A 120,000-nucleotide genomic window follows, 5' to 3' on the forward strand; every position below is an offset into this window, starting at 1 on the left:
AGGGGCTTCACAAAGAGCTCGAGAGACACGGGGATGGGAAAAGAAAGGAAGAGAAAATGTCTCCAAGTGAATAAACAGGCTAACTCCTATTTGAGCATGGAGAAAATCAGGAGTCATGATGAATTGACATGAATTGACACTGCAAATGTGTGTGTGTGTGTGTCTCTTCCCTCTCTTAGACAGGTTGTTCTATATCTACACCTCAGGTACGACTGGCCTACCCAAACCAGCCATTGTGGTTCACAGCAGGTTAGTTCTGGCAGACATTTTGGCTCTTTTACAGCTCACTTTCCTGATAGAAACTTTCCTGCCAGTTACCTCAGCTGTATGTCAGATTAGTACCTGATGACTGGGAAGTTGCTCAGGACGTAAACTGGCACTTAACCTTAAACCTTAAACGTAAACTTAAGATTTGTGTGTGTGTCTGCATATGTTCAGGTTCTATCGTATCGCTGCATTTGGATACTACTCCTACAGACTACATTCTGATGACATCATTTATACCTGCCTACCTCTGTACCATTCTGCAGGTGTGTGTGTTTGTTTGTTTGTTTGCTGATTGCTCAGGCTATGTTCACTGCAGTGAACATATTTAATGGTGGCAGTGGAGATTTGATGTAATAGCACAATTCAGGATTCGTTTTCATTAATTATGGGATTATAGTCACATGGATCAAAATGGCAAGTGCACCCTATCCAGGGACTTAAAGTTCCAAATCAAGATAACTCCATCCGGTACAGTGTGAATGAAGGAGCTAAGTCAGGAACTAAGCGGATTACTAAAAAATCTTGAATTGTAATACTTCAGGGACTATTCCTGGCTACATGAAATAGACCAGTTTCTACCAAATATACACTTCAAAAAGTGCTTTAGTTCTCCTGAGTGGTGTTGGGTTTGTCCCAACATCAGGAGATCAGGAGTTAAATCTCTAATGATGTGTGAGAGCATATTGACCATCCGTCTATGGAGGAAGGGGTTGCATTCTTGATCTCCCCTGTAAATCGAGAGTGGCCAGTCACAGGTATCTGTGAGTTCATGTATCAGAAAGGGGTGGATAGTGTTGTCTGCATTTGCCATGGAGGAAGCATGTGACAGCCCTCACTTTCTCTGATTGGCAGCTGATATAGGAGAGTCACCTGACGGGTGGGAACCGGATATGACTAAAATGGCGAGAAAAGTCGGAAAAATTCAAACCCAGAATATCACCTAAAATCCTCTTAGCTTATATTAGGAATCTTCATATTATTTATTTTATGTAAACTTCGGATTGCTATACGTTGCTATTAGTATATGTAGTAATGTGTAGAAATATTGATAGTCAGTGACCATTGAATGATAGTCATGACTGTTGAATTAAACTTAATTTCAGAAGGTATTTTTAAAGTGACTCTGACAAATCATACAAGCATTTGTGTTAATGAGGGATGACATTTCGATATAAAACCTGTATAATGTATTGAGGAACAAAAGGGATCTCTATAATCTGTTGATCTACAGAAGGGATCTGTTGGTCTTCTGTCCATACAGCATTTCCCGCAGATCCAGTGTCCAGCCTATCACTTCTCTCTCTGTACTGGTCTCCTAGGAAACATTATGGGGGTGGGGCAGTGTCTGATCCACGGTCTGACGGTGGTGATTCGAAGGAAGTTCTCTGCCAGTCGATTCTGGGATGACTGCGTGCGATACAAGTGCACGGTAAGGGGCAGGACAAAGCATGAACGTTGCATGATTGGGCCGCAATGTCCAGTAGAGTAGTGCTTTACTAGTGTATGACTGTCTTATAAAGTTAGCGTGTCCTACATCATTCGCCCATATTTCTTAATTCACCCATCGTTACACTACATGGCCAAGAATGTGTGGACATCTGACCATACACTTTGTTCGGACATCCTGTGCCAAGACCGGGGGTAGGGACTTGTATACAGCTATAACAGCCTTTCCTTCTGAGGAGTTTTTTCACAAGATTTTGGAGCGTGTCTGTAAAAATTAGTGCTCAGTCAGTCAAAGGAGCAATATTGAAAAATTATCATTATGCTTCCCTGGAACTGAGTGGCGTATCCCTGAATAACAGCCTCAGGCCAATATTCCTCCAAAACCAAACTTCTCTGTTGGCAGAGAAACCCATATTTGTCCAGACTATCAGATAGTGAAGCATTATTCATCAAATAGCGAAGTGTGATTCATCAGTGGCCTCCAGTAGCAGTCTGGAACTCTGTAATGTGTGATGAATCAGAGGAGAGATGATCTATATACACAACACCAGGTGCAATTATTAGGAAAGTTGTATTTTTGAGGATTTATTTTATTATTGAACAACTACAGTGCTCTCTGTCAATCCAAAATTTTAACAAAAGTGAGGTTTTGGCTTTCTTAGGAGAATATCTATCTGTGCAGAATTACTGGACAACTATTAGTGTTCAGATAATGAAAAAACTGACATTTTCCCCTCTCACTTGTTTATTTTCATCTGTTAAAGTGAAAGTAATAAACAAACAACTCAAAATTTACAAATAAACATTTCTATATAGCCACCCTTCTTTTCAATAACAGTCATAAGCCTTCCACTAATGGAGTCTGTCAGTTTCTTAATCCGTTGATGATCAACTTTCGGTGCACCAACAACCACAGCCTCTCAGACACTGTTCAGAGCTGTAATGTTTTACTTCAACATAAATCTCCTGTATAAGAAGGGCCCACAAGTTCTCTATAGTGTTCACGTCAGGTGAGGAAGGGGGCCATGTTTTATTCTTTCATCTTTAAGGTCTTTACTGGCTAGCCACGTAGTGGAGTACTTTGATGCATGCGATGGAGCATTGTCCTACATAGAAATCATGGTCTTCTTGAAAGATGCAGACTTTTCCTGTACCACTGCTTGAAGAAAGTGTCTTCTAAAAACTGGCAGTAGGTTTGGGAGTATCGAGTCCATCTTCAACCTGAAACGGTCCAACTAACTTATCTTTAATATCACCAGCCACTAGCAGTACCCCACCTCCAGCTTGCTGGCATCTGAATCAAAGTGGTGCTGTGTGCCCATTACTGATCCAGCCACGGGCCCATCCATCTGGTCTGTCAAGAGTCACCCTCATCTCATCAGTCCATAAAGCCTTTGAAAAATCTGTCTTCAGATATTTCTTGGTCTTGACGTTTCACCTTATGTGTCTTGTTTAGGGGTGGTTGGGTTTCAGCCTTCCTTACCTTGGCCATGTACTGAACACCTTGTACTTCTGGGCACTCCAGATAGGTTCCAGTTCTGGAATCTGACAGCACTGGAGGATGATGGGTTCATGATCACTTCACGTTTGATTCTTCTTAAATCTTTGGGAGTTGATTTGCGTCTTTTTTTCTCACCATATTTCTTGTGACCCTGTTGACTATTTGCAACACATTTGCTATTTGTTTAAAATTTGATGGTTCTGTGATCAGGCTCCAATATCAATTCTAAGAGTGATGCATCCCTCTGAAAGACACTTTAAAATTTTTGACTTTTCAGTCAGTTAAATCTCTTTTTTGGCCCATTTTGCTTGAGGAAAAGAAGCTGCCTAATAATTATGCAAACCTTGATATAGGGTGTTTGATCTCCTTAGGCCACACCCTTCCTCATTACACAAATACACATCACCTGATATGCCTAAATCCAATAGGCATTCAAGTTTATACAGCTTGGAGTTGGAAAACATGCATAAAAATTAATATATGGTCAAATTACTCTCGTTCCTAATAATTGTGCACAGTGTACACACTCTAGCGCTCGGCGACCCCTCTACATGTGTTTGCGTGGTTTACCGCTTTGTGGCTGAGCTGATGTTACTCATAGTTGCTTCCATTTCACAATAGCCTACAGCTGAGTTGGGCAGCTCTAGCAGCGCAGTGTCTCTGAATGCGTGTCTGTGTGTGCACGTGTGCAGGTGGCCCAGTACATCGGTGAGATTTGCCGCTACCTTCTGTCCCAACCGGTGCGTCCCTCCGAATTGTCTCATCAAGTGCGTATCGCCATCGGTAACGGGCTCCGCCCCGATGTGTGGGAAGCGTTCGCCAACCGCTTCAACATAAAACACATCGGAGAGTTTTATGGAGCCACTGAATGCAACTGCAGCATCGCTAACCTGGATGGGAAGGTGTGTTTGTGTTTGAGTGTGTATCCCTGGGAAGCTCAATTTTCATTCCCATTTATTTCTAATGATTCAGATGATTCAGCCAGTAATCTGAAAGTAGATTTACAGTTCACATTCACATTTAAGCAGACATTTCAGATCATTTATCCTACCTGCAAATGAATGCTTTATGGATGTGACTGGTGCATTAGTGTGATTTTTAAATGTTGCTCTGAAACGTCCAGCACACGCCATCGCAGCGGCACCTCTTCATCCACAGTGTTTTACGGTCCGCTGCTGAGGCTCATCTGTGTAATGTGCTGCTCTGTCCAGGTGGGGGCGTGTGGCTTTAATAGCGTCATCCTGCCCAATGTTTACCCCATCCGACTGTTGAAGGTAAAAGAAGAGAGCATGGAGCTCATCAGAGACAGCAGAGGCCTCTGTGTGCCCTGTGGCCCAGGTTCTCACACACACACACAGATGCACATTTACAAACCACAATGCATGTACATATGTAAACATGACAACACACACATGCGTGTATACATGCATGTACTCACACATCCAGACAAGTACAAATGCGTGTGCACAGTGCATACACATGCATGCACACACTCACACATGCAGAGACACACATAAAAACCATGATACACACAGTATACATAACACACACATATCTGTCTCAATAAGGTGTAATGTGTTTGTGTGTGTTTGTAGGTGAACCAGGGATACTGGTGGGTCGCATCAACCAGAAGGACCCTTTGCGCAGGTTTGATGGCTATGTTAACCAAGAGGCTACCAATAAGAAGATCATACACAATGTATTCACAAAGGGAGACTCTGCCTACCTGTCAGGTAGGCAAATAAGAATTTCAGAAATAATGTATTCACAAAGGGAGACTCCGCCTACCTGTCAGCTAGGTGAATGAGAACTTCAGAAATAATGTATTCACAAAGGGAGACTCCGCCTACCTGTCAGGTAGGTGAATAAGAAGATCATAATGTCAGGTAAGCAAAGAGCCACATGTATAACATTTAAAATGTAATTAATTAATTAATTTTGCCTTTTTGACATTTTATCATCAATATCAGCTCCTCAGTCTTCTAGACTTGATGTGTTTTTCTTCACCAGCTGTCTTCTGTTGTGAACTCCTCTCACGGTTTCTTTCTCCTTCTCTGGTTCTATCTCAAGTCAACTTGGCTTTTTTGGAATGACTGTATAATACAATATTGCAAAAGTATTGAAAATATTTAAGTTTTTAACTTCATAAAATGATAACAACCACAACCATAATAGTAAAATAATAAAATATTAAAACTAACAGCACTACTACTACTACTACTAATAGTAATAGTAGTAGTAATATTCTCTCCCTCTGTTTCTCTCTCAGGTGACGTGATGGTAATGGACGAGCTGGGTTACATATATTTCAGGGACCGGAGCGGAGACACTTACCGCTGGCGAGGAGAAAACGTCTCCACCACAGAGGTGGAAGGAATCCTGAGCTCGCTGCTGAACCAGAGAGACGTGGCTGTCTATGGAGTCTCTGTTCCAGGTCAGACAGGAGTTATACTCACCTACAGACCAGCAGAGTTTCATCTATCATTCTACATCTTTTTGCTTCTGAGGGGATGCTAACGTGGTTTCAAAATGAAGTTGAACAATATTGTTCCTCTTTCTTGCCCTTCTCTGCTCACCAGGTGTAGAGGGAAAGGCAGGAATGGCTGTCATCGCAGACACCACGCGGAATTTCAACTATGACACATTCCTGCAGGGGGTGATGAAACGCCTGCCATCGTACGCACGCCCCATCTTCTTACGCCTGTCACCGGTGGTCGACACAACAGGTGAGAGAGACGAGAGATCTCCATTTCCATTTATGGCGTTTAGCTGATGCTTTTTATCCAAAGCGATAGTTATGACTCAACTCAACTTGATGGTTAAGGGTCTTGCTCAAGGATCCAACAGTGGCAACCTGGTGGTGCTGGGGCTTGAACTGACAACCTTCCAATTATTAGTCAAGTACCTTAACCACTCAGATGCACTGATCTCTCACTACCTCCTCTACTAGGCACGTTCAAGATACAGAAGACCCGCTTTCAAAAGGAGGGATATGACCCGCGGCACTCCACCGACCGGTTCTACTTTCTCAACAGCCGGATGGGGCGTTATGTGGCTCTAACTGAAGAAGTCTATAATGACATCTTAGAAGAAAAGGTGTCTTTATGAGACTGCACAGAGAGTGCTCAAGCTCTGTGTATGACGAGTAATAACAGTTCTACTGTATTTTAGGTCTTCTCTGTGGTTACAGAATTGTTTGAAATGTTAGTTCGGTTAATTAACAGTTAGTTTCTAAATTTAAGTAAAGTACTGTTACTTGAACACCAATGGTAAATTTAACAAGAGTTCTATATTTTATAAAAGAGTTTTTTTTTATTCTATATAAGACTTACATTTTGTACTGTAAATAATAGTTTTGGTTCAGTTAAATTCACTTCATCCTGTTCAGATAAAGCTAATTGAGGTGACGATATCATTTAATTGAACAATGCTGATACACTTAATCTAATTCATCTTGTCACGTGAATTTGTTTGCCAAGTTGAACTTGAATTCACGAGTCCTGAGTTTTTTGTTTTGTATAAAAAAAAGTGTACAGTAGATTTTGTTACACATTGCTACTCAGTGTACTCAGCTGTAATTAATGGTACAGTTACACTGTAACAGTGGATACATAATGTATAATTGATTTCAGTTAATCAAGGTTCAGTGTTTTGTGCCGTTCAGTGGTGCCCTGGTGTAATTTCACTTTGGTGTGCCTTTCCTAGTGTCTCATCGTGCCGATACTGGCAATCTAACAGAAAGGTCTCTCTAGTAATAGAATAACATTACTAGAACAAACGAAACTGACCTGTGAACACTACTGCCTCTGAATGTTCCTGTTGTTTAGTTTGATGATGAATCATCACAGTGACACTTTGGAAAAATAAAAGCTGTTGAAACGTTTTACCACATCCCTGCTGTAATGTGTTCTTATTGTAACTCAGCCTTCATTGGGCAAACAGATGTGTGCCCTATGTTTTGAAATGATTTCTAAAACAATATGTATTATACACAAACAGTTTTGAAATACAAACAGAAATAATTCATTTGATGAATCTTTTATCTTAAGTACATTCACATTTTCAAGCAAAAAACACTAAGGTGTCTCTGACCTCATTTAATACTTGGAAGTGTGATCAAATGTAAGATCATGTGACAGAATGATCAAGGCTCATTCACTCTGCCCTATATTATCATGTCTCATATTCTGCTCATTCAGTCTCTGCCCTATATTATCATGTCTCATATTCTGCTCAATCTCTCTGCCCTATATTATCATGTCTCATATTCTGCTCATTCAGTCTGCCCTATATTATCATGTCTCATATTCTGCTCATTCTGTCTCTGCCCTATATTATCATGTCTCATATTCTGCTCAATCTCTCTGCCCTATATTATCATGTCTCATATTCTGCTCATTCAGTCTCTGCCCTATATTATCATGTCTCATATTCTGCTCAATCTCTCTGCCCTATATTATCATGTCTCATATTCTGCTCATTCAGTCTGCCCTATATTATCATGTCTCATATTCTGCTCAATCTGTCTCTGCCCTATATTATCATGTCTCATATTCTGCTCATTCTGTCTCCACCCCCTCTCTCATGTCTCGTATTCCCTGCCGTTCTTTGTCCTCATTTATGTGGTGATTCTCTTTTGTTATCCTGCGATTTTATACTCCTGTTTTCCTTTGGGGTGGGTATTGTAACAGAATTTCTTGTATAGTTTTGTGGTTTTCTACTGTCTAATGGTATCAATAGTCCTCTCTACACACACACATACACATTCTCAAAGTGAAAAACATTCTGGAATCTGAATTTAGGAAGCTCAGATATTAAATAAAACTCAAAAGACACTACAACACACTGTGTGTGTGTGTGTGTGTGTGTGTGTGTGTGTGTGTAGGTATTTCCATCCAGCATAATACGAGACAGTCAAGCCTAAGAAAAGTCACATCAAAGAAAAGATTGAAGCAGATGAGGAAAATGGTAAAATGAAAGGGAACGTGAAAAGGGCAGACTGGAAACTTGAAGCCATGTGTGATAGATAGTAGTGCGTGTGATGCTGGTACGAGTGACACTGACCTGGTAGTGCGTGTGATGCTGGTACGAGTGACACTGACCTGGTAGTGCGTGTGATGCTGGTACGAGTGACACTGACCTGGTAGTGCGTGTGATTCTGGTACGAGTGACACTGACCTGGTAGTGCGTGTGATGCTGGTACGAGTGACACTGACCTGGTAGTGCGTGTGATTCTGGTACGAGTGACACTGACCTGGTAGTGCGTGTGATGCTGGTACGAGTGACACTGACCTGGTAGTGCGTGTGATGCTGGTACGAGTGACACTGACCTGGTAGTGCGTGTGATGCTGGTACGAGTGACACTGACCTGGTAGTGCGTGTGATGCTGGTACGAGTGACACTGACCTGGTAGTGCGTGTGATGCTGGTACGAGTGACACTGACCTGGTAGTGCGTGTGATGCTGGTACGAGTGACACTGACCTGGTAGTGCGTGTGATGCTGGTACGAGTGACACTGACCTGGTAGTGCGTGTGATGCTGGTACGAGTGACACTGACCTGGTAGTGCGTGTGATGCTGGTACGAGTGACACTGACCTGGTAGTGCGTGTGATGCTGGTACGAGTGACACTGACCTGGTAGTGCGTGTGATTCTGGTACGAGTGACACTGACCTGGTAGTGCGTGTGATGCTGGTACGAGTGACACTGACCTGGTAGTGCGTGTGATGCTGGTACGAGTGACACTGACCTGGTAGTGCGTGTGATGCTGGTACGAGTGACACTGACCTGGTAGTGCGTGTGATGCTGGTACGAGTGACACTGACCTGGTAGTGCGTGTGATGCTGGTACGAGTGACACTGACCTGGTAGTGCGTGTGATGCTGGTACGAGTGACACTGACCTGGTAGTGCGTGTGATGCTGGTACGAGTGACACTGACCTGGTAGTGCGTGTGATGCTGGTACGAGTGACACTGACCTGGTAGTGCGTGTGATGCTGGTACGAGTGACACTGACCTGGTAGTGCGTGTGATGCTGGTACGAGTGACACTGACCTGGTAGTGCGTGTGATGCTGGTACGAGTGACACTGACCTGGTAGTGTGTGTGATTCTGGTACGAGTGACACTGACCTGGTAGTGCGTGTGATGCTGGTACGAGTGACACTGACCTGGTAGTGCGTGTGATTCTGGTACGAGTGACACTGACCTGGTAGTGCGTGTGATGCTGGTACGAGTGACACTGACCTGGTAGTGCGTGTGATGCTGGTACGAGTGACACTGACCTGGTAGTGCGTGTGATGCTGGTACGAGTGACACTGACCTGGTAGTGCGTGTGATGCTGGTACGAGTGACACTGACCTGGTAGTGCGTGTGATGCTGGTACGAGTGACACTGACCTGGTAGTGCGTGTGATGCTGGTACGAGTGACACTGACCTGGTAGTGCGTGTGATGCTGGTACGAGTGACACTGACCTGGTAGTGCGTGTGATGCTGGTACGAGTGACACTGACCTGGTAGTGCGTGTGATTCTGGTACGAGTGACACTGACCTGGTAGTGCGTGTGATGCTGGTACGAGTGACACTGACCTGGTAGTGCGTGTGATTCTGGTACGAGTGACACTGACCTGGTAGTGCGTGTGATTCTGGTACGAGTGACACTGACCTGGTAGTGCGTGTGATGCTGGTACGAGTGACACTGACCTGGTAGTGCGTGTGATGCTGGTACGAGTGACACTGACCTGGTAGTGCGTGTGATGCTGGTACGAGTGACACTGACCTGGTAGTGCGTGTGATGCTGGTACGAGTGACACTGACCTGGTAGTGCGTGTGATGCTGGTACGAGTGACACTGACCTGGTAGTGCGTGTGATGCTGGTACGAGTGACACTGACCTGGTAGTGCGTGTGATGCTGGTACGAGTGACACTGACCTGGTAGTGCGTGTGATGCTGGTACGAGTGACACTGACCTGGTAGTGCGTGTGATGCTGGTACGAGTGACACTGACCTGGTAGTGCGTGTGATGCTGGTACGAGTGACACTGACCTGGTAGTGCGTGTGATGCTGGTACGAGTGACACTGACCTGGTAGTGCGTGTGATGCTGGTACGAGTGACACTGACCTGGTAGTGCGTGTGATGCTGGTACGAGTGACACTGACCTGGTAGTGCGTGTGATGCTGGTACGAGTGACACTGACCTGGTAGTGCGTGTGATGCTGGTACGAGTGACACTGACCTGGTAGTGCGTGTGATGCTGGTACGAGTGACACTGACCTGGTAGTGCGTGTGATGCTGGTACGAGTGACACTGACCTGGTAGTGCGTGTGATGCTGGTACGAGTGACACTGACCTGGTAGTGCGTGTGATGCTGGTACGAGTGACACTGACCTGGTAGTGCGTGTGATGCTGGTACGAGTGACACTGACCTGGTAGTGCGTGTGATGCTGGTACGAGTGACACTGACCTGGTAGTGCGTGTGATGCTGGTACGAGTGACACTGACCTGGTAGTGCGTGTGATGCTGGTACGAGTGACACTGACCTGGTAGTGCGTGTGATGCTGGTACGAGTGACACTGACCTGGTAGTGCGTGTGATGCTGGTACGAGTGACACTGACCTGGTAGTGCGTGTGATGCTGGTACGAGTGACACTGACCTGGTAGTGCGTGTGATGCTGGTACGAGTGACACTGACCTGGTAGTGCGTGTGATGCTGGTACGAGTGACACTGACCTGGTAGTGCGTGTGATGCTGGTACGAGTGACACTGACCTGGTAGTGCGTGTGATGCTGGTACGAGTGACACTGACCTGGTAGTGCGTGTGATGCTGGTACGAGTGACACTGACCTGGTAGTGCGTGTGATTCTGGTACGAGTGACACTGACCTGGTAGTGCGTGTGATGCTGGTACGAGTGACACTGACCTGGTAGTGCGTGTGATTCTGGTACGAGTGACACTGACCTGGTAGTGCGTGTGATGCTGGTACGAGTGACACTGACCTGGTAGTGCGTGTGATGCTGGTACGAGTGACAATGACCTGGTAGTGCGTGTGATGCTGGTACGAGTGACACTGACCTGGTAGTGCGTGTGATGCTGGTACGAGTGACACTGACCTGGTAGTGCGTGTGATGCTGGTACGAGTGACACTGACCTGGTAGTGCGTGTGATTCTGGTACGAGTGACACTGACCTGGTAGTGCGTGTGATGCTGGTACGAGTGACACTGACCTGGTAGTGCGTGTGATGCTGGTACGAGTGACACTGACCTGGTAGTGCGTGTGATTCTGGTACGAGTGACACTGACCTGGTAGTGCGTGTGATGCTGGTACGAGTGACACTGACCTGGTAGTGCGTGTGATGCTGGTACGAGTGACACTGACCTGGTAGTGCGTGTGATGCTGGTACGAGTGACACTGACCTGGTAGTGCGTGTGATGCTGGTACGAGTGACACTGACCTGGTAGTGCGTGTGATGCTGGTACGAGTGACACTGACCTGGTAGTGCGTGTGATGCTGGTACGAGTGACACTGACCTGGTAGTGCGTGTGATTCTGGTACGAGTGACACTGACCTGGTAGTGCGTGTGATGCTGGTACGAGTGACACTGACCTGGTAGTGCGTGTGATGCTGGTACGAGTGACACTGACCTGGTAGTGCGTGTGATGCTGGTACGAGTGACACTGACCTGGTAGTGCGTGTGATGCTGGTACGAGTGACAATGACCTGGTAGTGCGTGTGATTCTGGTACAAGTGACAATGACACGTCCAGGGATCAGTGTCTGGATACCACCCTCAGCCTAGTAGCAATACTTACGTGAATAATATACCCCAGCAGTGTTTAACATTTGTTTCTGCATCCTTAAGGTTAATGTGACATTTTTAATGCAGAAATGAGACGTGAGTGTGGCAGTAAAAAAAAAAGTGATGTTTATTTGAGAAATAAGGAACTTTGCTAAAAGGCGCACAGTGAGGCAGGAATAAAGTCCACAAGTGAACAGGAGCTTCTTTCCACAGGCCATTCGGGCCCTGAATCAGGGAAACTCATAAACTGTGGGGACCACCACCACCATGTAACATATAACTGTAAATATGTTCAATTACAAGATGGAACTGTACATTATGTACATACATATATACATATCCATATATACATTGTACATTGTGTATATAAACATAATATGCATATATTGTACATACATTGTTAATATATTTTGTATATATATAGATATATATTACTCTATGCACCCCTGTTTTCTTTTCTCCTCAGTTTGGACAGAGCACTCTCAACCATTTCACTGCGAGTTATACTGTGTATGACTATGTATGTGACAAATAAACCAAACTTGAACCAAACTTGAACTCGAACTTGAAATTTGAAGAAGCGTAAGGCAGCGGCTTGGCTTGTGAGATGAGCATGTTACAATATGAGGTACTGGACTACAGCACCTGTGGGGTTTAAATGGAGGAAAAAAGAGAGAAAAAGTGAACAGAATAAATAATAAGTGATTGAGAGGTGACTGAGGGTGATGATTGACTTAGACTGGGGAGTGGAGGAATGGCTGAGGTTGATGGTTAACAGAGATTAGGAAGTACTGTGTGCGTTCCTGGCTCCTCCTTCAGTGCAGCGATCCTGGTCTCCTCTCCGAGGAACAAGTAAAACTTTTCAAACTTCTCCTGTATTTGTTCCTCTGTCTGCTGTACATGTCACGCTACAAGAGGAAAGCGATGGGTTCATTGTTGTGGCTAAACATTTGCATTTCAGGAATGCATTTAAGAATCTGATTATTTTAAAAGAGGGAGTGAGAAATATAATAGAAAATAGAATTAAATCCAATGTATTGTCATTGCTCAGTACAGGTACAAGGCAACACAATACAGTCTTCACATGTCTAGCAAGCTGGGGTCAGACACCATATGGCACCCCTAACAGGCTTAAGGGGCTTGCTCAAGGGCCCAAGAGTGGCTGCATGAAGAACCAGGATTCAAACTCACAAGCTTCTTATTACTAGCCCAAAGGCTACTACCCACTAGGCTACCGCTGCTCCGTAACACTAGTGATGGCAATAACAATAGCAATAATAATACATTAGTAATAGTTCTCCATGTCCTGCAGGTTTTGCCTTCGCTCTATATGCCCTAGCAGAGCTCCACCTAAGAGCAAAGCAAACACAGTGAATAAATATGACGAATACATAGCAGTGTGTACAGCACGGAACAGATAGCACTACTGGATGCGGGCAGTGTGGAATAAGTACTAACCTCCAGCACGTCACACGGATGCTTTCCTTGGCTTTGTTAGGGACAGAAATTAGCACCTTGATATAATGATCACATTCGCAATTTAAAATAGGACACATGTAAATGGTGTCACTCTAAACTTGTAGTCTTCCAGCTTGCATAGAAGGAGAGCCTTCTCAAGTATAGAAAAGCACTTATTACCGCTCAAACAGTTTATCTCTCAGCCCTAATAGAAAATAGCAAAAATAATCCTAGATTTCTTTTTAGTACAATTGCACATCTAACTAGTAATAAAGCAGACACCTATGCTCAGATTACATCATCATATAGTAGTAATGTTCATAGTATTAATGTGACATCAGGCAGCTACTTCGAGATCAGAACAACCAAGACAAAAATGTCTCTAGAATCCTTTACTCCTATTCAAGAGCCTGAACTTAAATCTCTGATCTTGCACTCAAAATCCACCACTTGCTAACTAGATTCACTGCCCACACACTTTCTTAAAGAAATCCTACCTGAAGTAATTGAATCTTCACTAAATTCAATAAACTCTTCCTTGATCTTCCTAAATCTTTCTCTCGTTTGAAGCTCATGTAAATAATATTTATAGGACCGCCTTGCTTCACTGCATGAACATTTACTCCTATCTTAGCTATGTTACATTGGCTCCCAGTAAAATTTTGATCATAAATTTCTTGTAATGAAAGCACCGAATGGTCTTGCCCCACAATACCTTAGAGAAGTCCTAGTGCATTACGACCCACCACATCTGCTTAGATAAAAAGGTGCAGGAAATTTACTACAACCAAGAATAAGAAAATTTACCACAGGGGCCAGAGCCTTTTCCTATAAAGTTCCCACACTCTGGAATAACCTTATTGTAAATGTTCGAGACTCAGACACCCAGTCTTAATATTTAAGGCAAGGCTGTAAACCTGTACACAGACATTTTATTAATTACATCCCATCTTAGGTAAAGGTGTAGATCTGGGGGTCCATGGGCATTGAGTGTTATGGTAAACTGGGATGTTATGGTGTTGTCACTTCACCTCTCTTTTGTAACTCAAGTTTGTTGACTGAGAGCAGCAGAGTGCTGATGTTCCAGGGTGCCCTCATGTCTGTGGCTCCTTCTGGCTCGTTCCTTTTAGCTGTGCTACTATAGCTAGATCTGCCAGAGTCTGTCTTTGCACATTATAGTTCCCTAATTTACACACCCTCTTATCTGGACATGTCTAATAATCTAGTCTCTCTTTCTGCTGAGATTCACCTACCCCTGATGCCATGATTTTACTGAGACTCAACCCCTCTCAGCTGACATGGCTCCTCCCACCACCCCCTGATGCCCCCCTGCTATATCCCACCACACCTCCACCCAGCCAACTACTCTCCGTTCTCATGGGGGATGGGTTTAGAACACGCGCACACCATCGGGACCAGACTAGGACTTCTAGAAAACCAGATTAGACATTAATTGCTTATTTTTTCATTTTTATTATTATTATTTATTTTTCTCTTTCACTACCTATTCTGCTCCATATTGTTTATATTTTTACTACTGTAGTGTCCACTGCTGGCCAGAGGAAGTTGGGCACCCCCTTTGAGTCTTAGTTCCTCCCAAGGTTTCTTCCTCATGCTCTGAGGAGATTTTCCTTGCCTCTTGGCTTGCTCACTGGGGGCTTGCGCTTGGACATTTGTAAAGCTGCTTTGTGACAACATCTGTTGTAAAAAGCACCACATAAATACATTGGACTTTGATTTTGTTTATTAAAACAATGGGTAACTGCACTTGTGCTTTGCCCTGTGCATGGAGTCACATTACGAAGTTCAGTTCAGTATGTTTTAAAGCAACACAGGCTGTAATGACAACAGCGGGATGCAACCACTCCCAGTCATGGGCATGTATGTCTGATTCACATACATCTCTGTCCAACATGGAGCCTGCTGCATGAAATACAGCAATGACTGGCCCACACCTATTCTTTGTAGATTGAGAAGTGCTGCTTCTAAATAGAATAAATAGGTGTGCACCAGTCATTGCTGTGTGTGTGTGTGTGTGTGTGTGTGCTCATGGGTTGGGCTCTGCTAGGGCATAACGAGCTAAAGAGTAATATCTGATTCTTATATCCACATCACAGAACAAAACAAAATCTGTTGTACCTTTTGATCATCAAAAAGGAAAAAGGTTAAAACCAAATATTCATTATATATATATATATATATATATATATATATATATATATATATATATATAAAGTAGTTTGAAATGCTTGTTCACAAATGTCAGATTACTACATTAACTTTGCATATATTAGTATAAGCCCAGTACATTCTTATCAGTTGGCTGTGTGCCATAAAAGTTTAGCACACCTTCACATTTGAGCAGGAACAAGGATGTAGATAGCTGTATAAACAAGGAAGTCAAAGCTGCTTCACAAGCCCTTCCACAGCTGCAGGTCACAGTGTGTCGCCATGGCGTCGTCTCTCGTCTCTGCATTGGAGGAGAATCTCAAGTGCACACTGTGCCACAGCATTTACAACACACCGGTGATTCTCCTCTGCACCCACAGCTTCTGCAAGTCCTGCTTAGAAGAGAACTGGGCTGAACAGAGAGCCAACGAGTGCCCACTCTGCAGGAAGAGGTCGTCCGTGGCGACCCCACCCGTCAACCGCGCACTGAAGAGCGCCTGCGAGTCCTTCCTTCAAGAAAGGAGCCGCAGGATTACCCACAAGGCCGAGGGGCTGCTGTGCTCGGAGCACGACCTGAATTTGCAGCTGTTCTGCATGCATGATGAGCAGCTGGTCTGTGCCAAGTGTGTGACAGAACAGCACAACAATCACAACTTCTGCTCCATCAGCAAAGCTGCCAGTGAGAACAGGGTAAGAGGTGCATGGATCACCATTTACACTGGATGGATCATTTCAAGAATTCTGTAGAATTCTGTGGAACATGAACATTTGAGCAAATTAGATTTATTAAAAATATTATTACTAATGGCTAATATATATATTTTTAATTACACCAGACAGATTTCTACATACTAGACAATGTTTATCACAAAATTAGGTGGTCCTTATTTTTTTGCGGTAGAAAAAAAAAAACCTATAGTTTCGGTCATTCCAGCGGTAAATGAGTTACATAATCTTTTGAATCATTTCCTTTTGGAGTCACATGCAGTGACTGTGTTTTCTCCTGAACACATGTGCAGGAGGAGCTCAGAGGTCCTCTTCAGGAGTTACAGGCAAACCATGTAGCCTTTGCCTCAGAAAAACTCACCTGTGTCTCCATCTCCCAAGAAATCCAGGTTCATGTCAGCATGGGTTTTTTATAGGCAGACAGTTTATTTTGACCCCATGTTTTTTTTCTTTTTTTTCCTTTTTTTTTTTTTTACCAAAACCTTGTGGAAAATTTGGGGCACATATTTTACTTAAATAACAATAGAAATGTTTGCTAAATTCAGCATTATTTCAGAATGATGGGTGATTCTGATGGTCAGAGCTCTCTCGCTCTTTGTGTGTGTGTGTGTGTGTGTGTGTGTGTGTGTTTTGGCAGGGGGCACATACATATGACTCTCTTTGTGCTAAACCTACGTAAACCTACTGTTTAACATCAATTGTTCACACATTGGTGCTGACTGCATTAAACTGCATTAAGACTGTTCTGAGAAATGTCAAAAGAAAACTCTCACATCCTCTTTTTCAGTCTCAGTTCATGAACACGCAGATGCAGATAAAGAAAGAATTTGAGAAGCTTTACAGGTTCCTGAAAGAGGAGGAGGAGAGCAGGCTCGCTGCACTGAAGAAGGAAGAGGAGAGAAAAGCTCAGAAGATGAAAGACAGGATAGAAGAGATGGATGGATTCATGTCTTCTCTCTCTAGAAGGATCAAACACATTGAGGATCATATGAATACTGAGGATAGTTTATTCCTAAAAGTAACTTCATTAACAAAATATCTCTAAATATGGCATTAAATGACAATCGGCATAACACTGTAGTTTCCAATATTTCTCATGTTGTTTTAAAATGTATTTTCTTTCTAGAACCTTAAAGATGTTGAAGAGAGGTAAAAATCTGCTTCAAGATTTTATATAATATGGTGTTTAGTTTGGAATTCTCATGTGGTGCATTTACAAAATAATTATTTAAAATGTGTATTTAAATATATTCAAAATCATAAATTATATATTTGTATTTTGCAACATCGACAATAACGTATTGTATTTTCCATATCAAATTGTATCAAATCCATTAAATGTATATATGTATTTTGTATGTTTTAGTGCAGAGTACACAGTGCCAGATCTAAAAGAGGACCATGGAGCTCTGATTGATGTGTCCAAACATCTGGGGAATCTGAGATACAGAGTGTGGGAGAAAATGAAGGACATCTGTCCTTACTGTGAGTGGATGGGCCGTGAGGCACAATCTCTACAAAAATATTTATCTATATTCATAAATATATTTAGGATACTTTGCATACATCTCTACACATACTGTAATGTACATCCCCCTTATTTTTCTTATAAAGGGACTAGTTCAGACTTTCTACCTTCTCCATAACTGGATCAATACTGCATCTATACTAGCATAAAGGCTGCCACATCCTTTGATTCCTAGTAATATAGGGATGAGCCCTATATTAGCCCTGCTCACAGCCAACACACTTTAATAATTACTTCATTTAACATGCATAGGACTAGAACTCACCTACACTCCAGTCAAGGGTTACTTACAGACTGCATATTTTACACTACAATCTCATATTGCTCTTTTTCACTTATCTAATATTATATGTAAATATCACATAAATAACACTTTAAACAACTGAATAACTGCCTTTTCTGGTAACGGCTGATGTTTCTTTCATCTCATTGGGAACTCACACACACCACTTCCACATACTCATCACCATACTAAAACATTTTGAAAAATACACACACACACACACACACACACACACACACACACACACACACACACACACACAAAAAAAAAAAAATATATATATATATATATACTATATTTTATATACTTATTTTATATAGTACTATATACTATATAAAATAAGTGTATTTGTAGAACTGTTGGATATACAATACTATGTGCACACAACTAATTATTAATTTCAACAACAACGAAACAACTCTAGACCCCACAGGGTTCAAATGTCACCAGTTACTGGGTTTGCATTAATGTAAAAAGTGGAAATTAAATTTGTCTCTTGGTTAGTCTTAAAATATTTACAAGTAATTCATGATTATTATTCTTTTTAAAGATCCAGTGATTTTGGAGCCAAACTCTGCAAACAGCCGTCTTCACCTGTCTGCTGATTTAATCAAAGTGACCTGTCGGGACACAAAGCAGAACCTCCCCAATAATCGTGAAAGGTTTGCTGTAGACCCCGTCATCCTGGGCTCTGAGTCCCTGGGCTCTGGAACACACAGCTGGGTGGTGGATGTAGGGGAAAGCGAGAACTGGACCATTGGACTGGTGAAAGAGTCTGTCAAAAGAAAAGATAAACTCTCAGTGAGCCCACAGGATGGATTCTGGACGATAAGTCGGAATGACGGATCGTACTCGTTCAACACAAGATATCTCGGAGCTGAGAGAGTGAGGAGAATCCGTGTACAGGTGGACTGGAACAATAACAAGGTGACTTTCACCAACCCTGAATCCAACATACAATTACACACTTATGCACATACACGAGAGAAAATGTATCCATATTTTTCTACAATCAGTGATATCCCACTGAAAATACTGCCAGCCAAAGTTTCAATGGCAGTTAGTTAAAATGCTGCAGATTTGTCCTGATCTTTTTAAAAATATAACAAGATAATTAAGTGTTTCACCAATTTTTAAAAAATGAATAAAATGTAATAGAGCAGCGTGACTTGCAGCCACCTTGTCTTTACAAATAGCAACAACTACTGCCACCCCCTTAAAAAGAACTGTCCCACCACCCCACAAAATGAGTTACCACATCAGGCTGAGAAGAACACTGACCCTTCTACCCCAGTCAGAGAGTCTGCACACACTGACCCTTCTACCCCAGTCAGAGAGTCTGCACACACTGACCCTTCTACCCCAGTCAGAGAGTCTGGACACACTGACCCTTCTACCCCAGTCAGAGAGTCTGGACACACTGACCCTTCTACCCCAGTCAGAGAGTCTGGACACACTGACCCTTCTACCCTAGTCAGAGAGTCTGCACACACTGACCCTTCTACCCCAGTCAGAGAGTCTGGACACACTGACCCTTCTACCCCAGTCAGAGAGTCTGGACACACTGACCCTTCTACCCCAGTCAGAGAGTCTGGACACACTGACCCTTCTACCCCAGTCAGAGAGTCTGCACACACTGACCCTTCTACCCCAGTCAGAGAGTCTGCACACACTGACCCTTCTACCCCAGTCAGAGATTCTGCACACATACCTGCAACACATGCCGGGGCTGGTTTGTTTGTTTGTTTGTTTATTTGTTTTTCTTTTCTTTTCTTTTCTGATCTACTACAAGTCATGAGCTTGAGTACAAAATATTCTATAGATTCTTAGTATTCTGTTTCCATATTCGTGCCACTTACTGCCTGTCTGAAAACATTTAACTAGAATAATTAATCCAGTGTGAATTCTGGGAAACAAAATATTTATAATCATATAGATATTTCAGACATTATTATTTAAATGGCATAAGTAATCATTTATGTGTATCTAATATTAATCACCAAAATACTAAAGCATGCCTCATGATTTACTTGATTAAATATACATGTATATATATAGATTGTACATTCTTAATATGTTTTGGTAATTACTACTGTAATAACAATCAGGTATGTTAGAATATCCAGAATTGTTTAAATGTTTTGAATGTCTTATAATACATTTATTTTCGGCATAACTGGTTTGGTTTATGGTGTAGCATTTTTATGTATAACATGTTTTCCATGTTTTAAAATTTTTCATGTCTCTTATGATTTTGAAATCTTTGACATGTTGTCCCTGTCACCGTGTCTGTCCCCATCATGCTATCTGTGCCATTCGTCTTGTCCCCCCAGGTGTCAGCACCTGTACGTGTCAGAGAGTCTGTCCCTGTGTTTGTTGTTGTCCTGGTCACTGTCATTCCCCCGGCTGTCCTGCTTGCGCTGGCCCAGGTCGGAGCGCTCTGTCCCCCGGTCTTGGCATTTGACGTTGGTTTAGGGGCCGTAGCCTGATAGGCTGGTGCGCCAGGAGTCACGCCGTTGGGGAGGGGCTCTATCACGATACGGCCCTTGTGTGTGTGTGTGTGTGTGTGTGGTGTGTGTGTATGGCCACGCCCTCCTGCTCCTCATTGTGTATTGTTAGTGTGCGTGTATATAAGTCTTGTGTTTGACTGTGTATGTTGTCGATGTTTGAAAGATATAGCATAGCCTGCATGCTATATCTTTGTTGTTTTGTGTAAAAATAAATGTAGGTTTCAGTTTTATGTGACTCGTCCCTGCTTCCTGCTTTAACTCCTCATTGTGACACTATTTATAAAGCATTGCTTAGGAAAGACTATATGTGTGCATTATTAAAGGTTAAAGCTATGCATTGTTATGTATGAGTGTTATGTATGAATGTCTGCATGCATGACACAGAAATAGGTAAATTCTTAGAAATTTGAAGAAAGTAAAATCCCAGTTCACATTTTTTCCAAGCTCGTTTTTCTCAGAAGTGGAAGGTGTTTGGACTTTTCGGCATTCTGGTGATCCCACACTTCGTTGCTTCCTGCATTATGTTTGTTTGCCCATGAGTTCTGTGGCGCTACCAGAAGTAACATTACACAGCAAAGTGACTCATTGTTCCGCAGATGTCATAATAATAACCTTCAGGGAAGCTGTAGGTAATTTGTTTTCATCTGATAAGGGCCAATATTAGGAAATGAGCATCATACCAAAGGCAAAAAGAAGATCACCACGGTGACATTTTTTTCATTAGCAAATACATACATGCAGCTTTTTGTGGGTATGTAAAAATATTGCACAGGATATTCATGAATTCATTAACATGACACTCAAGAATAATGGATATGTTAATTAACATGACCTGCTTGATCTTAAGATCACTAATCACTTAACATTTGATATACTCCCACTAATAATATAATAATATACTCCCACTAATGCAGAACTAATACTTTTGCATACACAGTAATCCCTTGTAATAAACCAAAGAAACATGTGATGGAAGCCTAAAAATAAAAACAAAAGAAATTGATCTGCAAGAACTATAAATATTTTGGACATAATTAAGTTTTTTAAAGACAATGAGACATTGGCTGTTAGAATCATGACTGGGAATTTGCTTTTTGTACCAAAACAAGGGTACATTTTATAAGTGAATGTGCGTGTACTTGTGTAATGTTGAATTTGTATCAAGATCACTATATATCACCTGGCCTTTCTCAATGTCCAGAAACACATACATTATCTTAGGTTTGGGAAGATTTAGATTTCATGAGAATTTATCTTTCATTTGATGTATTAAACACGAGTACAGGACACAGAGGAGCAGAGGGTATAACCTGATTTGGTTTCCCCAGTAAATGACAGGTATGACAATACCAACAGTATTTGGGAACATCACTTCTAACTTGGGCCAAAATAAGTGTTTTAAAATTAATTTAACTTTTTTTCTGACATCAAGGTGTCCAGACAGAGGATGCTTATGTCTTAGGAACAGTGTGTTGGATTTGTATTGCGAAGCAACAACTATTTGGGTTATGGTGTTCCGGTCCCCATCAGGGCAAGATGGTTACCATGTCCTCTGCAGCCCATCGTTGTGGATAAAAAAGTCACTTTTATAATCGGTGGGTCTTTAGTGTCTTCTAGAAGCTGCTGCAAAACAGTGTCCATGTTACTTATCAGCCTTCTGAGCTGCTGCTAATGCTGACCTGGATAGCTGGTCAAGTGGTGTGGGATGCGAAGGCATTATAACGTCTACTGTACTTTTCGATACAGGCAGAGCAGGCCCTTCAACATCACCAGGGGAGTTACTCATAATTGTGTATGACAAAGAGACATTTCCAATTTAGCAGGCTAGGGACCGTGTTAAAACACAACCAGGAAATATATTCTCATATATGTCACTGAGAAATTGAATCACTTTGTAACATTGAATATTCTTAAAATACAGACCATTCAGCCACATAAAATTTCTTAGAACCAGTATAACTACCTGCAGTATAACTACCAGTTTTCGGTCATCTACATGCAACCATTTACCAGAAATCAAACGCATGCTTCTAGCATTGACTACAATGTTTCCATCACAATTGCTTCCTGATGGAAAAAATGCTAAAAATGTTGTAAGTCTAAATGAATGTTTGTGCATAAGATAATGCATGCTATTTATTTACAGTATTACAGTATTTTCCCCAGCACAACCTTTTAGCCCATTAACAATATAGCTAATATTGTTTAGCCCTTTAGCAATGATGCTATTAACAATGAAGCTAATATTGCCTTTTAGTAAGTTGTCGACATTGATGTGATGTTTTAGCAAAAAAATCTTGCAACCTCGATATATGGTGACTGGCCAGTTTTTGTGCATTTGGAGATGTCTACGATACCTAGTGGAAAATATTGAGTAGCTCCTGAGTACATTAAAGTATATGCTCAATGTTATTCACTTTATCTGACAAGACCCTGGTGATCAGGAAATGTATGACTGAAATTCAGCATGACTGAAATGTCATCTCCAGCATCCACATACATTATAAACACTATAAACCCCCAAAATAAAAGGTACTTTTTGAAATTTTTTTATTCTGTATTAGATTAACTCAGTCTGAACCCAAATGATAGGAAAAAAAGTCTGGGTGTGAATGAACGTCTTTGTCCAAGTGTCTACTTCAAGTTGAATGATCATTGTACTATATGTACAATTTTAGATAACTAGTGATAGTGATAACTAAAGTGTAGAAGTACAAATAATTGAAAAATGAGCTTACTTAGAGGTGCACATAGAGGTTAATGTAATTCCATTTTACAGTTTTACAGTTGGGTGTTATCATGTATGCACACAGAGACAAATATCTTCCTATTTCCTTCAGTACTGCTACATCTATGAGGGTCAGTGCCAGGCCAAGGCCCCCTCCGTCCACCAGAGGGAGGTCTTGAGTCAGGCACGCCACTAATCAGGCTAAACGCCCAACAGCTGGCCTAAGCCTATATAAGCCCAGTGATCCAATCACTCAGTGTTGGGTCTTTGCTAAAGTTTTGAGCTAAGTGCCTAGCTGGTAACTTTAGGTATTTAGGCCTGTGAGGGTGTTTGTGTTTTTACACGTCCCCTCCCCTCTCCAGTTTTCCCCTTCAAATCTGTTTCTCTCCCAGGGCTCTGCTTAGCCATTACAGTTCCTCCATGTTTTCTGGTTTTGTTTGGAAAGTTTTAGTTTGGTTTTCCCCAGGGCAGCCATTCTTCCTGTGGCTTGGTTCTCCCGTTTCCCACAGTCGGTGTGGTGTTTAATTTTTTCTCTATAGTTTGGTCATCCTCCATTCCTTTGAAAGGCGATATACGTGGGGGTAGTTTTATACTTGCTGCAGTCTAGCGGGTATATGTTCCCCTTGCAACAAAGTGGCTGGGGTTCACTCCCAACCTTTGGTTATTTACTTTTCTTGTTTTAACGGTTCTATGAACTAACAGTTTCACACATGGGCCCACCATCATTAGCACATGGTTGCTCAGCCTGTAAGCTGTTGGTGACATCACCTATCTGACTTAGCTTTGAGCCTATGTTACATCACAGTAGTCTTCCTGGAATTGACTTCAGTATAGGTCCCCCCATAGTTTCACAACTAAATACCTGTGCCTGGTTGCATTAAGCATCGTAAGTGAAATTTTCCCTTAAAGGTGCCATAGCATCCTTTTATTCAATATTTTTAAATTGTTCTCTAATGTCTATATAGATGTCTTTGGTCAGAGTGAAAAAGATGAACACTCCCATTTACAACCCTAAGATTTGGGCCTATAAGGAAATGTTTTCTTTTTTCTGTGTATTTAAGGCTAGTGTTTTTGGTAGTTCCTATTTGGTCCTTTGTTTCGTCATTGTGTCTGTGTTCTTTGCCTTGCCTAGCCTAGTTATGCCCTTCGACCAGCAAAACCTGATTTTGTCTGGTTAATACAGCCCTTTACTACTTTTGTGTTATGTGGTTTGTATCGGGATAGATATATCTTTCCTGGGTAACACATTATCAGAACAGAAGTTAATATAGCCAGTCACTCTTTCTGTAGCCTCATTGACAACTGTGTTGTAAAAAATGCCCCAGTCTGTATTCAGAAAACACCCTTTCAATGCCTCTAACGCAGCTTCCCTCCATATGACCGCAATCTTAGTTGTGGGCTTGTTTATCTTGAGTACAGTCTTATATACTGGTTTTAAATGGACTATGTTATAATCAGAATTTCCTAGAGGAGGTTTAGGCTTAGTTGCATAGGCATTTTTAACATTCCCATAACATTTATACAAAATACAATATAGTATATCATATAAAATATAAATACAAAAATAAAAACAGGGGCACACGGTGAGTGCTGTATCTGATCCTGAACGCAATTTACACTACAGGATGCAGTTCTGGTAAGTATTGCATGGTTAAAGAAAGAGTTATTTAACAGTACTTTATGTATTAAAAATGAGCTATTGTGTATTTTAACTGTACTTATACTCAGAAATAACTCATGTGACTTAAAAAAAATGGCAGAGGAGAAAGAGAGACAATGCTACTTAACACTTCATTCTGTGCCCACTAATAAGGCCATCCGCCTTCATCTAATAATCAAAAAGACAGAAAGAGACTTAAGAAAACAAATAGTTACAGAGTTGCCAGGAGACACCCCACCCCCTTTCTGCCAAGATCAGTTCTGTGAAGAGATGTTTCCACCCCCTTTCTCTGCCCCCTAAATGGTATCTTCATCCTCTGCACATGTGGAAAAAGTGAGGCATTGTGAAACAATGTTTGAGGTTTCAAAACAATCTGTCATCAATTTCCATAATGACATCTACTTTGCCAGTAAGAGTCTTGATAATGCTGTTCTTTGAAACTATGACTCAGGCAGGCATTGAGTCTAAACTACTATTATTCTGGTAGGTTATGCCAAGGTATCATTGTAAATATTTCAGAGAAATTACCACACAACAAACAAAATAAATAAAAGCTTTCAGATTGTCAGAGACAGCAAATTTGGACTGTAATGAACAGTGTGTTGCAGTAAATGTGTTTCTTAACATCTGTAAGGCTATTTCAATTGCTTTCAATTCAGTTTAATCTGTAAAAATGCCATTTAGAAAGATAATCTGTTAACAAAAGGCTGGTATGTTTACTGGGATAAATCCCCACATGGGTGCTGGTGGTGTCTACTATGTAGTCTATTGAAGTGATAGGCGCTTTGAACATACTCTCTTTGTGCAACAGGTTTCATCTATGGTGGAATGAAATGTGAGTGAATGTAGCTAATTATGATCGCTGAAGATAAAGATCAATAAAGGACAATAAAGGAACATATTTGAGAAATGTTAAGATTTTTATTTAAAAATATTCCTTGTTCTGCTGTTTTGGGGAAGATTCAGCTACCTTTTTTTTTCTAAATTACCTCCCAACCTTGGAAAAAAGTGCTCACATGGAACACTTGTTGCTGGCATGCATTAGTGTTTTGTGCTTAAATAAAAATGTAAATTTACAGGAGATTAGTCCCATCAGTAAACCAGAGAATCACTCTCTCTATACACTTATAATAATTTTTATTACACCTGTAATTGTAAATTTCTATATTTCTAAAATAGACACATTTTTGACCACGTACAAGGGGTACTCAGAAAAAAGTGAATTGGGAGGTTACCTTGCTCACATTTCTCTGAATCGATCTCTTTTCATGCAGTGTCTCATGGTTGGCCGGTCATCCAGCAAGAGGGACGCGCTCAGAATCACACCACCTACCTGCCCTGTTCCTAATTACCTGCCTATTAATTCTGTTCACCTGTTCCTTATTCATTGTTCCCCGCTATTTAAACTCACAGGTCCTGGAAGATAGTGCAGCACATTAGTGGACCAAGGATCTGCGTTCAACTAAGAAAAACACAACGCTACTTTTTATTTAGTCCTTTTCGTCCCTTGACTGGACATGGACAATAAAGAACAATTATCTACAACCTCGTCTTTCGTTTCCTCTGTGCCGCCTACGTCACACAGTGCATGTACACATACACAGAACCCAAACACAACACTATTACATGATACTACACCTACAATTCTAAATTAATTAAATATTAGACTTTGTTTGAAATACTAGGTTAGCAATGGTGATGTTGAAAGAGATTCGATTTCAAAAATTGTAAATAATTTTACTGCTTGAATTTGACTACATATCAAAGCTTTAAATATCATAAGAGACATGAATAACTTGAAAACATGGGGAAAAAAGTTTATACATTAAAAATCATACATCATAAAAAAACAACAAAAAAACTAAAGAAAACAAACATATTTTAATACATTTAAAACTTATAGATATCCTAACAATAATGGATATTTTAAAGCACATTGATGTATAAACTACATGTAAATTAAATTAAAAGACATGTTTTAGTAATAGGGCTGTTAATATTAGGTACACATAATAATGATTACTTATGCCATTTTGTTAATAGGATACCATTTTAATATCTGAAATAGGGAAATGATTGAACATTTTATTTTTTCCTGGAATTCATTTTGACATAGTTAATCATCCTGGCTTCACATATATATGCACAGTGAAGACTCTGAATCTAAAGAGTAATTTTCCCTCAAACTCAGACTGGTAGTAGATCAGAGAAGAACAAGAAAAAGACAAAAACAAAAAAGTAGGTGATGCAGACAAGTATGCAGACTCTCATGCTGATGTTTAGGTTAGGTGCCAGGGCTCAGTGTCATACATGGTGAAGTAAGCAGTACTGCACTGTTGGTAGTCCCTGGTAATGACTTTTCGCAAACTACTCACAGGTTTATGCTTATGTACAAATAATGTCCACAAGTATGAGGGCAAATAAAAAATCTACATCTACAAATAATTGGAGAGCACTTTGAGGTGTAGGTCTTGGCTATTTTTGTTGGTGGTGGGGTATTTATTTTTGGCTGGGGGTAGTTTTTACCATGTGCAATCCTGCATGAAGCTATTTGCATATTGGTGAGAAGAGCAGGACAAATCTGCAGTGTTTTCAGTAATCATCAGTGAGACTTTGGCTGGCAGAATTTTCAGTGGGATATCACTGACTGTAGAAAAATATGGGTACATTTTCTCTCATGTATGTGCTTAAGTGTGTAATTGTGTTTTGGATTTAGGGTTGGTGAAAGTCACGCTGTTATTATTCCAGTCCACCTGTACTCAGATTCTCCTCACACTCTCAGCTCTCTGATATCTTGTGTTGAACGAGTACGATCCGTCTTTCCAACTTATCGTCCAGAATCCATCCTGTGGGCTCACTGAGAGTTTATCTTTTCTTTTGACAGACTCTTTCACCAGTCCAATGGTCCAGTTCTCGCTTTCCCCTACATCCACCACCCAGCTGTGTGTTCCAGAGCCCAGGGACTCAGAGCCCAGGATGACGGGGTGTACAGCAAACCTTTCACTTTTATTGGGGAGGTTCTGCTTTGTGTCCCGACAGGTCACTTTGATTAAATCAGCAGACAGGTGAAGACGGCTGTTTGCAGAGTATGGCTCCAAAATCACTGGATCTTTAAAAATAATAATAATCATGAATTACTTGTAAGTATTTTAAGACTAACCAAGAGACAAATTTAATTTCCTCTTTTTAAATTCATTAAAACCCTTGAATGGGTGACCTTCGAACTCCGTGGGATCTACAGTTGTTTCTTTGTTGTTGTAATTAATAATTTGTTGTCTGCACATAGTATTGTATATCCAACATCCAACATATTATAAGATGCATACAATATTCTTAGATATATATTTTCCTCTTATGGTATGTTTGTTTTAGAGATTTCTTTGGTTCTATTAATTTCTTTCTTTTTTTGGGGGGGGGGGGTGGATTTTTCAAAAGGTTTTTGTGCTGTTATGAGAATAAGGAAGTGGAAGGTCTGTACGAGTTCCCATTTAGATGATGTCATGAAATGAGCATCAGCTGTGGATAGAGGAAAATAGAGTATCCAGTGGGATTAAAAGGAGGAAGAACCCGCATGGCTGCTGGAATGGAGCTGGAGACGGGACTGAGTGTGCTGGGGCTTAGCTGGGGTTTAGCCAGGGCTCAGCTGGGGCTTCACTGGGGCTCCACTGGGGTTTAGCTGTTTGTGATGCAGTTATTGTGCTCTGAGGGACCTAAAAATGTTCCATTCTGTCCTCCAGACAGTCTTCAGTACCAAGGTATTTGAAACTAATTTGGCGTAAGAACAGTGCCATGAATAAGGAATGGTATTAAAACATCCTCCAAGCACAACTTCTCCCAAAATTCCAGGAGCAATTTGGTGATGAACAATCCTTTTTCCAGCATGATGGAGCACCATGTCACAAGGCAAAAGTGATAACCAATTGGTTTGGTGAACAAAACATTGAAATTTTGTATGCAAGACTTTTATTATGGAATATATCTAGTGATATATATATAATTGATTTTTATTGTGCTTTTCTAATTTTGTAATTTTTTTTATTATGTTTCTGTTGTGGAAATTTACTTTGCTTCGCTTTACCTTGCTTTGTGTTTCTATAGTCACAGCATAACAGTCCGTAGACAGGCGTGAGAGGCAAAGACATCAGCAGCTCACATGCTGTTCTACCCATAGAGACAGAAGAAGACTGTTCTAACCGTAGAGATAGAAGACCCCACCTGCGCTCAGACTAACCAAAACATAAAGTTCAGATACCTTGTAGGAGCTGTTTTTTCTTTCTTTTCTTCTCTGTGTATAAGAAGAGGGGGGCTTGTACTGTGAGTCAGTTCTCTTTCTCTGTTATACAGGGGACAGAACTCAATAAACTTTTTACTACTCAATGCATAATGCATGTGTTTGATGTGCTCTCATTTTTCCACCACAGTTTCATATATATATAAATTAATAGGGTGCAGGTGTAACGTAATAGACTAACAAGAGGGGTGTGTTTATAATCAAGGGAAAATCAAATAGTCAACAAAGAAGCATCTGCACATGGCGGGCCATGCCATATGATCTATGGGAACGGGAGTGCGCCTTTACATTTTAAACCTAAAATCCACCCCTTCTAGACCTAAAGCAAATAAAGGTGTGAAGGAAGCCTTACAGTAAAAACTAACAGAATGGATCTCTGACAAATGCAAGCATGAGAAGTCTTAAAAGGTTTAATGAAAATGAAAGTAAGTGATCAATTACACACAGACACAACTGAAATATGACAGTCAAATGGCTATACAACGCTAAGGAAAAAGGGAACACCTGTGTGGTGGAAGTGGCACAAAAAAACAAAACACAAAGCATGTGGGAGAGATGAAAATGAAACAGTAAACATTACAGTAAACCCCCCTTAACATGCACCTCCTAGCATGCGGAGACACACTAAGTCCACCCAGGGCAGGGGTCACATGGATACAGCAGTGCAGTCCTGGAAGAGGAGTATAATGAAGACCTGCCATCTTGAGCATGGAGTGTGACAGGCACCTTGCCACCCAGGGCTCAGGGTATGGCTGGGACCGGGCCATCCTGGCACTTGCGTTGAGTGGACAGCACCTGCAGAGGCAGTTGTGGGACATGTGGCACCTTGGAAGTCACCTGAGGAGACAACACTGGGTGAAGGCCCTGTGGAACAATCAGACGTGGCAGAATCACCTGCTGAGTTGTTGGAGCTGCCGTGCAGGGTGCAGCTGGGGAGCCTAGATGGAGAGAGAGAGAAAGCCTGAGTCAGACAAACAGACTCCTGGGCTCCCTGTTGGTCCAAACATTCCACCCAGGTGGTGCTCAAGTGAGGCCTGGTTGTCTCTGTGAGGATCCAACCCAGAAGCCCCTAGTCCCCCCCAAGAAATTCTGGGGGAGCATCCCCTTTCTGTGAACTGGGAAACCCTGGCCATCAGGGCCAGACTCAGGGGTCAGCTCAGGATCCAGCTTGGACTTGACTTAATGCAGGTGTGAGTTGACTTAAACTGTTTAATTAAAAAAGGAAATGAACAAACACATACAGACACAACTGAAACAACAAGACAGGCAAATGGCTGAACAATGCAGACATCTAAACAATGAAACACCTATACACCAACCAACAACCAGGGCTACAACTGAACAGACTTTATAAGTGGTGAAGTAAGAGTACAATGAGGCACAAGTGACTCAGCTAAGGAAATATGGAACACCGGTGTGGAGGGAATGGCACAAAAACCAAAACATAGCATGTGGAAGAGACAAGAAGATAAACAAAGGGCAAATTCCTGCATGATCTAAATATTATACCGAATATAGAATCATTTGATGTGGAAAAAAAACAATACTTAAATTTTAACTTGTTATTGTACATACTACCATAATAAAAGCCATGCATACAGAATAATCCTTTGTAAGAAAGCAATATTTTAGACCTAAAAGCCATCCATTATAGACATAAAGCAAAGAAATATGTGAATGAAGCCTCAAGATAAAAATGGATAGATGCAGGTGTGAGTTGACTTCCATGGTGTAATAAAAATTGCTCTCACGCCATTACACTCATAAACTAGTTCCATCTGCTATGCCATAGCTTTTAGTTTCACTGATGGTCATAACACACTGCTTCACAACTACAATGATGCATTATAAAATGTTCTATGACAACTTCACTCCCATACTTAGTCACTACTGATGTTAACACTACGACACATACTCCCACTTTGTGTATTGTTGTCCTGTACTTGATCTGTATATTTCTCATATATAGTGTATTGTATGGATATTGCGTGTATATTGTGTATTGTATGTATTTCCTCTATTGTTTGAGAGTCACAAACAGCTAGAATTAAAGTCCTTGTGTGTGTCAGCACACTTGGCCAATACATCCAATTCTGATTCTCAAAGTAAGTAAACAAACACACTCAGACACAACTGAAACAAGACAAGGAAATGGCTAAACGACAAGCATATCTAAACAAGGCAATGCCTAGACAGTGAACGACAACCACGGCTACAACTGAACAGACTTTATATGTGGTGAAATAATAGTACAACGAGGCACAATAATAAGGGAACACCTGTACAGGAGAGTGAAAACAAATGGAAGAGACAAAATCAAAAACCAAAGGACCATGTGGAAAGCCCCACCACAAGGAGGAGGATGCCAGTGAGGAGCAACCAATGCAGTATCTACAAGTGCTATAAGCACTGTGGGTATAATTATGGTTTTTAAAGACACTGAGACATTGGCTGCTTAAATCATGATTGTACCAGGGTACAAGTGAATGAGTGTATGCTCATAAGGTTGAGTTTGTATCAGGATCACTGAATATTACCTGGCCTTTCTCAATGTCCAGAAACACATACATTTTCTTAGGTTTGGAAACTTCTGGATTTACTCAGAGTAACAGCAAATCTTCTCCCACACTGTATCACAAATTGCCCAGGTGTTGTACAGATATACTCACAGTAAAGACTGTCCTTCATCTTCTCCCACACTCTGTATCTCAGATTCCCCAGGTGTTTGGACACATCGATCTGAACTCCTGAATCCATTTCTGGATCTGGCACTGTGTACCTAGCTCTGAGGCCATAAAAACAGACAGGTAAACAACATTACAAAATTGTAAAAGACCAACATTTAATACATTAAAAAATTATGGTAAAAGTAACTTTAATTTGGTGCAGACAAGCATGCACAGATGTGAATATAAATGGGTCTCACAAAATACATTATAAAGGCACAAAGATCAAAACAAATTTACCTTTTTTCTGTATCTTTGAAATTCTATTTGAACAAAAAAAAAACCAAAACATTTGTGAGTGGCCCTTGCATTCTTACAATCACAGCATGTTTGATGACATCAGACAAAATGCTTACATTTACAAATGAACTGTCTTCATCCCCCATGGCATCCTTGATATTGTTGATTTGCTCAGACAGATCCGAACGCAGTTGTTCAATTTCTGCAATCTTTGCCTTCATTCTCTGGCTCTTTTTCTCCTCTTCCTCCCTCAATGCAGCTATCCTGGTCTCCTCTTCCTTGCTTAAGAACTGGTGAAGACTCTTAATCTCCTTCTTTATCTTCCTTTCTACATGCTGCATAGACCCCTGGGACAGGAAATGTGATTATATGTTTGACTAGAAAACGTTTATGCACCAAGTACAGCAGAATATTACATGCAGAATGTAGCAATACCTTGAGCTTTGAAAATGTGCCATCATAAGTAGACTTTTTAGAAATCAAGGTTTCTAGTTTTGCCTGAAGTACCTGCAATTTTCCTTCAAGTTTGGTCTGAAAATAAAGATGATTATGAATAATTAGTGTCACTGATACTCATGTTTAATAGATATATTTAACCAACACTTATCAGCATTTCCATATTTAGCATGTATCTGCAAATATGTAAATAGTTATCAGTCACAGCTGTTTCACAATTTCACTTTACACAAACTTACACTTAATAGCCATTGCATTATTGGATAGTTGTGTGCAGTAGACTACAATAGATCGTATGTGTAACGTTACAGATAAAATCAATCACTCGTGGATAAAAAGAGGTGTGGCTTTAATCAGAGTCATGATAGTAAAAAACAGGTAAGGGTCAGAACCAGCACTTTGGGATTAACAGAGCCAGGGAGCATCACAGAGTAATACAACAGTCCATGTGGAAGAGAGTCAGGAAAGACAGCAATACAGATAGACAATAGGATAGACTGCTCAGTATGCACTCATAAAAACAGTAGCAAGGAGTTCAGGGAAATGACAGGTTTCAATTGACAGAGTAACGAGGCTACGGGTGGAGTTAACAGTCCGTTGAATTTCCTCTGGGTTGTAATCGGTATGCTGGGAGTTGTAGTGAACTGTGGAAAATGGATGAAATGACAGTATGCATCAATCGTTTGTACAATTTTTCATTAGATTAGATCAGATTTTTTTTATTGTCGTTTTAATATATATATATATATTAAGGTGCACTACTTGGCAGAGCTCTTATGTTAGAACACCACAAAATAAAAATATAGAAATAAATATATAAATCCGAAGAAGATTTCAGGGGAGTAACTGCAGCACACTGTAGTAAGAGATGTAGAGATATTTAAAATTGTAGTGAAGTTCTTCAAATTTTCAGAAAAGCAGGATGTTTCAGACAGGTCCTTCATCAGCACTTGCATAGCTCTGTTCGAAACGTCCTGTTTCTCTGCAAACTTTGTGTACTTCACTACAATTTTGAATATTGTTGGCCTTCTGAGTACACAGGATGTATATGTAGACATGCACCACATTGTGAATTGTATATACACAATACATATAAAAGGGTTTTAACAATAAATATTGCACATATATTTACAGAATAAGTATTGCACAATTATTCCTCAGGATGTGATGCATAGACATTACATAAGGCTATTGTAGAATGAATATTGCACACAGATAGTTTTAGCACAGTATTTGTTAAATATAGGGTAATTCCTTTAGTGCAGACCTAGTACAGTTTGTAGAATTCAGTGTATTTTGTGGTATGTATATGTTAATTCATTTCATAGTGCTACACATACAACTCAAACTAACATTGTGTTAACACAGGGCTGTTTGGGAAAGACTGAATAAGCGAATGTTCTGAGTATTCTGTCAGTACTGAGTATGTGAATGTTCTGAGTATTCTGTCAGTACTGCGTATGTGAATGTTTTAAGTATTCTGTCAGTACTGCGTATGTAAATGTTCTGAGTATTCTGTCAGTACTGAGTATGTGAATGTTCTGGGTATTCTGTCAGTACTGAATATGTGAATGTTCTGAGTATTCTGTCAGTTCTGATTATGTGAATTTTTTCATTTAGTCTCTCTTTTACAGCATTTAGCTGACATTTATCCAAAACCACTTACAATTATGACTGAATACAACTTGAGCAAACAAGGGTTAAGGGCCTTTCTCAGGGACCCAACAGTGGCAACCTGGCCGTAGAATGAATATGTCAACTTTTTCATATATAAACTGGTTCCTACTAATTCAAAACTACTAATTCAAAGCACTTTGCTTGCACAGCTGATGAAAGATGTCTGTCCAAAACATCCTGTTTCTTTATAAACTTTGTACTACACCACAATATTTGGTATATTAAAGGCTTTGTGAACCCTTTAGAAGTTTCTCCATTTCTGCACGGATTTGATCTAAAAGTACATAAAGAGAACCAAATAAAAAATTAGTCAAAAATACTAGACTGTAATTTATTTAATGAGGAAAATGATCCAATATTACATATCTGCAAGTATGTGAACCTTTGATTTCAGTTTCTGGTCTGACCGCCTTGTGCAGCAATAATTGCAAATAAACATTTCCAGTAAGTGTTGATTAGTCTAACACATAGGCTTGGAGGAATTTTAGCCCATTCCATCCATAAAACAGTTCAACTCCATCATGTTGGTGAGTTTCCTCCCATTAACTGTTTGCTTCTGGTCCTTCCACAAAATTTCTATTGGATTAAGTTAAGGTTTTTGACTTGGCCATTTCAAAACTTTATTCTTTATTCTTCTTTAACTATTCTTTGCTAGAATGACATATATGCTTTGGGTCATTGTTTTGCTGCATGACAAGTTCTCGTGACACTCAGCTCACAGACAGATGGCCTAACATTTTCCTTTACAATTTTCTGGTATAATTTGGATTTCATTGATTCATCAAATGAAGGAAAGCTGTCCAGGCCCAGGTGCAGAAAAACAAGTCCAAACTGTAAGGTGGGCTTGAACCCAAGGCAGCTAGGTGAGAAAACCAACAGCCTAATGAGTGAGCAACCACACTATAACAATGGGGGACCCGTGTGCAGAGTAGTTAGATCTTGGATCAGGTTAAACAAAAGGAAAAACTAAACACCACGCCGAGCGTGGAAAAAGGGAGAGCAAAGGACACCACGGGAAGAAATGGCAACCCCAATGCACTGGGGAAAACCAAACTAAAACTTCCCAAACAAAACCAGAAAACAGGGAAGAACTTGAATGGCTAAGGGAAGCCTCGGGAGAGAGATAGACTCGAGAGGAAAACTGGAGAGGGGAGGGGATGTGTAAGAACACGAACACCCTCGCAGCACAGAAGTGAGGTGTGGCACAAGGGGGTAAAACCGGAGAGAGGAAAGGACGTGTAAAAACACGAACACCCTCGCAGACAGGAAGTGAGGTGTAGCATGAGGGTTTACACACCTCGATACCTGAAGTTACCAGCTAGGAGCTTGGCTCAGAACTTTGGCAAAGACCCAGCACTGGGTCACCTGGCTTATATAGGCCTAGCCCAGTTGTTGGGTGTTAAGCCAAATTAGTGGTATGCCTGACTCAAGGCCTCCCTTTGGTGGCCAGAGGGGGCCTCAGCCTGCCACCAACACTTACACACACCGTGATACTACCATGATATTTGCAGAGGGATTTGAAAACTGGACACTCAAACGTTAAACTCTTACATTAAAACTTTTGCTAATTTTTCTCTTATGAGAGTTTATTCTGCTAATTGCAGAATGCTGTAATGGAAATGATGGAACATTACTGCAACCAAACCTCAGACACTGTGGTAAATCCCTAACTGTTTTCCCTTAGATAAATGTAAAGATTAAGGTTTCTCTGCACCACCTATAAGTACTTCCCTTTAAAAAAGGGAAAATGCTCCCTTAAAGTTGATATTTGTAACAGAAAAAACTAAGTTGTTTTATGCAACTCATACCTACATACCTACAGACCTATACCTTGCTGCTTGTATTCCTGATAATCACGAGTGTTGACTAAGTCATAACATGAAAAAGGTAAACTGGTTTTACCCTTTGTCTTTCCGCTGCTTTGCTGATGGAGCAGAAGTTGTGATTTTGATGGTCCTGGTCCACACACTGTAAACACACCAGCTGTTGATCATCCACACAGAACAGATGCTGTTTGTCGGTATGGAGCAGACATATCACTCCTTGAGCTTCCATTCTGCGTTTCTTCTGCGCGAATGTTTCACAGGTTTCCTTAAGGACTAGATTGTTTATAAGTGAATGCTTAATTTTTTTCCTGCACATTGGGCATTCCTTTATCTCCTTCTGGTTCCACGTTCTCTTTATACAGATCCTACAAAAACTGTGACTACAGGTAAGAACTACAGGATCCTTAAAGATTTCCAAACAAATAGAACACCTGAGATTTTCTTCCAGTGAAACGTGAGATAATGCCATAGCCACTGTTCTTGGTGTAGACAGAACGAGATTGTGTGTGTTGCGTCTGCAGTGAATTCACAGCATAAGATTCCACAGAAATGAAAGGTAACGTAACTTTCCTCGTGCACAGAATCTGAACCTGCCCTCCAATTCTTTCTGAGGGAGTGAAGATGTGAGTCAGCAAAGAAAGAGGCAGTATGCAAAACAGGGCGGGAATCGTCAGAGTCACGTTTCAGTAGTGAAGTCACTACAGACGTCACTACAAAGCGAGGCTTTGTGAAACACTGAAATGTTCAAAGCAACTGTGTCGATTTGAAACAGGCCACATACTGGATTATGCCAGCCTATCAATACGTATGATCAATAAATATTTTGGAGAAATTGCCGTACAGCATACTTGTTTAAGAACTCGTGAAGCTTCTCAAACTGTTATTTGCAACAAACACAGTTGCTGACATGCATGTCCTGTGGGTAATATGTGGGTAACACTCAAACGTTAAACTCTTACATTAAAACTTTTGCTAATTTTTCTCTTATGAGAGTTTATTCTGCTAATTGCAGAATGCTGTAATGGAAATGATGGAACATTACTGCAACCAAACCTCAGACACTGTGGTAAATCCCTAACTGTTTTCCCTTAGATAAATGTAAAGATTAAGGTTTCTCTGCACCACCTATAAGTACTTCCCTTTAAAAAAGGGAAAATGCTCCCTTAAAGTTGATATTTGTAACAGAAAAAACTAAGTTGTTTTATGCAACTCATACCTACATACCTACAGACCTATACCTTGCTGCTTGTATTCCTGATAATCACGAGTGTTGACTAAGTCATAACATGAAAAAGGTAAACTGGTTTTACCCTTTGTCTTTCCGCTGCTTTGCTGATGGAGCAGAAGTTGTGATTTTGATGGTCCTCGTCCACACACTGCAAACACACCAGCTGTTGATCATCCACACAGAACAGATGCTGTTTGTCGGTATGGAGCAGACATATCACTCCTTGAGCTTCCATTCTGCGTTTCTTATGCGCGAATGATTCACAGGTTTCCTTAAGGACTAGATTGTTTATAAGTGAATGCTTAATTTTTTTCCTGCACATTGGGCATTCCTTTATCTCCTTCTGGTTCCACGTTCTCTCTATACAGATCCTACAAAAACTGTGACTACAGGTAAGAACTACAGGATCCTTAAAGATTTCCAAACAAATAGAACACCTGAGATTTTCTTCCAGTGAAACGTGAGATAATGCCATAGCCACTGTTCTTGGTGTAGACAGAACGAGATTGTGTGTGTTGCGTCTGCAGTGAATTCACAGCATAAGATTCCACAGAAATGAAAGGTAACGTAACTTTCCTCGTGCACAGAATCTGAACCTGCCCTCCAATTCTTTCTGAGGGAGTGAAGATGTGAGTCAGCAAAGAAAGAGGCAGTATGCAAAACAGGGCGGGAATCGTCAGAGTCACGTTTCAGTAGTGAAGTCACTACAGACGTCACTACAAAGCGAGGCTTTGTGAAACACTGAAATGTTCAAAGCAACTGTGTCGATTTGAAACAGGCCACATACTGGATTATGCCAGCCTATCAATACGTATGATCAATAAATATTTTGGAGAAATTGCCGTACAGCATACTTGTTTAAGAACTCGTGAAGCTTCTCAAACTGTTATTTGCAACAAACACAGTTGCTGACATGCATGTCCTGTGGGTAATATGGCCTGGACAAGTCTCTGCTGCACATCCTGTGTCAGTTCAACAACAGTTCAGGTATCTATCGAGTGCTTTGATCAGATTTCATTGTGCTCTGTGCCTGTTGGAAATGAATTAGGCTTTGTATATGATAACTGTAGATGTCTACATATATGCTAACACCTTTTTCACATTTACAGCATTTGGGAGATACACATTGCTCTGTCTGCTTTACCAGATGAACTACCGGAATACATTTTGAAAATCATGAAATCATGATGATGAGTTATTTTGCAGTGTAATGTCAAACATGGTAGTACCACAGAACCGAGTTATGGGCCATTCAACATGGTAGCGTCCCAAACACAGCACAGGAAACACCAAGGACCTGAAGCAGTGTGGGACTACTAGCGCACCTTCCTTGCCTTAGGTGAAGGGGAGGCTTATGTACAGTTAATAGTGTCATTTATTTATGAAGCTGCTAATGTACATTTTCAATCACAAAGTCACCAAACAGTACCTAAAACCTAATGTTCAATTTACGCTGGTCTGCAAAAGGCTTGTTGTGTACCCATGCTAAATTTAACTAATTAAAATAAAATTAATGTGCATGACTGTCTTGGAACTGGCAGGTAAGACACTTGAATGAGATCAGACAGAGGTTTTATTCAAACAATTAATCAAGTTGTGAGTCTTTCCAAATATGTTAGAAGTGCAAATAAAGTTCATGTCGCTGACTCGTCACCATCTCTTGCATGTGCATGCACACGCACACACACACACACACACACACACACACACACACACACACAAGTGTGTAACATTTGTGCATAATATTCATACACAGCATTATCCTTTGAAAAATGCACACGCACACATCTTTCCTGGACAAATGTATATAATAAAATGCTACACCTCACATTAAACTGTAATCTAATTAAATACATTACTAGGTTAACAAAGGTGTTGTTCAATGAGATTAAGTTTATTGGTTGAATTTGACAGTTCTCTTGGACACCAACTATGCATGTCAAGTCAGATAAAAAAAAAAAAAAAGGATTAAAAAAAACCCAGATCAATATATGAAATGATGCACTATAAACCAAAACAATTATGCAGAAAATAAATGTACAGTAATTAGAACAAAACAATTACATGTAAAATAAATGTGAATCATGAGACACCTTAGTATTATGGTGATTAATATTAGTTACACATAAATTAATACACATGCCATTAATTAAAAGAACCATGTCAATGTTTGAAATATCGTAATTCTAAATATAAAAGTTAACTCATTTATTTTTTCCTGGAATTCATACTGACACTGGCTTAATTATTCTGCGTACATGTTTGTGGTCAGGGAGTATGCATGTAGTAGATGAGAAAAGAATAAACATAAAGAAAAGAACAGTAGATAATGCAGACTTGTATGAAGGCACTCTGGATGTGGTAGAGGGTTCAGCAATGAGTTGAATACTCATTGTTCTTAAATGGAAACTGAAACCTTGGCTGGTAGAATAGGCAATGGAAATTTGCTGAAGCTAAAAAAACATGGGTACATTTTCTCAGGGATTGCATATGTGTGTGTTTTTAATGTTGTGTTTGAATCAGGATCAGTGAATGTCACCTGTCTTTTCTCACTTTCCAGAAACACAGACTTTATTAATCTTGGCAGCCCCTGGATTCCATGAACATTTACCTTTAAGCATATATATTAATAATGTAGAAAGGATTTGGTTTTGTTTTATCAGATTCTTTAATGACTCCAACAGCCCACTGTTCTGAGGGTCCAACCTGCATCTCCCAGGTATGCGATCCTGAGGTGAAACGTTCAGATCCCAGGATGAATGGCACTTCGACACACTTGGTTGGTGAGACTTTAGGAGTTTGTTCCTGTCCAAATGTAATGCTATTCAAATCTGGAGACAATTGAAGTTTGGCCCTTAGGGTAGCTGGGTCCAGAAGTACAGGCTCTTTGGGGGTGATAACGTTTGGTATAAAATGTCAGCACAAATGTTGTTCTGATGTTGGTATTTGATGAAATATTGTCGTATTGTGTTCATCCACTCACAGTAAGGACAGATGTCCTTCATCTTCTCCCACACCGTGTATCTCAGATTCCCCAAGTGTTTGGACACATCAATCAGAACTCCAGGACCCACCTCAGGATCTGGCACAGTGTACTTAGCTCTGAAGAGATATAAACACAGATAAGCAAACATATATTTTACTTATATAACATTAGAACCACTTAATACAATCTTACAAAGGTTCTGGTTAGGGATTTAATTTGTATGATCCCAAATTTATGTACACTCACAATTATATGTACTCACACAATAAAAATTAAGTGATGTTTTAACAAACAAACCTGGCTGTCTAAAAGTTGTGTGTTTATTAAATAATTACCTGAAATTAAACCACAAACTCTAAATTAACAAAGATCTGTGTTTTTCCATTTTCTTTTCACTACTGGAAGTTCAGTGAATGAAGGTATGTATGCACACGTCACAATAAATAAATAAATACGTTTTACCTTTCTTCTGTAGATCTAAATTTCTGAGAAAACAAACAAAAACATTGTGAGTGGTTATTCCCTTTTTATAAACACAACATCAGACCTTAGGAACTGGACTTACATGTAAGAATAAACTGTCCTCATTGTTCATGTCATCCTTGATTTTGTTAATTTGTTCCAAAACAGATGTTAACAACTTATTCATTTCTGAAATCTTTGCCTTCATCCTCTGGCTCTTCTCTTCCTCTTCCTCCCTCAGAGCAGCTATCCTGGTCGCCTCCTCCTCCTTGAGGAACTGGTGAAGCTCCTCAAACTCCACTTTTATCTGCTCCTCTGTCTGCCGGACTTGAGACTGGTGGTGTGTGCAATTGTATAGTTGACTTTGTAAACAAAGGTGACATTTCAAAGACACATGCAGTGGTAGCTCAGTGGTTAAGGTACTTGGTGTGTAATTGGAAAGTTGCTTGTTCCAGCCTCACCGTTGCCACTGTTGGAACCCTGAGCAATGCCCTTACTGCTCAAGGTATCATAGTTGATTTGGATAAAAGTGTCAGCTAAATGCATGCCACTATGGCAAACAGAATTTAGCATTGTCACTAACCTTTATTGGCAGTAATATAAAATGATCTGGTGTTAGTCACAGTACAATTATCCAGGTGTGGTGTGGACCGTTATTGAAACTGTTTTGACTTCCATCTGGATGGCATTCTTTTCAGAGAAATACGCGACTGCTGTGGCTGGAAGCTATCAGAAGACTGGGCCGGACAGACGACACTTTTTCTTTAAGACTGATTTTACTATTTTAGTAATTTATTGGGATTTATAATGGTTGCACAAGCTAGTCGCACAAGAAGTCCCACCAATACCTACAAAATCTTGCACTGTTAAACAAATAAATAAAAGAAACAAGAAACAGAAAAGGCTACAATCAAAAAAGGGAGGTTGGATAAAGTCAGAGTGATCAGTGTGGCTTTTCTACAGTACCAACAACTAGTGGAGCCCCTGACATCCATGATGACAGCCCACCACTTGAAGCTCAACCCCAGTAAAACCAAGCTTCTGTTCATCCCAGGTACTCCCAACCCTTACCATGACCTCACAGTTTCCTTCGAGAACTCCATGATCGCACCATCCGAAGCTGCCCATATCCTGGGCATAACTTTGGACAACCAGTTGTCATTTTCAACTCATGTTTCTAATCTAACCTGGTCTTGCAGATTCCTCCTTTGTAACATACGAAGGATTCGGCCCTTTTCTCTCAAGAAGCTACCCAGGTGCTTGTGCAGTCTCTTGTGATCGCAAAACTAGACTACTGCAACTTGTTACTTGCTGGTCTTCCTCTAAGAGCCATCAAACCTCTACAACTTGTCCAGAATGCAGCAGCATGCCTGGTCTTCAATCTTCTGAAGTTCACACGTTACTCCACTGCTCCGCTCCCTTCATTGGCTCCCAGTAGCTGCATGTATCAGATTTAAAATCTTGATGCTTGCCTACAAAGCCAAAAATGGACCAGCCCCTTCATTCATGAGGTCAATGGTCAAAGCCCGATCTGTACCTCGAGTACTTCGAACCTCAAGTACAGCTCGGCTTGAAAGACCTTGCTTCAGGTCTCATGGACGACAAGCATTGAGAATATTTTCTGTCCTGGCTCCAAGATGGTGGAATGAACTCCCACTTGTTGTCCAGACAGCAGAGTCCGTTTCAGTCTTCAAACTTGTTCTATTTGCAAAATATTTAAAGGACAACTGACTCTGCTCCCATATTGACTGATTAAATTAATACTTATTGTAAGGTATTGTTTATGTTGTTTAACAAACTCTAGCACTTATTGTTTATTGCACTTATCATTGTTTAAGATAGACCTTATGTATTTTGTACTTCTAGGTATCAGCATTGATCCCTGTATTCTACAGTATTCTAGTTCATTGGTATGTTGCACTCTAACCTACTGTACTGTACTATGTTATATTCTATGAGTAAATGACAAAGCACCTTTGTAAGTCGCTCTGGATGAGTGTCTGCTAAATGCCATATATGTATATGGAGCCAGGAAAGCGATGCTATGGTTGCTATTTTTCTATCAGACAGATAGTTAATTAATCCCCCCCCCCCCCCCCCCCAAATTATGTAGCCAATGTAGCTAGCTATTAACCCTAAGTATATATGTAGCTAGTTACATTATGTATTAGTCCAACGTTAAGGGTAGCTAGCTAAGATGCAGGTGTAAGCTAACTAGCTAGTATAAGCCAAGTAAACAATGCTCTCAGTGTGGAAGCTCTTACATGCAAAACATCATAGCATTATATGTTAGGAATCCAATGTAAAGTTCATGTTTGTCTATGTGTCACTGATGGTAAAAAATGGCAGCAGTATGCATGAAATTTGCTGAAAATTCAAAATAAACATTCAAGGCTAACTTTGGTTGTGTAGTTTCACTAACCTTGTTGATGTTTTTAGATTTTCCTGATCTGTTACCGGAGCTCTTGCAAGTTTCGCAGTAATACATTACTGCATCAAACTCCCCGTATTAACATACTAGCTTGTAAGTAATGACAATAGCTGTGTTCATTGTTTATATACATTATGATGGTGTTAAGTGTTTACTAATGTGAATGAGACATGTTGTTGAATATTGTGATGAAAATAATGTTCTCTCTCATTGACTCATTTTGCAGGTGCTCCTAGAATGTTTCTACCCATGTGATCACATACAACAGGCATAAAATACACTGAAAACCTATTTACTTCTGATTGGTCCAAAGAAATTAAAATAACCACTATGGATTAGCTGTACTATGACTGTGAATTGCTGCCATGTTGTTTAATTGAGGGGAGCAGGTATTTATCTTGCTTGTGGCAGAACACCACCAACCCCCAAAAAAGCAAAAACTACTACTATAGAAGTACCTGGAATTTTACAAGCATGTCCAAAAAGGTGGATTTTTTGGAATCCAGGGTTTCCAATTTCATTTGAAGTGCCTGCAATGGTCTTTCAAGTTCAGTCTGAAACAAAAACAAAAAAACACCAGTATCACTGATCAACACACATTTAACTATTAATCAGTTATTTTCAACTAATACTTATCAACAGCTCAATATGCCACATGTACATGATTCATTCACAGATTCATCTTCCAAACTGCTTAATCCATTACAGGGTCATGGCATCCAGAGCCTAACCAAGCAGCAATAGCCTAACCCGACAGCTATGACATTAGCAATGTATATATTACCAGGCACAATGTTCCATGCTTCTAAATGGTGGAGACACATAGGTAGCTGTAATAACTATGATATATGACTTTGTGAAATAATATGAACTAGTGTTAAGTAAACAGATCACCCTATATTGTCCATGCTGTGCACTATTGTTGCAGTAGGATGCAGTTATTCAAAAGTGTTGTGCTCAGAGCTCTTTTATAACTCTCCAAAACAAACACCCCCACACTTCAGCACTTACAGCTTTTAACGCCTTTCTAGTATTGCAGAATGTGCCATTATTTGTTGCAAAATCTCATGCTGAAAGTCACTGGAGCCATCTAAATATTTACATGTCTATTTTGAGTAGTCTGTTCAACATTGGCCTGGACTACATATTTGTGTTTAGAATAACTAACTTTATGTCAACCAAGACTAATATATGCATGTATATGTTAGTAGTATTGTCACGGTTTCCTCATCTTTGGTAGTGCAGTTTCCGTAGCTCTATACACCATTGGCTTTGTTTTGTCTCTGCCCTGTCGAGTTTCATATGAACTTGCCCTTCATCGTTTGCAACTGTGTCTTGTCTTCTAGCTTGTCTTTCTACCGTTTGCACTTCTGTCTTGTTACATTGTTGTAATTGCCTCCTAGTTTCTGTGGCTCTCTATTCTTGCTATGTTGTGCTTTATGTATTGTGAGTTTTTTTTCTTCTTCATCTGGCTACTTTACCGTGGATTATTGTAAGGAAAATGCATTTGGATTGCATCACTCACCTTAGCTTTGGCATTCTGACGCAACTCACTCCATGCTGATGTAATTATACAGACGTGCAAAAACAATTTACGCTCTCTGAATTCTATGATTTTATGTATCAGGACATAATAAAACATCATCTGGTCCTTCACAGGTCTTAAAATTAGGTAAATACAACCTCAGAAGAACAACACATGACATATTACATTGTGCAATTATTTGTGTAGCAGCCAAGTATTGCTAATCAAATACCCTTGATTGAATGATCATCAAGTGTAAGCACCTCTATTAAAGCAGAATTTTTTAAAGTTTACTGGTCTGGAGGTGTATGTTAACACAATGCCAAGGAGAAAAGACATGTGCAACGACCTTAAAGAGGAAATTATTGCTGCTCATCAGTCTGGGAAGGGGTATAACTCAATTCTCAAACAATCTGAAGTCCATCATTCTACAGTAAGAAAGATTATTCACAAGTAGAAAACATTCAAGACAGTTGTCAATCTTCCCAGGAGTGGATGTCCCAGCAAATTCACCTCACGTTCAGACCCTGCAAAAAACCTAACAGCTACATATCAGACTGTACTGGCCTCAGCCTGTTGAACATTCAAGTTCATGGCAGTACAAATAGAAGAAGACTGAACAAGCATGGCTTATTTGTAAGGGTTGATAGCAGAAAGCCTTTTCTTTCTAACAAGAACATGGCAAAATGGCTTAAGTTTGCAACGTTGCACCTGAACAAACCACAAGACTTCTGGAACAATGTTCTTTAGACATACAAGACAGAATGGAGATGTTTGGCCACAATTTACAGCATATCAGTACAAGCACCTCAAACCAAATATCAAACACTGTGGTGGACGGGTGATGATTTGTTTTGCAGCCACAAGACCTGGGCACTTTGCAGTCATTTAGTGGACCATGAAATCCTCTGTCTCTGTACACCAAAGTACTGTACAGTCAAATGTTGAGGCCATCTATCCAGCAGCTAACGCTGCTCGTCTTTATTTCAATTTACTTACTTGTTGTGGTTCCGTTCCATGGTTTCGTTTTCTACGCTCCTCATCTTTTGCACCATTTGTCTTGTTTAACTAGTGTTAGTTTATGTATTTATACCCTGTCTTGCTCCCTGGGTTTTGGCTGGTCGTTGTAAGTCTAGCCGCTGTTTGTGAATCGAAGCCTGTTTGTTAATCCATCCCTTCGTGTTTCCTAGTCGTTTGTTTATTCTAGCCTCTGTGCTATTCATAGCCTCTTTGCTATAGCCTGCATCCCCGTTTGTCTTCGTGTGCTTTTGTTTGTTTGTTATTATGTATTCCCAGACTCTACATGTTGGTAAATTGACCCTGGACTATTCTAACGACTATGACTCTGGATTTGCTCTTGTCCGCATATGCGTCCGCCTCCTTACCGCTCACCGTTAACAAGACTGATAAAGTCATAGGGAATTCGATTAACAACCCCAGGTGAACAACAACACAACAGATTCCACCGTGTCTATTTATTAACAAAACAAAGCCAAAATGGAGAAACAATAAAGTAAAACCCGTGAACCAGTAGCTTGTAAAACCACATTGAGCGGCAATAACTTGAAGATTTACCTTATTATAAGACGTGCTAAGCACCACATATTTTTAAATTATGTCCTGATACATAAAACCATAGAGGTCAGAGGGTATACTTTTTCAGATGACTAGATGATATTGTCTTTAGTCGATAGGAATTGAAATGTGTATGTTTGCAATTAATTATGTTTTCCTGACGTATGAATAAGTAACTTCTCCTTGCATGTATCCGGATATGAGAGAATCAGCTAGCTAACTACAAGATCAAAAACCTAACTTAAAAATGACTATAAAAACACCAGAAAAACACATGAAAAAGGTAAACTGGTTTTACCCTTTGTCTTTCCGCTGCTTTGCTGATGGAGCAGAAGTTGTGATTTTGATGGTCCTGGTCCACACACTGTAAACACACCAGCTGTTGATCATCCACACAGAACAGATGCTGTTTGTCGGTATGGAGCAGACATATCACTCCTTGAGCTTCCATTCTGCGTTTCTTATGCGCGAATGATTCACAGGTTTCCTTAAGGACTAGATTGTTTATAAGTGAATGCTTAATTTTTTTCCTGCACATTGGGCATTCCTTTATCTCCTTCTGGTTCCACGTTCTCTCTATACAGATCCTACAAAAACTGTGACTACAGGTAAGAACTACAGGATCCTTAAAGATTTCCAAACAAATAGAACACCTGAGATTTTCTTCCAGTGAAACGTAAGATAATGCCATAGCCACTGTTCTTGGTGTAGACAGAACGAGATTGTGTGTGTTGCGTCTGCAGTAAATTCACAGCATAAGATTCCACAGAAATGAAAGGTAACGTAACTTTCCTCGTGCACAGAATCTGAACCTGCCCTCCAATTCTTTCTGAGGGAGTGAAGATGTGAGTCAGCAAAGAAAGAGGCAGTATGCAAAACAGGGCGGGAATCGTCAGAGTCACGTTTCAGTAGTGAAGTCACTACAGACGTCACTACAAAGCGAGGCTTTGTGAAACACTGAAATGTTCAAAGCAACTGTGTCGATTTGAAACAGGCCACATACTGGATTATGCCAGCCTATCAATACGTATGATCAATAAATATTTTGGAGAAATTGCCGTACAGCATACTTGTTTAAGAACTCGTGAAGCTTCTCAAACTGTTATTTGCAACAAACACAGTTGCTGACATGCATGTCCTGTGGGTAATATGGCCTGGACAAGTCTCTGCTGCACATCCTGTGTCAGTTCAACAACAGTTCAGGTATCTATCGAGTGCTTTGATCAGATTTCATTGTGCTCTGTGCCTGTTGGAAATGAATTAGGCTTTGTATATGATAACTGTAGATGTCTACATATATGCTAACACCTTTTTCACATTTACAGCATTTGGGAGATACACATTGCTCTGTCTGCTTTACCAGATGAACTACCGGAATACATTTTGAAAATCATGAAATCATGATGATGAGTTATTTTGCAGTGTAATGTCAAACATGGTAGTACCACAGAACCGAGTTATGGGCCATTCAACATGGTAGCGTCCCAAACACAGCACAGGAAACACCAAGGACCTGAAGCAGTGTGGGACTACTAGCGCACCTTCCTTGCCTTAGGTGAAGGGGAGGCTTATGTACAGTTAATAGTGTCATTTATTTATGAAGCTGCTAATGTACATTTTCAATCACAAAGTCACCAAACAGTACCTAAAACCTAATGTTCAATTTACGCTGGTCTGCAAAAGGCTTGTTGTGTACCCATGCTAAATTTAACTAATTAAAATAAAATTAATGTGCATGACTGTCTTGGAACTGGCAGGTAAGACACTTGAATGAGATCAGACAGAGGTTTTATTCAAACAATTAATCAAGTTGTGAGTCTTTCCAAATATGTTAGAAGTGCAAATAAAGTTCATGTCGCTGACTCGTCACCATCTCTTGCATGTGCATGCACACGCACACACACACACACACACACACACACACACACACAAGTGTGTAACATTTGTGCATAATATTCATACACAGCATTATCCTTTGAAAAATGCACACGCACACATCTTTCCTGGACAAATGTATATAATAAAATGCTACACCTCACATTAAACTGTAATCTAATTAAATACATTACTAGGTTAACAAAGGTGTTGTTCAATGAGATTAAGTTTATTGGTTGAATTTGACAGTTCTCTTGGACACCAACTATGCATGTCAAGTCAGATAAAAAAAAAAAAAAAGGATTAAAAAAAAACCAGATCAATATATGAAATGATGCACTATAAACCAAAACAATTATGCAGAAAATAAATGTACAGTAATTAGAACAAAACAATTACATGTAAAATAAATGTGAATCATGAGACACCTTAGTATTATGGTGATTAATATTAGTTACACATAAATTAATACACATGCCATTAATTAAAAGAACCATGTCAATGTTTGAAATATCGTAATTCTAAATATAAAAGTTAACTCATTTATTTTTTCCTGGAATTCATACTGACACTGGCTTAATTATTCTGCGTACATGTTTGTGGTCAGGGAGTATGCATGTAGTAGATGAGAAAAGAATAAACATAAAGAAAAGAACAGTAGATAATGCAGACTTGTATGAAGGCACTCTGGATGTGGTAGAGGGTTCAGCAATGAGTTGAATACTCATTGTTCTTAAATGGAAACTGAAACCTTGGCTGGTAGAATAGGCAATGGAAATTTGCTGAAGCTAAAAAAACATGGGTACATTTTCTCAGGGATTGCATATGTGTGTGTTTTTAATGTTGTGTTTGAATCAGGATCAGTGAATGTCACCTGTCTTTTCTCACTTTCCAGAAACACAGACTTTATTAATCTTGGCAGCCCCTGGATTCCATGAACATTTACCTTTAAGCATATATATTAATAATGTAGAAAGGATTTGGTTTTGTTTTATCAGATTCTTTAATGACTCCAACAGCCCACTGTTCTGAGGGTCCAACCTGCATCTCCCAGGTATGCGATCCTGAGGTGAAACGTTCAGATCCCAGGATGAATGGCACTTCGACACACTTGGTTGGTGAGACTTTAGGAGTTTGTTCCTGTCCAAATGTAATGCTATTCAAATCTGGAGACAATTGAAGTTTGGCCCTTAGGGTAGCTGGGTCCAGAAGTACAGGCTCTTTGGGGGTGATAACGTTTGGTATAAAATGTCAGCACAAATGTTGTTCTGATGTTGGTATTTGATGAAATATTGTCGTATTGTGTTCATCCACTCACAGTAAGGACAGATGTCCTTCATCTTCTCCCACACCGTGTATCTCAGATTCCCCAAGTGTTTGGACACATCAATCAGAACTCCAGGACCCACCTCAGGATCTGGCACAGTGTACTTAGCTCTGAAGAGATATAAACACAGATAAGCAAACATATATTTTACTTATATAACATTAGAACCACTTAATACAATCTTACAAAGGTTCTGGTTAGGGATTTAATTTGTATGATCCCAAATTTATGTACACTCACAATTATATGTACTCACACAATAAAAATTAAGTGATGTTTTAACAAACAAACCTGGCTGTCTAAAAGTTGTGTGTTTATTAAATAATTACCTGAAATTAAACCACAAACTCTAAATTAACAAAGATCTGTGTTTTTCCATTTTCTTTTCACTACTGGAAGTTCAGTGAATGAAGGTATGTATGCACACGTCACAATAAATAAATAAATACGTTTTACCTTTCTTCTGTAGATCTAAATTTCTGAGAAAACAAACAAAAACATTGTGAGTGGTTATTCCCTTTTTATAAACACAACATCAGACCTTAGGAACTGGACTTACATGTAAGAATAAACTGTCCTCATTGTTCATGTCATCCTTGATTTTGTTAATTTGTTCCAAAACAGATGTTAACAACTTATTCATTTCTGAAATCTTTGCCTTCATCCTCTGGCTCTTCTCTTCCTCTTCCTCCCTCAGAGCAGCTATCCTGGTCGCCTCCTCCTCCTTGAGGAACTGGTGAAGCTCCTCAAACTCCACTTTTATCTGCTCCTCTGTCTGCCGGACTTGAGACTGGTGGTGTGTGCAATTGTATAGTTGACTTTGTAAACAAAGGTGACATTTCAAAGACACATGCAGTGGTAGCTCAGTGGTTAAGGTACTTGGTGTGTAATTGGAAAGTTGCTTGTTCCAGCCTCACCGTTGCCACTGTTGGAACCCTGAGCAATGCCCTTACTGCTCAAGGTATCATAGTTGATTTGGATAAAAGTGTCAGCTAAATGCATGCCACTATGGCAAACAGAATTTAGCATTGTCACTAACCTTTATTGGCAGTAATATAAAATGATCTGGTGTTAGTCACAGTACAATTATCCAGGTGTGGTGTGGACCGTTATTGAAACTGTTTTGACTTCCATCTGGATGGCATTCTTTTCAGAGAAATACGCGACTGCTGTGGCTGGAAGCTATCAGAAGACTGGGCCGGACAGACGACACTTTTTCTTTAAGACTGATTTTACTATTTTAGTAATTTATTGGGATTTATAATGGTTGCACAAGCTAGTCGCACAAGAAGTCCCACCAATACCTACAAAATCTTGCACTGTTAAACAAATAAATAAAAGAAACAAGAAACAGAAAAGGCTACAATCAAAAAAGGGAGGTTGGATAAAGTCAGAGTGATCAGTGTGGCTTTTCTACAGTACCAACAACTAGTGGAGCCCCTGACATCCATGATGACAGCCCACCACTTGAAGCTCAACCCCAGTAAAACCAAGCTTCTGTTCATCCCAGGTACTCCCAACCCTTACCATGACCTCACAGTTTCCTTCGAGAACTCCATGATCGCACCATCCGAAGCTGCCCATATCCTGGGCATAACTTTGGACAACCAGTTGTCATTTTCAACTCATGTTTCTAATCTAACCTGGTCTTGCAGATTCCTCCTTTGTAACATACGAAGGATTCGGCCCTTTTCTCTCAAGAAGCTACCCAGGTGCTTGTGCAGTCTCTTGTGATCGCAAAACTAGACTACTGCAACTTGTTACTTGCTGGTCTTCCTCTAAGAGCCATCAAACCTCTACAACTTGTCCAGAATGCAGCAGCATGCCTGGTCTTCAATCTTCTGAAGTTCACACGTTACTCCACTGCTCCGCTCCCTTCATTGGCTCCCAGTAGCTGCATGTATCAGATTTAAAATCTTGATGCTTGCCTACAAAGCCAAAAATGGACCAGCCCCTTCATTCATGAGGTCAATGGTCAAAGCCCGATCTGTACCTCGAGTACTTCGAACCTCAAGTACAGCTCGGCTTGAAAGACCTTGCTTCAGGTCTCATGGACGACAAGTTTTGAGAATATTTTCTGTCCTGGCTCCAAGATGGTGGAATGAACTCCCACTTGTTGTCCAGACAGCAGAGTCCGTTTCAGTCTTCAAACTTGTTCTATTTGCAAAATATTTAAAGGACAACTGACTCTGCTCCCATATTGACTGATTAAATTAATACTTATTGTAAGGTATTGTTTATGTTGTTTAACAAACTCTAGCACTTATTGTTTATTGCACTTATCATTGTTTAAGATAGACCTTATGTATTTTGTACTTCTAGGTATCAGCATTGATCCCTGTATTCTACAGTATTCTAGTTCATTGGTATGTTGCACTCTAACCTACTGTACTGTACTATGTTATATTCTATGAGTAAATGACAAAGCACCTTTGTAAGTCGCTCTGGATGAGTGTCTGCTAAATGCCGTATATGTATATGGAGCCAGGAAAGCGATGCTATGGTTGCTATTTTTCTATCAGACAGATAGTTAATTAATCCCCCCCCCCCCCCCAAATTATGTAGCCAATGTAGCTAGCTATTAACCCTAAGTATATATGTAGCTAGTTACATTATGTATTAGTCCAACGTTAAGGGTAGCTAGCTAAGATGCAGGTGTAAGCTAACTAGCTAGTATAAGCCAAGTAAACAATGCTCTCAGTGTGGAAGCTCTTACATGCAAAACATCATAGCATTATATGTTAGGAATCCAATGTAAAGTTCATGTTTGTCTATGTGTCACTGATGGTAAAAAATGGCAGCAGTATGCATGAAATTTGCTGAAAATTCAAAATAAACATTCAAGGCTAACTTTGGTTGTGTAGTTTCACTAACCTTGTTGATGTTTTTAGATTTTCCTGATCTGTTACCGGAGCTCTTGCAAGTTTCGCAGTAATACATTACTGCATCAAACTCCCCGTATTAACATACTAGCTTGTAAGTAATGACAATAGCTGTGTTCATTGTTTATATACATTATGATGGTGTTAAGTGTTTACTAATGTGAATGAGACATGTTGTTGAATATTGTGATGAAAATAATGTTCTCTCTCATTGACTCATTTTGCAGGTGCTCCTAGAATGTTTCTACCCATGTGATCACATACAACAGGCATAAAATACACTGAAAACCTATTTACTTCTGATTGGTCCAAAGAAATTAAAATAACCACTATGGATTAGCTGTACTATGACTGTGAATTGCTGCCATGTTGTTTAATTGAGGGGAGCAGGTATTTATCTTGCTTGTGGCAGAACACCACCAACCCCCAAAAAAGCAAAAACTACTACTATAGAAGTACCTGGAATTTTACAAGCATGTCCAAAAAGGTGGATTTTTTGGAATCCAGGGTTTCCAATTTCATTTGAAGTGCCTGCAATGGTCTTTCAAGTTCAGTCTGAAACAAAAACAAAAAAACACCAGTATCACTGATCAACACACATTTAACTATTAATCAGTTATTTTCAACTAATACTTATCAACAGCTCAATATGCCACATGTACATGATTCATTCACAGATTCATCTTCCAAACTGCTTAATCCATTACAGGGTCATGGCATCCAGAGCCTAACCAAGCAGCAATAGCCTAACCCGACAGCTATGACATTAGCAATGTATATATTACCAGGCACAATGTTCCATGCTTCTAAATGGTGGAGACACATAGGTAGCTGTAATAACTATGATATATGACTTTGTGAAATAATATGAACTAGTGTTAAGTAAACAGATCACCCTATATTGTCCATGCTGTGCACTATTGTTGCAGTAGGATGCAGTTATTCAAAAGTGTTGTGCTCAGAGCTCTTTTATAACTCTCCAAAACAAACACCCCCACACTTCAGCACTTACAGCTTTTAACGCCTTTCTAGTATTGCAGAATGTGCCATTATTTGTTGCAAAATCTCATGCTGAAAGTCACTGGAGCCATCTAAATATTTACATGTCTATTTTGAGTAGTCTGTTCAACATTGGCCTGGACTACATATTTGTGTTTAGAATAACTAACTTTATGTCAACCAAGACTAATATATGCATGTATATGTTAGTAGTATTGTCACGGTTTCCTCATCTTTGGTAGTGCAGTTTCCGTAGCTCTATACACCATTGGCTTTGTTTTGTCTCTGCCCTGTCGAGTTTCATATGAACTTGCCCTTCATCGTTTGCAACTGTGTCTTGTCTTCTAGCTTGTCTTTCTACCGTTTGCACTTCTGTCTTGTTACATTGTTGTAATTGCCTCCTAGTTTCTGTGGCTCTCTATTCTTGCTATGTTGTGCTTTATGTATTGTGAGTTTTTTTTCTTCTTCATCTGGCTACTTTACCGTGGATTATTGTAAGGAAAATGCATTTGGATTGCATCACTCACCTTAGCTTTGGCATTCTGACGCAACTCACTCCATGCTGATGTAATTATACAGACGTGCAAAAACAATTTACGCTCTCTGAATTCTATGATTTTATGTATCAGGACATAATAAAACATCATCTGGTCCTTCACAGGTCTTAAAATTAGGTAAATACAACCTCAGAAGAACAACACATGACATATTACATTGTGCAATTATTTGTGTAGCAGCCAAGTATTGCTAATCAAATACCCTTGATTGAATGATCATCAAGTGTAAGCACCTCTATTAAAGCAGAATTTTTTAAAGTTTACTGGTCTGGAGGTGTATGTTAACACAATGCCAAGGAGAAAAGACATGTGCAACGACCTTAAAGAGGAAATTATTGCTGCTCATCAGTCTGGGAAGGGGTATAACTCAATTCTCAAACAATCTGAAGTCCATCATTCTACAGTAAGAAAGATTATTCACAAGTAGAAAACATTCAAGACAGTTGTCAATCTTCCCAGGAGTGGATGTCCCAGCAAATTCACCTCACGTTCAGACCCTGCAAAAAACCTAACAGCTACATATCAGACTGTACTGGCCTCAGCCTGTTGAACATTCAAGTTCATGGCAGTACAAATAGAAGAAGACTGAACAAGCATGGCTTATTTGTAAGGGTTGATAGCAGAAAGCCTTTTCTTTCTAACAAGAACATGGCAAAATGGCTTAAGTTTGCAACGTTGCACCTGAACAAACCACAAGACTTCTGGAACAATGTTCTTTAGACATACAAGACAGAATGGAGATGTTTGGCCACAATTTACAGCATATCAGTACAAGCACCTCAAACCAAATATCAAACACTGTGGTGGACGGGTGATGATTTGTTTTGCAGCCACAAGACCTGGGCACTTTGCAGTCATTTAGTGGACCATGAAATCCTCTGTCTCTGTACACCAAAGTACTGTACAGTCAAATGTTGAGGCCATCTATCCAGCAGCTAACGCTGCTCGTCTTTATTTCAATTTACTTACTTGTTGTGGTTCCGTTCCATGGTTTCGTTTTCTACGCTCCTCATCTTTTGCACCATTTGTCTTGTTTAACTAGTGTTAGTTTATGTATTTATACCCTGTCTTGCTCCCTGGGTTTTGGCTGGTCGTTGTAAGTCTAGCCGCTGTTTGTGAATCGAAGCCTGTTTGTTAATCCATCCCTTCGTGTTTCCTAGTCGTTTGTTTATTCTAGCCTCTGTGCTATTCATAGCCTCTTTGCTATAGCCTGCATCCCCGTTTGTCTTCGTGTGCTTTTGTTTGTTTGTTATTATGTATTCCCAGACTCTACATGTTGGTAAATTGACCCTGGACTATTCTAACGACTATGACTCTGGATTTGCTCTTGTCCGCATATGCGTCCGCCTCCTTACCGCTCACCGTTAACAAGACTGATAAAGTCATAGGGAATTCGATTAACAACCCCAGGTGAACAACAACACAACAGATTCCACCGTGTCTATTTATTAACAAAACAAAGCCAAAATGGAGAAACAATAAAGTAAAACCCGTGAACCAGTAGCTTGTAAAACCACATTGAGCGGCAATAACTTGAAGATTTACCTTATTATAAGACGTGCTAAGCACCACATATTTTTAAATTATGTCCTGATACATAAAACCATAGAGGTCAGAGGGTATACTTTTTCAGATGACTAGATGATATTGTCTTTAGTCGATAGGAATTGAAATGTGTATGTTTGCAATTAATTATGTTTTCCTGACGTATGAATAAGTAACTTCTCCTTGCATGTATCCGGATATGAGAGAATCAGCTAGCTAACTACAAGATCAAAAACCTAACTTAAAAATGACTATAAAAACACCAGAAAAACACATGAAAAAGGTAAACTGGTTTTACCCTTTGTCTTTCCGCTGCTTTGCTGATGGAGCAGAAGTTGTGATTTTGATGGTCCTGGTCCACACACTGTAAACACACCAGCTGTTGATCATCCACACAGAACAGATGCTGTTTGTCGGTATGGAGCAGACATATCACTCCTTGAGCTTCCATTCTGCGTTTCTTATGCGCGAATGATTCACAGGTTTCCTTAAGGACTAGATTGTTTATAAGTGAATGCTTAATTTTTTTCCTGCACATTGGGCATTCCTTTATCTCCTTCTGGTTCCACGTTCTCTCTATACAGATCCTACAAAAACTGTGACTACAGGTAAGAACTACAGGATCCTTAAAGATTTCCAAACAAATAGAACACCTGAGATTTTCTTCCAGTGAAACGTGAGATAATGCCATAGCCACTGTTCTTGGTGTAGACAGAACGAGATTGTGTGTGTTGCGTCTGCAGTGAATTCACAGCATAAGATTCCACAGAAATGAAAGGTAACGTAACTTTCCTCGTGCACAGAATCTGAACCTGCCCTCCAATTCTTTCTGAGGGAGTGAAGATGTGAGTCAGCAAAGAAAGAGGCAGTATGCAAAACAGGGCGGGAATCGTCAGAGTCACGTTTCAGTAGTGAAGTCACTACAGACGTCACTACAAAGCGAGGCTTTGTGAAACACTGAAATGTTCAAAGCAACTGTGTCGATTTGAAACAGGCCACATACTGGATTATGCCAGCCTATCAATACGTATGATCAATAAATATTTTGGAGAAATTGCCGTACAGCATACTTGTTTAAGAACTCGTGAAGCTTCTCAAACTGTTATTTGCAACAAACACAGTTGCTGACATGCATGTCCTGTGGGTAATATGGCCTGGACAAGTCTCTGCTGCACATCCTGTGTCAGTTCAACAACAGTTCAGGTATCTATCGAGTGCTTTGATCAGATTTCATTGTGCTCTGTGCCTGTTGGAAATGAATTAGGCTTTGTATATGATAACTGTAGATGTCTACATATATGCTAACACCTTTTTCACATTTACAGCATTTGGGAGATACACATTGCTCTGTCTGCTTTACCAGATGAACTACCGGAATACATTTTGAAAATCATGAAATCATGATGATGAGTTATTTTGCAGTGTAATGTCAAACATGGTAGTACCACAGAACCGAGTTATGGGCCATTCAACATGGTAGCGTCCCAAACACAGCACAGGAAACACCAAGGACCTGAAGCAGTGTGGGACTACTAGCGCACCTTCCTTGCCTTAGGTGAAGGGGAGGCTTATGTACAGTTAATAGTGTCATTTATTTATGAAGCTGCTAATGTACATTTTCAATCACAAAGTCACCAAACAGTACCTAAAACCTAATGTTCAATTTACGCTGGTCTGCAAAAGGCTTGTTGTGTACCCATGCTAAATTTAACTAATTAAAATAAAATTAATGTGCATGACTGTCTTGGAACTGGCAGGTAAGACACTTGAATGAGATCAGACAGAGGTTTTATTCAAACAATTAATCAAGTTGTGAGTCTTTCCAAATATGTTAGAAGTGCAAATAAAGTTCATGTCGCTGACTCGTCACCATCTCTTGCATGTGCATGCACACGCACACACACACACACACACACACACACACACACAAGTGTGTAACATTTGTGCATAATATTCATACACAGCATTATCCTTTGAAAAATGCACACGCACACATCTTTCCTGGACAAATGTATATAATAAAATGCTACACCTCACATTAAACTGTAATCTAATTAAATACATTACTAGGTTAACAAAGGTGTTGTTCAATGAGATTAAGTTTATTGGTTGAATTTGACAGTTCTCTTGGACACCAACTATGCATGTCAAGTCAGATAAAAAAAAAAAAAAAGGATTAAAAAAAAACCAGATCAATATATGAAATGATGCACTATAAACCAAAACAATTATGCAGAAAATAAATGTACAGTAATTAGAACAAAACAATTACATGTAAAATAAATGTGAATCATGAGACACCTTAGTATTATGGTGATTAATATTAGTTACACATAAATTAATACACATGCCATTAATTAAAAGAACCATGTCAATGTTTGAAATATCGTAATTCTAAATATAAAAGTTAACTCATTTATTTTTTCCTGGAATTCATACTGACACTGGCTTAATTATTCTGCGTACATGTTTGTGGTCAGGGAGTATGCATGTAGTAGATGAGAAAAGAATAAACATAAAGAAAAGAACAGTAGATAATGCAGACTTGTATGAAGGCACTCTGGATGTGGTAGAGGGTTCAGCAATGAGTTGAATACTCATTGTTCTTAAATGGAAACTGAAACCTTGGCTGGTAGAATAGGCAATGGAAATTTGCTGAAGCTAAAAAAACATGGGTACATTTTCTCAGGGATTGCATATGTGTGTGTTTTTAATGTTGTGTTTGAATCAGGATCAGTGAATGTCACCTGTCTTTTCTCACTTTCCAGAAACACAGACTTTATTAATCTTGGCAGCCCCTGGATTCCATGAACATTTACCTTTAAGCATATATATTAATAATGTAGAAAGGATTTGGTTTTGTTTTATCAGATTCTTTAATGACTCCAACAGCCCACTGTTCTGAGGGTCCAACCTGCATCTCCCAGGTATGCGATCCTGAGGTGAAACGTTCAGATCCCAGGATGAATGGCACTTCGACACACTTGGTTGGTGAGACTTTAGGAGTTTGTTCCTGTCCAAATGTAATGCTATTCAAATCTGGAGACAATTGAAGTTTGGCCCTTAGGGTAGCTGGGTCCAGAAGTACAGGCTCTTTGGGGGTGATAACGTTTGGTATAAAATGTCAGCACAAATGTTGTTCTGATGTTGGTATTTGATGAAATATTGTCGTATTGTGTTCATCCACTCACAGTAAGGACAGATGTCCTTCATCTTCTCCCACACCGTGTATCTCAGATTCCCCAAGTGTTTGGACACATCAATCAGAACTCCAGGACCCACCTCAGGATCTGGCACAGTGTACTTAGCTCTGAAGAGATATAAACACAGATAAGCAAACATATATTTTACTTATATAACATTAGAACCACTTAATACAATCTTACAAAGGTTCTGGTTAGGGATTTAATTTGTATGATCCCAAATTTATGTACACTCACAATTATATGTACTCACACAATAAAAATTAAGTGATGTTTTAACAAACAAACCTGGCTGTCTAAAAGTTGTGTGTTTATTAAATAATTACCTGAAATTAAACCACAAACTCTAAATTAACAAAGATCTGTGTTTTTCCATTTTCTTTTCACTACTGGAAGTTCAGTGAATGAAGGTATGTATGCACACGTCACAATAAATAAATAAATACGTTTTACCTTTCTTCTGTAGATCTAAATTTCTGAGAAAACAAACAAAAACATTGTGAGTGGTTATTCCCTTTTTATAAACACAACATCAGACCTTAGGAACTGGACTTACATGTAAGAATAAACTGTCCTCATTGTTCATGTCATCCTTGATTTTGTTAATTTGTTCCAAAACAGATGTTAACAACTTATTCATTTCTGAAATCTTTGCCTTCATCCTCTGGCTCTTCTCTTCCTCTTCCTCCCTCAGAGCAGCTATCCTGGTCGCCTCCTCCTCCTTGAGGAACTGGTGAAGCTCCTCAAACTCCACTTTTATCTGCTCCTCTGTCTGCCGGACTTGAGACTGGTGGTGTGTGCAATTGTATAGTTGACTTTGTAAACAAAGGTGACATTTCAAAGACACATGCAGTGGTAGCTCAGTGGTTAAGGTACTTGGTGTGTAATTGGAAAGTTGCTTGTTCCAGCCTCACCGTTGCCACTGTTGGAACCCTGAGCAATGCCCTTACTGCTCAAGGTATCATAGTTGATTTGGATAAAAGTGTCAGCTAAATGCATGCCACTATGGCAAACAGAATTTAGCATTGTCACTAACCTTTATTGGCAGTAATATAAAATGATCTGGTGTTAGTCACAGTACAATTATCCAGGTGTGGTGTGGACCGTTATTGAAACTGTTTTGACTTCCATCTGGATGGCATTCTTTTCAGAGAAATACGCGACTGCTGTGGCTGGAAGCTATCAGAAGACTGGGCCGGACAGACGACACTTTTTCTTTAAGACTGATTTTACTATTTTAGTAATTTATTGGGATTTATAATGGTTGCACAAGCTAGTCGCACAAGAAGTCCCACCAATACCTACAAAATCTTGCACTGTTAAACAAATAAATAAAAGAAACAAGAAACAGAAAAGGCTACAATCAAAAAAGGGAGGTTGGATAAAGTCAGAGTGATCAGTGTGGCTTTTCTACAGTACCAACAACTAGTGGAGCCCCTGACATCCATGATGACAGCCCACCACTTGAAGCTCAACCCCAGTAAAACCAAGCTTCTGTTCATCCCAGGTACTCCCAACCCTTACCATGACCTCACAGTTTCCTTCGAGAACTCCATGATCGCACCATCCGAAGCTGCCCATATCCTGGGCATAACTTTGGACAACCAGTTGTCATTTTCAACTCATGTTTCTAATCTAACCTGGTCTTGCAGATTCCTCCTTTGTAACATACGAAGGATTCGGCCCTTTTCTCTCAAGAAGCTACCCAGGTGCTTGTGCAGTCTCTTGTGATCGCAAAACTAGACTACTGCAACTTGTTACTTGCTGGTCTTCCTCTAAGAGCCATCAAACCTCTACAACTTGTCCAGAATGCAGCAGCATGCCTGGTCTTCAATCTTCTGAAGTTCACACGTTACTCCACTGCTCCGCTCCCTTCATTGGCTCCCAGTAGCTGCATGTATCAGATTTAAAATCTTGATGCTTGCCTACAAAGCCAAAAATGGACCAGCCCCTTCATTCATGAGGTCAATGGTCAAAGCCCGATCTGTACCTCGAGTACTTCGAACCTCAAGTACAGCTCGGCTTGAAAGACCTTGCTTCAGGTCTCATGGACGACAAGCATTGAGAATATTTTCTGTCCTGGCTCCAAGATGGTGGAATGAACTCCCACTTGTTGTCCAGACAGCAGAGTCCGTTTCAGTCTTCAAACTTGTTCTATTTGCAAAATATTTAAAGGACAACTGACTCTGCTCCCATATTGACTGATTAAATTAATACTTATTGTAAGGTATTGTTTATGTTGTTTAACAAACTCTAGCACTTATTGTTTATTGCACTTATCATTGTTTAAGATAGACCTTATGTATTTTGTACTTCTAGGTATCAGCATTGATCCCTGTATTCTACAGTATTCTAGTTCATTGGTATGTTGCACTCTAACCTACTGTACTGTACTATGTTATATTCTATGAGTAAATGACAAAGCACCTTTGTAAGTCGCTCTGGATGAGTGTCTGCTAAATGCCGTATATGTATATGGAGCCAGGAAAGCGATGCTATGGTTGCTATTTTTCTATCAGACAGATAGTTAATTAATCCCCCCCCCCCCCCCCCCCAAATTATGTAGCCAATGTAGCTAGCTATTAACCCTAAGTATATATGTAGCTAGTTACATTATGTATTAGTCCAACGTTAAGGGTAGCTAGCTAAGATGCAGGTGTAAGCTAACTAGCTAGTATAAGCCAAGTAAACAATGCTCTCAGTGTGGAAGCTCTTACATGCAAAACATCATAGCATTATATGTTAGGAATCCAATGTAAAGTTCATGTTTGTCTATGTGTCACTGATGGTAAAAAATGGCAGCAGTATGCATGAAATTTGCTGAAAATTCAAAATAAACATTCAAGGCTAACTTTGGTTGTGTAGTTTCACTAACCTTGTTGATGTTTTTAGATTTTCCTGATCTGTTACCGGAGCTCTTGCAAGTTTCGCAGTAATACATTACTGCATCAAACTCCCCGTATTAACATACTAGCTTGTAAGTAATGACAATAGCTGTGTTCATTGTTTATATACATTATGATGGTGTTAAGTGTTTACTAATGTGAATGAGACATGTTGTTGAATATTGTGATGAAAATAATGTTCTCTCTCATTGACTCATTTTGCAGGTGCTCCTAGAATGTTTCTACCCATGTGATCACATACAACAGGCATAAAATACACTGAAAACCTATTTACTTCTGATTGGTCCAAAGAAATTAAAATAACCACTATGGATTAGCTGTACTATGACTGTGAATTGCTGCCATGTTGTTTAATTGAGGGGAGCAGGTATTTATCTTGCTTGTGGCAGAACACCACCAACCCCCAAAAAAGCAAAAACTACTACTATAGAAGTACCTGGAATTTTACAAGCATGTCCAAAAAGGTGGATTTTTTGGAATCCAGGGTTTCCAATTTCATTTGAAGTGCCTGCAATGGTCTTTCAAGTTCAGTCTGAAACAAAAACAAAAAAACACCAGTATCACTGATCAACACACATTTAACTATTAATCAGTTATTTTCAACTAATACTTATCAACAGCTCAATATGCCACATGTACATGATTCATTCACAGATTCATCTTCCAAACTGCTTAATCCATTACAGGGTCATGGCATCCAGAGCCTAACCAAGCAGCAATAGCCTAACCCGACAGCTATGACATTAGCAATGTATATATTACCAGGCACAATGTTCCATGCTTCTAAATGGTGGAGACACATAGGTAGCTGTAATAACTATGATATATGACTTTGTGAAATAATATGAACTAGTGTTAAGTAAACAGATCACCCTATATTGTCCATGCTGTGCACTATTGTTGCAGTAGGATGCAGTTATTCAAAAGTGTTGTGCTCAGAGCTCTTTTATAACTCTCCAAAACAAACACCCCCACACTTCAGCACTTACAGCTTTTAACGCCTTTCTAGTATTGCAGAATGTGCCATTATTTGTTGCAAAATCTCATGCTGAAAGTCACTGGAGCCATCTAAATATTTACATGTCTATTTTGAGTAGTCTGTTCAACATTGGCCTGGACTACATATTTGTGTTTAGAATAACTAACTTTATGTCAACCAAGACTAATATATGCATGTATATGTTAGTAGTATTGTCACGGTTTCCTCATCTTTGGTAGTGCAGTTTCCGTAGCTCTATACACCATTGGCTTTGTTTTGTCTCTGCCCTGTCGAGTTTCATATGAACTTGCCCTTCATCGTTTGCAACTGTGTCTTGTCTTCTAGCTTGTCTTTCTACCGTTTGCACTTCTGTCTTGTTACATTGTTGTAATTGCCTCCTAGTTTCTGTGGCTCTCTATTCTTGCTATGTTGTGCTTTATGTATTGTGAGTTTTTTTTCTTCTTCATCTGGCTACTTTACCGTGGATTATTGTAAGGAAAATGCATTTGGATTGCATCACTCACCTTAGCTTTGGCATTCTGACGCAACTCACTCCATGCTGATGTAATTATACAGACGTGCAAAAACAATTTACGCTCTCTGAATTCTATGATTTTATGTATCAGGACATAATAAAACATCATCTGGTCCTTCACAGGTCTTAAAATTAGGTAAATACAACCTCAGAAGAACAACACATGACATATTACATTGTGCAATTATTTGTGTAGCAGCCAAGTATTGCTAATCAAATACCCTTGATTGAATGATCATCAAGTGTAAGCACCTCTATTAAAGCAGAATTTTTTAAAGTTTACTGGTCTGGAGGTGTATGTTAACACAATGCCAAGGAGAAAAGACATGTGCAACGACCTTAAAGAGGAAATTATTGCTGCTCATCAGTCTGGGAAGGGGTATAACTCAATTCTCAAACAATCTGAAGTCCATCATTCTACAGTAAGAAAGATTATTCACAAGTAGAAAACATTCAAGACAGTTGTCAATCTTCCCAGGAGTGGATGTCCCAGCAAATTCACCTCACGTTCAGACCCTGCAAAAAACCTAACAGCTACATATCAGACTGTACTGGCCTCAGCCTGTTGAACATTCAAGTTCATGGCAGTACAAATAGAAGAAGACTGAACAAGCATGGCTTATTTGTAAGGGTTGATAGCAGAAAGCCTTTTCTTTCTAACAAGAACATGGCAAAATGGCTTAAGTTTGCAACGTTGCACCTGAACAAACCACAAGACTTCTGGAACAATGTTCTTTAGACATACAAGACAGAATGGAGATGTTTGGCCACAATTTACAGCATATCAGTACAAGCACCTCAAACCAAATATCAAACACTGTGGTGGACGGGTGATGATTTGTTTTGCAGCCACAAGACCTGGGCACTTTGCAGTCATTTAGTGGACCATGAAATCCTCTGTCTCTGTACACCAAAGTACTGTACAGTCAAATGTTGAGGCCATCTATCCAGCAGCTAACGCTGCTCGTCTTTATTTCAATTTACTTACTTGTTGTGGTTCCGTTCCATGGTTTCGTTTTCTACGCTCCTCATCTTTTGCACCATTTGTCTTGTTTAACTAGTGTTAGTTTATGTATTTATACCCTGTCTTGCTCCCTGGGTTTTGGCTGGTCGTTGTAAGTCTAGCCGCTGTTTGTGAATCGAAGCCTGTTTGTTAATCCATCCCTTCGTGTTTCCTAGTCGTTTGTTTATTCTAGCCTCTGTGCTATTCATAGCCTCTTTGCTATAGCCTGCATCCCCGTTTGTCTTCGTGTGCTTTTGTTTGTTTGTTATTATGTATTCCCAGACTCTACATGTTGGTAAATTGACCCTGGACTATTCTAACGACTATGACTCTGGATTTGCTCTTGTCCGCATATGCGTCCGCCTCCTTACCGCTCACCGTTAACAAGACTGATAAAGTCATAGGGAATTCGATTAACAACCCCAGGTGAACAACAACACAACAGATTCCACCGTGTCTATTTATTAACAAAACAAAGCCAAAATGGAGAAACAATAAAGTAAAACCCGTGAACCAGTAGCTTGTAAAACCACATTGAGCGGCAATAACTTGAAGATTTACCTTATTATAAGACGTGCTAAGCACCACATATTTTTAAATTATGTCCTGATACATAAAACCATAGAGGTCAGAGGGTATACTTTTTCAGATGACTAGATGATATTGTCTTTAGTCGATAGGAATTGAAATGTGTATGTTTGCAATTAATTATGTTTTCCTGACGTATGAATAAGTAACTTCTCCTTGCATGTATCCGGATATGAGAGAATCAGCTAGCTAACTACAAGATCAAAAACCTAACTTAAAAATGACTATAAAAACACCAGAAAAACACATGAAAAAGGTAAACTGGTTTTACCCTTTGTCTTTCCGCTGCTTTGCTGATGGAGCAGAAGTTGTGATTTTGATGGTCCTCGTCCACACACTGCAAACACACCAGCTGTTGATCATCCACACAGAACAGATGGTGTTTGTCGGTATGGAGCAGACATATCACTCCTTGAGCTTCCATTCTGCGTTTCTTCTGCGCGAATGTTTCACAAGTTTCCTTAAGGACTAGATTGTTTATAAGTGAATGCTTAATTTTTTTCCTGCACATTGGGCATTCCTTTATCTCCTTCTGGTTCCACGTTCTCTCTATACAGATCCTACAAAAACTGTGACTACAGGTAAGAACCACAGGATCCTTAAAGATTTCCAAACAAATAGAACATCTGAGGTTTTCTTCCAGTGAAACGTAAGATAATGCCATAGCCACTGTTCTTGGTGTAGACAGAACGAGATTGTGTGTGTTGCGTCTGCAGTGAATTCACAGCATAAGATTCGACAGAAATTAAAGTTTACGTAACTTTCCTCGTTGTGCACAGGAATCTGAACCTGCCCTCAAATGTTTCCTGAGGGAGTGAAGCTGTGAGTCAGCAAAGAAAGCGGGAGTATGCAAAACAGGGCGGGAATCATCAGTGCTAGAGACAAATTTCAGTAGTGAAAAAAGAGTTGCTTAACAGTATTTTATGCAGTACGTGGTTTATAAAAAGTTGTGTAACTGCACTTTAAGTGTACTGACACTTAGAAATAATTTATGTGTCTTTAAGAAATCGCCAGAGGAGAGATAACGCTACTTAACAACATAAAATGCTGTACACATTAATAAGGCTCTCAGCCTACAACTAACAATCGACAAGAGAGAAAGAGGCTTAAGAAAACAAAAATATATAGAGCTTCCAGGAGACACAGCCCCTGCCGAAAGAGCGATTGAGCCCCCTGGTTCAGCTCTGTAAAGGGAAATCTCTGCCCCCCGTCTCCTCCCTGGTTCTGCTCTTTCAGTGGAAGTCTCCCACTCCTTTCATAATGGTTCAGCTCTTTATAGGGAAATCTCCCCTTTATCCTCCCAGTAATCAGGATCTTCATCCTCTGCTTCTGTGGATACTAGTGGTGGACAAAGAGGCTTTCTGAAACACTGAAATGTTCAAAGCAGTTGTGACAAATTGTTTCAAGGTTTTGAAACAATCTGACACTCATGTCAATGGTGACACCTACTGGCCACTTTTGCTATCATCACATTCTGATACTGTTATTCTGTGAAAGGACTCTGTAAGTGCTGTCACTTCTATGCAACTTAGTCTGGTGGATTATTCCAGGCTATTGATACATATTATTAATAAATATTTTGGAGAAATCGCCATACATGCATATGAACTTGGGAAGCTTCTCAAACGCCTTCATTTGCAACAAACACCCAGTCTCTGGCATGCATGTCCTGTGTGTAACATGGCTTGGACATGTCTCTACTGCACATCCTCTGTGTAACACTGAAATGGACATATCTCTATTCCAGTTCAGCAATGAGAGACCCACACCTATTCTTTGTATACTGAGAAGTGCTGTTTCAGCATAAGATGCACATTCATGTGTTCTGTGCTCTGTATATGTGCTGTATGCAACTTGGCAGGCAGATAGATGCTCTCCTGACATCAGAACTCCAAGGACGATTAGCCCTTTTCCACAGGTTTATTGACATCACAAGCAAAGGTGAAACTGTAACATACGAAAGACAATCTGCAATACATTTGCTATAACATGTAATGATATACACAATATGATGCACCAATTCAATTTTTATATGATTCAGGTTATTTTGCCTTTTATTGTAACAATTTTATATGCATTTATTATATACCTAACATCAGAAGTAACATAGCATCTCATTTTTCATGTAACCAACAAACATGATTATTAATAAGGTGCAAATAATAATGTGCAAAAGTGCAGGTATCCACCAAGTGCTTTGAGTAGGTGTTATTGTGCTCTGGGCCCATTGTGCCCATTGTGCCCATTGTGCTATGGTTCATCCTACATGGTAGTGTTCCGACACAGCACAGGAAACACCAAGGACCTGAAGCCATCAAAATCACGACTCCTGCTCCATCATCAAAGCTGCCAAGGATTGCAAAGTAAGAACAAACCGGCTGTTTCATTTTTCTAGCCAGAGGTGCGGTTAGCTTCATTTGTGTCCCTGCCCATTGGCTGTATGTGGACAGCATGACAGCGATTGACAACTGAGCCAAAGTATGTTTGATGCACTGGAGTGGCTGGCTGCAGTAGTTTTGAACATAGCACAAGCCAAACTAACATTTTAATTTAAACACCCAGTTTGTTTTCATCAATTGTATTCCGTCACTTGCAAGTGCTTTCTGCGTTAATATTTCTTACGTTATTTGTCTTTATAGAAGTTATTCAAGGGCTGATGAGTTGACAGCTACAACACTAATATGAGATTTATTGCGCCGGCACGTTATGACAGCTAATTAGGTTAGTGAACTACATTCAATCCTCCTGAGCAGACAGCAGCAGAGGAACGTCGAACCATTCATTAAGCTTAGGGGGTATAACTTTCGGATTGGCATTTATCCGCAAAATGACTAGTTAAACGATAAATAGGGCAAGTGATATAAACCACTAATGTTACATGAGAGCAGTAACAAAAATGGCTTAAAATATAAATGAGGCAAGACACCAAAATTTGATCAAAACTTTTAAAATAATAAAATATAGCACTACAGTTTTCAGTTCAAATGCTTTTTAAAAATCTTTTTTTTTTTTTTTCCATCAAATAATATTTATTTTCACCCTCATGCAATAATCCCCCTTGGTGATGAATGATAAAATATGATATTTGATTTCATAAAGAGAAAACCATCAAACATCATTAAATCAAAACTGTTCTAATCAAACAACAATTGATTGGCAGTAGGAGAAGTTCCTGTTTAGCGGAGTTGTTGTCTATTCATGATTAAGGTGAAATCATAGAAAGAGGACAACCCAGGAAAACACTACTGTATTAAATTACACTTTATAAATGCTCAGCGTTAGACAACCTAATAAAAACTAAGAATAAAATATACAATTGAGCATATACCTTAGCCCTATATTATGATCGCAAACTCCTGTATTATTCATAAGAGGGTGTTATAGTTACAAATACTAGCAAATTAATAACATTTCTGGCCAAGCTACAGTTATTTCATGACATTGTGTGGCTGACTATTGAGGATTACACCCCACTGTGACTAAAGTCAGGAGGAGAGAGGTATAGTGTGTGCTGATGTAGGTGATAGAGTTAAGTATCTCTGACTCTAGCTCTGTTCTCCTTTGGACACTTCATACTTTAGTCCTCTCCAGTGTTGACCAGACTTCTCCCTCTGTTTTAGGAGGAGCTGAGCACTTCCCAGAAGCATGCAGATAAGTTACTGGATACATTCAAGAATTTTAAAACCACCTGCGAGAAGATTGTCAAGCACATCCAAGTGGGTCACACAGAAAGCAGTCTGTCATTATCTGCATTGATATCTGCTGCTATTTGCACTTGGTCTATATATGTTGGTCTCTCTGCTCTACACACCTGACTAATGTGTCATCATTGCCTGATAAAGTGTGTTAGAGCAGGAAAAGCATATATTGCATATAATGCATAGCTTTGTGAGGTCCCATGGCAAGAGACTAAAAACTGCTGATCACATAAAACATCCTTTACCTGTTTTCTCAGCATTAGCTGATCACAAATTCCACACAGCTTTACAACATTGTGATCGTCTCCTCCAGTCTCAGCTCTAGCAGACAGAGGAGGAGATAAAGGAGGAATTTGAGAGGCTTCAGTTCCTCAGACATGAGGAGGAGATCAGGATAACTGCACTGAGAGAGGAAGAGAAGGAGAAGGGCCAGAGGATGAAGGAGAAGATTGCACAGGCTGAAGAAGAGTGTAATGTACTGGTCCAGCTGATACAGGAAATAGAAGCCAAAATGGAGGCTGAAGATGTCATGTTTTTACAGGTAGGCTGTTATTGTGTTTTATTGTGTTCTTTTAAACGGTTTCAGAATGAAATTCTAATCTACAATTCCTTCTCTCTAGACCTATCCAGATGCCAGTGAAATGTAAGCTCTAGTAATGGTAGAGATGTTTGTTTTAGTTTATAGTTTATACATTTTATAGTGCATTTTATATAGAGAGAGCAAAGTATAGTGCATTGTGTGTATGCATGTGTTTTCAAAGCTAAGTACACAGTTCCAGATCCAGCGGTGGGTCCTGGAGTGTGCGAGAAGGTGAGGGACATCTGTCCTTATTGTGAGTATATCTGTACAACACCTGGGGAATCTGAGATACAGAGTGTGGGAGAAGATAAGGGAAGTAAACAACTGAAGTGGTACTCTGTACTCTGCTCATTTTGTGTCCAGCTGGTTTTACAAAATCAATGCATATGTTAATTAACTTGTGATCTACATAAACACTCTATATGTCAATGCAACACTGTACTTAGATTAACAGAGTATGTATTAATTTAACACTGGACTTGCATAAATAGTCATTACATAAACAATAATTCAACACTGGAGTTACATAAATACTGTATATGTTATTTCAATAGTTTTTGTAAACGAAAGATTAGCCAGGTTTTAAAGAATTTCACCTTATCTTGTTTTTAGTCTAAATGGTGGGAAGTCAGTAAAAATAAAGTGCCAAAGCAGCCTACAGTAAATCCTATTGTGAGGCAGAGCATTAACTGTAGCACACATATAAGATTAAGTCATTTAGAACTGGGTGTCAAAAAGTGCACAAACTGACCTGAGTCCCTGTAATGATGATCTAATAGAATGTGTAGTATTGTATTGCATATTTAGCGTAGACACAATGAAGATTTAAACAAGGAAATACTAATCAAAAGTTTTAGAACACATTATAATGTTGGTGTTATAATCTTGTATTTCTTTGAAGATCCTGTAACTTTGGACCCAAACATCACAAGTAGAACCATAAGCATCTCTCCAGATCCAAGCAGTCTCATGGGACAAGGCACAACTCAAGACCTCCCCAACACCCCTGAGAGGTTTAGCATTTACCCCATTGTCCTGGGCTCTGAGGGCTTCGACTCTGGCATGCACAGTTGGCTAATAGAGGTCAAGCAGTGTGTAGAGTGGATTATTGTGGTATCAAAGGGATCTGTAAAGAGAAAAAAAAATCTCAAAAGCATCTCCTGCTGAAAGCATGTGCTCTATAGGTCTTCACAATGGTAAATACTCTTGGAACAATCGGATTCCCGCCATGACGTACCAGAGGATCAAAATCCAGTTAAGCTGGGAAGCTGGGGAGGTGAAGTTTTTCAGTGATAACAATCATTGGCTCTTACATAGTTACAAAGATACATTTAGAGAGAAGATCTTTCCTTTCTTCCATAATACACAGGACAAGCCAATAAAGATTTTACCTGCTCAGGGTTCAGAGGAACAGAAAGGGTTTTATTTTAAGCCAGCATGAATCAAATTATCCTTCCATAATGTGACACCTTTTTAAGTCAATATGAAACAGAAATGATCCTATAGTGCGCCACATATTAAGTCAGTGTGAAGCAAATTAACTTTCCATAATGTGCCATATTTTTAAATCAGTATGAAACACAAATTATCTTTCTGCAGTGTGCCACATTTTTGTGAGAAACTGGAGATTAGGATAAAGAAATAATGTGTGGAAAGACTTATTATTATCCATTGGTTATGTATTTGGAGCATGAAACCAATCACATTATTATTTCCCCCCCCCCCTGTTGCTCAGCCTTGATGATCAGAAAAATAAGATGTTTTAGAGGCAAACGTCTTTTTCTGTTTTAAATGAAGAATTGTGCACAATATGACCAGGAACAAACTATAAAGATAAAAAATGTACATTTCAGATTATCTTTAATCCGTGGCTCTGCAGCACACCAGCACTCACCAAGCAGCTGCTATGATTTGCCTGCTTCTGATCATCAAGTAAGCGGATCGACCCTCATAAATCTGACACATTAAGATCTGTACGTTTATTTCAATTCCTTGCTATTTCAGTTTTTTGTGTAAGACATTTAATTTAGAAGCATAATATTGTTTTTGTAAGGGTCGGTACCAGGACAAAGTACCGAGAGAGACCTCGAGTCAGGCACATTACTAATCAGGCTTGATGCCCAACAGCTGGGGTAGATCTATACAAGCCCAGTGACACAGTCACTCAGTGTTGGGTCTTTGCTAAAGTTTTGAGCCAAGCTCCTAGCTGGTAACTCTGGGTATTGAGGTCTGTGAGCCCTTGTGCTACACCTCTCTTCTGCTCTACAAGGGTGTCAGTGTTTTTACACGTCCCCTCCCCTGTCCAGTTTTCCCCTCTCATATCTGTCTCTCTCCCAAGGCTTCCCTTAGCCGTTACAGTTCCTCCCTGTTTTCTGGTTTGTTTGGGAAGTTTTAGTTTGGTTTTCCCAGGGCATCGGTGCTGCCGTTCTTCCCGTGGCGTCCTTGGTTCTCCTTTTTCCCACATTCAGCATGGTGTTTAGTTTTTCCTCTCGTTCTGTTGCCCTCCATTCCTTTGAAGTGTGATATACGTGCCAGTAGTTTTATAACTGCCACAGTCTAATGGGTGTTTGTTAGCCTTGCAAGAAAGTGGCCGGGGTTCAACTCCCCACCTTTGGTTATTTTCTTTTCTTGTTTTACCTGTTCTATGATCTAACCATTTTGCGCACAAGTCCACCCTCATGGTTGCTCACCCAGTGGGTTCTTGTTGTCATCAGCGGTCTGACCTGGGTTTGAACCACATTAGCTTTTTTAGTTTTCTGATTTTTAGTTTTAAGATATGTTCGTTTAAAAGCATGTATAAAAATATGTTTAAAGTGTTCAACACGCCTTATGTTTTATTATATGGTCAGGTCACATTTCAGTTTTAACAATCGCTTTAAGAGCTCAACATGAATCACGCAGTAGTGGTGCTGGTGGGAGGGGTTGTGAGTGTGACGTATACCAGAGAACAAGAAAAGAGAGCACAGACACACATGCACAGAGAGGGCTAGAGAACCAGAACAAAACCACTCCTACAGAACGTAGAGAGCACGTTTCTGTGAGTGAGAATGAAGAGTCTCCTCATCTTTACCCACTTCTGGATCCTCAGGTAAGATATTCTGTTTATTCATTCTTAATATGTCAAGAAATATGAGCAGTTTATGATGTTTTGAGACTTTGTAATAACATTGAAGGAACAGTGGGGTCACTTTGTGGGGTCACTTTGTTTGATTGGCAAATGTAATAAACAGTCAACAAAGAAGTAGTTAAAGGTGTTAATATGTTTTTATTTCTACATAACAGAGATTTGTATCTGGAAAGCTCTCGTCTATTGTGCAGCAGTCATGAGCCATCGCTGAATGTAATATATGAAACCTCTTTTGCACTTATAGCTTCTCACCATTTGGTCAACTTCACTGTCAAACTGTCAAGCCAGAGAGTACATATATGGTATAATGCAGTTTCAGTAATGCATAGAGGAGAGGACTGACCACAGACAGGAGGAAGTGTTTAAGATAAAACAACAGAGGGACTACAAAGAAGAGGAAGTGGTGTTACGGGGGAAAAGGAGTGGAAGGGGGAGAGAGAGTTCAACCTTTCAGACTTTTAGAACTACTGAAAAAAGTCTTCAGTCCTTTCGGAGCACAAACTGATGACCAGAATAAATCCAGTGACTAAAGGATGAAGCTCCTCCTCATCTTCAGTTTCTGGCTCTTCTCAGGTCAGAAGTTCAACTCCCCTCAAAGGCTTTTAGAGTATGTTTCCTTTATTATGAGTGTGTGACATGGTTCATAGGTCCAGCACATAGTTTAATTTATTATGAGTGTGTGTGACATGGTTCTTTTGTCCATCTCATAGTTCCAGTTTATTTTGTGCTTTAATTGTAAAAACAATTGTCATGGTTTATTTAGCTGTTTTTGGTTGTGAATGATAAAAAGACACAGATACAGCTACAGATTGGATTATTCTAAAAGAGGAAAGTTTAATTTATTATGAGTGTGTGACATGGTCAAAGTTTCACCCTATTTAGAACTGCCCCTATTTATTTAGTTTTTTGTTTTTTAAATAATAATAACATAATTGTTTTTGTGGATGATATGAAGCCCTTGCTTCAGATAACAAGACTCTAAAAGAGGAACTGCATTTTGATTGGCAGGTCGTGTACACTGTGCAGATGTGATTGGCTACACAGGAGGAAGTGTCATCATCAACTGGCATTATGATATCCTTAAGTACATGAATCACACAAAACAGTTTTGCAAGATAAAACAAGGCAAATGCACAGATAAAATCATTCCCCAGATGGTGAACATGTGGGCTGATGAAATAAAATTCATAGTTGTGGATGATACTAAGATTGGAATTTGCTGGGTGGTAATTAGGAACATACGTAAGCAGGATGCTGGAACCTACAGGTGTGGAGTAGAAGGAGCCTCGAGTTCAGATGTGACACTCAGTGTGAAAGAAGGTGAAAGACTTTATATTGTATTTTCCACTGACATCATTAACTAAATCTTCTAGGTTTGATTTCTCAGACACTTTATTTGCTCAGCTTTGGACAGTTTTACTTTTTTAACCTGATCTTTTACACCCCTGAAAAGTGAGGAAGGGCTTTCTCCCTCTTTCTAGTGCTTTATAACACATAAATTACTCATTGACTCATTTTGTTTGGATGGCAGATCCTTGCTGTGGACAGTTACTCATACAAACAGCTCACCAAGGACAGAACATTACGCTGAACTGTACACATCCAGAGGAGTATAAAAGTGATATCAAGTATGTGCTCAGAGTGGATAATCACAGCATCCGTGCAGTCATTCCTGCTGTCCGACAACCAGAAGGGAAACAGAAGTTTTCCCTTTTGGAACACACACAAGCAAACATGTTTAGTGTGGGAATCAGTGATGTGACAGTGGAGGATGGAGGACTTTACCTGTGTGGCGCTCAGAGACAAAGGGAATCTGTGACCCTATACTTTCCTGTCTTCAGTAAAATACAGCTCCACGTCACATGTGAGAACCTTCACTTCACTTTCAGCGCCATTTTCATGATAAAAAAGTATGCCTGGTAAGATGCCACATTTCACACACCTGTTAAAGGGCTTCAGTTATGGACTCTCATGTTCTGGGACTATGAGTTTAAGATATGACTTTAAACGTCTCTCTCTCTCTCTCTCTCTCTCTCTCTCTCTCTCTCTCTCTTTCTCTGTAAACAAAGTGCATTGAAAACATTGCACAGTATTTAAAAAAATATAAGAGTATATAAAGCAAAATTTAGTAAATGCTAAGACAAATTTATTTTGGCCTTTAAAATAATATTTTTCATAGGATTCTCATTAATGTGAATGGATTTTTTAAATGCAAGTGCCACAATATAATCACTGACATACAGTTTAAAACACAAATTTAAATCTAGTGTTTATATATATATATATATATATATATATATATATATATATATATATATATATATATATATATATATATATATATGAAAGAAGAATATTCTAGGTTAACTGCAGTGTACTGTAGTAAGAGACGTAGAGATATTTAAAATTGCAGTAAAGAAACAGAAACTCTACTTTACTACAATTTTGAATATATACAGCAGTAGATATGCAGATTAATGAGGCTGAAAGTAACATTATTACCTTTGGTTTTTAATTAATGGCAATTTGCAAGGGATGAGAGAAATAAAGATAAAAAGACTAGAAAGATAAAGCCAAGAGTGCTTAAGGAAATACACCAAAGAAGTCAGAATATCTATCTCACCTTCTTTAATGAGAGAGAGTGCTGTTTTCTCATGCTCTTCCTCTGCACATTGACTCACTGGGATTCACAAAAGCACAGGACGTAACTTTCAGTTCACCCAGCTGTGTGTTTTGGAAGAGACCTGTATAGCAGAATGAGAAGTGACAGCTCAGTGGACCTACTGTGCTTTAATCTATGTTAAAAAATATGGCAGATGTTCCAGCGGAATATTTTGTTGTTTTGCTGCTGTTGTTGACAGGTGGTGAGTTTATAATAAAATATTTTTGTTCCAGCTGTGTATCTCCCAGGTCTACATCACTCTGTCTTGTCGCTGTCCCTCATTACTGTGTGTGTTGGCGTGGCTCTGCTGCTGACTGGAGCATTAGCACTCGTGCCCTATAAACTGAGATGCAAGAGGACACAAGGTAAAATACACACACACACACACACACACACACACACACACACACACACACACACACCCACACACATATACATATACACACACACACACACCCACACACATATACATATACACACACACACACACCCACACACATATACATATACATACACACACACACACACACACACCCACACACATACATATACACACACACACACACACATATACATACACACACACCCCCACACACATATACATACACACACACACACACACACACACACACACACACACACACACACACACCCACACACACATGTAGTGCGTGTGATGCTGGTACGAGTGACACTGACCTGGTAGTGCGTGTGATGCTGGTACGAGTGACACTGACCTGGTAGTGCGTGTGATTCTGGTACGAGTGACACTGACCTGGTAGTGCGTGTGATGCTGGTACGAGTGACACTGACCTGGTAGTGCGTGTGATGCTGGTACGAGTGACACTGACCTGGTAGTGCGTGTGATTCTGGTACGAGTGACACTGACCTGGTAGTGCGTGTGATGCTGGTACGAGTGACACTGACCTGGTAGTGCGTGTGATGCTGGTACGAGTGACACTGACCTGGTAGTGCGTGTGATGCTGGTACGAGTGACACTGACCTGGTAGTGCGTGTGATTCTGGTACGAGTGACACTGACCTGGTAGTGCGTGTGATGCTGGTACGAGTGACACTGACCTGGTAGTGCGTGTGATGCTGGTACGAGTGACACTGACCTGGTAGTGCGTGTGATTCTGGTACGAGTGACACTGACCTGGTAGTGCGTGTGATGCTGGTACGAGTGACACTGACCTGGTAGTGCGTGTGATTCTGGTACGAGTGACACTGACCTGGTAGTGCGTGTGATTCTGGTACGAGTGACACTGACCTGGTAGTGCGTGTGATGCTGGTACGAGTGACACTGACCTGGTAGTGCGTGTGATGCTGGTACGAGTGACACTGACCTGGTAGTGCGTGTGATGCTGGTACGAGTGACACTGACCTGGTAGTGCGTGTGATGCTGGTACGAGTGACAATGACCTGGTAGTGCGTGTGATGCTGGTACGAGTGACACTGACCTGGTAGTGCGTGTGATGCTGGTACGAGTGACACTGACCTGGTAGTGCGTGTGATGCTGGTACGAGTGACACTGACCTGGTAGTGCGTGTGATGCTGGTACGAGTGACAATGACCTGGTAGTGCGTGTGATTCTGGTACAAGTGACAATGACACGTCCAGGGATCAGTGTCTGGATACCACCCTCAGCCTAGTAGCAATACTTACGTGAATAATATACCCCAGCAGTGTTTAACATTTGTTTCTGCATCCTTAAGGTTAATGTGACATTTTTAATGCAGAAATGAGACGTGAGTGTGGCAGTAAAAAAAAAAGTGATGTTTATTTGAGAAATAAGGAACTTTGCTAAAAGGCGCACAGTGAGGCAGGAATAAAGTCCACAAGTGAACAGGAGCTTCTTTCCACAGGCCATTCGGGCCCTGAATCAGGGAAACTCATAAACTGTGGGGACCACCACCACCATGTAACATATAACTGTAAATATGTTCAATTACAAGATGGAACTGTACATTATGTACATACATATATACATATCCATATATACATTGTACATTGTGTATATAAACATAATATGCATATATTGTACATACATTGTTAATATATTTTGTATATATATAGATATATATTTCTCTATGCACCCCTGTTTTCTTTTCTCCTCAGTTTGGACAGAGCACTCTCAACCATTTCACTGCGAGTTATACTGTGTATGACTATGTATGTGACAAATAAACCAAACTTGAACCAAACTTGAACTCGAACTTGAAATTTGAAGAAGCGTAAGGCAGCGGCTTGGCTTGTGAGATGAGCATGTTACAATATGAGGTACTGGACTACAGCACCTGTGGGGTTTAAATGGGGGAAAAAAGAGAGAAAAAGTGAACAGAATAAATAATAAGTGATTGAGAGGTGACTGAGGGTGATGATTGACTTAGACTGGGGAGTGGAGGAATGGCTGAGGTTGATGGTTAACAGAGATTAGGAAGTACTGTGTGCGTTCCTGGCTCCTCCTTCAGTGCAGCGATCCTGGTCTCCTCTCCGAGGAACAAGTAAAACTTTTCAAACTTCTCCTGTATTTGTTCCTCTGTCTGCTGTACATGTCACGCTACAAGAGGAAAGCGATGGGTTCATTGTTGTGGCTAAACATTTGCATTTCAGGAATGCATTTAAGAATCTGATTATTTTAAAAGAGGGAGTGAGAAATATAATAGAAAATAGAATTAAATCCAATGTATTGTCATTGCTCAGTACAGGTACAAGGCAACACAATACAGTCTTCACATGTCTAGCAAGCTGGGGTCAGACACCATATGGCACCCCTAACAGGCTTAAGGGGCTTGCTCAAGGGCCCAAGAGTGGCTGCATGAAGAACCAGGATTCAAACTCACAAGCTTCTTATTACTAGCCCAAAGGCTACTACCCACTAGGCTACCGCTGCTCCGTAACACTAGTGATGGCAATAACAATAGCAATAATAATACATTAGTAATAGTTCTCCATGTCCTGCAGGTTTTGCCTTCGCTCTATATGCCCTAGCAGAGCTCCACCTAAGAGCAAAGCAAACACAGTGAATAAATATGACGAATACATAGCAGTGTGTACAGCACGGAACAGATAGCACTACTGGATGCGGGCAGTGTGGAATAAGTACTAACCTCCAGCACGTCACACGGATGCTTTCCTTGGCTTTGTTAGGGACAGAAATTAGCACCTTGATATAATGATCACATTCGCAATTTAAAATAGGACACATGTAAATGGTGTCACTCTAAACTTGTAGTCTTCCAGCTTGCATAGAAGGAGAGCCTTCTCAAGTATAGAAAAGCACTTATTACCGCTCAAACAGTTTATCTCTCAGCCCTAATAGAAAATAGCAAAAATAATCCTAGATTTCTTTTTAGTACAATTGCACATCTAACTAGTAATAAAGCAGACACCTATGCTCAGATTACATCATCATATAGTAGTAATGTTCATAGTATTAATGTGACATCAGGCAGCTACTTCGAGATCAGAACAACCAAGACAAAAATGTCTCTAGAATCCTTTACTCCTATTCAAGAGCCTGAACTTAAATCTCTGATCTTGCACTCAAAATCCACCACTTGCTAACTAGATTCACTGCCCACACACTTTCTTAAAGAAATCCTACCTGAAGTAATTGAACCTTCACTAAATTCAATAAACTCTTCCTTGATCTTCCTAAATCTTTCTCTCGTTTGAAGCTCATGTAAATAATATTTATAGGACCGCCTTGCTTCACTGCATGAACATTTACTCCTATCTTAGCTATGTTACATTGGCTCCCAGTAAAATTTTGATCATAAATTTCTTGTAATGAAAGCACCGAATGGTCTTGCCCCACAATACCTTAGAGAAGTCCTAGTGCATTACGACCCACCACATCTGCTTAGATAAAAAGGTGCAGGAAATTTACTACAACCAAGAATAAGAAAATTTACCACAGGGGCCAGAGCCTTTTCCTATAAAGTTCCCACACTCTGGAATAACCTTATTGTAAATGTTCGAGACTCAGACACCCAGTCTTAATATTTAAGGCAAGGCTGTAAACCTGTACACAGACATTTTATTAATTACATCCCATCTTAGGTAAAGGTGTAGATCTGGGGGTCCATGGGCATTGAGTGTTATGGTAAACTGGGATGTTATGGTGTTGTCACTTCACCTCTCTTTTGTAACTCAAGTTTGTTGACTGAGAGCAGCAGAGTGCTGAGGTTCCAGGGTGCCCTCATGTCTGTGGCTCCTTCTGGCTCGTTCCTTTTAGCTGTGCTACTATAGCTAGATCTGCCAGAGTCTGTCTTTGCACATTATAGTTCCCTAATTTACACACCCTCTTATCTGGACATGTCTAATAATCTAGTCTCTCTTTCTGCTGAGATTCACCTACCCCTGATGCCATGATTTTACTGAGAGTCAACCCCTCTCAGCTGACATGGCTCCTCCCACCACCCCCTGATGCCCCCCTGCTATATCCCACCACACCTCCACCCAGCCAACTACTCTCCGTTCTCATGGGGGATGGGTTTAGAACACGCGCACACCATCGGGACCAGACTAGGACTTCTAGAAAACCAGATTAGACATTAATTGCTTATTTTTTCATTTTTATTATTATTATTTATTTTTCTCTTTCACTACCTATTCTGCTCCATATTGTTTATATTTTTACTACTGTAGTGTCCACTGCTGGCCAGAGGAAGTTGGGCACCCCCTTTGAGTCTTAGTTCCTCCCAAGGTTTCTTCCTCATGCTCTGAGGAGATTTTCCTTGCCTCTTGGCTTGCTCACTGGGGGCTTGCGCTTGGACATTTGTAAAGCTGCTTTGTGACAACATCTGTTGTAAAAAGCACCACATAAATACATTGGACTTTGATTTTGTTTATTAAAACAATGGGTAACTGCACTTGTGCTTTGCCCTGTGCATGGAGTCACATTACGAAGTTCAGTTCAGTATGTTTTAAAGCAACACAGGCTGTAATGACAACAGCGGGATGCAACCACTCCCAGTCATGGGCATGTATGTCTGATTCACATACATCTCTGTCCAACATGGAGCCTGCTGCATGAAATACAGCAATGACTGGCCCACACCTATTCTTTGTAGATTGAGAAGTGCTGCTTCTAAATAGAATAAATAGGTGTGCACCAGTCATTGCTGTGTGTGTGTGTGTGTGTGTGTGTGTGCTCATGGGTTGGGCTCTGCTAGGGCATAACGAGCTAAAGAGTAATATCTGATTCTTATATCCACATCACAGAACAAAACAAAATCTGTTGTACCTTTTGATCATCAAAAAGGAAAAAGGTTAAAACCAAATATTCATTATATATATATATATATATATATATATATATATATATATATATATATATATATATATATATATATATATATATATATAAAGTAGTTTGAAATGCTTGTTCACAAATGTCAGATTACTACATTAACTTTGCATATATTAGTATAAGCCCAGTACATTCTTATCAGTTGGCTGTGTGCCATAAAAGTTTAGCACACCTTCACATTTGAGCAGGAACAAGGATGTAGATAGCTGTATAAACAAGGAAGTCAAAGCTGCTTCACAAGCCCTTCCACAGCTGCAGGTCACAGTGTGTCGCCATGGCGTCGTCTCTCGTCTCTGCATTGGAGGAGAATCTCAAGTGCACACTGTGCCACAGCATTTACAACACACCGGTGATTCTCCTCTGCACCCACAGCTTCTGCAAGTCCTGCTTAGAAGAGAACTGGGCTGAACAGAGAGCCAACGAGTGCCCACTCTGCAGGAAGAGGTCGTCCGTGGCGACCCCACCCGTCAACCGCGCACTGAAGAGCGCCTGCGAGTCCTTCCTTCAAGAAAGGAGCCGCAGGATTACCCACAAGGCCGAGGGGCTGCTGTGCTCGGAGCACGACCTGAATTTGCAGCTGTTCTGCATGCATGATGAGCAGCTGGTCTGTGCCAAGTGTGTGACAGAACAGCACAACAATCACAACTTCTGCTCCATCAGCAAAGCTGCCAGTGAGAACAGGGTAAGAGGTGCATGGATCACCATTTACACTGGATGGATCATTTCAAGAATTCTGTAGAATTCTGTGGAACATGAACATTTGAGCAAATTAGATTTATTAAAAATATTATTACTAATGGCTAATATATATATTTTTAATTACACCAGACAGATTTCTACATACTAGACAATGTTTATCACAAAATTAGGTGGTCCTTATTTTTTTGCGGTAGAAAAAAAAAAACCTATAGTTTCGGTCATTCCAGCGGTAAATGAGTTACATAATCTTTTGAATCATTTCCTTTTGGAGTCACATGCAGTGACTGTGTTTTCTCCTGAACACATGTGCAGGAGGAGCTCAGAGGTCCTCTTCAGGAGTTACAGGCAAACCATGTAGCCTTTGCCTCAGAAAAACTCACCTGTGTCTCCATCTCCCAAGAAATCCAGGTTCATGTCAGCATGGGTTTTTTATAGGCAGACAGTTTATTTTGACCCCATGTTTTTTTTCTTTTTTTTCCTTTTTTTTTTTTTTACCAAAACCTTGTGGAAAATTTGGGGCACATATTTTACTTAAATAACAATAGAAATGTTTGCTAAATTCAGCATTATTTCAGAATGATGGGTGATTCTGATGGTCAGAGCTCTCTCGCTCTTTGTGTGTGTGTGTGTGTGTGTGTGTGTGTGTGTTTTGGCAGGGGGCACATACATATGACTCTCTTTGTGCTAAACCTACGTAAACCTACTGTTTAACATCAATTGTTCACACATTGGTGCTGACTGCATTAAACTGCATTAAGACTGTTCTGAGAAATGTCAAAAGAAAACTCTCACATCCTCTTTTTCAGTCTCAGTTCATGAACACGCAGATGCAGATAAAGAAAGAATTTGAGAAGCTTTACAGGTTCCTGAAAGAGGAGGAGGAGAGCAGGCTCGCTGCACTGAAGAAGGAAGAGGAGAGAAAAGCTCAGAAGATGAAAGACAGGATAGAAGAGATGGATGGATTCATGTCTTCTCTCTCTAGAAGGATCAAACACATTGAGGATCATATGAATACTGAGGATAGTTTATTCCTAAAAGTAACTTCATTAACAAAATATCTCTAAATATGGCATTAAATGACAATCGGCATAACACTGTAGTTTCCAATATTTCTCATGTTGTTTTAAAATGTATTTTCTTTCTAGAACCTTAAAGATGTTGAAGAGAGGTAAAAATCTGCTTCAAGATTTTATATAATATGGTGTTTAGTTTGGAATTCTCATGTGGTGCATTTACAAAATAATTATTTAAAATGTGTATTTAAATATATTCAAAATCATAAATTATATATTTGTATTTTGCAACATCGACAATAACGTATTGTATTTTCCATATCAAATTGTATCAAATCCATTAAATGTATATATGTATTTTGTATGTTTTAGTGCAGAGTACACAGTGCCAGATCTAAAAGAGGACCATGGAGCTCTGATTGATGTGTCCAAACATCTGGGGAATCTGAGATACAGAGTGTGGGAGAAAATGAAGGACATCTGTCCTTACTGTGAGTGGATGGGCCGTGAGGCACAATCTCTACAAAAATATTTATCTATATTCATAAATATATTTAGGATACTTTGCATACATCTCTACACATACTGTAATGTACATCCCCCTTATTTTTCTTATAAAGGGACTAGTTCAGACTTTCTACCTTCTCCATAACTGGATCAATACTGCATCTATACTAGCATAAAGGCTGCCACATCCTTTGATTCCTAGTAATATAGGGATGAGCCCTATATTAGCCCTGCTCACAGCCAACACACTTTAATAATTACTTCATTTAACATGCATAGGACTAGAACTCACCTACACTCCAGTCAAGGGTTACTTACAGACTGCATATTTTACACTACAATCTCATATTGCTCTTTTTCACTTATCTAATATTATATGTAAATATCACATAAATAACACTTTAAACAACTGAATAACTGCCTTTTCTGGTAACGGCTGATGTTTCTTTCATCTCATTGGGAACTCACACACACCACTTCCACATACTCATCACCATACTAAAACATTTTGAAAAATACACACACACACACACACACACACACACACACACACACACACACACACACACACACACACACACAAAAAAAAAAAAAAATATATATATATATATATACTATATTTTATATACTTATTTTATATAGTACTATATACTATATAAAATAAGTGTATTTGTAGAACTGTTGGATATACAATACTATGTGCACACAACTAATTATTAATTTCAACAACAACGAAACAACTCTAGACCCCACAGGGTTCAAATGTCACCAGTTACTGGGTTTGCATTAATGTAAAAAGTGGAAATTAAATTTGTCTCTTGGTTAGTCTTAAAATATTTACAAGTAATTCATGATTATTATTCTTTTTAAAGATCCAGTGATTTTGGAGCCAAACTCTGCAAACAGCCGTCTTCACCTGTCTGCTGATTTAATCAAAGTGACCTGTCGGGACACAAAGCAGAACCTCCCCAATAATCGTGAAAGGTTTGCTGTAGACCCCGTCATCCTGGGCTCTGAGTCCCTGGGCTCTGGAACACACAGCTGGGTGGTGGATGTAGGGGAAAGCGAGAACTGGACCATTGGACTGGTGAAAGAGTCTGTCAAAAGAAAAGATAAACTCTCAGTGAGCCCACAGGATGGATTCTGGACGATAAGTCGGAATGACGGATCGTACTCGTTCAACACAAGATATCTCGGAGCTGAGAGAGTGAGGAGAATCCGTGTACAGGTGGACTGGAACAATAACAAGGTGACTTTCACCAACCCTGAATCCAACATACAATTACACACTTATGCACATACACGAGAGAAAATGTATCCATATTTTTCTACAATCAGTGATATCCCACTGAAAATACTGCCAGCCAAAGTTTCAATGGCAGTTAGTTAAAATGCTGCAGATTTGTCCTGATCTTTTTAAAAATATAACAAGATAATTAAGTGTTTCACCAATTTTTAAAAAATGAATAAAATGTAATAGAGCAGCGTGACTTGCAGCCACCTTGTCTTTACAAATAGCAACAACTACTGCCACCCCCTTAAAAAGAACTGTCCCACCACCCCACAAAATGAGTTACCACATCAGGCTGAGAAGAACACTGACCCTTCTACCCCAGTCAGAGAGTCTGCACACACTGACCCTTCTACCCCAGTCAGAGAGTCTGCACACACTGACCCTTCTACCCCAGTCAGAGAGTCTGGACACACTGACCCTTCTACCCCAGTCAGAGAGTCTGGACACACTGACCCTTCTACCCCAGTCAGAGAGTCTGGACACACTGACCCTTCTACCCTAGTCAGAGAGTCTGCACACACTGACCCTTCTACCCCAGTCAGAGAGTCTGGACACACTGACCCTTCTACCCCAGTCAGAGAGTCTGGACACACTGACCCTTCTACCCCAGTCAGAGAGTCTGCACACACTGACCCTTCTACCCCAGTCAGAGAGTCTGCACACACTGACCCTTCTACCCCAGTCAGAGATTCTGCACACATACCTGCAACACATGCCGGGGCTGGTTTGTTTGTTTGTTTGTTTATTTGTTTTTCTTTTCTTTTCTTTTCTTTTCTGATCTACTACAAGTCATGAGCTTGAGTACAAAATATTCTATAGATTCTTAGTATTCTGTTTCCATATTTGTGCCACTTACTGCCTGTCTGAAAACATTTAACTAGAATAATTAATCCAGTGTGAATTCTGGGAAACAAAATATTTATAATCATATAGATATTTCAGACATTATTATTTAAATGGAATAAGTAATCATTTATGTGTATCTAATATTAATCACCAAAATACTAAAGCATGCCTCATGATTTACTTGATTAAATATACATGTATATATATAGATTATACATTCTTAATATGTTTTGGTAATTACTACTGTAATAACAATCAGGTATGTTAGAATATCCAGAATTGTTTAAATGTTTTGAATGTCTTATAATACATTTATTTTCGGCATAACTGGTTTGGTTTATGGTGTAGCATTTTTATGTATAACATGTTTTCCATGTTTTAAAATTTTTCATGTCTCTTATGATTTTGAAATCTTTGACATGTTGTCCCTGTCACCGTGTCTGTCCCCATCATGCTATCTGTGCCATTCGTCTTGTCCCCCCAGGTGTCAGCACCTGTACGTGTCAGAGAGTCTGTCCCTGTGTTTGTTGTTGTCCTGGTCACTGTCATTCCCCCGGCTGTCCTGCTCGCGCTGGCCCAGGTCGGAGCGCTCTGTCCCCCGGTCTTGGCATTTGACGTTGGTTTCGGGGCCGTAGCCTGATAGGCTGGTGCGCCAGGAGTCACGCCGTTGGGGAGGGGCTCTATCACGATACGGCCCTTGTGTGTGTGTGTGTGTGTGTGTGGTGTGTGTGTATGGCCACGCCCTCCTGCTCCTCATTGTGTATTGTTAGTGTGCGTGTATATAAGTCTTGTGTTTGACTGTGTATGTTGTCGATGTTTGAAAGATATAGCATAGCCTGCATGCTATATCTTTGTTGTTTTGTGTAAAAATAAATGTAGGTTTCAGTTTTATGTGACTCGTCCCTGCTTCCTGCTTTAACTCCTCATTGTGACACTATTTATAAAGCATTGCTTAGGAAAGACTATATGTGTGCATTATTAAAGGTTAAAGCTATGCATTGTTATGTATGAGTGTTATGTATGAATGTCTGCATGCATGACACAGAAATAGGTAAATTCTTAGAAATTTGAAGAAAGTAAAATCCCAGTTCACATTTTTTCCAAGCTCGTTTTTCTCAGAAGTGGAAGGTGTTTGGACTTTTCGGCATTCTGGTGATCCCACACTTCGTTGCTTCCTGCATTATGTTTGTTTGCCCATGAGTTCTGTGGCGCTACCAGAAGTAACATTACACAGCAAAGTGACTCATTGTTCCGCAGATGTCATAATAATAACCTTCAGGGAAGCTGTAGGTAATTTGTTTTCATCTGATAAGGGCCAATATTAGGAAATGAGCATCATACCAAAGGCAAAAAGAAGATCACCACGGTGACATTTTTTTCATTAGCAAATACATACATGCAGCTTTTTGTGGGTATGTAAAAATATTGCACAGGATATTCATGAATTCATTAACATGACACTCAAGAATAATGGATATGTTAATTAACATGACCTGCTTGATCTTAAGATCACTAATCACTTAACATTTGATATACTCCCACTAATAATATAATAATATACTCCCACTAATGCAGAACTAATACTTTTGCATACACAGTAATCCCTTGTAATAAACCAAAGAAACATGTGATGGAAGCCTAAAAATAAAAACAAAAGAAATTGATCTGCAAGAACTATAAATATTTTGGACATAATTAAGTTTTTTAAAGACAATGAGACATTGGCTGTTAGAATCATGACTGGGAATTTGCTTTTTGTACCAAAACAAGGGTACATTTTATAAGTGAATGTGCGTGTACTTGTGTAATGTTGAATTTGTATCAAGATCACTATATATCACCTGGCCTTTCTCAATGTCCAGAAACACATACATTATCTTAGGTTTGGGAAGATTTAGATTTCATGAGAATTTATCTTTCATCTGATGTATTAAACACGAGTACAGGACACAGAGGAGCAGAGGGTATAACCTGATTTGGTTTCCCCAGTAAATGACAGGTATGACAATACCAACAGTATTTGGGAACATCACTTCTAACTTGGGCCAAAATAAGTGTTTTAAAATTAATTTAACTTTTTTTCTGACATCAAGGTGTCCAGACAGAGGATGCTTATGTCTTAGGAACAGTGTGTTGGATTTGTATTGCGAAGCAACAACTATTTGGGTTATGGTGTTCCGGTCCCCATCAGGGCAAGATGGTTACCATGTCCTCTGCAGCCCATCGTTGTGGATAAAAAAGTCACTTTTATAATCGGTGGGTCTTTAGTGTCTTCTAGAAGCTGCTGCAAAACAGTGTTAACTGTTACTTATCAGCCTTCTGAGCTGCTGCTAATGCTGACCTGGATAGCTGGTCAAGTGGTGTGGGATGCGAAGGCATTATAACGTCTACTGTACTTTTCGATACAGGCAGAGCAGGCCCTTCAACATCACCAGGGGAGTTACTCATAATTGTGTATGACAAAGAGACATTTCCAATTTAGCAGGCTAGGGACCGTGTTAAAATACAACCAGGAAATATATTCTCATATATGTCACTGAGAAATTGAATCACTTTGTAACATTGAATATTCTTAAAATACAGACCATTCAGCCACATAAAATTTCTTAGAACCAGTATAACTACCTGCAGTATAACTACCAGTTTTCGGTCATCTACATGCAACCATTTACCAGAAATCAAACGCATGCTTCTAGCATTGACTACAATGTTTCCATCACAATTGCTTCCTGATGGAAAAAATGCTAAAAATGTTGTAAGTCTAAATGAATGTTTGTGCATAAGATAATGCATGCTATTTATTTACAGTATTACAGTATTTTCCCCAGCACAACCTTTTAGCCCATTAACAATATAGCTAATATTGTTTAGCCCTTTAGCAATGATGCTATTAACAATGAAGCTAATATTGCCTTTTAGTAAGTTGTCGACATTGATGTGATGTTTTAGCAAAAAAATCTTGCAACCTCGATATATGGTGACTGGCCAGTTTTTGTGCATTTGGAGATGTCTACGATACCTAGTGGAAAATATTGAGTAGCTCCTGAGTACATTAAAGTATATGCTCAATGTTATTCACTTTATCTGACAAGACCCTGGTGATCAGGAAATGTATGACTGAAATTCAGCATGACTGAAATGTCATCTCCAGCATCCACATACATTATAAACACTATAAACCCCCAAAATAAAAGGCACTTTTTGAAATTTTTTTATTCTGTATTAGATTAACTCAGTCTGAACCCAAATGATAGGAAAAAAAGTCTGGGTGTGAATGAACGTCTTTGTCCAAGTGTCTACTTCAAGTTGAATGATCATTGTACTATATGTACAATTTTAGATAACTAGTGATAGTGATAACTAAAGTGTAGAAGTACAAATAATTGAAAAATGAGCTTACTTAGAGGTGCACATAGAGGTTAATGTAATTCCATTTTACAGTTTTACAGTTGGGTGTTATCATGTATGCACACAGAGACAAATATCTTCCTATTTCCTTCAGTACTGCTACATCTATGAGGGTCAGTGCCAGGCCAAGGCCCCCTCCGTCCACCAGAGGGAGGTCTTGAGTCAGGCACGCCACTAATCAGGCTAAACGCCCAACAGCTGGCCTAGGCCTATATAAGCCCAGTGATCCAGTCACTCAGTGTTGGGTCTTTGCTAAAGTTTTGAGCTAAGTGCCTAGCTGGTAACTTTAGGTATTTAGGCCTGTGAGGGTGTTTGTGTTTTTACACGTCCCCTCCCCTCTCCAGTTTTCCCCTTCAAATCTGTTTCTCTCCCAGGGCTCTGCTTAGCCATTGCAGTTCCTCCATGTTTTCTGGTTTTGTTTGGAAAGTTTTAGTTTGGTTTTCCCCAGGGCAGCCATTGTTCCTGTGGCTTGGTTCTCCCGTTTCCCACAGTCGGTGTGGTGTTTAATTTTTTCTCTATAGTTTGGTCATCCTCCATTCCTTTGAAAGGCGATATACGTGGGGGTAGTTTTATACTTGCTGCAGTCTAGCGGGTATATGTTCCCCTTGCAACAAAGTGGCTGGGGTTCACTCCCAACCTTTGGTTATTTACTTTTCTTGTTTTAACGGTTCTATGAACTAACAGTTTCACACATGGGCCTACCATCATTAGCACATGGTTGCTCAGCCTGTAAGCTGTTGGTGACATCACCTATCTGACTTAGCTTTGAGCCTATGTTACATCACAGTAGTCTTCCTGGAATTGACTTCAGTATAGGTCCCCCCATAGTTTCACAACTAAATGCCTGGTTGCATTAAGCATCGTAAGTGAAATTTTCCCTTAAAGGTGCCATAGCATCCTTTTATTCAATATTTTTAAATTGTTCTCTAATGTCTATATAGATGTCTTTGGTCAGAGTGAAAAAGATGAACACTCCCATTTACAACCCTAAGATTTGGGCCTATAAGGAAATGTTTTCTTTTTTCTGTGTATTTAAGGCTAGTGTTTTTGGTAGTTCCTATTTGGTCCTTTGTTTCGTCATTGTGTCTGTGTTCTTTGCCTTGCCTAGCCTAGTTATGCCCTTCGACCAGCAAACTTATAACAATTTCTTCAGAGCCAAAACCTGATTTTGTCTGGTTAATACAGCCCTTTACTACTTTTGTGTTATGTGGTTTGTATCGGGATAGATATATCTTTCCTGGGTAACACATTATCAGAACAGAAGTTAATATAGCCAGTCACTCTTTCTGTAGCCTCATTGACAACTGTGTTGTAAAAACGCAGCTTCCCTCCATATGACCGCAATCTTAGTTGTGGGCTTGTTTATCTTGAGTACAGTCTTATATACTGGTTTTAAATGGACTATGTTATAATCAGAATTTCCTAGAGGAGGTTTAGGCTTAGTTGCATAGGCATTTTTAACATTCCCATAACATTTATACAAAATACAATATAGTATATCATATAAAATATAAATACAAAAATAAAAACAGGGGCACACGGTGAGTGCTGTATCTGATCCTGAACGCAATTTACACTACAGGATGCAGTTCTGGTAAGTATTGCATGGTTAAAGAAAGAGTTATTTAACAGTACTTTATGTATTAAAAATGAGCTATTGTGTATTTTAACTGTACTTATACTCAGAAATAACTCATGTGACTTAAAAAAAATGGCAGAGGAGAAAGAGAGACAATGCTACTTAACACTTCATTCTGTGCCCACTAATAAGGCCATCCGCCTTCATCTAATAATCAAAAAGACAGAAAGAGACTTAAGAAAACAAATAGTTACAGAGTTGCCAGGAGACACCCCACCCCCTTTCTGCCAAGATCAGTTCTGTGAAGAGATGTTTCCACCCCCTTTCTCTGCCCCCTAAATGGTATCTTCATCCTCTGCACATGTGGAAAAAGTGAGGCATTGTGAAACAATGTTTGAGGTTTCAAAACAATCTGTCATCAATTTCCATAATGACATCTACTTTGCCAGTAAGAGTCTTGATAATGCTGTTCTTTGAAACTATGACTCAGGCAGGCATTGAGTCTAAACTACTATTATTCTGGTAGGTTATGCCAAGGTATCATTGTAAATATTTCAGAGAAATTACCACACAACAAACAAAATAAATAAAAGCTTTCAGATTGTCAGAGACAGCAAATTTGGACTGTAATGAACAGTGTGTTGCAGTAAATGTGTTTCTTAACATCTGTAAGGCTATTTCAATTGCTTTCAATTCAGTTTAATCTGTAAAAATGCCATTTAGAAAGATAATCTGTTAACAAAAGGCTGGTATGTTTACTGGGATAAATCCCCACATGGGTGCTGGTGGTGTCTACTATGTAGTCTATTGAAGTGATAGGCGCTTTGAACATACTCTCTTTGTGCAACAGGTTTCATCTATGGTGGAATGAAATGTGAGTGAATGTAGCTAATTATGATCGCTGAAGATAAAGATCAATAAAGGACAATAAAGGAACATATTTGAGATATGTTAAGATTTTTATTTAAAAATATTCCTTGTTCTGCTGTTTTGGGGAAGATTCAGCTACCTTTTTTTTTCTAAATTACCTCCCAACCTTGGAAAAAAGTGCTCACATGGAACACTTGTTGCTGGCATGCATTAGTGTTTTGTGCTTAAATAAAAATGTAAATTTACAGGAGATTAGTCCCATCAGTAAACCAGAGAATCACTCTCTCTATACACTTATAATAATTTTTATTACACCTGTAATTGTAAATTTCTATATTTCTAAAATAGACACATTTTTGACCACGTACAAGGGGTACTCAGAAAAAAAGTGAATTGGGAGGTTACCTTGCTCACATTTCTCTGAATCGATCTCTTTTCATGCAGTGTCTCATGGTTGGCCGGTCATCCAGCAAGAGGGACGCGCTCAGAATCACACCACCTACCTGCCCTGTTCCTAATTACCTGCCTATTAATTCTGTTCACCTGTTCCTTATTCATTGTTCCCCGCTATTTAAACTCACAGGTCCTGGAAGATAGTGCAGCACATTAGTGGACCAAGGATCTGCGTTCAACTAAGAAAAACACAACGCTACTTTTTATTTAGTCCTTTTCGTCCCTTGACTGGACATGGACAATAAAGAACAATTATCTACAACCTCGTCTTTCGTTTCCTCTGTGCCGCCTACGTCACACAGTGCATGTACACATACACAGCACCCAAACACAACACTATTACATGATACTACACCTACAATTCTAAATTAATTAAATATTAGACTTTGTTTGAAATACTAGGTTAGCAATGGTGATGTTGAAAGAGATTCGATTTCAAAAATTGTAAATAATTTTACTGCTTGAATTTGACTACATATCAAAGCTTTAAATATCATAAGAGACATGAATAACTTGAAAACATGGGGGAAAAAAGTTTATACATTAAAAATCATACATCATAAAAAAACAACAAAAAAACTAAAGAAAACAAACATATTTTAATACATTTAAAACTTATAGATATCCTAACAATAATGGATATTTTAAAGCACATTGATGTATAAACTACATGTAAATTAAATTAAAAGACATGTTTTAGTAATAGGGCTGTTAATATTAGGTACACATAATAATGATTACTTATGCCATTTTGTTAATAGGATACCATTTTAATATCTGAAATAGGGAAATGATTGAACATTTTATTTTTTCCTGGAATTCATTTTGACATAGTTAATCATCCTGGCTTCACATATATATGCACAGTGAAGACTCTGAATCTAAAGAGTAATTTTCCCTCAAACTCAGACTGGTAGTAGATCAGAGAAGAACAAGAAAAAGACAAAAACAAAAAAGTAGGTGATGCAGACAAGTATGCAGACTCTCATGCTGATGTTTAGGTTAGGTGCCAGGGCTCAGTGTCATACATGGTGAAGTAAGCAGTACTGCACTGTTGGTAGTCCCTGGTAATGACTTTTCGCAAACTACTCACAGGTTTATGCTTATGTACAAATAATGTCCACAAGTATGAGGGCAAATAAAAAATCTACATCTACAAATAATTGGAGAGCACTTTGAGGTGTAGGTCTTGGCTATTTTTGTTGGTGGTGGGGTATTTATTTTTGGCTGGGGGTAGTTTTTACCATGTGCAATCCTGCATGAAGCTATTTGCATATTGGTGAGAAGAGCAGGACAAATCTGCAGTGTTTTCAGTAATCATCAGTGAGACTTTGGCTGGCAGAATTTTCAGTGGGATATCACTGACTGTAGAAAAATATGGGTACATTTTCTCTCATGTATGTGCTTAAGTGTGTAATTGTGTTTTGGATTTAGGGTTGGTGAAAGTCACGCTGTTATTATTCCAGTCCACCTGTACTCAGATTCTCCTCACACTCTCAGCTCTCTGATATCTTGTGTTGAACGAGTACGATCCGTCTTTCCAACTTATCGTCCAGAATCCATCCTGTGGGCTCACTGAGAGTTTATCTTTTCTTTTGACAGACTCTTTCACCAGTCCAATGGTCCAGTTCTCGCTTTCCCCTACATCCACCACCCAGCTGTGTGTTCCAGAGCCCAGGGACTCAGAGCCCAGGATGACGGGGTGTACAGCAAACCTTTCACTTTTATTGGGGAGGTTCTGCTTTGTGTCCCGACAGGTCACTTTGATTAAATCAGCAGACAGGTGAAGACGGCTGTTTGCAGAGTATGGCTCCAAAATCACTGGATCTTTAAAAATAATAATAATCATGAATTACTTGTAAGTATTTTAAGACTAACCAAGAGACAAATTTAATTTCCTCTTTTTAAATTCATTAAAACCCTTGAATGGGTGACCTTCGAACTCCGTGGGATCTACAGTTGTTTCTTTGTTGTTGTAATTAATAATTTGTTGTCTGCACATAGTATTGTATATCCAACATCCAACATATTATAAGATGCATACAATATTCTTAGATATATATTTTCCTCTTATGGTATGTTTGTTTTAGAGATTTCTTTGGTTCTATTAATTTCTTTCTTTTTTTGGGGGGGGGGGGGGTGGATTTTTCAAAAGGTTTTTGTGCTGTTATGAGAATAAGGAAGTGGAAGGTCTGTACGAGTTCCCATTTAGATGATGTCATGAAATGAGCATCAGCTGTGGATAGAGGAAAATAGAGTATCCAGTGGGATTAAAAGGAGGAAGAACCCGCATGGCTGCTGGAATGGAGCTGGAGACGGGACTGAGTGTGCTGGGGCTTAGCTGGGGTTTAGCCAGGGCTCAGCTGGGGCTTCACTGGGGCTCCACTGGGGTTTAGCTGTTTGTGATGCAGTTATTGTGCTCTGAGGGACCTAAAAATGTTCCATTCTGTCCTCCAGACAGTCTTCAGTACCAAGGTATTTGAAACTAATTTGGCGTAAGAACAGTGCCATGAATAAGGAATGGTATTAAAACATCCTCCAAGCACAACTTCTCCCAAAATTCCAGGAGCAATTTGGTGATGAACAATCCTTTTTCCAGCATGATGGAGCACCATGTCACAAGGCAAAAGTGATAACCAATTGGTTTGGTGAACAAAACATTGAAATTTTGTATGCAAGACTTTTATTATGGAATATATCTAGTGATATATATATAATTGATTTTTATTGTGCTTTTCTAATTTTGTAATTTTTTTTATTATGTTTCTGTTGTGGAAATTTACTTTGCTTCGCTTTACCTTGCTTTGTGTTTCTATAGTCACAGCATAACAGTCCGTAGACAGGCGTGAGAGGCAAAGACATCAGCAGCTCACATGCTGTTCTACCCATAGAGACAGAAGAAGACTGTTCTAACCGTAGAGATAGAAGACCCCACCTGCGCTCAGACTAACCAAAACATAAAGTTCAGATACCTTGTAGGAGCTGTTTTTTCTTTCTTTTCTTCTCTGTGTATAAGAAGAGGGGGGCTTGTACTGTGAGTCAGTTCTCTTTCTCTGTTATACAGGGGACAGAACTCAATAAACTTTTTACTACTCAATGCATAATGCATGTGTTTGATGTGCTCTCATTTTTCCACCACAGTTTCATATATATATAAATTAATAGGGTGCAGGTGTAACGTAATAGACTAACAAGAGGGGTGTGTTTATAATCAAGGGAAAATCAAATAGTCAACAAAGAAGCATCTGCACATGGCGGGCCATGCCATATGATCTATGGGAACGGGAGTGCGCCTTTACATTTTAAACCTAAAATCCACCCCTTCTAGACCTAAAGCAAATAAAGGTGTGAAGGAAGCCTTACAGTAAAAACTAACAGAATGGATCTCTGACAAATGCAAGCATGAGAAGTCTTAAAAGGTTTAATGAAAATGAAAGTAAGTGATCAATTACACACAGACACAACTGAAATATGACAGTCAAATGGCTATACAACGCTAAGGAAAAAGGGAACACCTGTGTGGTGGAAGTGGCACAAAAAAACAAAACACAAAGCATGTGGGAGAGATGAAAATGAAACAGTAAACATTACAGTAAACCCCCCTTAACATGCACCTCCTAGCATGCGGAGACACACTAAGTCCACCCAGGGCAGGGGTCACATGGATACAGCAGTGCAGTCCTGGAAGAGGAGTATAATGAAGACCTGCCATCTTGAGCATGGAGTGTGACAGGCACCTTGCCACCCAGGGCTCAGGGTATGGCTGGGACCGGGCCATCCTGGCACTTGCGTTGAGTGGACAGCACCTGCAGAGGCAGTTGTGGGACATGTGGCACCTTGGAAGTCACCTGAGGAGACAACACTGGGTGAAGGCCCTGTGGAACAATCAGACGTGGCAGAATCACCTGCTGAGTTGTTGGAGCTGCCGTGCAGGGTGCAGCTGGGGAGCCTAGATGGAGAGAGAGAGAAAGCCTGAGTCAGACAAACAGACTCCTGGGCTCCCTGTTGGTCCAAACATTCCACCCAGGTGGTGCTCAAGTGAGGCCTGGTTGTCTCTGTGAGGATCCAACCCAGAAGCCCCTAGTCCCCCCCAAGAAATTCTGGGGGAGCATCCCCTTTCTGTGAACTGGGAAACCCTGGCCATCAGGGCCAGACTCAGGGGTCAGCTCAGGATCCAGCTTGGACTTGACTTAATGCAGGTGTGAGTTGACTTAAACTGTTTAATTAAAAAAGGAAATGAACAAACACATACAGACACAACTGAAACAACAAGACAGGCAAATGGCTGAACAATGCAGACATCTAAACAATGAAACACCTATACACCAACCAACAACCAGGGCTACAACTGAACAGACTTTATAAGTGGTGAAGTAAGAGTACAATGAGGCACAAGTGACTCAGCTAAGGAAATATGGAACACCGGTGTGGAGGGAATGGCACAAAAACCAAAACATAGCATGTGGAAGAGACAAGAAGATAAACAAAGGGCAAATTCCTGCATGATCTAAATATTATACCGAATATAGAATCATTTGATGTGGAAAAAAAACAATACTTAAATTTTAACTTGTTATTGTACATACTACCATAATAAAAGCCATGCATACAGAATAATCCTTTGTAAGAAAGCAATATTTTAGACCTAAAAGCCATCCATTATAGACATAAAGCAAAGAAATATGTGAATGAAGCCTCAAGATAAAAATGGATAGATGCAGGTGTGAGTTGACTTCCATGGTGTAATAAAAATTGCTCTCACGCCATTACACTCATAAACTAGTTCCATCTGCTATGCCATAGCTTTTAGTTTCACTGATGGTCATAACACACTGCTTCACAACTACAATGATGCATTATAAAATGTTCTATGACAACTTCACTCCCATACTTAGTCACTACTGATGTTAACACTACGACACATACTCCCACTTTGTGTATTGTTGTCCTGTACTTGATCTGTATATTTCTCATATATAGTGTATTGTATGGATATTGCGTGTATATTGTGTATTGTATGTATTTCCTCTATTGTTTGAGAGTCACAAACAGCTAGAATTAAAGTCCTTGTGTGTGTCAGCACACTTGGCCAATACATCCAATTCTGATTCTCAAAGTAAGTAAACAAACACACTCAGACACAACTGAAACAAGACAAGGAAATGGCTAAACGACAAGCATATCTAAACAAGGCAATGCCTAGACAGTGAACGACAACCACGGCTACAACTGAACAGACTTTATATGTGGTGAAATAATAGTACAACGAGGCACAATAATAAGGGAACACCTGTACAGGAGAGTGAAAACAAATGTAAGAGACAAAATCAAAAACCAAAGGACCATGTGGAAAGCCCCACCACAAGGAGGAGGATGCCAGTGAGGAGCAACCAATGCAGTATCTACAAGTGCTATAAGCACTGTGGGTATAATTATGGTTTTTAAAGACACTGAGACATTGGCTGCTTAAATCATGATTGTACCAGGGTACAAGTGAATGAGTGTATGCTCATAAGGTTGAGTTTGTATCAGGATCACTGAATATTACCTGGCCTTTCTCAATGTCCAGAAACACATACATTTTCTTAGGTTTGGAAACTTCTGGATTTACTCAGAGTAACAGCAAATCTTCTCCCACACTGTATCACAAATTGCCCAGGTGTTGTACAGATATACTCACAGTAAAGACTGTCCTTCATCTTCTCCCACACTCTGTATCTCAGATTCCCCAGGTGTTTGGACACATCGATCTGAACTCCTGAATCCATTTCTGGATCTGGCACTGTGTACCTAGCTCTGAGGCCATAAAAACAGACAGGTAAACAACATTACAAAATTGTAAAAGACCAACATTTAATACATTAAAAAATTATGGTAAAAGTAACTTTAATTTGGTGCAGACAAGCATGCACAGATGTGAATATAAATGGGTCTCACAAAATACATTATAAAGGCACAAAGATCAAAACAAATTTACCTTTTTTCTGTATCTTTGAAATTCTATTTGAACAAAAAAAAAACCAAAACATTTGTGAGTGGCCCTTGCATTCTTACAATCACAGCATGTTTGATGACATCAGACAAAATGCTTACATTTACAAATGAACTGTCTTCATCCCCCATGGCATCCTTGATATTGTTGATTTGCTCAGACAGATCCGAACACAGTTGTTCAATTTCTGCAATCTTTGCCTTCATTCTCTGGCTCTTTTTCTCCTCTTCCTCCCTCAATGCAGCTATCCTGGTCTCCTCTTCCTTGCTTAAGAACTGGTGAAGACTCTTAATCTCCTTCTTTATCTTCCTTTCTACATGCTGCATAGACCCCTGGGACAGGAAATGTGATTATATGTTTGACTAGAAAACGTTTATGCACCAAGTACAGCAGAATATTACATGCAGAATGTAGCAATACCTTGAGCTTTGAAAATGTGCCATCATAAGTAGACTTTTTAGAAATCAAGGTTTCTAGTTTTGCCTGAAGTACCTGCAATTTTCCTTCAAGTTTGGTCTGAAAATAAAGATGATTATGAATAATTAGTGTCACTGATACTCATGTTTAATAGATATATTTAACCAACACTTATCAGCATTTCCATATTTAGCATGTATCTGCAAATATGTAAATAGTTATCAGTCACAGCTGTTTCACAATTTCACTTTACACAAACTTACACTTAATAGCCATTGCATTATTGGATAGTTGTGTGCAGTAGACTACAATAGATCGTATGTGTAACGTTACAGATAAAATCAATCACTCGTGGATAAAAAGAGGTGTGGCTTTAATCAGAGTCATGATAGTAAAAAACAGGTAAGGGTCAGAACCAGCACTTTGGGATTAACAGAGCCAGGGAGCATCACAGAGTAATACAACAGTCCATGTGGAAGAGAGTCAGGAAAGACAGCAATACAGATAGACAATAGGATAGACTGCTCAGTATGCACTCATAAAAACAGTAGCAAGGAGTTCAGGGAAATGACAGGTTTCAATTGACAGAGTAACGAGGCTACGGGTGGAGTTAACAGTCCGTTGAATTTCCTCTGGGTTGTAATCGGTATGCTGGGAGTTGTAGTGAACTGTGGAAAATGGATGAAATGACAGTATGCATCAATCGTTTGTACAATTTTTCATTAGATTAGATCAGATTTTTTTTATTGTCGTTTTAATATATATATATATATTAAGGTGCACTACTTGGCAGAGCTCTTATGTTAGAACACCACAAAATAAAAATATAGAAATAAATATATAAATCCGAAGAAGATTTCAGGGGAGTAACTGCAGCACACTGTAGTAAGAGATGTAGAGATATTTAAAATTGTAGTGAAGTTCTTCAAATTTTCAGAAAAGCAGGATGTTTCAGACAGGTCCTTCATCAGCACTTGCATAGCTCTGTTCGAAACGTCCTGTTTCTCTGCAAACTTTGTGTACTTCACTACAATTTTGAATATTGTTGGCCTTCTGAGTACACAGGATGTATATGTAGACATGCACCACATTGTGAATTGTATATACACAATACATATAAAAGGGTTTTAACAATAAATATTGCACATATATTTACAGAATAAGTATTGCACAATTATTCCTCAGGATGTGATGCATAGACATTACATAAGGCTATTGTAGAATGAATATTGCACACAGATAGTTTTAGCACAGTATTTGTTAAATATAGGGTAATTCCTTTAGTGCAGACCTAGTACAGTTTGTAGAATTCAGTGTATTTTGTGGTATGTATATGTTAATTCATTTCATAGTGCTACACATACAACTCAAACTAACATTGTGTTAACACAGGGCTGTTTGGGAAAGACTGAATAAGCGAATGTTCTGAGTATTCTGTCAGTACTGAGTATGTGAATGTTCTGAGTATTCTGTCAGTACTGCGTATGTGAATGTTTTAAGTATTCTGTCAGTACTGCGTATGTAAATGTTCTGAGTATTCTGTCAGTACTGAGTATGTGAATGTTCTGGGTATTCTGTCAGTACTGAATATGTGAATGTTCTGAGTATTCTGTCAGTTCTGATTATGTGAATTTTTTCATTTAGTCTCTCTTTTACAGCATTTAGCTGACATTTATCCAAAACCACTTACAATTATGACTGAATACAACTTGAGCAAACAAGGGTTAAGGGCCTTTCTCAGGGACCCAACAGTGGCAACCTGGCCGTAGAATGAATATGTCAACTTTTTCATATATAAACTGGTTCCTACTAATTCAAAACTACTAATTCAAAGCACTTTGCTTGCACAGCTGATGAAAGATGTCTGTCCAAAACATCCTGTTTCTTTATAAACTTTGTACTACACCACAATATTTGGTATATTAAAGGCTTTGTGAACCCTTTAGAAGTTTCTCCATTTCTGCACGGATTTGATCTAAAAGTACATAAAGAGAACCAAATAAAAAATTAGTCAAAAATACTAGACTGTAATTTATTTAATGAGGAAAATGATCCAATATTACATATCTGCAAGTATGTGAACCTTTGATTTCAGTTTCTGGTCTGACCGCCTTGTGCAGCAATAATTGCAAATAAACATTTCCAGTAAGTGTTGATTAGTCTAACACATAGGCTTGGAGGAATTTTAGCCCATTCCATCCATAAAACAGTTCAACTCCATCATGTTGGTGAGTTTCCTCCCATTAACTGTTTGCTTCTGGTCCTTCCACAAAATTTCTATTGGATTAAGTTAAGGTTTTTGACTTGGCCATTTCAAAACTTTATTCTTTATTCTTCTTTAACTATTCTTTGCTAGAATGACATATATGCTTTGGGTCATTGTTTTGCTGCATGACAAGTTCTCGTGACACTCAGCTCACAGACAGATGGCCTAACATTTTCCTTTACAATTTTCTGGTATAATTTGGATTTCATTGATTCATCAAATGAAGGAAAGCTGTCCAGGCCCAGGTGCAGAAAAACAAGTCCAAACTGTAAGGTGGGCTTGAACCCAAGTCAGCTAGGTGAGAAAACCAACAGCCTAGTGAGTGAGCAACCACACTATAACAATGGGGGACCCGTGTGCAGAGTAGTTAGATCTTGGATCAGGTTAAACAAAAGGAAAAACTAAACACCACGCCGAGCGTGGAAAAAGGGAGAGCAAAGGACACCACGGGAAGAAATGGCAACCCCAATGCACTGGGGAAAACCAAACTAAAACTTCCCAAACAAAACCAGAAAACAGGGAAGAACTTGAATGGCTAAGGGAAGCCTCGGGAGAGAGATAGACTCGAGAGGAAAACTGGAGAGGGGAGGGGATGTGTAAGAACACGAACACCCTCGCAGCACAGAAGTGAGGTGTGGCACAAGGGGGTAAAACCGGAGAGAGGAAAGGACGTGTAAAAACACGAACACCCTCGCAGACAGGAAGTGAGGTGTAGCATGAGGGTTTACACACCTCGATACCTGAAGTTACCAGCTAGGAGCTTGGCTCAGAACTTTGGCAAAGACCCAGCACTGGGTCACCTGGCTTATATAGGCCTAGCCCAGTTGTTGGGTGTTAAGCCAAATTAGTGGTATGCCTGACTCAAGGCCTCCCTTTGGTGGCCAGAGGGGGCCTCAGCCTGCCACCAACACTTACACACACCGTGATACTACCATGATATTTGCAGAGGGATTTGAAAACTGGACACTCAAACGTTAAACTCTTACATTAAAACTTTTGCTAATTTTTCTCTTATGAGAGTTTATTCTGCTAATTGCAGAATGCTGTAATGGAAATGATGGAACATTACTGCAACCAAACCTCAGACACTGTGGTAAATCCCTAACTGTTTTCCCTTAGATAAATGTAAAGATTAAGGTTTCTCTGCACCACCTATAAGTACTTCCCTTTAAAAAAGGGAAAATGCTCCCTTAAAGTTGATATTTGTAACAGAAAAAACTAAGTTGTTTTATGCAACTCATACCTACATACCTACAGACCTATACCTTGCTGCTTGTATTCCTGATAATCACGAGTGTTGACTAAGTCATAACATGAAAAAGGTAAACTGGTTTTACCCTTTGTCTTTCCGCTGCTTTGCTGATGGAGCAGAAGTTGTGATTTTGATGGTCCTGGTCCACACACTGTAAACACACCAGCTGTTGATCATCCACACAGAACAGATGCTGTTTGTCGGTATGGAGCAGACATATCACTCCTTGAGCTTCCATTCTGCGTTTCTTCTGCGCGAATGTTTCACAGGTTTCCTTAAGGACTAGATTGTTTATAAGTGAATGCTTAATTTTTTTCCTGCACATTGGGCATTCCTTTATCTCCTTCTGGTTCCACGTTCTCTTTATACAGATCCTACAAAAACTGTGACTACAGGTAAGAAATACAGGATCCTTAAAGATTTCCAAACAAATAGAACACCTGAGATTTTCTTCCAGTGAAACGTGAGATAATGCCATAGCCACTGTTCTTGGTGTAGACAGAACGAGATTGTGTGTGTTGCGTCTGCAGTGAATTCACAGCATAAGATTCCACAGAAATGAAAGGTAACGTAACTTTCCTCGTGCACAGAATCTGAACCTGCCCTCCAATTCTTTCTGAGGGAGTGAAGATGTGAGTCAGCAAAGAAAGAGGCAGTATGCAAAACAGGGCGGGAATCGTCAGAGTCACGTTTCAGTAGTGAAGTCACTACAGACGTCACTACAAAGCGAGGCTTTGTGAAACACTGAAATGTTCAAAGCAACTGTGTCGATTTGAAACAGGCCACATACTGGATTATGCCAGCCTATCAATACGTATGATCAATAAATATTTTGGAGAAATTGCCGTACAGCATACTTGTTTAAGAACTCGTGAAGCTTCTCAAACTGTTATTTGCAACAAACACAGTTGCTGACATGCATGTCCTGTGGGTAATATGTGGGTAACACTCAAACGTTAAACTCTTACATTAAAACTTTTGCTAATTTTTCTCTTATGAGAGTTTATTCTGCTAATTGCAGAATGCTGTAATGGAAATGATGGAACATTACTGCAACCAAACCTCAGACACTGTGGTAAATCCCTAACTGTTTTCCCTTAGATAAATGTAAAGATTAAGGTTTCTCTGCACCACCTATAAGTACTTCCCTTTAAAAAAGGGAAAATGCTCCCTTAAAGTTGATATTTGTAACAGAAAAAACTAAGTTGTTTTATGCAACTCATACCTACATACCTACAGACCTATACCTTGCTGCTTGTATTCCTGATAATCACGAGTGTTGACTAAGTCATAACATGAAAAAGGTAAACTGGTTTTACCCTTTGTCTTTCCGCTGCTTTGCTGATGGAGCAGAAGTTGTGATTTTGATGGTCCTGGTCCACACACTGTAAACACACCAGCTGTTGATCATCCACACAGAACAGATGCTGTTTGTCGGTATGGAGCAGACATATCACTCCTTGAGCTTCCATTCTGCGTTTCTTCTGCGCGAATGTTTCACAGGTTTCCTTAAGGACTAGATTGTTTATAAGTGAATGCTTAATTTTTTTCCTGCACATTGGGCATTCCTTTATCTCCTTCTGGTTCCACGTTCTCTTTATACAGATCCTACAAAAACTGTGACTACAGGTAAGAACTACAGGATCCTTAAAGATTTCCAAACAAATAGAACACCTGAGATTTTCTTCCAGTGAAACGTGAGATAATGCCATAGCCACTGTTCTTGGTGTAGACAGAACGAGATTGTGTGTGTTGCGTCTGCAGTGAATTCACAGCATAAGATTCCACAGAAATGAAAGGTAACGTAACTTTCCTCGTGCACAGAATCTGAACCTGCCCTCCAATTCTTTCTGAGGGAGTGAAGATGTGAGTCAGCAAAGAAAGAGGCAGTATGCAAAACAGGGCGGGAATCGTCAGAGTCACGTTTCAGTAGTGAAGTCACTACAGACGTCACTACAAAGCGAGGCTTTGTGAAACACTGAAATGTTCAAAGCAACTGTGTCGATTTGAAACAGGCCACATACTGGATTATGCCAGCCTATCAATACGTATGATCAATAAATATTTTGGAGAAATTGCCGTACAGCATACTTGTTTAAGAACTCGTGAAGCTTCTCAAACTGTTATTTGCAACAAACACAGTTGCTGACATGCATGTCCTGTGGGTAATATGTGGGTAACACTCAAACGTTAAACTCTTACATTAAAACTTTTGCTAATTTTTCTCTTATGAGAGTTTATTCTGCTAATTGCAGAATGCTGTAATGGAAATGATGGAACATTACTGCAACCAAACCTCAGACACTGTGGTAAATCCCTAACTGTTTTCCCTTAGATAAATGTAAAGATTAAGGTTTCTCTGCACCACCTATAAGTACTTCCCTTTAAAAAAGGGAAAATGCTCCCTTAAAGTTGATATTTGTAACAGAAAAAACTAAGTTGTTTTATGCAACTCATACCTACATACCTACAGACCTATACCTTGCTGCTTGTATTCCTGATAATCACGAGTGTTGACTAAGTCATAACATGAAAAAGGTAAACTGGTTTTACCCTTTGTCTTTCCGCTGCTTTGCTGATGGAGCAGAAGTTGTGATTTTGATGGTCCTGGTCCACACACTGTAAACACACCAGCTGTTGATCATCCACACAGAACAGATGCTGTTTGTCGGTATGGAGCAGACATATCACTCCTTGAGCTTCCATTCTGCGTTTCTTCTGCGCGAATGTTTCACAGGTTTCCTTAAGGACTAGATTGTTTATAAGTGAATGCTTAATTTTTTTCCTGCACATTGGGCATTCCTTTATCTCCTTCTGGTTCCACGTTCTCTTTATACAGATCCTACAAAAACTGTGACTACAGGTAAGAAATACAGGATCCTTAAAGATTTCCAAACAAATAGAACACCTGAGATTTTCTTCCAGTGAAACGTGAGATAATGCCATAGCCACTGTTCTTGGTGTAGACAGAACGAGATTGTGTGTGTTGCGTCTGCAGTGAATTCACAGCATAAGATTCCACAGAAATGAAAGGTAACGTAACTTTCCTCGTGCACAGAATCTGAACCTGCCCTCCAATTCTTTCTGAGGGAGTGAAGATGTGAGTCAGCAAAGAAAGAGGCAGTATGCAAAACAGGGCGGGAATCGTCAGAGTCACGTTTCAGTAGTGAAGTCACTACAGACGTCACTACAAAGCGAGGCTTTGTGAAACACTGAAATGTTCAAAGCAACTGTGTCGATTTGAAACAGGCCACATACTGGATTATGCCAGCCTATCAATACGTATGATCAATAAATATTTTGGAGAAATTGCCGTACAGCATACTTGTTTAAGAACTCGTGAAGCTTCTCAAACTGTTATTTGCAACAAACACAGTTGCTGACATGCATGTCCTGTGGGTAATATGGCCTGGACAAGTCTCTGCTGCACATCCTGTGTCAGTTCAACAACAGTTCAGGTATCTATCGAGTGCTTTGATCAGATTTCATTGTGCTCTGTGCCTGTTGGAAATGAATTAGGCTTTGTATATGATAACTGTAGATGTCTACATATATGCTAACACCTTTTTCACATTTACAGCATTTGGGAGATACACATTGCTCTGTCTGCTTTACCAGATGAACTACCGGAATACATTTTGAAAATCATGAAATCATGATGATGAGTTATTTTGCAGTGTAATGTCAAACATGGTAGTACCACAGAACCGAGTTATGGGCCATTCAACATGGTAGCGTCCCAAACACAGCACAGGAAACACCAAGGACCTGAAGCAGTGTGGGACTACTAGCGCACCTTCCTTGCCTTAGGTGAAGGGGAGGCTTATGTACAGTTAATAGTGTCATTTATTTATGAAGCTGCTAATGTACATTTTCAATCACAAAGTCACCAAACAGTACCTAAAACCTAATGTTCAATTTACGCTGGTCTGCAAAAGGCTTGTTGTGTACCCATGCTAAATTTAACTAATTAAAATAAAATTAATGTGCATGACTGTCTTGGAACTGGCAGGTAAGACACTTGAATGAGATCAGACAGAGGTTTTATTCAAACAATTAATCAAGTTGTGAGTCTTTCCAAATATGTTAGAAGTGCAAATAAAGTTCATGTCGCTGACTCGTCACCATCTCTTGCATGTGCATGCACACGCACACACACACACACACACACACACACAAACACACACGTGTGTAACATTTGTGCATAATATTCATACACAGCATTATCCTTTGAAAAATGCACACGCACACATCTTTCCTGGACAAATGTATATAATAAAATGCTACACCTCACATTAAACTGTAATCTAATTAAATACATTACTAGGTTAACAAAGGTGTTGTTCAATGAGATTAAGTTTATTGGTTGAATTTGACAGTTCTCTTGGACACCAACTATGCATGTCAAGTCAGATAAAAAAAAAAAAAAAGGATTAAAAAAAACCCAGATCAATATATGAAATGATGCACTATAAACCAAAACAATTATGCAGAAAATAAATGTACAGTAATTAGAACAAAACAATTACATGTAAAATAAATGTGAATCATGAGACACCTTAGTATTATGGTGATTAATATTAGTTACACATAAATTAATACACATGCCATTAATTAAAAGAACCATGTCAATGTTTGAAATATCGTAATTCTAAATATAAAAGTTAACTCATTTATTTTTTCCTGGAATTCATACTGACACTGGCTTAATTATTCTGCGTACATGTTTGTGGTCAGGGAGTATGCATGTAGTAGATGAGAAAAGAATAAACATAAAGAAAAGAACAGTAGATAATGCAGACTTGTATGAAGGCACTCTGGATGTGGTAGAGGGTTCAGCAATGAGTTGAATACTCATTGTTCTTAAATGGAAACTGAAACCTTGGCTGGTAGAATAGGCAATGGAAATTTGCTGAAGCTAAAAAAACATGGGTACATTTTCTCAGGGATTGCATATGTGTGTGTTTTTAATGTTGTGTTTGAATCAGGATCAGTGAATGTCACCTGTCTTTTCTCACTTTCCAGAAACACAGACTTTATTAATCTTGGCAGCCCCTGGATTCCATGAACATTTACCTTTAAGCATATATATTAATAATGTAGAAAGGATTTGGTTTTGTTTTATCAGATTCTTTAATGACTCCAACAGCCCACTGTTCTGAGGGTCCAACCTGCATCTCCCAGGTATGCGATCCTGAGGTGAAACGTTCAGATCCCAGGATGAATGGCACTTCGACACACTTGGTTGGTGAGACTTTAGGAGTTTGTTCCTGTCCAAATGTAATGCTATTCAAATCTGGAGACAATTGAAGTTTGGCCCTTAGGGTAGCTGGGTCCAGAAGTACAGGCTCTTTGGGGGTGATAACGTTTGGTATAAAATGTCAGCACAAATGTTGTTCTGATGTTGGTATTTGATGAAATATTGTCGTATTGTGTTCATCCACTCACAGTAAGGACAGATGTCCTTCATCTTCTCCCACACCGTGTATCTCAGATTCCCCAAGTGTTTGGACACATCAATCAGAACTCCAGGACCCACCTCAGGATCTGGCACAGTGTACTTAGCTCTGAAGAGATATAAACACAGATAAGCAAACATATATTTTACTTATATAACATTAGAACCACTTAATACAATCTTACAAAGGTTCTGGTTAGGGATTTAATTTGTATGATCCCAAATTTATGTACACTCACAATTATATGTACTCACACAATAAAAATTAAGTGATGTTTTAACAAACAAACCTGGCTGTCTAAAAGTTGTGTGTTTATTAAATAATTACCTGAAATTAAACCACAAACTCTAAATTAACAAAGATCTGTGTTTTTCCATTTTCTTTTCACTACTGGAAGTTCAGTGAATGAAGGTATGTATGCACACGTCACAATAAATAAATAAATACGTTTTACCTTTCTTCTGTAGATCTAAATTTCTGAGAAAACAAACAAAAACATTGTGAGTGGTTATTCCCTTTTTATAAACACAACATCAGACCTTAGGAACTGGACTTACATGTAAGAATAAACTGTCCTCATTGTTCATGTCATCCTTGATTTTGTTAATTTGTTCCAAAACAGATGTTAACAACTTATTCATTTCTGAAATCTTTGCCTTCATCCTCTGGCTCTTCTCTTCCTCTTCCTCCCTCAGAGCAGCTATCCTGGTCGCCTCCTCCTCCTTGAGGAACTGGTGAAGCTCCTCAAACTCCACTTTTATCTGCTCCTCTGTCTGCCGGACTTGAGACTGGTGGTGTGTGCAATTGTATAGTTGACTTTGTAAACAAAGGTGACATTTCAAAGACACATGCAGTGGTAGCTCAGTGGTTAAGGTACTTGGTGTGTAATTGGAAAGTTGCTTGTTCCAGCCTCACCGTTGCCACTGTTGGAACCCTGAGCAATGCCCTTACTGCTCAAGGTATCATAGTTGATTTGGATAAAAGTGTCAGCTAAATGCATGCCACTATGGCAAACAGAATTTAGCATTGTCACTAACCTTTATTGGCAGTAATATAAAATGATCTGGTGTTAGTCACAGTACAATTATCCAGGTGTGGTGTGGACCGTTATTGAAACTGTTTTGACTTCCATCTGGATGGCATTCTTTTCAGAGAAATACGCGACTGCTGTGGCTGGAAGCTATCAGAAGACTGGGCCGGACAGACGACACTTTTTCTTTAAGACTGATTTTACTATTTTAGTAATTTATTGGGATTTATAATGGTTGCACAAGCTAGTCGCACAAGAAGTCCCACCAATACCTACAAAATCTTGCACTGTTAAACAAATAAATAAAAGAAACAAGAAACAGAAAAGGCTACAATCAAAAAAGGGAGGTTGGATAAAGTCAGAGTGATCAGTGTGGCTTTTCTACAGTACCAACAACTAGTGGAGCCCCTGACATCCATGATGACAGCCCACCACTTGAAGCTCAACCCCAGTAAAACCAAGCTTCTGTTCATCCCAGGTACTCCCAACCCTTACCATGACCTCACAGTTTCCTTCGAGAACTCCATGATCGCACCATCCGAAGCTGCCCATATCCTGGGCATAACTTTGGACAACCAGTTGTCATTTTCAACTCATGTTTCTAATCTAACCTGGTCTTGCAGATTCCTCCTTTGTAACATACGAAGGATTCGGCCCTTTTCTCTCAAGAAGCTACCCAGGTGCTTGTGCAGTCTCTTGTGATCGCAAAACTAGACTACTGCAACTTGTTACTTGCTGGTCTTCCTCTAAGAGCCATCAAACCTCTACAACTTGTCCAGAATGCAGCAGCATGCCTGGTCTTCAATCTTCTGAAGTTCACACGTTACTCCACTGCTCCGCTCCCTTCATTGGCTCCCAGTAGCTGCATGTATCAGATTTAAAATCTTGATGCTTGCCTACAAAGCCAAAAATGGACCAGCCCCTTCATTCATGAGGTCAATGGTCAAAGCCCGATCTGTACCTCGAGTACTTCGAACCTCAAGTACAGCTCGGCTTGAAAGACCTTGCTTCAGGTCTCATGGACGACAAGCATTGAGAATATTTTCTGTCCTGGCTCCAAGATGGTGGAATGAACTCCCACTTGTTGTCCAGACAGCAGAGTCCGTTTCAGTCTTCAAACTTGTTCTATTTGCAAAATATTTAAAGGACAACTGACTCTGCTCCCATATTGACTGATTAAATTAATACTTATTGTAAGGTATTGTTTATGTTGTTTAACAAACTCTAGCACTTATTGTTTATTGCACTTATCATTGTTTAAGATAGACCTTATGTATTTTGTACTTCTAGGTATCAGCATTGATCCCTGTATTCTACAGTATTCTAGTTCATTGGTATGTTGCACTCTAACCTACTGTACTGTACTATGTTATATTCTATGAGTAAATGACAAAGCACCTTTGTAAGTCGCTCTGGATGAGTGTCTGCTAAATGCCGTATATGTATATGGAGCCAGGAAAGCGATGCTATGGTTGCTATTTTTCTATCAGACAGATAGTTAATTAATCCCCCCCCCCCCCCAAATTATGTAGCCAATGTAGCTAGCTATTAACCCTAAGTATATATGTAGCTAGTTACATTATGTATTAGTCCAACGTTAAGGGTAGCTAGCTAAGATGCAGGTGTAAGCTAACTAGCTAGTATAAGCCAAGTAAACAATGCTCTCAGTGTGGAAGCTCTTACATGCAAAACATCATAGCATTATATGTTAGGAATCCAATGTAAAGTTCATGTTTGTCTATGTGTCACTGATGGTAAAAAATGGCAGCAGTATGCATGAAATTTGCTGAAAATTCAAAATAAACATTCAAGGCTAACTTTGGTTGTGTAGTTTCACTAACCTTGTTGATGTTTTTAGATTTTCCTGATCTGTTACCGGAGCTCTTGCAAGTTTCGCAGTAATACATTACTGCATCAAACTCCCCGTATTAACATACTAGCTTGTAAGTAATGACAATAGCTGTGTTCATTGTTTATATACATTATGATGGTGTTAAGTGTTTACTAATGTGAATGAGACATGTTGTTGAATATTGTGATGAAAATAATGTTCTCTCTCATTGACTCATTTTGCAGGTGCTCCTAGAATGTTTCTACCCATGTGATCACATACAACAGGCATAAAATACACTGAAAACCTATTTACTTCTGATTGGTCCAAAGAAATTAAAATAACCACTATGGATTAGCTGTACTATGACTGTGAATTGCTGCCATGTTGTTTAATTGAGGGGAGCAGGTATTTATCTTGCTTGTGGCAGAACACCACCAACCCAAAAAAAAGCAAAAACTACTACTATAGAAGTACCTGGAATTTTACAAGCATGTCCAAAAAGGTGGATTTTTTGGAATTCAGGGTTTCCAATTTCATTTGAAGTGCCTGCAATGGTCTTTCAAGTTCAGTCTGAAACAAAAACAAAAAAACACCAGTATCACTGATCAACACACATTTAACTATTAATCAGTTATTTTCAACTAATACTTATCAACAGCTCAATATGCCACATGTACATGATTCATTCACAGATTCATCTTCCAAACTGCTTAATCCATTACAGGGTCATGGCATCCAGAGCCTAACCAAGCAGCAATAGCCTAACCCGACAGCTATGACATTAGCAATGTATATATTACCAGGCACAATGTTCCATGCTTCTAAATGGTGGAGACACATAGGTAGCTGTAATAACTATGATATATGACTTTGTGAAATAATATGAACTAGTGTTAAGTAAACAGATCACCCTATATTGTCCATGCTGTGCACTATTGTTGCAGTAGGATGCAGTTATTCAAAAGTGTTGTGCTCAGAGCTCTTTTATAACTCTCCAAAACAAACACCCCCACACTTCAGCACTTACAGCTTTTAACGCCTTTCTAGTATTGCAGAATGTGCCATTATTTGTTGCAAAATCTCATGCTGAAAGTCACTGGAGCCATCTAAATATTTACATGTCTATTTTGAGTAGTCTGTTCAACATTGGCCTGGACTACATATTTGTGTTTAGAATAACTAACTTTATGTCAACCAAGACTAATATATGCATGTATATGTTAGTAGTATTGTCACGGTTTCCTCATCTTTGGTAGTGCAGTTTCCGTAGCTCTATACACCATTGGCTTTGTTTTGTCTCTGCCCTGTCGAGTTTCATATGAACTTGCCCTTCATCGTTTGCAACTGTGTCTTGTCTTCTAGCTTGTCTTTCTACCCTTTGCACTTCTGTCTTGTTACATTGTTGTAATTGCCTCCTAGTTTCTGTGGCTCTCTATTCTTGCTATGTTGTGCTTTATGTATTGTGAGTTTTTTTTCTTCTTCATCTGGCTACTTTACCGTGGATTATTGTAAGGAAAATGCATTTGGATTGCATCACTCACCTTAGCTTTGGCATTCTGACGCAACTCACTCCATGCTGATGTAATTATACAGACGTGCAAAAACAATTTACGCTCTCTGAATTCTATGATTTTATGTATCAGGACATAATAAAACATCATCTGGTCCTTCACAGGTCTTAAAATTAGGTAAATACAACCTCAGAAGAACAACACATGACATATTACATTGTGCAATTATTTGTGTAGCAGCCAAGTATTGCTAATCAAATACCCTTGATTGAATGATCATCAAGTGTAAGCACCTCTATTAAAGCAGAATTTTTTAAAGTTTACTGGTCTGGAGGTGTATGTTAACACAATGCCAAGGAGAAAAGACATGTGCAACGACCTTAAAGAGGAAATTATTGCTGCTCATCAGTCTGGGAAGGGGTATAACTCAATTCTCAAACAATCTGAAGTCCATCATTCTACAGTAAGAAAGATTATTCACAAGTAGAAAACATTCAAGACAGTTGTCAATCTTCCCAGGAGTGGATGTCCCAGCAAATTCACCTCACGTTCAGACCCTGCAAAAAACCTAACAGCTACATATCAGACTGTACTGGCCTCAGCCTGTTGAACATTCAAGTTCATGGCAGTACAAATAGAAGAAGACTGAAAAAGCATGGCTTATTTGTAAGGGTTGATAGCAGAAAGCCTTTTCTTTCTAACAAGAACATGGCAAAATGGCTTAAGTTTGCAACGTTGCACCTGAACAAACCACAAGACTTCTGGAACAATGTTCTTTAGACATACAAGACAGAATGGAGATGTTTGGCCACAATTTACAGCATATCAGTACAAGCACCTCAAACCAAATATCAAACACTGTGGTGGACGGGTGATGATTTGTTTTGCAGCCACAAGACCTGGGCACTTTGCAGTCATTTAGTGGACCATGAAATCCTCTGTCTCTGTACACCAAAGTACTGTACAGTCAAATGTTGAGGCCATCTATCCAGCAGCTAACGCTGCTCGTCTTTATTTCAATTTACTTACTTGTTGTGGTTCCGTTCCATGGTTTCGTTTTCTACGCTCCTCATCTTTTGCACCATTTGTCTTGTTTAACTAGTGTTAGTTTATGTATTTATACCCTGTCTTGCTCCCTGGGTTTTGGATGGTCGTTGTAAGTCTAGCCGCTGTTTGTGAATCGAAGCCTGTTTGTTAATCCATCCCTTCGTGTTTCCTAGTCGTTTGTTTATTCTAGCCTCTGTGCTATTCATAGCCTCTTTGCTATAGCCTGCATCCCCGTTTGTCTTCGTGTGCTTTTGTTTGTTTGTTATTATGTATTCCCAGACTCTACATGTTGGTAAATTGACCCTGGACTATTCTAACGACTATGACTCTGGATTTGCTCTTGTCCGCATATGCGTCCGCCTCCTTACCGCTCACCGTTAACAAGACTGATAAAGTCATAGGGAATTCGATTAACAACCCCAGGTGAACAACAACACAACAGATTCCACCGTGTCTATTTATTAACAAAACAAAGCCAAAATGGAGAAACAATAAAGTAAAACCCGTGAACCAGTAGCTTGTAAAACCACATTGAGCGGCAATAACTTGAAGATTTACCTTATTATAAGACGTGCTAAGCACCACATATTTTTAAATTATGTCCTGATACATAAAACCATAGAGGTCAGAGGGTATACTTTTTCAGATGACTAGATGATATTGTCTTTAGTCGATAGGAATTGAAATGTGTATGTTTGCAATTAATTATGTTTTCCTGACGTATGAATAAGTAACTTCTCCTTGCATGTATCCGGATATGAGAGAATCAGCTAGCTAACTACAAGATCAAAAACCTAACTTAAAAATGACTATAAAAACACCAGAAAAACACATGAAAAAGGTAAACTGGTTTTACCCTTTGTCTTTCCGCTGCTTTGCTGATGGAGCAGAAGTTGTGATTTTGATGGTCCTCGTCCACACACTGCAAACACACCAGCTGTTGATCATCCACACAGAACAGATGGTGTTTGTCGGTATGGAGCAGACATATCACTCCTTGAGCTTCCATTCTGCGTTTCTTCTGCGCGAATGTTTCACAAGTTTCCTTAAGGACTAGATTGTTTATAAGTGAATGCTTAATTTTTTTCCTGCACATTGGGCATTCCTTTATCTCCTTCTGGTTCCACGTTCTCTCTATACAGATCCTACAAAAACTGTGACTACAGGTAAGAACCACAGGATCCTTAAAGATTTCCAAACAAATAGAACATCTGAGGTTTTCTTCCAGTGAAACGTAAGATAATGCCATAGCCACTGTTCTTGGTGTAGACAGAACGAGATTGTGTGTGTTGCGTCTGCAGTGAATTCACAGCATAAGATTCGACAGAAATTAAAGTTTACGTAACTTTCCTCGTTGTGCACAGGAATCTGAACCTGCCCTCAAATGTTTCCTGAGGGAGTGAAGCTGTGAGTCAGCAAAGAAAGCGGGAGTATGCAAAACAGGGCGGGAATCATCAGTGCTAGAGACAAATTTCAGTAGTGAAAAAAGAGTTGCTTAACAGTATTTTATGCAGTACGTGGTTTATAAAAAGTTGTGTAACTGCACTTTAAGTGTACTGACACTTAGAAATAATTTATGTGTCTTTAAGAAATCGCCAGAGGAGAGATAACGCTACTTAACAACATAAAATGCTGTACACATTAATAAGGCTCTCAGCCTACAACTAACAATCGACAAGAGAGAAAGAGGCTTAAGAAAACAAAAATATATAGAGCTTCCAGGAGACACAGCCCCTGCCGAAAGAGCGATTGAGCCCCCTGGTTCAGCTCTGTAAAGGGAAATCTCTGCCCCCCGTCTCCTCCCTGGTTCTGCTCTTTCAGTGGAAGTCTCCCACTCCTTTCATAATGGTTCAGCTCTTTATAGGGAAATCTCCCCTTTATCCTCCCAGTAATCAGGATCTTCATCCTCTGCTTCTGTGGATACTAGTGGTGGACAAAGAGGCTTTCTGAAACACTGAAATGTTCAAAGCAGTTGTGACAAATTGTTTCAAGGTTTTGAAACAATCTGACACTCATGTCAATGGTGACACCTACTGGCCACTTTTGCTATCATCACATTCTGATACTGTTATTCTGTGAAAGGACTCTGTAAGTGCTGTCACTTCTATGCAACTTAGTCTGGTGGATTATTCCAGGCTATTGATACATATTATTAATAAATATTTTGGAGAAATCGCCATACATGCATATGAACTTGGGAAGCTTCTCAAACGCCTTCATTTGCAACAAACACCCAGTCTCTGGCATGCATGTCCTGTGTGTAACATGGCTTGGACATGTCTCTACTGCACATCCTCTGTGTAACACTGAAATGGACATATCTCTATTCCAGTTCAGCAATGAGAGACCCACACCTATTCTTTGTATACTGAGAAGTGCTGTTTCAGCATAAGATGCACATTCATGTGTTCTGTGCTCTGTATATGTGCTGTATGCAACTTGGCAGGCAGATAGATGCTCTCCTGACATCAGAACTCCAAGGACGATTAGCCCTTTTCCACAGGTTTATTGACATCACAAGCAAAGGTGAAACTGTAACATACGAAAGACAATCTGCAATACATTTGCTATAACATGTAATGATATACACAATATGATGCACCAATTCAATTTTTATATGATTCAGGTTATTTTGCCTTTTATTGTAACAATTTTATATGCATTTATTATATACCTAACATCAGAAGTAACATAGCATCTCATTTTTCATGTAACCAACAAACATGATTATTAATAAGGTGCAAATAATAATGTGCAAAAGTGCAGGTATCCACCAAGTGCTTTGAGTAGGTGTTATTGTGCTCTGGGCCCATTGTGCCCATTGTGCCCATTGTGCTATGGTTCATCCTACATGGTAGTGTTCCGACACAGCACAGGAAACACCAAGGACCTGAAGCCATCAAAATCACGACTCCTGCTCCATCATCAAAGCTGCCAAGGATTGCAAAGTAAGAACAAACCGGCTGTTTCATTTTTCTAGCCAGAGGTGCGGTTAGCTTCATTTGTGTCCCTGCCCATTGGCTGTATGTGGACAGCATGACAGCGATTGACAACTGAGCCAAAGTATGTTTGATGCACTGGAGTGGCTGGCTGCAGTAGTTTTGAACATAGCACAAGCCAAACTAACATTTTAATTTAAACACCCAGTTTGTTTTCATCAATTGTATTCCGTCACTTGCAAGTGCTTTCTGCGTTAATATTTCTTACGTTATTTGTCTTTATAGAAGTTATTCAAGGGCTGATGAGTTGACAGCTACAACACTAATATGAGATTTATTGCGCCGGCACGTTATGACAGCTAATTAGGTTAGTGAACTACATTCAATCCTCCTGAGCAGACAGCAGCAGAGGAACGTCGAACCATTCATTAAGCTTAGGGGGTATAACTTTCGGATTGGCATTTATCCGCAAAATGACTAGTTAAACGATAAATAGGGCAAGTGATATAAACCACTAATGTTACATGAGAGCAGTAACAAAAATGGCTTAAAATATAAATGAGGCAAGACACCAAAATTTGATCAAAACTTTTAAAATAATAAAATATAGCACTACAGTTTTCAGTTCAAATGCTTTTTAAAAATCTTTTTTTTTTTTTTTCCATCAAATAATATTTATTTTCACCCTCATGCAATAATCCCCCTTGGTGATGAATGATAAAATATGATATTTGATTTCATAAAGAGAAAACCATCAAACATCATTAAATCAAAACTGTTCTAATCAAACAACAATTGATTGGCAGTAGGAGAAGTTCCTGTTTAGCGGAGTTGTTGTCTATTCATGATTAAGGTGAAATCATAGAAAGAGGACAACCCAGGAAAACACTACTGTATTAAATTACACTTTATAAATGCTCAGCGTTAGACAACCTAATAAAAACTAAGAATAAAATATACAATTGAGCATATACCTTAGCCCTATATTATGATCGCAAACTCCTGTATTATTCATAAGAGGGTGTTATAGTTACAAATACTAGCAAATTAATAACATTTCTGGCCAAGCTACAGTTATTTCATGACATTGTGTGGCTGACTATTGAGGATTACACCCCACTGTGACTAAAGTCAGGAGGAGAGAGGTATAGTGTGTGCTGATGTAGGTGATAGAGTTAAGTATCTCTGACTCTAGCTCTGTTCTCCTTTGGACACTTCATACTTTAGTCCTCTCCAGTGTTGACCAGACTTCTCCCTCTGTTTTAGGAGGAGCTGAGCACTTCCCAGAAGCATGCAGATAAGTTACTGGATACATTCAAGAATTTTAAAACCACCTGCGAGAAGATTGTCAAGCACATCCAAGTGGGTCACACAGAAAGCAGTCTGTCATTATCTGCATTGATATCTGCTGCTATTTGCACTTGGTCTATATATGTTGGTCTCTCTGCTCTACACACCTGACTAATGTGTCATCATTGCCTGATAAAGTGTGTTAGAGCAGGAAAAGCATATATTGCATATAATGCATAGCTTTGTGAGGTCCCATGGCAAGAGACTAAAAACTGCTGATCACATAAAACATCCTTTACCTGTTTTCTCAGCATTAGCTGATCACAAATTCCACACAGCTTTACAACATTGTGATCGTCTCCTCCAGTCTCAGCTCTAGCAGACAGAGGAGGAGATAAAGGAGGAATTTGAGAGGCTTCAGTTCCTCAGACATGAGGAGGAGATCAGGATAACTGCACTGAGAGAGGAAGAGAAGGAGAAGGGCCAGAGGATGAAGGAGAAGATTGCACAGGCTGAAGAAGAGTGTAATGTACTGGTCCAGCTGATACAGGAAATAGAAGCCAAAATGGAGGCTGAAGATGTCATGTTTTTACAGGTAGGCTGTTATTGTGTTTTATTGTGTTCTTTTAAACGGTTTCAGAATGAAATTCTAATCTACAATTCCTTCTCTCTAGACCTATCCAGATGCCAGTGAAATGTAAGCTCTAGTAATGGTAGAGATGTTTGTTTTAGTTTATAGTTTATACATTTTATAGTGCATTTTATATAGAGAGAGCAAAGTATAGTGCATTGTGTGTATGCATGTGTTTTCAAAGCTAAGTACACAGTTCCAGATCCAGCGGTGGGTCCTGGAGTGTGCGAGAAGGTGAGGGACATCTGTCCTTATTGTGAGTATATCTGTACAACACCTGGGGAATCTGAGATACAGAGTGTGGGAGAAGATAAGGGAAGTAAACAACTGAAGTGGTACTCTGTACTCTGCTCATTTTGTGTCCAGCTGGTTTTACAAAATCAATGCATATGTTAATTAACTTGTGATCTACATAAACACTCTATATGTCAATGCAACACTGTACTTAGATTAACAGAGTATGTATTAATTTAACACTGGACTTGCATAAATAGTCATTACATAAACAATAATTCAACACTGGAGTTACATAAATACTGTATATGTTATTTCAATAGTTTTTGTAAACGAAAGATTAGCCAGGTTTTAAAGAATTTCACCTTATCTTGTTTTTAGTCTAAATGGTGGGAAGTCAGTAAAAATAAAGTGCCAAAGCAGCCTACAGTAAATCCTATTGTGAGGCAGAGCATTAACTGTAGCACACATATAAGATTAAGTCATTTAGAACTGGGTGTCAAAAAGTGCACAAACTGACCTGAGTCCCTGTAATGATGATCTAATAGAATGTGTAGTATTGTATTGCATATTTAGCGTAGACACAATGAAGATTTAAACAAGGAAATACTAATCAAAAGTTTTAGAACACATTATAATGTTGGTGTTATAATCTTGTATTTCTTTGAAGATCCTGTAACTTTGGACCCAAACATCACAAGTAGAACCATAAGCATCTCTCCAGATCCAAGCAGTCTCATGGGACAAGGCACAACTCAAGACCTCCCCAACACCCCTGAGAGGTTTAGCATTTACCCCATTGTCCTGGGCTCTGAGGGCTTCGACTCTGGCATGCACAGTTGGCTAATAGAGGTCAAGCAGTGTGTAGAGTGGATTATTGTGGTATCAAAGGGATCTGTAAAGAGAAAAAAAAATCTCAAAAGCATCTCCTGCTGAAAGCATGTGCTCTATAGGTCTTCACAATGGTAAATACTCTTGGAACAATCGGATTCCCGCCATGACGTACCAGAGGATCAAAATCCAGTTAAGCTGGGAAGCTGGGGAGGTGAAGTTTTTCAGTGATAACAATCATTGGCTCTTACATAGTTACAAAGATACATTTAGAGAGAAGATCTTTCCTTTCTTCCATAATACACAGGACAAGCCAATAAAGATTTTACCTGCTCAGGGTTCAGAGGAACAGAAAGGGTTTTATTTTAAGCCAGCATGAATCAAATTATCCTTCCATAATGTGACACCTTTTTAAGTCAATATGAAACAGAAATGATCCTATAGTGCGCCACATATTAAGTCAGTGTGAAGCAAATTAACTTTCCATAATGTGCCATATTTTTAAATCAGTATGAAACACAAATTATCTTTCTGCAGTGTGCCACATTTTTGTGAGAAACTGGAGATTAGGATAAAGAAATAATGTGTGGAAAGACTTATTATTATCCATTGGTTATGTATTTGGAGCATGAAACCAATCACATTATTATTTCCCCCCCCCCCTGTTGCTCAGCCTTGATGATCAGAAAAATAAGATGTTTTAGAGGCAAACGTCTTTTTCTGTTTTAAATGAAGAATTGTGCACAATATGACCAGGAACAAACTATAAAGATAAAAAATGTACATTTCAGATTATCTTTAATCCGTGGCTCTGCAGCACACCAGCACTCACCAAGCAGCTGCTATGATTTGCCTGCTTCTGATCATCAAGTAAGCGGATCGACCCTCATAAATCTGACACATTAAGATCTGTACGTTTATTTCAATTCCTTGCTATTTCAGTTTTTTGTGTAAGACATTTAATTTAGAAGCATAATATTGTTTTTGTAAGGGTCGGTACCAGGACAAAGTACCGAGAGAGACCTCGAGTCAGGCACATTACTAATCAGGCTTGATGCCCAACAGCTGGGGTAGATCTATACAAGCCCAGTGACACAGTCACTCAGTGTTGGGTCTTTGCTAAAGTTTTGAGCCAAGCTCCTAGCTGGTAACTCTGGGTATTGAGGTCTGTGAGCCCTTGTGCTACACCTCTCTTCTGCTCTACAAGGGTGTCAGTGTTTTTACACGTCCCCTCCCCTGTCCAGTTTTCCCCTCTCATATCTGTCTCTCTCCCAAGGCTTCCCTTAGCCGTTACAGTTCCTCCCTGTTTTCTGGTTTGTTTGGGAAGTTTTAGTTTGGTTTTCCCAGGGCATCGGTGCTGCCGTTCTTCCCGTGGCGTCCTTGGTTCTCCTTTTTCCCACATTCAGCATGGTGTTTAGTTTTTCCTCTCGTTCTGTTGCCCTCCATTCCTTTGAAGTGTGATATACGTGCCAGTAGTTTTATAACTGCCACAGTCTAATGGGTGTTTGTTAGCCTTGCAAGAAAGTGGCCGGGGTTCAACTCCCCACCTTTGGTTATTTTCTTTTCTTGTTTTACCTGTTCTATGATCTAACCATTTTGCGCACAAGTCCACCCTCATGGTTGCTCACCCAGTGGGTTCTTGTTGTCATCAGCGGTCTGACCTGGGTTTGAACCACATTAGCTTTTTTAGTTTTCTGATTTTTAGTTTTAAGATATGTTCGTTTAAAAGCATGTATAAAAATATGTTTAAAGTGTTCAACACGCCTTATGTTTTATTATATGGTCAGGTCACATTTCAGTTTTAACAATCGCTTTAAGAGCTCAACATGAATCACGCAGTAGTGGTGCTGGTGGGAGGGGTTGTGAGTGTGACGTATACCAGAGAACAAGAAAAGAGAGCACAGACACACATGCACAGAGAGGGCTAGAGAACCAGAACAAAACCACTCCTACAGAACGTAGAGAGCACGTTTCTGTGAGTGAGAATGAAGAGTCTCCTCATCTTTACCCACTTCTGGATCCTCAGGTAAGATATTCTGTTTATTCATTCTTAATATGTCAAGAAATATGAGCAGTTTATGATGTTTTGAGACTTTGTAATAACATTGAAGGAACAGTGGGGTCACTTTGTGGGGTCACTTTGTTTGATTGGCAAATGTAATAAACAGTCAACAAAGAAGTAGTTAAAGGTGTTAATATGTTTTTATTTCTACATAACAGAGATTTGTATCTGGAAAGCTCTCGTCTATTGTGCAGCAGTCATGAGCCATCGCTGAATGTAATATATGAAACCTCTTTTGCACTTATAGCTTCTCACCATTTGGTCA

General features: G+C 39.5%; 10 protein-coding genes and 2 long non-coding RNA genes across 30 annotated transcripts in view; 6 read left to right on the forward strand and 6 right to left on the reverse strand.

Moving 5' to 3' along the window:
* Positions 1 to 7,105, forward strand: part of LOC113582849 (long-chain fatty acid transport protein 1-like) — a 10,631-nt gene extending 3,526 nt beyond the window's left edge. Inside the window, exons 5-13 of the mRNA XM_027018862.3 lie at positions 180 to 249; positions 439 to 530; positions 1,587 to 1,696; positions 3,907 to 4,116; positions 4,426 to 4,552; positions 4,810 to 4,947; positions 5,484 to 5,648; positions 5,794 to 5,940; positions 6,165 to 7,105. Coding sequence (XP_026874663.2) covers positions 180 to 249; positions 439 to 530; positions 1,587 to 1,696; positions 3,907 to 4,116; positions 4,426 to 4,552; positions 4,810 to 4,947; positions 5,484 to 5,648; positions 5,794 to 5,940; positions 6,165 to 6,322 — 1,217 coding nt within the window. The 3' untranslated portion in view covers positions 6,323 to 7,105. The remainder of the gene's footprint in view (positions 1 to 179; positions 250 to 438; positions 531 to 1,586; positions 1,697 to 3,906; positions 4,117 to 4,425; positions 4,553 to 4,809; positions 4,948 to 5,483; positions 5,649 to 5,793; positions 5,941 to 6,164) is intronic.
* A 5,381-nt stretch (positions 7,106 to 12,486) lies between these two features.
* On the forward strand, positions 12,487 to 20,913 carry LOC113582850 (nuclear factor 7, brain-like). Of its 3 annotated transcripts, XM_081701400.1 has the most exons (8): positions 12,487 to 12,632; positions 16,012 to 16,321; positions 16,651 to 16,746; positions 17,145 to 17,375; positions 17,484 to 17,506; positions 17,724 to 17,842; positions 18,719 to 19,095; positions 20,502 to 20,913. In XM_081701400.1, exons 1-8 carry the CDS (start codon positions 12,628 to 12,630, stop codon positions 20,655 to 20,657), a joined length of 1,317 nt encoding a protein of 438 aa, XP_081557526.1. In that variant the 5' UTR covers positions 12,487 to 12,627; the 3' UTR covers positions 20,658 to 20,913. The 3 variants fall into 3 exon arrangements, with proteins under 3 accessions (XP_081557526.1, XP_026874664.3, XP_026874665.2); XM_027018863.3 differs by lacking the exon at positions 12,487 to 12,632 and having other exon boundaries at positions 15,844 to 16,321; XM_027018864.3 differs by lacking the exon at positions 12,487 to 12,632 and having other exon boundaries at positions 15,846 to 16,321; positions 18,719 to 20,644.
* Positions 20,914 to 27,605: 6,692 nt separating this feature from the next.
* On the reverse strand, positions 27,606 to 38,415 carry LOC145652099 (E3 ubiquitin-protein ligase TRIM39-like). The gene is made up of 9 exons (XM_081701567.1): positions 37,584 to 38,415; positions 36,359 to 36,634; positions 32,759 to 32,854; positions 32,440 to 32,670; positions 32,324 to 32,346; positions 32,027 to 32,142; positions 30,117 to 30,295; positions 29,145 to 29,158; positions 27,606 to 28,141 (listed from the first exon to the last, which is right to left on the reverse strand). Exons 1-9 carry the CDS (start codon positions 37,983 to 37,985, stop codon positions 27,826 to 27,828), a joined length of 1,653 nt encoding a protein of 550 aa, XP_081557693.1. The 5' UTR covers positions 37,986 to 38,415; the 3' UTR covers positions 27,606 to 27,825.
* Positions 38,416 to 39,065: 650 nt separating this feature from the next.
* LOC145643303 (E3 ubiquitin-protein ligase TRIM35-like) lies at positions 39,066 to 47,579 on the reverse strand. Of its 2 annotated transcripts, XM_081701418.1 has the most exons (6): positions 46,788 to 47,291; positions 43,848 to 43,943; positions 41,062 to 41,292; positions 40,959 to 40,981; positions 40,494 to 40,612; positions 39,066 to 40,395 (listed from the first exon to the last, which is right to left on the reverse strand). In XM_081701418.1, coding segments are annotated over exons 1-6 (864 nt in total). In that variant the 5' UTR covers positions 47,181 to 47,291; the 3' UTR covers positions 39,066 to 40,393. The 2 variants fall into 2 exon arrangements, 1 of the variants encoding a protein (XP_081557544.1); XR_014118257.1 differs by lacking the exon at positions 40,959 to 40,981 and having other exon boundaries at positions 46,788 to 47,579.
* Positions 47,580 to 48,260: 681 nt separating this feature from the next.
* LOC118242761 (E3 ubiquitin-protein ligase TRIM35-like) lies at positions 48,261 to 56,747 on the reverse strand. 2 transcript variants are annotated; one of them, XM_035535175.2, is made up of 6 exons: positions 55,973 to 56,559; positions 53,033 to 53,128; positions 50,251 to 50,481; positions 50,148 to 50,170; positions 49,683 to 49,801; positions 48,261 to 49,584 (listed from the first exon to the last, which is right to left on the reverse strand). In XM_035535175.2, coding segments are annotated over exons 1-6 (864 nt in total). In that variant the 5' UTR covers positions 56,366 to 56,559; the 3' UTR covers positions 48,261 to 49,582. The 2 variants fall into 2 exon arrangements, 1 of the variants encoding a protein (XP_035391068.1); XR_014118258.1 differs by lacking the exon at positions 50,148 to 50,170 and having other exon boundaries at positions 55,973 to 56,747.
* Positions 56,748 to 57,445: 698 nt separating this feature from the next.
* LOC113582851 (E3 ubiquitin-protein ligase TRIM35-like) lies at positions 57,446 to 65,707 on the reverse strand. Its single transcript, XM_081701417.1, has 6 exons — positions 65,160 to 65,707; positions 62,220 to 62,315; positions 59,434 to 59,664; positions 59,331 to 59,353; positions 58,866 to 58,984; positions 57,446 to 58,767 (listed from the first exon to the last, which is right to left on the reverse strand). Coding segments are annotated over exons 1-6 (864 nt in total). The 5' UTR covers positions 65,553 to 65,707; the 3' UTR covers positions 57,446 to 58,765.
* Positions 65,708 to 66,906: 1,199 nt separating this feature from the next.
* Positions 66,907 to 69,068, forward strand: LOC145652068 (uncharacterized). Its single transcript, XR_014118263.1, has 3 exons — positions 66,907 to 67,251; positions 68,509 to 68,604; positions 68,900 to 69,068. It is a non-coding gene; the product is annotated as an uncharacterized LOC145652068 (long non-coding RNA).
* A 144-nt stretch (positions 69,069 to 69,212) lies between these two features.
* LOC145652056 (nuclear factor 7, brain-like) lies at positions 69,213 to 85,526 on the forward strand. Of its 8 annotated transcripts, XM_081701385.1 has the most exons (13): positions 69,213 to 69,419; positions 70,068 to 72,254; positions 72,538 to 72,866; positions 73,302 to 73,613; positions 73,825 to 74,212; positions 75,189 to 75,320; positions 80,644 to 80,953; positions 81,283 to 81,378; positions 81,777 to 82,007; positions 82,116 to 82,138; positions 82,356 to 82,474; positions 83,363 to 83,739; positions 85,115 to 85,526. In XM_081701385.1, exons 6-13 carry the CDS (start codon positions 75,304 to 75,306, stop codon positions 85,268 to 85,270), a joined length of 1,329 nt encoding a protein of 442 aa, XP_081557511.1. In that variant the 5' UTR covers positions 69,213 to 69,419; positions 70,068 to 72,254; positions 72,538 to 72,866; positions 73,302 to 73,613; positions 73,825 to 74,212; positions 75,189 to 75,303; the 3' UTR covers positions 85,271 to 85,526. The 8 variants fall into 8 exon arrangements, with proteins under 8 accessions (XP_081557511.1, XP_081557512.1, XP_081557514.1 ...); XM_081701386.1 differs by lacking the exon at positions 69,213 to 69,419 and having other exon boundaries at positions 69,769 to 72,254; positions 72,449 to 72,866; XM_081701388.1 differs by lacking the exon at positions 69,213 to 69,419 and having other exon boundaries at positions 69,769 to 72,254; positions 72,538 to 72,900.
* An 8,825-nt stretch (positions 85,527 to 94,351) lies between these two features.
* On the reverse strand, positions 94,352 to 104,242 carry LOC145652060 (E3 ubiquitin-protein ligase TRIM35-like). Its single transcript, XM_081701404.1, has 6 exons — positions 100,953 to 104,242; positions 97,353 to 97,448; positions 97,034 to 97,264; positions 96,918 to 96,940; positions 96,621 to 96,736; positions 94,352 to 94,889 (listed from the first exon to the last, which is right to left on the reverse strand). Exons 1-6 carry the CDS (start codon positions 101,343 to 101,345, stop codon positions 94,693 to 94,695), a joined length of 1,056 nt encoding a protein of 351 aa, XP_081557530.1. The 5' UTR covers positions 101,346 to 104,242; the 3' UTR covers positions 94,352 to 94,692.
* Positions 104,243 to 104,893: 651 nt separating this feature from the next.
* Positions 104,894 to 113,162, reverse strand: LOC145652061 (E3 ubiquitin-protein ligase TRIM35-like). 3 transcript variants are annotated; one of them, XM_081701410.1, is made up of 6 exons: positions 112,605 to 113,151; positions 109,665 to 109,760; positions 106,884 to 107,114; positions 106,781 to 106,803; positions 106,316 to 106,434; positions 104,894 to 106,217 (listed from the first exon to the last, which is right to left on the reverse strand). In XM_081701410.1, coding segments are annotated over exons 1-6 (864 nt in total). In that variant the 5' UTR covers positions 112,998 to 113,151; the 3' UTR covers positions 104,894 to 106,215. The 3 variants fall into 3 exon arrangements, with proteins under 3 accessions (XP_081557536.1, XP_081557535.1, XP_081557537.1); XM_081701409.1 differs by having other exon boundaries at positions 104,894 to 106,434; positions 112,605 to 113,158; XM_081701411.1 differs by lacking the exon at positions 106,884 to 107,114 and having other exon boundaries at positions 104,894 to 106,434; positions 112,605 to 113,162.
* A 1,189-nt stretch (positions 113,163 to 114,351) lies between these two features.
* On the forward strand, positions 114,352 to 116,513 carry LOC113582840 (uncharacterized). The gene is made up of 3 exons (XR_014118264.1): positions 114,352 to 114,696; positions 115,954 to 116,049; positions 116,345 to 116,513. It is a non-coding gene; the product is annotated as an uncharacterized LOC113582840 (long non-coding RNA).
* A 144-nt stretch (positions 116,514 to 116,657) lies between these two features.
* The window catches only part of LOC145652057 (nuclear factor 7, brain-like), a 16,317-nt gene continuing 12,974 nt past the window's right edge, over positions 116,658 to 120,000 (forward strand). For 4 of the 6 annotated variants that reach the window (XM_081701396.1, XM_081701393.1, XM_081701397.1 and 1 more), the window contains exons 1-2: positions 117,214 to 119,699; positions 119,983 to 120,000. The exon at positions 119,983 to 120,000 is cut by the window's right edge. The gene's annotated coding sequence lies outside the window, so the exon portion shown is untranslated. Of the gene's footprint in view, positions 116,865 to 117,213; positions 119,700 to 119,893 lie in introns of those variants that run through there. The other 2 variants (XM_081701394.1, XM_081701395.1) reach the window with 2 other exon arrangements.

The sequence above is a fragment of the Electrophorus electricus genome, chromosome 18 (genome assembly GCF_041902795.1).
Source record: "Electrophorus electricus isolate QZ-2024a chromosome 18, ASM4190279v1, whole genome shotgun sequence".
Taxonomy (NCBI): Eukaryota; Metazoa; Chordata; class Actinopteri; order Gymnotiformes; family Gymnotidae; genus Electrophorus; species Electrophorus electricus.

Excerpts from the sequence above, each read along its gene's own strand:
- LOC145652056 (XM_081701383.1), top strand. The coding sequence starts at position 80,546 with ATGGCGTCGTCTCTCGTCTCTGCATTGGAGGAGAATCTCAAGTGCACA. Across the intron at positions 81,379-81,776 it reads CCATCTCCCAAGAAATCCAG|TCTCAGTTCATGAACACGCA; the intron begins GTTCATGTCAGC and ends CCTCTTTTTCAG. Across the intron at positions 82,139-82,355 it reads CTTAAAGATGTTGAAGAGAG|TGCAGAGTACACAGTGCCAG; the intron begins GTAAAAATCTGC and ends TGTATGTTTTAG.
- LOC113582850 (XM_027018863.3), top strand. The coding sequence starts at position 15,914 with ATGGCGTCGTCTCTCGTCTCTGCATTGGAGGAGAATCTCAAGTGCACA. Across the intron at positions 17,507-17,723 it reads CTTAAAGATGTTGAAGAGAG|TGCAGAGTACACAGTGCCAG; the intron begins GTAAAAATCTGC and ends TGTATGTTTTAG. Across the intron at positions 19,096-20,501 it reads TGGACTGGAACAATAACAAG|GTGTCAGCACCTGTACGTGT; the intron begins GTGACTTTCACC and ends TTGTCCCCCCAG.
- LOC145652099 (XM_081701567.1), bottom strand. The coding sequence starts at position 37,985 with ATGGCATTATCTCACGTTTCACTGGAAGAAAATCTCAGGTGTTCTATT. Across the intron at positions 32,855-36,358 it reads AAGCAGCGGAAAGACAAAGG|ACCAAACTTGAAGGAAAATT; the intron begins GTAAAACCAGTT and ends CTTTATTTTCAG. Across the intron at positions 32,671-32,758 it reads GCACATTTTCAAAGCTCAAG|GGGTCTATGCAGCATGTAGA; the intron begins GTATTGCTACAT and ends TTCCTGTCCCAG.
- LOC145652060 (XM_081701404.1), bottom strand. The coding sequence starts at position 101,345 with ATGGCATTATCTCACGTTTCACTGGAAGAAAATCTCAGGTGTTCTATT. Across the intron at positions 97,265-97,352 it reads GCACATTTTCAAAGCTCAAG|GGGTCTATGCAGCATGTAGA; the intron begins GTATTGCTACAT and ends TTCCTGTCCCAG. Across the intron at positions 94,890-96,620 it reads GATGAAGGACAGTCTTTACT|GCTCCCCAGCTGCACCCTGC; the intron begins GTGAGTATATCT and ends CTCTCCATCTAG.
- LOC145652061 (XM_081701409.1), bottom strand. The coding sequence starts at position 112,997 with ATGGCATTATCTTACGTTTCACTGGAAGAAAACCTCAGATGTTCTATT. Across the intron at positions 106,804-106,883 it reads AGGACAGTTTATTCTTACAT|AAATTTAGATCTACAGAAGA; the intron begins GTAAGTCCAGTT and ends TTGTTTTCTCAG. Across the intron at positions 106,435-106,780 it reads TTTAGATCTACAGAAGAAAG|AGCTAAGTACACTGTGCCAG; the intron begins GTAAAACGTATT and ends ATATCTCTTCAG.
- LOC113582851 (XM_081701417.1), bottom strand. The coding sequence starts at position 65,552 with ATGGCATTATCTTACGTTTCACTGGAAGAAAACCTCAGATGTTCTATT. Across the intron at positions 62,316-65,159 it reads AAGCAGCGGAAAGACAAAGG|ACTGAACTTGAAAGACCATT; the intron begins GTAAAACCAGTT and ends TTTTTGTTTCAG. Across the intron at positions 59,354-59,433 it reads AGGACAGTTTATTCTTACAT|AAATTTAGATCTACAGAAGA; the intron begins GTAAGTCCAGTT and ends TTGTTTTCTCAG.
- LOC145643303 (XM_081701418.1), bottom strand. The coding sequence starts at position 47,180 with ATGGCATTATCTTACGTTTCACTGGAAGAAAATCTCAGGTGTTCTATT. Across the intron at positions 41,293-43,847 it reads ACATGCTTGTAAAATTCCAG|TCTCAAGTCCGGCAGACAGA; the intron begins GTACTTCTATAG and ends ACACACCACCAG. Across the intron at positions 40,613-40,958 it reads TTTAGATCTACAGAAGAAAG|AGCTAAGTACACTGTGCCAG; the intron begins GTAAAACGTATT and ends ATATCTCTTCAG.
- LOC118242761 (XM_035535175.2), bottom strand. The coding sequence starts at position 56,365 with ATGGCATTATCTCACGTTTCACTGGAAGAAAATCTCAGGTGTTCTATT. Across the intron at positions 50,482-53,032 it reads ACATGCTTGTAAAATTCCAG|TCTCAAGTCCGGCAGACAGA; the intron begins GTACTTCTATAG and ends ACACACCACCAG. Across the intron at positions 50,171-50,250 it reads AGGACAGTTTATTCTTACAT|AAATTTAGATCTACAGAAGA; the intron begins GTAAGTCCAGTT and ends TTGTTTTCTCAG.